Source organism: Hyaena hyaena, unplaced genomic scaffold (assembly GCF_003009895.1).
Source record: "Hyaena hyaena isolate Hyena2069 unplaced genomic scaffold, ASM300989v1 scaffold_125, whole genome shotgun sequence".
In the NCBI taxonomy this organism is placed as follows: Eukaryota; Metazoa; Chordata; class Mammalia; order Carnivora; family Hyaenidae; genus Hyaena; species Hyaena hyaena.
In genome coordinates, this window is record NW_024080757.1 from 1,431,566 (window position 1) to 1,575,744 (window position 144,179).

A 144,179-nucleotide genomic window follows, 5' to 3' on the forward strand; every position below is an offset into this window, starting at 1 on the left:
CCATAGCCAGCTTGAGTTAACGTGAAAGGACTCTGAACAGCAATGCTGATTAGTGCCAAGTAGAGTTTAGAACTCCTTATTAGGTTCATAATTTGGTCCCCAAGTTCAAGAGAGAAATAAGACATTTGGCGTGATTTTTTTTTTTTTTTTTACTTTTTTTAACGTTTGTTTATTTTTGAGAGAGAGACAGAGCACAAGCAGGGGAGGGTCGGAGAGAGAGACACAGAATCCGAAGCAGGCTCCAGGCTCTGAGCTGTCAGCACAGAGCCCGATGCGGGGCTCGAACCCACGAACCGTGAGATCATGATCTAAGCCGAAGTTGGACACTCAACTGACTGAGCCACCCAGGCGCCCCTGGCATGATTTTCAAATCTGGGTTTTAATTTTTTTTTAACTTGTACTTATCAATACATCACTACAATTTTTAAACATTTTTCATAGTTTATTTTTGAGGCAGAGAGAGACAGAGCATGAGCGGGGAAGGGGCAGAGAGAGCAGGGGAGGGACAGAGAGAGAGGGTATTTCACAGGATTTGAAGCAGGCTCCAGGCTCTGAGCTGCCAGCACAGAACCTGATGCGGGGCTTGAACCCACAAACCGCAAGATCACGACCTGAGCCAAAGTTGGACACTTAACCGGCTGAGCCACCCAGGCGCCCCCAATATGTCACTAAATTTTAACTTATTAATGCCCACTGTCTCCAGGAAGTTGAGGCTTTATAGAAAAAGCCCTGTGTGTCCTGGCCTGCATATTCTGCCCATCTGTAAAACGCATTAGAGGGAAACACAAACGGTGATTGGCACTCAGGGCCAACTTGAGCATTACCTCCTTCTCACCCAACACTCCCCAGTGCACAGAACTTCTTATCCCTTTTTGTTCTTTCATTTTTCTTCCGCCTCCTGCTTGACCCACTTCTCTTTAACTTTTTTTTTCCACTTTATTTCCCGATGGTGTCATTAAGCAGCCACAGGATCTCTTAAAAAACACAGTAGACTTATTGTAAATTTGAGTCATGCTCTACGATGAAAAGTAGTTTGAGATATAAATCAGAATTACTCTGAGAAACACTGCAACTGGTGAGCAAAATTAAAAAACACGTTTTGGGACTTTCAATTCCGGTACAGTTAACATACAGTGCTATATTAGTTTCAGGTATGTCACACAGTGGTTCAACACAGCCCTACATCACCAGCGCTCATCACAAGTACACTTCTAAATCCCTGTCACCTATTTCCTCCATCCCCCCCACTCCCACCCCATCTCCCTTATGGTGACCATCAGCATATTCTGTATAGTTAAGAGTTTCTTTTTTGGTTTGTGTCCTTTTTTTTTTCTTCATTGTTCATTTGTTTTGTTCCTTAAATTCCACATATGAGTGAAATCATATGGTATTTTTCTTTCTCTGACTGACTTATTTAAAAGGAAAACTCTTGAGGGAAGCCTGGGTGGCTCAGTCAGTTAAGCATCTGGTCTTGACTTTGGCTCAGGTCAGGCTCTGAGCTGACAGCGTGGAGCCTGCTGGGAACTCTCTCTGCCCCTATCTCTCTCTGCCCGTCCCTCACCCCTGCACTTGTCTGCTCTCTAAAAATAAATGAACATTTAAAAAGAAAAGAAAAACTCTTGAAATGTGATTATTCTATGGGATATAGCTCTTTACCTCCAACTTTCTAACTTGATGAACAGTGTTAGGTAGGTATGTGCTAGACCTCACTCATGGGTATGAAGTTTAGGATTTAGGAAATATAAGCACTTTTACCTCACATATATAGACTAGATCAGTACATAGGAGGAATAATAAAGGATAAACACAGCAAAATTACAAGGCATCCTTCTTTAATTCGTTGAGATCACCAGCATGTAATAGGCTCTGCTTATATGTTTTGAATCACTACAAGATTAGAAGTGCTAGCAACAAACAAATTTGGAGAGAAGACATTTAATTCTGTCTAACACAACCTTTAGCTTCAGTATAGTTCTTGGCATTCTAATTCTTTCAAAATGAGTAACACTACTAATCAATAATTCATTCACAACCACATTATAAACCAAGCAGTGTAATTCTTCGGGTTCAACTTTTTGATCCTAGACAGTAAAATTAGATTACACTAGTTATAGTCGGAGACAATGACCATTATGGCTTTTTTTCTAATCAAAACGAATCACAATCTGCTTCTAATCCACAAGTCCAGCTTCATCTTCCATATCTAACCACCTCCAAGCAACCTACTTATGAGTCATAAGGAACTTGGGCTCCATCCATCCTCTGGCCCAGGCAGAACTGTAGAAAGCCCTGCTCTAGTTTCTTCCCTTGGAGCAAAGCAATGTTCCTCTCTTGGGGCTATGCCTTCATCCTTCCAGACCTGTAACTGTGGAATTCCCTGCTTCAAGGGCCCTATACCCTCTTCCAAGGCCAGGGTAAGTAGGCTGGTCTCAAGGGCAGATGGGCAGCATGGCGCTGAACCCTAGGCTCAAGGGTTCACACAGCTTCCCAGAAGGCTGTCCATGGGAGGAACAAACCTATAGACAGGATGATAAAGGGCGTGGGCCACAGGCTAGGCCTCCACTGTTGTTTTCACCTGGCCCCCACAAAAAATACAGTCTGCACTTACAGAATTTATCACACTGCCCAAACCCGCAAGGCCCTGTTGGGTTTTTGGCCTTTGTGTATGCTCTTCTCGAAGTCTGGAGAGTTCTCTCTCCTGTCGTTTGCTGAGAGACTTCTCCAATAGATCCCATCCTACTTTCTTTGTGAAAATTCTCCTAACTTTTCTGGATGGGTTGGCTGTCATCTCCTTTGGGTTCCTATGGCATGTTCTACTAATATTTACCATGGAAATTAACACATCTGACTATAATTATTTATTCAGATATTCGTCTCCTTCTCATGAAAAATTTGAGACCAGCAAGACTTACATTCCAATGATGATGCTTCATAAATATTTAATGGGATACGTGTTGAATTAAATGCACTAAATGCGTAGTTTATACATTGGTTATCAGGCTCATTTCTCAGGCTGAAATTTTTCAGGCTATGTCTTAGGATAGTATTACATTTTTCTTTGTATAAAGGAATAGAATGGTAAACTCAAAATTAGTTAAGGTATTTTCTAAAGGTGGGTAATTCCAAAGATTTCATCTCTAAGAACAAATGTTTGATGGACAACATAGTCCTCAGTAAAAATGGACGATTGTGCTTTGCATGGCTTCAAATGGAAGAGAGATGGCCACAATCAGAAAGGTCACGGAGGAAATCTGTCACCCCAGAGGCTGGATGCACCCATGGCATCAGCCGTTACTATGTGCACTTGGGTAAAACTAGAATGTCCCATCCTAGAGAAATGAATTCAAATTGATATTGTTTACAGCAACCAGCTCCTCTGCCATCTAGAGAAATGGGCAACAGTCTCAGAGGAATCTCGTGATCATTATTCAAGGCACTTAAGTAGACATCATGTGGCATAGAGCTTCTCTTTGCTGCTTAAAATTCCACCAGACGTGTACCAGCTTGCATTTTGCACCCTATACCAGATGCCAGGAACTCTTACAGGTGTCTTACAAGTAGAATTGTTTAATCCCCACAAGAACCCGCTGAGCTAGAAAGTGAGGGACAGGATAGTTAGGCAACTTGCCCAAGGTCAGTATGGGAGTGAAACTATGAGTTTTGGAGAAAGATAAAAAATTGAGAGTCTCTCAAATAGCCATGGCCATTAGAGCCAAGAGGAGACGGTGGCGGGAGCAGCTCGGCAGTTAGAAGGGCTCTTGCCCTGAAGGGGCACTGAAGGGGCTGGGCAAATAGAGGAGCTGGTGCAGGAGACAGAGAAGGTGGCATCTCAACAACGGGAGAAGAACCAAGAGCCGTGATGTTCCAGAAACCAGCGGAGGGAACACTTGTGTGAAGGCAGTTCAACATCACCAGATCTCACAAGCACACCACACAGTGGACTATGAGGAGGTCCTGAGGTGCATTTAGAAAGTCTCTGTCTGAAGCTCACTTCCAAGCTAAAGACTGATTTGGTGAGCGGGCGAATGAATGGAAGACGACCATGTAGGAGTAAAGAAAGAGGAAGCTTTCAGAAGGTACTCAAAGGAAAGGCAGGCACAAGGCAGAAGTTTCAAAGATAGGAAAGGTCCAAAGTTTCTTCCTAACAGTGCGTATTTTCCACTTGGGAGGTGGAAAAGAGTCAGAGCAATTTTAAATATGGTACAGGTTTATTTGCTAAAGCCGTTGACATCCTAAACGTATACAGCAGAATCTATGTAGTTCTAAATTCTTGATACTCGGTGTCTGGTCATCCACATTAGCATTTCCTGGGAGGTAGTTAAAACTACAAAATCTCAGACCTCCAGTGAAGCAAATGCGTTTTAAAGTTTAAAAACCACAAATCTAGATTCAACTATAGATAACCCAAGAGAAATCTTACCCATTAAAATATAGTTTGAAATTGTTGTAATTCACTCTGTACACACACCAGAGTCACATCTAATTTATTTGTAAATATCAGCATCGCTCTTTTTCAAATCCAATAATTAACTAGTTTCAAGTTAAACTATCTCAAGTAATGAATTTTACCCTTAAATTGGAATACGATCACATCCATGCATGCAGATGAGGTAGATTCACTTGGGTGGATGGCTCTCCCTGCACTGTGCAGGGTGTTTTTAGCCTTCTCTGATTCAGAGCATTATCCAATTACCAGAAGTAAATATTTTATGGATTTCTCTCAATAATGATGCTTACTGTCCTCAAACCTGTCCCAGCTTATGTCAGAGACACATTGTAGCAGAATAAATAAAGGGTTTCATAGGGTTCATTTTATATGGGATGTAGCAGTAGTAACAGCCAAGAAGGGGAAATGATCGGAGGACCAGAGAGAGGTTTCCATAAAAGGAAAACACACACAGAAATAAGCCTTCGCTGCAGAATTCCAATATACACAAATTTCAGCCATCATGGTTTACTGAAATACCACCAGCCTCCAACAACAGGGTTCAAATTTCAGTTACTGCAATCTATCAAATGTGAGTAATTGCTTCAAGTGTAAACTTTGCTGCTAGCTCTTCAGTTCACAAACCTTTATGTAAAAAATAGATGTACACCCTATTCAGCGACCAACCGTAACACTTCCTCCGAAGCCTAGTGGGGATTAGTCACCGTACATCTGTTATTTTGTGCACGTACACACAGAAAAGGATGTCATTCCACTGCTCATTTATTTCCCAGGGAAAACTCCACAAAACATTTTACAAAATGGATAATCAAGAGGGAAAGACCCAACAAAGATGAAAGTAGAGCAGAGAAACGAAAAGCGCTATTACTGGAAGTTAAATTGGAATCTTCCATGCATGGTTGACCATGGCAACGTTGACCCCACTACCATTTGAGAGACTCTGGATGTATAACCAATAAACATAGTGCAAGAGAACTTACCGACAAACATGAGGAGCCTAGTCATGATGAAAAGGATTGAGTTGTCCTCAAGGAGGTGACATCTGTAAAAGATAAATTTCACATTAAAAGGACACTCTGATACTTTGTAACACCTGAAAACACAAAGGGGGACAGGTCATGAGGTGATCCAAAGTTAGAAGTATGGCAATTTGCCATGGCTGAGAAGATTTTCATTCTGTAAGTTACTCGATGAGAGGGCGGCAAGCATGGTTCAAACCACTCTTGGCAAGTTTTTATAAAGGGCCAAAGCACTTTAATTCTCAACATTTCTGTTTCAAATTATAAAGTACTGAATAGGGTTTTCCTACTTCTTTTTTCATTTCCCTATACATTTATGACTGAAAGTAAGAGAGTTTTTAATGTTTAAGCAAAAAGTTGTAAAGGTCACTAATAAAAAAATTTTTCCTGTTGATTATTAAAATTGCTTTGTGCATTTTCAGTTTGCAAGGTCATTTTAACAATCCCACAGTACCGTGCAAAGTATTGCCAGAAGATATGATTGATCGGATGGACTGATGCATTGATAGACAGATGAAAGAAAGAAGTTAAGAAGGAAGGGAAGAAAGAAAGAGAGAGAGAAAGAGAGAAAGAGAACAGATAGCTAGATGGATAGAGAGGTAAAAGTAGAGATTACAGAAAGAGATAACTAAGGAGAAGAAAACGGTCAAAATGAATTTAGACATAGGGTAACCTTGAACTATCTTTTTTTTTTTTTTTTTTTTGAATTTGTAACAAGGTCAATAAACAGAAGTATGCTTGAATGTGCACTGGATATCCACTTATGATGTTAACATGTAATAAACATGGAGATTTGGGAGTGCTTGGCAGGCTCAGTCCGAGCATGTGCCTCTTGATCTTGGGGTTGTGAGTTTGAGTCCCATGTTGGGTGTAGAGATTACTTAAAAATAAAATCTAAACAAACCCCACAAACTAAAAACAAAAAAACCCCAAACATTCAGATTTTGAGTATGGATTTATCTTCTAAGTTGGAAGACGATTGACAAGAGATAATGCTATGAGAGTTCTACCAGCAACTCTTTGTCTATAATAAGTAGACTCCTTTCCAAGTGCACGTCACTACATGTGATATACATAATTCTAATCTTCTAAATTAAATCACACTCAGACCCACAAGAGAAAACTTTTAAGAACAGAGTATCACTATTTCACCTATAAAATAAAAAGCCTACATAAAAAATATAACCATTTTTATATAAATTTCCCATGGATCTATAATATTTTATATGAAGTAAGTAAAAACGAGGTTGGTCTTATTGACTGTTCTTAATCTGTATGGTAGAAAGTGTTTAAATGTAGAAGAACATGAAAATAAAGATATTAATTGGTTCTCAGAGATTACCAAATTATAATGTGAAATTAAAATCAATTATAATATGAAAACCAACTCCTTAAAAAGAGTAGAAAACAGTAACATATGTATGCTGAAGAGAAAGGAATGCAATTCGTTTAACAATGAGAAAAACTATCCCCTTACCCATTAGTTACTTTTCCATATAAAATTCATATTTGTTTTGCAGGGATAGAAACTGGTGCAGTTTCTCAAAGGCTTTTCCTTCCAGAAGACAGAGTTGCTATTGGAAAGCCTGCCATCTAGCTGGGCCACGTGACCAGTTCTCACTAGTGGATTATCAGGGAAAATTGATTTTATCACTTGCAGGTCGAGGCAGTGAAGAGGCCAGTGCAGCTTAACCTTTTCAGCAGTAGGGGCCAGGACTTCAAGGATTTGGAACATGGCAGAATCCCAAGAAAGAAGAGCCTAGATCTTCATCACTATGAGAAAAGCTGCCCGACAGCTGGGAACACCCACAGTAACACATAAATGAGCAAGAAATACTCATCACTTACGTATACCGTATACAAAATGGATGAAAGACCTAAATGTGAGACCTGAAACCATAAAAGTCCTAGAAGAGAACACAGGCAATAACCTCTTTGACATGGCTGTAAAACCTTTTTTTGAGATAGGTCTCCAAGGGAAAGGGAAGGAAAGCAAAAACAAACCTTTGGGACTACATCAAAATAAAAGGCTTCGGCACAGTGAAGGAAACAATCAACACAACCAAAAAGCAACCTACAGAATGGGAGAAGATATTTACAAATAGCATCTCTGATAAAGGGTTAGTATCCAAAGTATATAGAGAACTTATAAATCTCACACTTAAAAAACCAAATAATTCAATTTAAAAATGGGCAGAAGAAATGAACAGATATTTCTCCAAAGACATAGAGATGGCCAACAGACACACGAAAAGATACTCAACATCACTCATGATCAGGGAAACGCAATTCAAAACTGCAATAACAGATCACCTCATACTTGTCAGAATGGCTAAAATCAACACGTGAAGAAACAACAGTTTTCGGCGAGCATGAGGAGGAAGAGGAACCCTCTTGCACCATTGGTAGGAATGCAAACTGGCATAGCCACAGTAGGAAAGGAGTATGGAAGTTCCTCAGAAAGATAAAAATAGAATTACCCTATGATCCAGCAATCACTCTAGCGGGTATTTGCCCTAAGGATACAAAAACACTAATTCAAAGTGATAGATGCACCCCTATGTTTGTAGCAGCATCATTCACAAGACCCAAGATACAGAAGCAGCCCGTGTCCATTGATTGATGAATGGATAAAGAAGATATGGTATACATATATGATAGACTATCATTCGGCCATAAAAAAGAATGAAGTCTTGTTATTTACAGTGAAATGGATGGAGCTAGGAAGTATTATGCTACATGAAGTCAGTTGAAGACAGACAAATACCACATGATTTCACTCACATGGGGCATTGAAGAAACAAAACAAATGAGCAAAGAGAAAAAAAAAAGGAGAAACAAATCAACAAACAGACTCTAAATAATAGAGATCACACTGGTGGTTCCCAGAGGTAGGTGGGGACATGGGTGGAAGAGACGACGGGTATTAAGGAGGGCACTTGTTGTCATGAGCACAAGTGTGATGTATGGAAGTGTTGACTCGCTATGCCATATACCTGAAACTGATAGAATACTGTATGTTAGCTAACTGCAATTAAAATAAAATCTTAAAAAGCCAAAAAGAATATCCTTTATAACTGAAATGGCATGGCTTATTACACTAACAGGACCTATATAAAAAATACTGTTTCTTAGGTGCCATAACCACATACTTTCTAACCCAGTGGTGCACACAATAAAGTGTTCTATAATGATGCAAACATTTCCACACTGTCCAATATGGCAGACATAACACTCTTGTGGCCATTGAAGAAACAGAACTGTTATTTATTTTTAATTAAACTTGAGTGTTAATAACCATGTCTGGCTAATGACTACCATAATGGGATGCTCAGTTCTAATCTTTAGTAATACCATTCCAACTTTCAACAGGATACAAGATAGTTTTCAGCATACCTTCCTACCTATCAATAGCCTGTGTTCCTGAATCTTGAAAAGTTTGACAAAAGTAAAGGTGAATTTTGGTTAATTACATTTGTTTTTCTAAAAAGAAAGAGGATAACTAACAGTTATCTACATCTATAATCCAGAGACAATAAATATTTTATTCTTCCTTCAGAAGCACATTTGAAGATAATGTTTACTTTTCATCACCACATGGGCAAAGGCCATGAGGTTTATCAGTAAAGTCTGGAGAATCATATTCTTTGCTACCCTGCGCCAACTGCTCTGCCTTTTGGATAAATATTCCAACTATACTCTCTTCCTCTGCCCCCATTTTGTCAATGAAATTTCTCAAGCCATCAAGTTATCCAGAGTTATATGCACAGAGGTTCTCATGTCAAATAATATAGGTGAACTCTGAGTCTGTGAGTCACAGAAATGCACATGGCCGACGTGTCTCTCTACTTTTCTACAGCATTTCCAAGACCACTATACTTGGAGTACTAGTATATTCCTGAGGCATAAATCTGGGGTACCTTCACGCTCTACAAACACCTCACAGTGAAGCCACTGACCCCACTGTTGATAGTGGGGTACTTCAGGTGCTTCACTCTTCACTGTTTGCGTGACCATCACATGCCCCATGCCCCATCCAGTGGCCCGAAGTCTAGTCTAACAGCAAGTGCTATTTGCACCTGGCCTGTGTGCTGGGGCACAAAACAGTCTCTGCACTCTGGCAACAACAAATAATACAGAGAGAAAAATGGACTGAAGCAAATCAAATGTTCTCTAGGGACACAGTATGTAATATCAGTTTTTGAATCAAAGAGCAATTCAGTGAGCAAAGTCTGTTGATTTTAATGCTTCACAATTGTTTACTATTTTTCTCTTGGTAATTTCAGAAGTTTAGAAAGAACATTTATTTTGAGAAATGAGTATTTATCACTGTTTATAAAGATACAGAACAAATCCTGTGAAGACACTACCCAAAAAGGGGGGGGATTCCAGATGAGGCCATTGTCAATTTTTAATCGGCAAAGCAAAGAGCATCACACTAATAAAACTTAATTAAGTCATTAAATATTTAAAATGAATTTCTAACTCTAGCTTATGGAATAATTTCCCTTTTATGTATTTGAAACCCTATTATGCAGTCTATACATAAAGCAAAATCAAATGCAAAACCAAACAATTTAATGTATTCATCTCAATCAAAAATTCCATTTCACTTATCCTTCCAAAATCTAAATCACCTTAGAACACTACATCACCATTTATATTTCCCTCACATCAGGAAACACATAACAAAACACTGTCACAAATACATTGCCCACAAAGTGGCTGTACCTTACAAAATATAACTCATTCATTTTACATGTTTCATTTCATTTCAATAATAATGTATAATAACATTGTCCAATTTACAGCAAATGTCAGATTTCTGGTAGAAAATATAATGAATATTTACTGACTTCACTTTTTATATCATTCACAACCAACTATCTATACATGTATATGTCTTCAATGTCCTTCAGACAACCATTTCTTACAGTGAGGAGTAGGTATACACGTTTGTAAGAAAGAATCAGATTCATGATTATTTTCTTTGGTGAAGATGTACTATGTCAACTTATTACATGGATCTGAATACAACTCCTGGGTAACTACATCTTTTATAGCATACTACATATATTAAAAGTTTGACCTAATGATATGAGGCTAACCAATGCAATAAATGCTAATAAATACCCAAATACATTGCAAAAACCTCAAGTATACCCTGCCCAAGCCAGGGTTGCCCAAGTCACAAACTGGACTCCTTTTCTTCCCTTGCGTCTCCCTCACAATCACCCAAATGTGCCAATTCTACCAAAATATCTTTTGAGCTTCTCCACATCACGTCTCCCTTTCGTGACTTCCTCAGTCCGGCCTCCATGACCCTCCACGCTTCTCTGCAAGCAGCCTCCTGTTCTCTCCCTGGGTTTGTCTTTTCCACATTGTTTTATGGTTTAAACTTACTTGAGAGTTTAGGTCAAACCTTCCACTTCTGAGATGCCTGGGTGGCTCTGCTGATTAAGCGTCCAACTCTTGACTCCAGCTCAGGTCATGACCTCACAGTTTGTGAGATCAAGCCCTGCATCGGGCTCTGTGCTATTAGCACAGGACCTGCTTGGGATCCTCTCTCCCTTTCCCTCTCCCTCTCTCTCTCTCTCTCTCCCCCCTCTTCTGCCCTGCTCACATATACACTCTCTCAAAATAAATAAAGAAACTTAAATTTCCTCAATCCTTTGTTCAATCTCCTCAATCCTCTCATGGGCTCTGATGCAGAGAAAGCAATGGAAATCTTTGTAAGGAGGAGGCTTATTTAAGGTCATAGAGGTCTGTTTCAGTGAAATTATTCTACAAATGCACCACATCACATAACTGCTTCACGTTAAAATGAACAATTACAAAAATACCTATACACAGTTTTGTTCTCTTTTTCCTTATTCTTGGCTGACACAGTAATTTCATCTAATGCAATGAGAGCTTGAGATAATAGGTTTACAACCAAAAATTTCAGTCTACAGCTAATATGTTAGATCATGCTTACCTACCAAAAATATTAGGAAAAATAATTTTTGCTTTCATATTCTTTCTAGAAATTTCTCTCATTCCACATCTCCCTCAAAGTTCATCCTTCCTTAAGGATACAATCTGAATTCATTACCATGTCACCAAAGTCCTTCACAATCTGACCCTACGAGATTTCACACACCCCAACCACAGACGCAATGCTCCAGGCAGAATGGTCTGTTAGGAGCACTCAACTTTCACAGGCTGTCAGGACAAGTGGACACACTCACATCCGTGTTTTGACATACTGTTCTACTAAGTCTAAAACGGCTCGGTTATTCAGGCATTTGTCAGCTTTCACTTCCAGGAAGTAAGGCGGTGTGCTTAAGGCCCTGGGATTCTATTTTAGAACCAAAGAGATCTGCAAAATAAAGAATTATTGTCAGACGAGGAGAGAAAAGGCCAAAAGGGAAAGTTAGGAAACAAAACATTCAAGTGTGTCATTTTAAAACTGTAAGGGGAGTTTGTACCCTTCAGCTCTGGAAAATGAAAACATGGATTTTAAATGTATGTTATTATCTCTTTACCTTTTAAACATCTGTATTAATTTTTACAAAGAAATAGTGGCCTTAGCAAACAATACGAGACTCTTAAATACAGGGACCAATATGAGGGTTGATGGCGGGTAGGCGAGAGGAGAAAGTGGGTGATGGGCATTGAGGGGGGCACTTGTAGGGATGAGCACTGGGTGTTGTACGAAGTGATGAACCACGGGAATCTACTCCAAAAACCAAGAGCATGCTGTACACACTGTAGTTTAGCCAATTTGAGAATAAATTATATTAAGAAAAAAAACTAGTGGCCTTAGTATCTGCTGCCAATAATGTTTTAGATTTTTTCTTTATTTTCTTAAATCATTCTTCTTTTGTGTCTAGTAATGATTTTTTTTAAGTAAAAATTTTTTTAATGTTTTTGAGAGAGAGAGAGAGAGAGAGAGAGAGAGAACGAGAGCGAGCAAGCCGGGGAGGAGCAGAGAGAGAGAGGGAGACACAGAATCTGAAGCAGGCTCCAGGCTCCAAGCTGTCAGCACAGAGCCTGATGTAGGCTTGTGCTCATGAGCTGAGAGATCATGACCTGAGCTGAAGTCGGACGTTTAACTGACTGAGCCCCCCAGAGGCCCCTTAGTTAGGAACTTTACCATGGTAAAGAAAAGGAGAAAACTGATATGGTGGCATGATATAAATTCACTGTCCAAGGTTAACCATTTCAACAACTAACCATTATGTTTCCTGTCTAAGGGTACTGTTTCAATAAAGTATATTCTCTAAATGTATAGAGACAGGGGTTTAAAAAAGAATATACTCTCGGGGCGCCTGGGTGGCTCAGTTGGTTAAGCTTCCGACTTTCGCTTAGGTCATGATCTCACGGTTCGTGGGTTCGAGCCCCGCGTCGGGCTCTGTGCTGACTGCCAGCTCAGAGCCTGGAGCCTGTTTCAGAGTCTGTGACTCCCTCTCTCTCTGACCCTCCCCTACTCATGCTGTCTCTCTCCTAGAAATAAATAAAACATTAAAAAAAAAAAAAAGAATATACTCTCTTCTTCAGTCTTTTAATCAAATAAATTGAAACTATTCAAGTGTTTTCCAGAAATAGGTTTTTCTTTTTTCGATAAAAACCAACTGTGTCACTTGCGGATATTATAACATGGAAGAGGAGTCTTAGCCATCCATAGCATTCTATGTATTTTAGTGAGATTCCAACAAACTGGCTATCTCTCCAGTTAGGGGTGAAGAACTCCTATCCCAATACAGCTGATGGGGTAGGCAGCGAGTTTGACTGGTTTAAAGAAGAATAATGCTAAATATAAACTACTTAAAATGAAGCATAAGAAAGGGGGGGCAGATACATCATACATGTTATTATTCCATATTCTAGAAAGCAAATTTGGGAATCTGAGTGTTAAAATTATTTTTACAATTCAATATGCAGTTAAAAATAACTAATTTAGCTGAAAACTATGAAAGTTTACTTTATGTTCGTCAGGCTGAGGATGAAGTGTTATATGAAGTAAGAGGTATTCAATTAGATACAGAGTCAGACGTATCAGGCTTCTTGTCCATTCTGCACTGGCCAACTCCAGGGAAGATGTTTCAACCTCCTTGTACCCCAAGTTACTTACATATCAAATTAATATTTTTTATCTATTTATCACATTTGTACCAACCTCAGTATATTATAATTGATTCTGTGTTTTTTTCCACATTAGATAATAAACACAAGAATTAAGACTAAGTCTGATCCATTTTTTCTCTTCTCCATAGGGCACAGCAAGATTTGTAACATCGCTGTTATCTCACAACTAGGACAGGAGAGTGGAAGACTGACATCTTACGTTGGAATTCTAATTTCCCAAAAGTGAACATGAGAAAAGAGTTATCGATTCCTGAAAGTTTGTGGAACACTGAGTCCAACTAACTTGAGTTTCTTTTCTGGAAAAGTTATCAGAACCTTAAGTGTGTAAATGTACATTAGGATCATCTTGGAAGAAGTGACGGTCAGGGACAGAATCCCTCTTACCCGAGCTGATTAGCACCAATAGTTTCTTTGTGAATGGAAAAGTCCTATAACAATCCTAAGCACCAAAGGAGAAATAAAGAAGAAATAAACGCTTTCCTTCACACATGGCCATGGCCTCTACCTTGAGTGGAGCTACCAACATAACCTTTCTTCTCCCAGAAGCCAGACCTCTTACACTTTATCTCCGATTTCTAGATTTCTTTAATGTAAAATCACACAAAGACACCAGAAAAGAAAGCCGAGTATGGAGTCCTAAGATTTAATTGTTTACAGTGGATAGATTATTCCTAATTCCATAGTAATGTTTTTAGACTCAAAGGTCTTACCAAAGTATTCCATTTTTTATTTTTATTGAAACAGCTCTCTTATCACACTCACATGTCTTTGATTTACATAGCATTTCATTATATAATTGTAATTACATAGCAAGTACCATGGTCAGTAACCCATGTGAGGACAAACACCAGTGTCCCTTGGTAAGCATTAGCTCGCCTGCAGGGAGTGGTGACGGCCTGCAGAGGGCCCCATTGAGTGACTTCAGTAAACAGAGGCACTGGCACACAGGTGGTAGAGCACAGAGGGCATGGCAACAGTTGGAGAGTTAATTAAGTGGGGTGGAAGTGTCACTTACGTGGACGTTCATGTTTATCACTGTTGCAGGACAGAGCCGCACAAGACCTTGGTTTGAAAGGGTCCTAAAGCAGCCTCTTCCAAACCTAAAACCATCTGTGACCAGTAAGAACATACCCTGTAAAGCTTTTTCTTGTCATATACCCGGTTTTCTCAAGACTACAGAGCCTGTTAGGGTAGAACACATGCTTTCTACTTATTTGTATCCCATGGAATAATACGGCAATGTTGTATCAAGAAGGAATACTGTATCAAAAGTACATAATTATTGATACAATGTTGTATCAAGAATATATGTTTAAACATGATAAATTAAGAATGTATTACAGCATGAATGATGCCTAAAATGTCTTCACTGTAAGATGAACCTGGCCACAGTCTGCTATTTTTCTCGCTGCCATCCAAAGCTGACCTCAGCTATCCCAAATTCATTTTACTGTTTACTAATTAAGATGGGATGGAACTGTTCAGGAAAGTTCAAGGCACTGTCCCACTTGGAATTAAATGTAAGCTGACAATCAGTATTTAGTGAAAGTGCTGGCTGTGATTTCATAAAGGGCCCACTCCGATCTGTCTCCCAAATGCATTTAGGCAGTAATGGATGACTTCCAGATAAAGCATCTGCCTTGGGTTCAAAATAAATGTGCAACCCCTGAGACACTTAGAGAGCCAAGGCGGAAAGCATGTTATCTAAGCAGGAGCTAAAGAATGATCAGGAATCGAGTGGTGACTTTTCTTGCCACTCCAGACAAGCAAGCATTTCCGTCCTTTTTTTTTTTTTTTTTTTTTTAAAGTTTATTTTTGAGAGAGAGAGAAAGAGACAGAGCACAAGCAGGGGAGGGGCAGAGAGAGAGCGAGACACAGAATCCAAAGCAGGCTCCAGGCTCTGAGCTGTCAGCACAGAGTCCAACACAGGGATCGAACTCGCGAGCTGCGAGATCATGACCTGAGCCAAAGTTGAACGCTCAGTCAACTGAACCACCCAGGCTCCCCAGACCTTCTGTTTCTAATGTGGGGAGTAAGCAGTAAGGAGCTGCCCCTGACGTAGCAGCTTGCAAGCTCCCCCTTTGTGTCCATGGGAGGCCATACTGAGAGAAGTTGTCTACAGTGGCTGTCACCAAAGGTTGAGAAATGAGTAACTTGATTGCACCAATGATCTTTGTCCCTGTCAGCTTACACACCCATCTTGTGCTTCTGCCTCCTCGTTGTCAGATTCCCACACGTGCCAGACCTATTTCAAAAACAAAGCTGTCAATAACAGGTAGCACTTTTTTGATTACTGGTATGAGAAAAATTACTTTTTCCGCCAAACAAATAGAGATTGTCAAGAATCTGCAGGAAGCAATACACAGTCGGGATTTCTTTTAGGCAACTGGGATTCACAACTCAGAATTTTCACCTTGCTTCACCAAAAAATGGTTTCATTTTTTTGAGAACTGACTTGTGAAAAATACCAAGAGTCTATGTAAAGAGCATCACATACACCATTTTTATTTCTTTGAAAACAAACAGAAATTCTTGATAGCTTAGTGAAAATGTCACTTCCAGTATTTTTCCCCTCAAGAAAATTCCTTTTAGTTCTAAAATTGCAAAATACATAAATTAGCAAAATAAACAAATATCGCAACGCTATTTTGTCTTAGAAAATCTCCTAGAGTATCTCAAAAGGTCAATATTTCAGTGCTAGTACTCGAAACCAACTTTACCTTTCAACTGACCTACAACAGAATATTTTCTTCTATATTCATAAGTCATTTGAAACACGGCTGTATTTCCAAACACCTCCTTCTGAAGTCACTACTTAAGGAATTATTTCATGGGAGTCGAAGAGAAATGGGAGACACCTCTAAGCTATACAACCTACTAGCCCATTTCACAAGTGAACCAAGAAGAGTGCCATCATAGGGTTGACAGTGCCTAACTCTCAAACAACAAATGAACCTTTAAAGACGGTCCCTGTTACTATTAGGCGGTAGACACCACAAATGCTACATCACAGCCATAAATTACTTTGGAAAACTAATTTGGGAATCATGGAAATGTCTGTGGAAAGTTACAAAATTGATGCAGGTAACAGGAAAAACAAACAAACAAACAAAAAAACGACATTCCAAACATACTCAAGTTGTATTGGAAAGTGAAGTTCTCCATAGCCACTGTTTTTCAAACTTTGACCAATAAGAAAGCCAGATTCATTGGATTCCAGAGAGTTCCTCTGCCCCCCAGTCTCCTTCCGACCGGAACCAGCACCAGGCAGAAGCTGGTAGCTGCCAGGTGGCACATACCAAGTATCATTTACTCCTTAAAATTTAAAACAAACTTAAATGCCACTCCCTACCACTAACCATCAATAGGTGTGTTTCTAGGTCTTCAGTTATTCTCATATTTTCAGAGGTGTCTGAAAAAATAAGGTCTGAGGGAGGAAGGAAGGGAAGTTCCTATGTCTTCCTTTGCCGTTGGTTTTGGGCAACCTGTAACCTTCATAAATTGCTAACCACTAACCAAGTCTTTATACAGATCAGTAGAGAGAAGCTAATCAAAGCCAGGGTCAGCATTTGCACTTCTATTTCTCAACACCACTCAGACTGGGGATTAAACTTCACAGATTAACTAACTACTGACAAACATAAACCAACTTCACCTTCCACAAGCCACCAGCTTGCCAAGAGATTCATTTCTCCTCTTTCTTTTATCAACATGAACAAACACAGTTACACAGCAGCAAATGGTCTGTCTCTTCCTGTTACTGCATACGCAAAAGTAAATACCCAAGCAATAGTGTGATTTAAAAGCAATCATTCAGGGAAAACTGGACTTTGGAAAGATTAAGAGATGATAAAGAACTACTTGAAATCTTAACATGACATTAAGATAAAAATTACAAGCAGTTTATGATCATTTTCACAGGAGTGTTACAGATTATGTAACTTTTTCAAAACATGCAGATAGAACACTAAAACAGTTTTCTAAATACGATAATCATCTATACTTTTCAAGGCATTATTCTAAAATACATATTCCAGGGGCACCTGGGTGGCTGAGTTAGTTGGGCGTCCGACTTCGGCTCAGGTCATGACTTCACAGTTCGTGAGTTTGAACCCCGTGTCGGGCTCTGTGCTGACAGCTCAGAGCCTGGAGTCTGCTTCAGATTCTGTGTCTCCCTCTTTCTCTGTCCCTCCCCCACTTGCACTCTGTCTCTCTCTCTCTCAAAAACAAATATTTCTTTAAAATGATAAAAAATAAAATACACAGTTATTGCAAAGAAAGAAGTTAGAACCTTTTGATACTTCAAGGGCCTGATGAAGTCTGGCGTGGCTGCACTGGACAGAGAAGGCAGAGGTGAGGCTAGAGTGAAGCCGGGGAAGACCCAGACCTAGGAGACCCGTGGGCCATGATATAGGAACATAGGGTTTTATTCTAAATTTTTTAAATGTTCTATTTATTTTTGAGATAGAGACACACACAGTGAGAGCAGGGCAGGGGCAGAGAGAGGAAGACACAGAATCCAAAGCAGGCTCCAGGCTCGGAGCTGTCAGCACAGAGTCCGACATGGGGTTCAAACTCACAAACTGTGAGATCATGACCTGCGCTGAAGTCAGATGCTTAACTGACTGGGCCACCCAGGTGCCCTACGTGGATTTTATTCTAAGGACAAGGGAAGCCATCCAAGGGGTGAAGGAGTGGAGACACAATTAACTTTGTGCTTTTTAAGCAAAGTTTAGCTTCGGAGGTGCACCTATAGTGGAGGCGGCAGAAGTGGATACAGGGATGTTAATTAGGGGACTATGGTTTATCCAGGAGAGACATGGAACAGTGTGGGATGGAAGGTCAGGGAAGAAATGGACAAATCCAAAAGAGGTTTAAGAATAAAGAATGGTTAAAATTTGTAACAAATTATATATAAGAGGGATAAGGAAAGCAAGAGAGAAAGAGATCCTCTAGCTGTAAAATAAGGATTTTAATCCCTGACGCATATTGTGGATGAATCGAAACCAAACTGTGACACCGTGAAGCACTTCTCCTCCACGGTGCCTGGTCGACAACAGAAACTCCAAAGAATGAAAATGTTAATTTTTAGAGTGAAGTCAAATTTTGTCCAATTCTTCTCACAACCGATGCGAGGTGGGGTCTTTTTCTTCCGGGTCAGATCCCGTATGTTTGAACCCTTCCGTGCACACAGATTGCAGCCCATTAATGCAAATGGAAGCAAGTGTGTCAGGTGTGACTCTGCTCTGTCACCTGGGGTACAGCCTACAGCAAGGCGTCCACACTCTGAACTGTCTACCTTTACGTGGTGGCAGGTATTCCTTGGACAGCCAATAAAAAACTTATCATGTGGGGCACCTGGGTGGCTCAGTCATTTATGCATCTGACTCCCAGGTTCAGCTCAGGTCATCATCTCAAGTTTTCATGAGTTCAAGCCCTGCACTGGGCACTGCGCTAACTGCGTGGAGCCTGCTTAGGATTCTTTCTCTCCTTCTCTCTGTGCTCCTCCTCTGCTCATCCTTGCTTCCTCTCAAAATAAATAAATCAACTTTAAAATTATAAAAAAATATCATATGGAAATATGTCTAATGTGGTAAGATTTCCAATTTAAATTCCTGACGACAAGCAAGGCCTTGGGTTTCCAATTCTTTTCCACAAGTCTATGTTGCTATGGGTTAAAACCTCAAGGTGTAACCCTTTGGATTGAGTAAAATGTTGAGACAACGCAGTTTGCCTCCCACAGTGGCCAAGGCAAAGTTCTGGAGGGCTGGAGAACTGTAGTTAGACCCATGCACAAGGTTCAAGCTTCATGCACACAGAGAATGCACTTCAGCCACAGGCCACATGTTGACCTCCGTGGGGGGCAGGGCACAGGGCACAATCCCATGACAGCAGGACCCTGTCCTAGTTCTTTAACCAGAGACTGACCATCATTACCCGCAGGGAGGCGTGTGGCCTTCCTATACTGCATGTTGACATGTAAACATTCATGCTTCATATTTATAAGGATGCAGTTCTAATGAAAGATCAGGAGTTGAACAGGCAATTTCTCAATTTGTGAGACCTATATGCCACTATGCAAAATTATTATTTTCTCCTTGAGTAATCTCCTGTGCGATAACGGGCCAGCCACAGCTTACTCAGCAATTAAATCAGTGGGGAAAAACATCTCAGAGAAAGTTAGTCTTGAACATTCTTTAGATCGCCCACAAAGAACGATACATGTGGGTCAGTACATACGTGAGTGTCTTCAATAAGCCTCACATGCTCATCTTTTGCTCCAGCATCAAAGCAAATTGCTGTTTCTTTTGTCAAGAAACCAGATCAAACAGCAGGCTTGCCTTTAAAGGAAATGTTGTAAAAATATATGTTTTTGTCTGTTTTTTTTTTTGTTTTATCAAGCACACGTAATTACGAAAATGCCCTATAACTCCACTACATACACAAGAAAACTACTTTTTTATCCATTTTCAAAACTGACACTCAGATAAAGTTCTACTCTAATTACTGAGAGTAGGCGCCTGGGCAGCTCAGCTGGTCAAGAGTCCAACTCTTCATTTCGGCTCAGGTCATGATCTCATGGTCTGAGTTCGAGCCCCACCTTGGGCTCTACACTGACAATGTGAAGACTGCTTGGGATTCTCTCTCTCCTTCTTTCTCTGCACCTCCCCTGCTCACGCTGTCTCTGTCTCAAGAAGAAATGAAAGAACGAAAGAAAGGAAGACAAGCTTAAGAAGACTGGAACAGACTCTGAGCCTGGGGAGATGCAGCGTCTTGATCTCTGTTACCAGGAATTGCCCCTTTTCTCCATGCCTCTGTTTTTCTCCATGTGGACTTCATGCTCAGGCAGGTTGTCCCCAAAGGCCAGAACACACACCCTATTAGAAGCTGTAAGACTACTCTTCCCAAGGATTCTAGCAAAATTCCCATAGGTGACAGTCGTGAAACAAGCATTACATGCCCACCCACGGACTAACCGTAGCGAATTATGACTGGACAAATTAAGACAGCTGGCCTCTCTGGAGTGGGAATATTAGGGCCAGCCCAGCCCCGCTCAAAAAGCATGGACTCAGGTGAGGAAAAGATTTCTGGAAGAAAAAAAAAAAACTTTCCCAAAAGTAGGGGTAAAAGAAGTGCACAGATGAAACCAATGGGCAGATACCCAGTATACAGGAGCAAGAACAGAATCAGTTACCCTGAAGCCCATTTGGTGTATGTTTCATTATTGTACGTACTTAAGCCAAATAACCCTGACCTAACTTGAACCGTCTATCGGGGAAACAAAAGAAGATTATCAAACTATAAAACCCCATGATTGACCTGAGCATGACGGTTACAAGTTACAGAGCATTTTCACATACATTATTCTCCCTTAATTCAGTTATTCCAGGCTAGGAATTCCAAATTCCCTGCCTACCCCTTTCTTCAAGGTCAGACCAATGTTTGTGAATTTCGAGAATCCAAAGATTATTTCTAAATGCTTCAATTGTGTTCACATGCTGTTAAGAAACTACAGTGTAAACATTTGAGGAAAGCTCATGGCTGTCAGTTTTATTGTGCTAAGAACTGCTGTGGAAATTCGGCCAGAGACCCATCAAGATATATTTCTGGGCCAAAGGCCAAAGTTCCAGGATTGGTCATGTCTTCTTTTCTGCAATCTGCATTTTACCCAGGACCCAGAGGTCACTTGAATACTAAAAATACAGCTTCCCCACCCCCTTTGAAAACAGCTTGACCAAGACTTTTACCATAATATTGCAGAAATGCATGGATCTGTGTGCTCACTTACCGAGAAATGTGTGGTTAGTATAAAAATCTCAAACAAATGATCAGGGGTCAAGGCCAGCAAACTCTTGTGATGGTTGTGAAGTAAATTGTGGGTTTGCTTTGGTGAAATTTAGTGGTCAGAAAACACATGAAGACCTCATGACGAAGCATTTAATAGAGCAGCAAATAGTAACAGACCTTTGTCTGGATCGCACTACATTTAGTGAGAATCAGAATCTGATTCATAAGGTTGAGACGAAAGACCAAATATACTAACGTGAAAGATGGGCCATACGTTGTTTTGCCCTTCCTTGAGAAAAAGTACGTACCAGTTGTTGACAAGAATGAAATCTTGCCATTTGCAACAACATGGATAGGACTGGAGAATATCATACTGGGGGAAGTCAGTCAGTTAGAGAAAGACACATACCAAATGATTTTACTCATATGTGGCACATTAGAAACAAATGACCAAAAGGGGTAAAAAAGAGAGAGACAAACCAAGAAACAAATGCTTAACTACAGAGAGCAAACTTAATGGTTACCAGAAGGGAAGTGGGGGGGGGGGGGAGTGTGAAACAGGTGATGGGGATTAAGAAATGCACTTGTTTTGAGGGGCACCGGGTGATATATGGAAGTGATGAATCACTCTATTGTACTCCTGAAACTAATATAACACTGTATGTTACCTATGCTAGGGTTTTAAAGGAAGAGATTTAAGGAGGAGGAAAAGGAAAGAAAGAAGGAAAGAGTAACAAACATTAAAGTATTGCAAAGGTTTTGTATATATGCACACATATATGTCTATACAGGAGTTTATATACGTATACACATAATTGTGTACAATTATATAAAACAGTGTTTAAAACTGTGCATACTCTTGAAAGTATTTGGAAAATATTTCAAAGTATTTAGAAAAAATCTCTGAGTAATGACAATGGATGGATACTGAGGGGTCAACTACCGTTGACAGTCACATCCTCTGATGTTTTAAAATGTGTCTTTCTGGAAAGTGACGGCAACCATTGATCAAACCCAATTGGAAGACTTAAGGTCAGGAATCCCCAGGACAGAGTTTATTCAGTGCTGCTAGTTAGAAAAAACAAAGTTGATAATATCTGTCAAAACTCTAAAATATTTTCATAGTGCTTGACGTGAGAGTCAAGGGAAAATACCTGCTCTCTGTAAGAAAAGGCAGAACACGGGGCACAGATCGGGGGCAGAATAAAGCAGGAGCCAGTGAAAGGGCAAGTCTGGGGCTTCTGTCTGTGTTCACTCAACAAGGTCTAAAGAGCCCTTCTCGGGGGCGCCTGGGGGGCTCAGTCGGTTAAGCATCTGACTTTGGCTCAGGTCATGACTTTGTAGTTTGTGGGTTCGAGCCCCGCATCGGTCTCTGTGCTGACAGCTCAGAGCCTGGAGCCTGTTTCGGATTCTGTGTCTCCCTCTCTGAACCCCCCCCCCCACCACCCTGCTCACGCTGCCTCTCTCTCTCTCAGAAATTAATAAAACGTTTTTAAAAAAAGCCCTTTTCATGCCTACCAATTGCAAAATGGAAAGAAAGTGACCGAGTCTGTCTGCCTTTTACACCAGTGACAGCAGTGTAAGAAGGATGCGATTTCATCCTGCAAGGAGCTGGGAGGCAGTCTATAAGCTGCATCTGAGGAATTATCTAAAAGTAAATTTAAAGGAAACCAATCAAAGTCTTGGATGGAATTTTTTTTTTTTTTGAGTTTAGATGGAAATGAAACGCAGTACTAGTAACTGAGATTCGGTCACAAAGGAGTCAGGTCCAGAGCCGATGCAGTCAAGTCTGAGTTCACCGACATCTGGTCAGTTTGGAATCGCCACCGTTCTCTAAACAAACGGCTGTGTAGTATTACTCAGAGCCCGCAGTTCAAACAGTGTTCGTCTCGGTCTGCCACATGAACTCTGACGTGTTAACACTGCGCTGGAAGAGGTCACTAACAAGTGGCCTTCTCAGAGACCGAAGAGCGGAATAAGAGCCATTGCTATGGATGGAACACAGTTGGCTTGTCTAACCTTTGGGTGGGTGGGTGTGGGCAAAGTTATGGAAGAGATCAGTCTCACGATTCAGTCCCTGGGTTTCCGGTTGTGAGCTGCACATCCTCGGCAAGATCCTCCCCAACATTATAGTTCCCCATCAGCATTTTAGGAAAGGACACAGAGGGGAAAAGAAGATGGCGGGAGAGTTGATTTTACACAATCCTTCCATCACACTATGGTTAATACTTACTTTCTACCAAATCAGATGACAGATACAGGACACAGGTGTCAAAGAAGTATCGAAAGAATCCACAGAACAGTTTACACACATAACCGCACACTTAAGCCTGCACATTCTAAACCTAAAGCAAGTTCAACATGTAAAAAAATATCAGTCCTATCCCCCCAAGTGTATAGAATATAAAGATTAAATATGTAACTATATTTTACGTAGGAGAGTGACACACAGCTCTACAATGGGTCCTCAACATTATCGTAACAGGCATGGAAAAATAAACAACCGGCACAAACCAATTTGCTGGGAATCAAAGAATCTAAAGGGCGAGTCCACATTATCTCTGTTTCTCATTTTATGTTCCTCCCTAAAATGTTACTCCTCCAACAACGTGTAAATTATTTGCATTCCAAAAGCATGGGGCGGAACAAAGTCTGTCACTCTTGGAACCTAAGTGTGCAAGATTATCACAGGTGCAGGCAATTAATAAGCAGATTGCCCTACGCCCAGGGTCCTTGGGGACCCATCAAAAAGCAGTAAAGAGACATTTGAGATCTCAGCTCAGTTACAAATAGAATTAAGCGGAGAAAGCGTATGCACCCTGTTCTCATTTTCTCCATTTTCTTTTGAAATTGAGAACACACATTAGGAGTCACTTTGAAGTTAGGGCTGCCTGAATATGATATTATTGATTTCCATAACATGTTTTTGCTCTGCAATGCGGATGTGCATTTTTCAAACATATTAAGCAAGTCTTTGATCTGATTTGTTCCACGGGAACACCGTATAGAGGCTGAACACCATGTCTATGTAAGGCTTGGCTGTGCTGAGGGGGGACGTTGCTCTCGCTTGAAAGAGGTTGGAAACATCCCATCTGAAAGCTCTTTTCAGTTCTCCTCAGCCTAACCATTTTACTCAGACGGGTCAAAGGTCACCAACTGTCAAAACAAAACCAAAATTACACAGTGCTCCTGCAAGAAAGCTAAGCAGAGTGGAAACTCAGAGTTCACCAACTGGGCTCCTTAATGCAGCACGTAGCAAACAGTAAAAACGCCCTTCAAAAGTAACAGGTATATTCTTCCAAATCCTACTGATTTTCACAAGTCATTCAACACGTTTCAAAGACTCGTCTCTTAAGCATCAATGCAGAGATGGAATTGAACTATTCTAGAAGGACGAGTCGAGAGTGGGGGGTGGCGGTCCAAACTTTGAACCGTCAAAGCAACCAGTCTGTAAAGCACCAGATGGTTTTATAACTCTGAAGGTTCATAAATCTTTCTTTAAAGTTTCCAATTTCAAAAAGAGGCTGTTTTCTTTGTGGGATCGGGGAGCGGGGGGAATTTTTGCCATTGGGTATCTGACCCACAAAACCCTAATAGCCTTTTAAGCTTTCTTGCTCTACAAGCTGGAGACAAGCAGGGACAGATAGCAGCTGGGAGGGGACGGCACCTGCCGGCCAGGTCCCTGTGAAGAGAAGACCGACCTGTGCTTGGACTTCTCGACCCTGACGATCTCATCACCACTAAGGACATTCTGCAAGTTTAAACATTCAGGGTCTGAGTTTATCGACTCATCCCTCAGTCAGGAACTTAATAAGCAATTCTGATTTTTTTTTAATGCCACACAAAATCTCCAGCTTTTAGATCAAATTTGGCAGCGCTCAAAAAATAAAAAATGAAGAAGTGGCTTCTCAAAGAGCTTCTTGAATGGAGGTAACTGCAACATTTGGTGAGCCAATGTTATCCCCTTGCTCTTAATATGAGGATGTGTTTGAGCTCCTCTCTTTCCACTGCGTACCCAGTGGGAGATGGAGTGGACAGGAAATAAAAGTAAAGAGGACTAGAGAGAAAGAGGGGAAGACAAAAGAGCCCTGAAACCAGCCCCTTACATTTATAAAGGTCTATGTGCCCCGTGGGTGGTAGCACATTTATGTACCAAGTTGGTCACAGTGCGATTCTGTGTCCATCTAACCAGGCAATAATGGTCTGCAAAACTGAGGGGCTTTGATTTGGATACAGAAATTAGTGAACCAGAACAGGGAAACTGTTCTAGGCGGATGTATCGATGTCCTACAGCTGAGCACTGAAATCCACTAACGTTACATTATGCCAGGCTCTAGTATCCATCTCCTGTTCTGCCTGAGCCTTCATTTCCTGGAAGCATTCCGTGGGCCTCCTCCCAGATCTCCTCCTTCCTGGTCTCGGTGCAATGACTACCTCATCTCCCTGTTTATCACAGTGGTCATGGAAGGAGCAGATAAAGGAGAGCCTGAGTAGGAAAGTAAGTTATAAACTGTGGAGCTTTATAATAAACTCAGTTCAGATTAGTAATGCATACCCTAAAATATACAGAAGGATGAAAATCCTTAAGAGAAATGTTAAATGCTTAGGGTTGTTCAACCTTACCAAAAATTAGGTCCTAGAACATGCAATAGCAACGTTCTGGTCTATTAGGAACTATTATTAGACTAAGGAGGTTTACAAGCTTGTGTAATACTGGGGGAAAAAAATGGGTGAGTTCAAGTGTCAAGGTATACATAGTAAAAAATTCCAGCAGTCTGGATTGTTGAGTGCTGGGGTGGATGAATCATTAAGGGAGACTGTGGTCTAACTGAATGGTCACTGTCTGATGTGGTTCAGACTTTGCAACCCAGCAAAAGGAATGAGAGAGCTTAGCTCACCCCAGTCATATTTTCCAGCTCCAGAATGGTCAAAATATACTTCAGTGCATGCATCACATTTAAAAAATCTGTTGACTTGAAAATCAGCTGAAAATTCCATTATGCTCTCAAATAAAAAATATTTTATTTTTTTTAATTAATTAATTATTTAGAGAGAGAGAGAGAGAGAATGGGAACAAGGAGGAAGTGCAGAAAGAGAGAATCTTAAGCAGAGTCTGCACTCAGTACAGAGCCCAGTGTGGGGCTCGATCCCATGACCGTGAGATCATGACCTGAGCTGAAATCAAGGCTTGGATGCTTAACCAACTAAGCCACCCAGGAGCCTCCTAAAAACTATCTTGAGGATAAAATATGTGTAACACAATAAATGCAAACTTTATAGCAGCCATTTTAGCGGACACTTCTGCATACAAGATACTCCCAGGGGTTCAAAACTGTATCCTGGACATGGTAATGGCAACAGAAGAGCAAGTTTCTCTGTGTTTATTTGTACTGCTACAAAGTCTTTTGAGGCCCAAAATTTTGAGACTTTTTAAAAGGATTTTATTTTATAAAGTAAACTCTACACCCAACATGGGGCTTGAATTTTCAACCATGAGATCAAGAGTCATATGCTCTACTGACTAAGCCAGCCAGGCACCTGAGGCCGCCCCCGCTCCCCCCCAGCCGAAATATTTTGGCCAAATCTAAAACTTCCACCATTCTTTCAGGGACTATCATCATGAACACTATCTCAGTATATCCAGACAAATGTTATTAACAGCATCCTTATTAAAAGATCCCTCAGCTATACTTTAGGTACAAGCAGGGGAGGGGCAGAGAGAGAGGGAGACACAGAATCTGAAGCAGGCTCCAGGCTCTGAGCTGTCAGCACACAACCCCACATGGGGCTCGAACCCATGAGCTGCAAGACCACGACCCAAGCCGAACTCAGACACTCAACCAACTGAACCACTCAGGCACTCCATGTATATGCATATGTATATGTTTATGAATGTGTTTTTTATTTATTTCATCTTTTATATTCTTTTTTTTTTTAAAGAAAAGGAAGGGAAAGGTTAAAATTCTCTACTGACTTCTCAAGGTTTTTTGGTATGGTATTTTAACTTCTCTCATTCAGATTTTACACTGAAAAAAATTACAGTAATAATAAGTCTACATTTTAGATCTTTGTATAGTGGAAAGTCAGATCCTAACTTCGGTTCTAGGTCAATAGCTTTATTTGTGATACACGTGTTGGGGGGCGGGGGGCATACACACCCATGCACACCAGCTCCCCTGCGGCTTGAACAGCTTGAAACATTTCACACACTGGCTACCTAGTTCTGACAGGAGGAGTCCAGCCTGGTAAACAACACCCTCCCGCATTGCCCCCCGCCATCTTACCATTACCTCAACCCTTTTTGAATCTCCTTGGGAACACAACGTGGCGGGGGGGGGGGGGGGGGTTNGGGGGGGGGGGGGGGGGGGGGGGGGGGGGGGGGGGGGGGGGGGGGGGGGGGGGGGGGGGGGGGGGGGGGGGGGGGGGGGGGGGGGGGGGGGGTTTCTTCCACACCAGCTGTTGCAAATGACAGGGAACTGTGGCATGGCTAGGGACCAGACACCCGGTTATACCAGTAACCATTGTTAGGAAGTCTGCCCTGGTGATTGGTCCTGAAAGAGATGGTGCCTACAAAAATATTCGAAAGACAAGAAAACAGGGTCCTGTTAAAACTGAGGCAACCTGCTGAGGGACTTTCCAGCCACCATTTACTACTTACATATTAACCCTTTGGCGTAAATAGTACTTAAACCCCCCAGTAGCTTCTCAATTCTGCGTCTCAGAAGATGCTGCCAAGAACAAGTTTTCTCCTACACAGACACCAACCTGAACCTATCAAGTGTCGTCGACAGTGAATAGTAAGGAGAGTAAGATGTTTTTTCGTTTGTTTGTTTGTTTTATTGAGACATAATGGACAACACTGTACAATGTAAAATGAAAAGAAGTAAAAAACAAAAAAAATTATAAGGTATTTAAAGTGCACAGAGTGTATGATTTGATTCCCCTTTCCATTGAGTTCATTAACATATTCATCACCTCATATATTTGCCCTTTTGTCGCTGACATTTAAATTCGATTCTCTTAGAAGATTTCAGTTACACAATACAATCTGATCGATTATGGTCACCATGTTATATATTATATTCATTAGACTTCGTTCATCCTAATATGGAAAATTTGTACCCTTTTACCAATGTCTCCCTCTTCCCCACTTCCTAGCCTTTGGCAATCACTTTTCTACGCTGTTTCTATGAGGTTGCCCTCTTAATTTTTTAGATTCTATGTAAAACTGATACCATGCAGTATTTACCTTTCTCTGTCTTCTTTATTTAGCATAAGCTCCCAGGTTCAGTAATGTGGTCACGAATGGCAGGATTTCCTTCTTTCTATGCCTGCATAATACTCCACTCTTCCTTTTTTTAAAATAACATTTTAAAGGTTTTTTAAAGTTTATTTATTTATTTTGATGGAGAGCATGGGCTGGGAGGGGCAGAAAGAAAGAGGGAGGGAGAGAATCCCAAGCGGGCACCACACTGTCAGTGCAGAACCAGATGCAGGGCTCGAACTCATGAACCATGAGATGACCTGAGTCAAAATCAAGAGCAGAACACTGAACCAACTGAGCTACCCCAGAGCCCCCATTCCAGTGTTTCCTCACATTTTCTTTACCTATTCATCCAATTACAGACACTTAGACTGTTTCCCATACTTTGGCTATTGTGAATAATGCTGCAATAAACATAGGAGTACAGCTATCTCTTTGAGATAATGGTTCCATCTCCTTTACATGTATATGAAGAATTACTAGGTCATATAATAGTTTTATTTTAAATTTCTAGAGAAATCTCCACAGTGGTTTTCCATAAAAGTCATACCAATTTTCATTTACATGCCATGTACATTTACATGCTATGTACACAAGAGCTCCCTTTGATCCACATCCTTCTCAACCTTTTTTATTTCTTGTCTTTCTGACAGTAGCTATTCTAAAGGGTGTGAAGCAATACTTCATTGTGGTTGTGATTTGTATTTCCCTCATTATTAATGATGTTGAGGAACTTTCCATGTATGTTGGCCATTTCTATGTCTTCTTTGGAAAAAATATTTATTCAGCAAATCTGCAGGATATACACATACCAAAATCAATTGTATATCTATACACCAATAATAAACTATCAGAAAGAGGAATGAAAACAATCTCCCTAAAATAACTTCAAAATGAGTGAAACAGGAATAAATTTAACAAAGAAGATGAAAGATCTGTACATGAAAAACTATAAGACATTGTGTAAGAAACTGAAAAAGACATAAATAAAAGGAAAGATATCCCATGCTCATGAATTGGAAGAGTAGTGTTAAAATGTCCATCCTACCCAAAGTGATCTACAAATTCACTGCAATTCCTATCAAAATTCCAAAGGCATTTTTCACACGTAAAAAAAATCCTGAAATTCATATAAAACCACAAAAACACTGAATGACAAAGTAATCTTGAGAAAGAAAAACAAAGCTGGAGGCATAAGGGTCCCTGATTTCAAACTACTTCAAAAATATAGTAATCAAGGCACCTGGGTGGCTCAGTTGGTTAAACATCCAGCTCTTGATTTCAAGTCAGGTCATGATCTCAATGTCATGATAGAGCCCCATGTTGGGCTCCTTGATGAGCGTGGACCCTGCTTAGGAGTATCTCACTCTCCATCTGCCCATCTTCCCCCACACCCCCATCTCAAAAAAGAAAAATACTAATCAAAACATTATGGTATTGGCATTAAAAAAGATACACAGATCAACAGAAGAGAATAGAAGCCCAGGAAAAAACACATAATATATATACGCCATTAAATTATGACAAAGGAGTCAAGAATAGCCAAGGGGAAGAGAACAATCTTTTCAATAAATGGTGCTGAGGAAACTGAATAGCCACATGAAAAAGAATGAACTGAATCCCCATCTACGTTAAGACCTAGAACCATAAAGCTTCTGGAAGAAAACATAAGAGGTAACCTCCTTGACAATGGTCTTGGTAGATTGTTTAGGATTTGATGCTCAAAGAAAAGGCAACAAAAACAAACAAGCAAGACCACATCAAACTAAAAAAGCACAACAAAGGAAACCATTAACAAAATGAAGAAACAACCTATGAAATGGGAAAGAAATATCTGCAAGTCAATAAAAGTCAATTGCAAGACATAGTCAATAAAGGGCTAATATCTAAAATATATGAGCAATTCCTACAACTCAATAGCAAAATAAACAAACAAACTCAATTTTTCAAACGTGCAAAGGAAGAGTAAAAGTTTGGACAAATCTCCAGATTAGACTCCAGATGATAGGCATAGCAAGTTTTTCCTCCCAGAATAACAAAGGCCCTCAATGTCTTCCAAGCATTACTTTTTTTCATTTCTACCCATCTTTTTTTGTGATTTTAGCCCACAGTGTACATCCTGCACTCAGAAGCAATCACTCCATAGTGAACTCTAACATGGGCCCGAGAATAGGCCCAGTGGTCAGTAACTAATATTCACGTACTTACTAATGAGGAATACGAACAGCAAGGTGATGTCTACAATTTAGCAACCCACTGTTTTCTACATTCTATTTCAAAATTGAATGACACAGTCAGAAAAAATGAGCTAGGGACCCTCGATAATGTACAGATACAAAGTTACGAAAAAAATGGCAGCATTAATGAATTATATGATTTGAGGGAGATTTATTATTACTGTTGTATTTTTACTGTTACGTCAGGTTAATGATACACGATGAAGATTAATACGAACAGAGAGGCACATGGTAGTTAAATTATAATGAATAGAGAAAGACAAAGAATATAAAAGGCAGGAAGTGGAATTTTAGAAAGTTATCAGTGAGATCAAAATGAGGGATGATTTGCCTAGAGACCAGCAAAGTTTTCAAAGCTGCTTGAGAAGCTGAGAAAAAGGCAGAGTGAGAAGCCAGCTTACTGTGGTCTACCGGAAGAAAAATTAAGTTTATAAAAATATGATAAATCAAAAAGCCAAAACGTAAAGCAACGAGAGAATCCAAGTAGTGCATATGAAGGTGTGAAAATTCAGGGGTAGATGTAGGTCTGAGATCGAAAACACTAATGAGCATCAGTAAAACTAAAACATAAAAGAGGATGAAAAGTGAATTATCAAGGGGCTCGGGTGTTTGCCAAAAGAACAAGAGAAACAAATTGGGAAGCTAGAATACAAAACTTTGGGCAATTGGCTGGAACTGGAGAAAGCTCAGGTGTGGGATTTGATGGATCAGAAAATAGAATGGAATCTGGCACCAAGCAAAAAAGACTCTGAGCGTTCCTATCTGTGCACTTCTGGGAGCTATCCCAATTTTTATGCTGGGATACTGTAACACCTAAAAGTGCAGGCAGAGATGAAATCTTGCCACGGCCCTGAGTTGAAGACAATAGTGTCTGTCAGTTTATTTTTCTCATTAAACAATAAAAGTAATGTATATTTATCCAATGATTATTGAGGCCTTCACTTCAGAGTGTTGATGACCTATTGAGAGCTTTAGTGATTTTAGATACTTTTTAAAACAACATTTTAACAGAATAAAATCTTCCATTTGCTCATCTACCAATGAATGCTCGATCACACCAGGACTTAGGATATTCAGCTATACTTAGCCATACCTAGGATCTACTTTAGAAAAGCCTCAAATTATCATATAGGGATTAAATGCATAATTATATCTGTGTACAACACATGTAAATATACACAGAAATATCTATGACCTGAGCTATTATTCCCCTTTGGTTTTCACAATAAGTTCTTAGTATGTTGAGAGATACAGTCATATATTTCTCTAACTCACTCCTTCTTTTTGAGGACTAATTTCTTTTCTTTTAATCGCCTGATTATAAATAACAATTTTGTTCTTACAGACCATGGCCATTTCCGATTGATTAAGAGCAGAGAAAACCTAGTAAGTGCTGATATCGTCTCCTTAATTTAATTACTACTCGTCTGATAAATTAGAAAAACAGTCATGTTCAGATCTCATTCGGGATGATAAAATCTCTCTCATTCATCAGTCTTTGCCCAGGCTAAATTCTTTCTCACTTCAGTCCTGAATTCCACTTACTTACAAAGGCCATTAGCTCATTATTCTTCTACCCTTAAGTTGGGTTCTCGATATACATTTTCTAGTTCCAGAGGCAAAAAGTTTATCTCAGAAACATTTTTATGATATTAAAAATTATAATATTTAAAACAAAAACATTTTAGATAAAAAGGACTTTGCCTATCCTCTGACATCCTTCTTATAAAAAGGAAAATGAGTAAACACTTTTAAAAATTCAATTGGAAATTATTTTTATCCAAGTGCAACAAAACTGCCTTATTTTTTATTTTTGCAACAACAGTACTTTGTATAAAATAGAACATGGTTTATCTTACAACCATGAGAATGCTTCGATTTTTGAGTGTGCATTTTTTTTGGTTTCAAAGGAGGACTTAATATCCTCAAATTTGCATGGACCTGAATCTCCTACTGTCCATTCTCTTTCTGCTAAGAACTATGAATTTTGGGGCAAGAAAATGAAAAGAAAAAAAGAGACAAAGAGAGAAGGAGAGGTGAGGGGAAGGACAGGAGGAAGGGATGAGGGAGGGAGAGACAGAGTGGGATGAGGGAGGGAGGGAGGTTGGAGTGGAGACAGAACACAAGCAAGCGAGCAGGAGAGAGAAAGAGGAGAGGGGGGCCAGGAAGGGAGAAGGGAGGGGGTAAGGAAATGGTGAAGAAGGGAAGGGTGAGGAATGGGAGGGGGGAGGAGAAGGGAGTGGAGGGGAGGGGAAGGGAAGGGAGGGCAGTGGGAGGGGAGGAAGCAAAAACATACTTGAACACGTCAAAGAACACCACGTGCTGGGCATTTCTAGAGACGGTCAATATTCTGGAAAAGGGGACAGAGGTAATTTTCCTGTATTACATGGCTTTTAGCTTGAGGGAAGACTACAATTAAGTTCTGCTGGGTGACTAAAACTCTGTTGGAAACCCCACAACTATTCTGGGCAATTGAAGACACTTGAAAGGGAATGGATAATTTCAGAAAGGAAAGACCCAGAGAAGACGAACCCAAATTCAGTGCATAAACTCTGCAAATTTCTAGCTGACCTCTGGGAGACTTCAAGGATTAAAGAACCGAACTAAGGCTTGAGTTGCTGTCCAAGACATGCAGATTGAAGTTTCAGTCTTATGAAATTAATTGCCTGCTAAAATAAACAAGCAAGCAAAATGCAATACTCTTCAATAGACTATATTGAAATCCAAACACAATATATAATTTACAACGAGTGCAATATGAAATTAATTGACAGGAGGAAATGAAGAAACAGGAATATGTCACTTATTATCAAAAGAAAAGTCAATTAGCAAAGTTCAATCTTGAGATGACTGAGGTGTTTGAGCAAACAAGAAATATACGATAATTACTGTATCTATAAGCAATCATATGAAGATAAATAGGATCAAAGTGAATGAAAAGATAGGAAGCTCAGCAAAGATACAGAATTAAAAAGAAACAAATGAAAATTCCAGAAAGTACTGTATCATGATCTTACAGTTTTGAGTTTGAGCCCTACTTTGGGCTCTGTGCTGACAGCCTGGAGCCTGCTTCCGATTCTGTGTCTCCCTCTATGCCCCTCCCTGGTTCACATGGTTTCTGTTTCTCTCTCTCTCTCTCTCTCTCAAAAGTAAAGAAATATTAAGAAAAAAATTTAAAGTCCAATTTACATTTAATTGGTGTCTCAGAGGGAAAAGAGAATATGGTGTGAAAATACCTGAATAAACAAAGTTATCAAGTAGGTGAAAATAGTAAATGTACAGATATAAGAATTTCAGTAACACTCAAGGAGCGCAAATTCAAAGACGATCATGCCCAAGCATATAGGCAAACTATTTCGCACCCAAGCACAAAAATCCTTGAAAGCAGCAAGAGGAAAATGGTACAATAAACATGGAAAAGACTGATGAAAGTCTGACTTCCTGCCTAAGATTATAGTTGCTAGAAGACATTAGAATGTCATATTCAAAGTGTTAAAAAATATGACAAGAAAAAAAATAAAAAGTATGACAAGAGTTTCATATCGGGCAAAGCTATCACTCAAAAGTCAAGGCAAAAAAAGGACATTTTAGATTTTAAAAATGAGAGTTTTCTATAAGCACACCTGTACTATAAGAAGCATTAAAAGAAGTTTCTCAGTGTAACAGGAAAAGACAATCATAAAAGACCATCAGGAATGGTACATCTCTGGAAAAACAGATAATACTATTTCCTCTCTTAATTTCTACATAATATACATAACTGTTTAATGCAAACAACATAACATTGTTTTGTGAACTGTCTCGTGTGTGGACATGTAACATACAGATAACTGAGGAGGGGAATAAATGGACCTGTATCACTGCAAGCTTTTTTTAATTTACGTGGAATGAAACCTTGACGCTAACTAGCCTGTGGAAAGTTATGAATGCACACTGTAATCTTTAGGGCAACTACTAAAAAAATATTATAATGCAAATGGCATAATAACTCGTATTCAAGACAGTAACCGTCACGTCAATCAGATCTAAGGAAGTAAATAATTTTAGGTCCAAAAGAACAATCATCGGCAGTACACTCTTAGTAAAATACTTCTTGTGTTGTTTCTTTTCCATACATTTAGTGTTTGTTTTAATCGTGTTGTATGCAGAAATTATGAGTTCAAGGAGATCGGTAAAGCACTGATTTAGTCACACAGTGACAAATTCCTAATTTCATTTTGATTACGAAGAGAATTTTCTATCAATGTTTCCCATGAGGGCATGTATGCAAATATTTATCATACAATTCATAGTGAGGGGGAGCAGATGTAACTTGGAAGAGTGGAGGAGTAAAATGTTAATACATTCACTGAAGCACTGCAAGCAGTTACAAACAACAGACATGTACACATGGCAACATGAGTGTATCTTATTACATACAACAATGAAAAAAAAGACAAAGATTAGATTGAAATCTCTATGACCATGCTTTTGAGATAAATTACAAATGTGCTCCTAACAAAAATAGACATCTTACAGGAACATATACAAAGTAATCCCTATAAACATATAAGATGATTGATTGTGGGGAAAGAAAACTGAAGGGGAGAAGCAGAGATAGAAGATATAGAAAAAAAAGGAAAGATAAATAAAAAGAAATATAGCTCTGCATTGAACAAGGATAATGTACCATGAAATTAATAACTCTACCCCTTTGCCTAAGGTACATCCAATAAAGAAGAGAAAAAGAAAAAAGAATGGACTTTTCTGAATGTTTTTTATTTCCTTCCCTTTCTCCTCCTCCTTTCCTTCCCAGCTTGGATATCTAGGATTCACTCCCACACTAGTTTTATAACTTAACGGGATGACAGGTTTTATGAAAGGTGCATCCACCTATGCTGCGGTAACCCTTTGCAATTAAAACTGAGAGCATTAAGCAGAATATGTACAGGGACCAGTGCATAGAGTCAGATTTCAACACCTACCCATTCCTAAGATCAAATAAGAGAGATTAATAAATTGATTATTGTTGTTTTAAGCCCCTAAGACCTGGGGTAATTTTCTTTGCAGCAATGAATAATCAGAACTATTTAGAGTCTCTTTTACTGACAATTCAAAGAATATTTTTAACATGATGCACTTTATCATTACATCAGAGAGACTACCGTCCGACATGAGTGATTTGATTTCATGACACCTTAGCAGGATTAGATAGAACCAAGGTTGTCAGCCACTGCTCACTTACAGAGCTCTCTGAGCAGACCCAGGAACTTTCCCGAACCATGACATACTTTCATCACATTTGATTATAAAGCAATTATCTGTCACAATCATGCAGCTACAGCCCCAGCAAACCAGAAAAGGAGTCAATGCTGATTGGAAACACCTTTTTCTTATTCAATGATTTACGTGTGAGTCTATAAAACTCTTTAATAATAACATACAATTCGTTCCAAGAAATAAACATATTTCTTCATCCAAAATCTTGGAGTTTACTCCCATGTAACCGTTTCTGGAAAGAGAAGGCTTAAGATATAAACTTGAACTTTGGAGTTGCAAGGAAAGCAGACAGTTTTAATGTCATCTTTTATGAACTGTGTGCTAAAATGTGTCAGTCAGAAGAGAGAATATATATAATAAAGTCTTTCATAATACTACAAAACAACATTTTTGGTTTTATGTTTGGGATGATAAAGTTTCCTTTGCTTGCAATGACATTGAAGTAAACTACAAGAAAAGACTTTTAAGATTTTTTCCGAGAAGGACAAACCTGTGACATTTCCACAAAGCCTTTGGTCTTAACCTTGGAAATCTGTCTGCTTAGGATAAACGCAGCGAAAATGAGCAGGAAAGCTCAAAAGGTGGCCGCTATTATTAACTGCAAATATATTCATTAAGGAATTGGCCAAACAGGAAGGCATATTCCACTTTTAATGAATTTTTTAAACACACAAATATTCTGCAGGTGTGTGTTCGTAATTTAATTAACCTTTGCAGGAAGAATTGGTTATCAGTACAAACGGGCCTGGGTGATAAAATGCTATCAGACCCAAGTTTTCACCTTTTATTTTATATACATGTTATAAAAAATGTTGAAATGCATCCAAAGCAGACTTATTTCCACTTTCATGTCTTGACCTTCCTACAGTCACTCAAAGTCCCAACGGCATCCTTTTGACGGGATTCTTATCTTGTGCTGGACTGCGAGAAATACCTCATATAGTAGGATACATGTAGTTTTATAAAGATACATTTTCTAAAAACATGAAGACACTGATGAGAAATTCAAATTTATTTTGCATGCAATTTATTTTGTGATATATAGTGACACACATGGTGATAACTAGATGAGTAGTTTAGAAGGGGCCCCGGGTGGCTCAGTCGGTTAAGCGTCTGACTTTGGCTTAGGTCATGATCTCACTGTTCGTGGATTCGAGCCCCGCGTCGGGCTCTATGCTGACAGCTCGGAGCCTGAAGCCTGCTTCAGATTCTGTGTCTCCCTCTCTCTCAGTCCCTATCCTGCTTGTACTGTATCTCTCTGTCTCTCAAAAAAAGCATAATGTTAAAAAAAATTTTTTTGGAACAGATACACCTATACATCTCCTGCCCCCCTCCTTAGCAAAAACAAGAAGTAAAACTGACTTACAACATTTTTAAGGTTAAAATATTCTAGCAACATTAATAAAATCTATCCATTATTGTACATGCTATAGGATTCTGATCACAACGCTACAAAATGGCTACATTCTTTAAACCATCAATGTGTGAAAAGTAAAAATTTCACTAACTGTTGCTTTGTCTACAAAGCTTGACAAAACAATGTGATGGCTGTTTTCAACTAATTTGCTCACATGTCAACAACAATTTTAAAGTTCTGACCAAGAGTAAGACCCAGATCTACATGACCATGCAAAAGCATTCTTGCTGAAATTGCTTGAAGAAATAATGGGGAAAGAAAAGGGTGTCTTGACATCTGAGATTAAAGTTCTCTTTATGCTGCAGACTATCAGTATTGCTTCATTTTTAATACTTAATTTATACAGAGTTTAAAGATATAGTTAGTTTACATACTTCTCTTCAAAATACCTTCCCAAATGATCAAATATGTGATCCTATATATTCAATGGGAGCTTAGTGGGACAGGTTTCTATAAACCAAACACGAAAACATTCTTACAATTTCATGGCTGTTTCCTACATACGCATCCATGATTTTCATTTATATAAATGGGCATTATCTTCAGGGATAGCTGGAAGGAAAGACAATCTCTTATTCTGCAGTTATTAACAGAAACTTACACTTTATAGTCATTCTCTTTCTCTATGAAATTAATGTCCCCTTCTGGAAGAAACACCCAATTTCTCATCTGTTAAGTTCATCATATAAGGTAGGAATACAAATGGCCGTAGAAGAGAAGACACCCAAATGCCACATCACCTATAATGGTAATAATAATATTGCTTCTCTCGAGTGGTCTAGACAGATAACCTTTTATTTTTTTTTAATCTACAAGAATTCTTTGACTTTCAGTCTGCTAATGATGTAGAAGTGACAAGTGAAAAAGTTAAATGAAGATTTTATGACACATGCAAGACTCATATTGGTCAAAGAATTCTTTGAGCCAAATGGCAGATAAACCAAAGACCAATTTGAAGTAGATGTAAAATTAATAGCTTTTCATTCCTTATCTATATAACTCATTAGGAAGTATTTTAGAAAATGTATGGTGTGTGTGTGTGTGTGTGTGTGTGTGTGTGTGTTTAACGTGATTAAGAATCACACTCGAATCCTATCTGACAGCATCAGTGTTTCCAAAGTGTTTAAAACATTCTATTTGTCTCTCCTCTCTCTTTGGGAACTCAATTACCTTGGCATTTTTCCTTAAAGTAATGTGTTTCTCAATGTGTCTTCAAGGTCACATCTGCATCTCCTCAGCAATACTTACTACTGTCAGCTGAACAAGAAGCCCAGTGGGCACAAGTATGAATACGGGAGGCAAGAAGAAATAAAACCAGCAAGAGATCTGGAGGTCCAGTCCGGTTGTGAATGTAATTAAATATGCGTAATGGGATTTTCTTCACCTGTGCAATGAACTACTTGGTTAGATTTACTCTCTAGTGCCTCTGATCTCAAATACTGTGATTTAGACACATTCAAGGATGTTCAGAAGTTGCCCTTCAGGATGACTCATCTTCCTGATGGAGAAACAGATTGAAACTGACATGGACATAGGCAGGAGAAAATGGAGAAGCTTTTATAAGCGTGCAGGTCAAGATAACCTAGAAAAAGAAGGAAAGAAAATTTTATGGAAGTTAAGGAGGCAGAATAATTGCAACATAGGGACGGATGGAGTGTGAGTCAAAGGAGACAAAAGGAAACCAAGTAAACACAACTCCTAGAGGTTTGGAGCCGGTGACTGAGAAGACAGTAGTTTAAGAGAAAAGCTGAATAGTTAAAAGCATTTTTTAAAAAAAATTATTCAGCCTCTCTAGGTTGTCGGTATATAGGCTGAAATGCGTAGCAGGCAAATGGCATCTCAGAAGAGACGTCAGAGAAGGAAGATAGAGTTGGGGTCATCTTCATGGATATGACAGGTAGTCGTGGCACTGGACGGGACAGTCACTAGGAAATTACAGGGTTGAAGGCCCCAGAAGCAACATAGCTGAGGACCTGGGGAGTTATTTTGATTCAGCAATGAAATAATCATGTCATGTCAGACTGACTGACTATTAAGAGAAAAACAGAACAAAACAAATTGAGCTACTTATATATTCTTCTCGGTGTTCTAATTTTTTTTTGAAAATTGTTTCATTTTCATGACGTTTACATATAATGTCACTTACTGCAGATGTTTTTTAGGTATTTAAAATACACACACACCCTGGATCTCCTACCTTGTGTGTGGGTCAATTTCCCCTCGCGTTCTCTTACTCTAAGCTTTATGTTTTGATTCCTGCTACGAAATGCGTCAAGATTGCTGATAGCCTGCTCTCCGCTGTCGACTTACACATTATCACAAAGTATTGGCCTTTTACCATTTCTGTCTTAATTTTAAACTGGCCTCATATCAATTCTGTTACTCTAACAATTTTAAAGAATGTACTTGATGTGCTTTTTTGGTACTTTTAACTTTTCTTAGCCACTTTGGTTTGAAGTCAGGGTGTCTCCACACTGGAGCTACTAACATTTTAGGTGGCGTAATATTTGGTTTCAGTGGCTGTGCTGTGTGTTGTAGAATACTTAGGAGCATTCCTGGGCTCTGCCAGGAGGTTCCAGAATCTCCCCTCCCCCCCGCCCTTAGGTTATGACATTCAAAACTGTCCCCAGACATTGGCAAATGTCCCTTGGGGAGGGTAGAAGAGAACGTAAAATCAGCCTTTAACTCCTCACCCTTTGAAAATGACTGTCTTAGAGATAGCACATGTATTCAGCGTCTAATTAGGATTTGCCATCTTTAAAGAAACTCAGTCATTTTTTTCTTTTAATAAACCTGTCTCATCATAATTTTGATGCTTGATCTTATTCTGACCTAATTGTGTGTGGGTGTATGTGTGTCTGTTCACGTTCCCCATGCTTCTTATCTTCCGTGATAGGGAAGGTCTTATTTTGCGTGTGTGCATGTGTGCACCTGTTATTGTGATATTTCTTTTTGTCTGAGTGAGGAGGTTTCTGTTTTCCCTATTTTTACTGATTGTAATAACTTTGTATCATCTGTTGATACCCGTTGTATTTTAGAAAATTAGCTCGATTTTATCTATGGATTCTCCACTCTGAGCCATGAAGAAAGTAACACACTCATATTTCCCTGTATCTTTGACAGCAGGTGTTAATATTGCTAGTTTTTTTAAGCTTACTTTTCTGCTCATTTCATTAGAAGTGGGCAGAGTCAAGATTCTCTGACCCCCGTATCTCAGAAATCTTAATTACCGTGTACCTTTACTTTCTCCCTATAATTTAAAATTGTATATATACATACTTCTATATACATATATTTATATGTATATTCATGCTAGTAACTATATGTAGAGTACACACACAAATATATAAAGAGAGTATAAAGTATGTGTATGCATGTGTGTGTATATAGATCATTTGGTCAATAGAGCATTCTATCAATTATTATTTGGATTTCAACGCCAGATGATAGTCTTGCTAAACAAAAGTCACTTCAGTTAATCCCTGGGAATCAAAGTATATATTATGCTAGTGACGCATTTTGCATTTAATAAGAAAAAAGTGGGACACGTCCCAGATAAGGTATTTTAGGCAAATTTCAATAGAAAAATGTATTACAGGATGATGGGGAGAGAGACTAGACCTGAAGTACAGTATTTCATGTGAAAAACCTGCCCTACTTCTCAGTCTGAATTCCTTCAATACACAGAAAAAGACTCACTATGGAAGAAGACAGAGATGATAGCTGTCAGCACACGTATGGCCCTATGAGCTGTTACACCATTGAAATGCTTCTCTTCGGATCCGTACAGATTTGTCGCCCTTCCCCCATGTGCCTTGACCCTCTTGACTGCTCCAGTCCCTCCCCAAGGACCCTGACAGTCTCACCACATTGAACGATTGAAGAATTAATGCCTGTCAGGGAGTACAGGCAAGCCTCAGGGACGCTGGTCTCCTGCCACAGCTTCCTGTTCTGTTGGTGGTGCCCGTGCTAATTATAAAATTTAAAATTATCCCTGGAAGTGGCAATGGCTCAGAGTCCCACTTCCTATTAGACAATGAGTCTCTGTGTGTGTCCATATCTATATATAGATCTATAGCTCCCTGAAATGGGCAAGCTTCAGATCAACTTCCCATTCGACAAAAGATATACACACACATACACACATGTAATAATGGAGTATAAAGAGTCTTTTATAAGATAAGTTATAATCTGCCCCACTTAGCACTAGCATACAACCAATATTTGGTGCTTTTACTTGAAAAAAAAAACGTAATCTTCAAGAGTGAATCCGTGGAGTCTCCAGACACATCGTCCTTAGATTGGGCATTGTCACAGATCACTCATTAAAATTTGTCCAAGGGTACAGGTTGCTCAGAACAAACATGTGACAAGAAGCTCATAGGATAAGTTGACACAGAGAACTCAGAGAATTAGATCGGAGGGCATGAGTATTGTATCGGTGAAGAGGAATTATAGGAGAAATTTCCAAATGTTTCCTTTATGGCTTTCTTATTTAAAGAGCAAATGGTTTCAAGACACTGCTAACAGATTACAAACTTGGGTTCTGGAGTTACTTAAAGAAGCTGGTGACCTGCAAAGCCCTGGCAAAGATAAGCATTAAATACAGGCACTTAGGGGAAAAAATGTACATCTTAATACGCGTGAAGTTAATGTAAACAGAGGATGTAAGGAAAGCATTACTTTGGTTTATCTTGAAAACAGTGCAATTCAAGAAAGCACCATTGGGGCTGATCCTTTTTCCAATGTGCTCTTTACATTTTCTGTTATTTTATATCAAAGAAAACAACATATTTCCTTTCATTCCAAGTTTTGGAAGACGGGTCTGGAAAATTCCTAAATTTATAAACAATACACGTTTATTCATTTACAAGTTTCACGTTATTAGAGGCAATTCATGACTAATATAAATTGAAGGATCATTGTGATCCACTAATGTGATGATTTTTAAACTTAACTTCTTTTGCTCTTTAATATTCCCTATGATACCCTGCCATAGACACCTTGTAAGTTTTGTGAACTATTTTAAATATTTTTGCATCATAAACAAGACAAGAAAAACAGTATTATCCCAAGCTTAAAAACAGGTAAATAAAAGATAATATGAACCACAGGCTCCATTTCTGATTAGTAAGGAAAAGACATCTGATATTACTTGATGTTAAAAATCAGAACCATTCAGAAGAGATGACAAAATTGTTCATTAGTTTAAGGTACTAAAAATTTCATGGTGGCTTTAACATCATTTCAGCCATTTATTCAGCTACTTGACAGAAATCAATCATCAGCTCCCAGCTTATGGCAAACACGTGAAGTTTTGTAAATAAAACCAAATAAGGCTATTCCTGGTGAGTGTCTTTATTGCTCTAAGTTAAGGGCAGGGTTTGGTAAAGAGAAAGATCTTTAAAAGAGCCACATTAAGGTGAAGGCGGGTGACATATATAGCAGAAAAATAGGACAACTATGACTTTTTGCATAAAATAGGCCTTTTGCATTATTTAGATATTGCAATATCCCATTAACAGGAAACACGAGGCGGTGAGACGGCAAAGAAGCAAATGAGAGTTTACAGAGAAATGTGCTCCTCTTTGGAGTCAAATAAATCAATTGGCCACCCAGAATAAACCCAGCTCAGGTCCTCTGAGATTGCTCTTTTCCTGGCTATCTACAGAAGTCCCCACAGCTTTCAACCCTAACATTATGTTGTCAGTTCTTACAGCAGATTCCCTACTCTGAAGTTTCTAGAAGAAGAGGGGGATGGAGGGCAGCATTCATTTCTCTACCAAAAGGCACTGCTCTCTTAATAATTCAGAATTTCATGGTCCAGGGGGGGAAGAATGGATACCTCATATGAGCAAATGGAATTCTGACTCAGCTTTGGACTGATAGAGCCTATACATCATCACACTTGATGACTAGGATTCACAATCTAGTATTGCTTAAGCTAAGGCAATTAGGAAGATAGTTTTTAAGTGACCTTACACTGTCAAGATTTCTAGGTCTCCCTAAGGGCGTGTGGGAAAACTGCTATCATGTAAATGTAGCAGTAACAACTATGAAAAAGTAAATGTAGCAGTAACAACTATGAAAAAGTAAATGCCATAAAAAGGGATTATTTTAAAACTTACCTCACCTGTTGATTTACTAGGAGAGACACACAGTAAGATGGAAGATAAAGGAAGGTCACAGTCTGCTTTACATGCAAGGACTTAAAAATTAGAGTTGTCAACAACAGAGTTCTTATTCATTAGAGTCATTTAGGAAATCTCTAAGAGGCGGATGGAACATTTGAGCCCATGAAAGAGGAATTTTTGTCATGTTGGCCCTAGAGGGGAGCTGAGTCAGAGAAATAAAGTGATTCTAAACCAGGGATAGTTTTCCCACCCCATCCTTGAGGAGAGTGCAAATTACTGCCTAGAATTTTCTTCTATTGCATTATATGCCAGGGAGTGTGTGTGCATGCGTGCGTGCATGTGTGTCCTTGAAACCCACTATGTTGTTTCCCCAGAAAAAAATTCCCAAAGGAGTCAACGGGTGATTTTTTGTTCATGCATGACCATATGTGCTGAATGGTTCATTTCCGAACCTTCTTTACATCCCCGATTTCTCAAGAAGCAACCATCCTTCCAGCAACTATCACGACTAATTACTTCTAGATTCTTAACAATGAATCTCACCAGGTCTCTCCCTTTTCATCTGTAAACGGGGGATGATAATCTACATTTATGGATACATTGGAGTCAAAAGGAATAAACAGATGAAAATGTCTATTTAAATCATAAACGTGTCATTTTGAAAAGGACAACACAGACTGTGTAAAAACAAGCAAAAGAGGAAGGCACACGTGATGAGAGCATCACAAGGGATCCAATGTCTGCTTTCTCCTTATTCTATATTTCCCGATACTTCCTGTATCAGCTTTGAAATCTCGACTTCACCTAGCAATTTCGAACTGGGGGGAAAAAGAATACCCTTCGATAACACATGAGACACCTAGTGAAATAGAACGTAGATTCAAGAATCTGCAGAGAAGTCAAGGTAAACTTTAAAGTATATGACTCCTGTAAAGTATAACTTCTGTAGCTGTACGGGCCCTTTAACCCAAAATAGTCTCCAGAGTTCATCTTCATTGTTTCTCTCATTTCCTTTTGCTCTAATTAATCACAATCCTTCCTAGAATGTTCATTTCTGGCCAGTATGTCTTCCTGAATATGAATAAGACATAAAATGCCATTTGATGTTTGAAATTATGGGGGTAATCTCAATGACGGAAATAGATGACTGGCACAGGGAAGGGAATGCCTGATTAAATATATTCATGAAGATGTCAAAGGCTTATAAAGCCAACATCTGGGAAGGAGAAAGCTGTTGGACCACCAGATCTTCTCTGGCGAAGTGTGTTCCTCGAAAGCATCACCACCATGGACAACAAGGGGTGGTCGCTGAAAGGTACGTGCAATGACTTGCTGAGTTGTTGGATTCTCAAGACTCTTGGGGTGGGGGCACTGATTTGAAATCTGAGCTAATATTCTCTTAGCAAGAGGTTTTGGGTTTACAGAGTTTAGAAGGGCTAGCTAGCTAGTCATTGCTCTAGCAAGCAACCACACCAGGAGCAATGGAACAGAACGCTGGTTCTCGAATGGAAATCCTCCTTCTGGAGACACAGAGCTAATGTCTGGAGAGGTCTGTGGTTGTCTTAATTTGGAATGGGGGGTGCTACTGGTATCTAGGCAGGTAAAACTCAGAGATGCTGCTAAATGTACCACAAAGCACAAGATAACCCTCAGAACAAGGAACTATCCAGCTCAAAATGCCAATAATGGCAATGGTGAGAAACTCTGGCATGGAACAAGACCATAAATGTCTATGGGTCCAGTTTATCACAACTCCGGAAGGTAGAAACTAGCAGTTTGGGGCTCTCAGGCCTCTTACGTGGTTTGGCCAACATGAGTCAGCCTGGTGCAACTTTCAACTCTGAAGCCATCACACAGACAATGATAGTAGAATTGCGTCTTATAATACTTTGTCAGCTGGGTTTGAGCCAAACGACATTTCAGAAAGAGAAACAGCCTGGCAATAATTAACCATCTCTACTTTCTTGGTTGACAGTTGCAAGAGAAAGAAAATTAGGAACAACCATAAAATTCATTTTACGAAACGAAGAACAAAAACATTTATCTATTTTATCTCCTCTTGGGCTGTGAGAACGCTTCAGATGATAGATGTACAGATAAATGTAGTCAGAGTTAAATAATATCTATGAAGTTATGAATTTCCGAGAACTGGTATTCCAATTTCTCAATCTGCAGGGCGCTTTTTATTTACACCTGTAGATAAAAATATCCATTCAGCTAAATTACAGGACTACAAAGCACCCAAAATAAACTTCTTGGAAATAACATGTTCCTGAAAAATTAAACGTCTGCTACAGGACTCACTTCACACCACTTCTATCTTATTTTCCAGCTAAAAGGTGGTGAGTTATATTCTCTATTAACGAACAATTTTAGCATGCATTAAAGTCAAAGTACTGTACTTTCCAAGTAATGGAAAGACCCTTGCAAGCCCTGAGCTGTCACGGCCTCTGCTCTGGCCGTTGTTGCAGGGATGAAGCCTGAGAGCCCACAGGTGTACACGATGCCACGTGGCAAAGTCAAAGCGATCATACTGGCATCCAGCCCCCTCCACCTGCTAATAATAGGCCTTGAGGAAAACCACTTAACCTCTCCAAGCCTTCTGCTTCATCAATGTAATTTGATGATGATAATGAAGGTCGAAGCTCTTACAAGGTTACTGGGAAACACACATTAAAAAAAAAAAAAAAAATCAAAGCTTTTGGCAAAGTGTCCAGCAACTGCACAGGGTTATTGAGGTGAGTTAGCAGATCTAGGCCACAGTATTCTGTATGTTAGGTTCTCTTCATACTCAATATTAGCCGTTGAGCATCATGTTTATTCTTACCAGTCACAAAGGCAAAACAAACGGATCTACCATCCTGTGTTTGCCGTTTCAGGGTTTAAGACCCAAGTGTGAGTCAACACAAAGTTAACAAATGACAAACTCACAGAGAGCCTGGCTGCAAAAAGTCTGCAGAAAGTCCCAAGACATTAAGCTACCTTTTAAGAACGACTTCAACGCCCTGGCTCAGAGTTCATTTAAGCTCCAAATGTTTGCTAAGTGCAGAAGCACTCCCGGGAGCCATAGAAAAACACAGGCAGTACCCACTTCTCAAACAATGTTATGGGTGCACGTATGATCAGGTATCTCGAGTCACACAGTGGAAGGGGTGGGTTCTCCCTGCCCCCGCTGTTGCAGAACCCAGTGGTGCCGAGGCAACCAGAGAGGGAGGGCCCGTGACCCGTTGGCTGGTGATGGCCTGGGGCGCACAGATCCTCTCTGAGCGGCGCGCGCTTCTGTTTCAGCAGGGCCGCTCCTGCCGCTGCTGCTGCTGCTGTCAGACCTGCTCCTGTGTCAGAGAGTGGCCTCCCTGCCCGTCTGTCCCAGCGGGGCGGTCAACTGCCAGGTGTCCCTGAGAGACCTGTTCGACCGTGCGGTCATCCTGTCGCACTACATCCATAACCTCTCCTCGGAAATGTTCAACGAGTTTGTAAGTAGCGCATGCTGCCTCTTCCCAGAAGGGGCCTTCCCGGGACATGGGGGGTGGGGGGTGGGGGTTAGGGGGTAGGGGAAGGGGGAGTGGGTGGCTGGGGCCTGCCCTACGCTTGATGCAAGAAAGTTGCCGGAGCCCCATGGCAACTCACAGGCCTTTTAGATTAAAAAAAAAAAAAAAAGCCATTGGTTAACAAAATGTGTAATAAGAAGAGAGGGACAGTTTCATGAAACCTCAAGAATTCTTAGACTAGTAACTGTTTAAAGATTTCCTTTAGGGGCGCCTGGTGGCTCAATCAGTTAAGTGTCCGACTCTTGGTTTTGGCTCAGGTCAGGATCTCATGGCTGTGGGATTGAGCCCCACATCGGGCTCTGTGCTGACAGTGAGGCGCCTGCTTGGGATTCATTCTCTCCTCTCTCTCTCAACAGAGATATTTAAAAAAAAAAAATTCCTTTAATTCATTTTCTTGAGAAAAATTACCCCCCCCTCCCCCCCCCAAATTTCAGCACAGCTGAATTCGTAGGCTTAGGCTCGCATAACAGAATTCCACAGGCTGGGCGGCATAAACAACAGAAATGTGTTTTCTGACAGTTCTGGAGGCTGGAAGTCTGAGCTCAGGGTGCCAGCCCAGTCAGGTTCTGATAAGGGCACACGCCTTCCTATCTTGCCTGTCCCCTGTCCTCACAGAGGCAGAGGGTGTGGGTGGGGGATTCTGGGGTCTCTTCTGGATCCCTACTGGATCAAGGCTCCACTGTTAGGACCTCATTTAAGCTTCTTTACCTCCTAATCAAAGGCCCTATCTTCAAATATAGGGGGTCAGGACTTCAAATGAGTTTTGGGGGAACACTACCAATCCCTTCATAACAACACCTGGCATAAAGCACTTTCAGGTGGGGGCTGAGAAAATGAAAGCAAGCTGGTTTCTTGTGTCTGAGTGAGGGGTGTAGGTCTCCATAGGCCTTCTTCACCTACCACACTAGGTATCTAATAAATGCCAATCTCACTGCCGGGAATGGAGTTAATTGAACAGTTAAACTAAGTTGAATCCATGTCAGGAAAACAATGATAGCTCATCCGAAACCCAAAAATGCTATAAAGTTTTGTTCTAAGATGTCCAGTGGATGGGTTTGGAACTAAAACAGAAGGGGTGGTTTCAAATTGGAAACAATTATTCTCTTTCTGGTTATAGTACTCTGAAAGTTGTATCTTAACTCGTTTAGGTCAATCAAGGAGCAGACAGCAGATATGTGAGAAGTTCAGTAAATCAAAGCATCTCCATAAAGAATGAGGTTCAATGTTTGTCACAAATATATATTCACATTGCTCTCTTCACTCACTGGTTTTTCTTTCCTCCTCCACTTTTGGCTGGCCATCTTTTGTCTTTCGCATCTTCCCGATTATCTCCTTAGTTTTCACAACTTTTCACAGAGGTTACTTTCATGTCAATGTCTTAGCTAGGTGTGTGTGCGTGTGTGTTTTCCACTGTGAGTCCACTGATTAATATTTCCTAAATTTTACATCCTCAACAAAATGGTATTATGTATCTATGATGAACACTATAAGGTAGAGTTGTGTGCATAATTTGTCCCGGAGACATGCATATAATCCAGAGCACTCATATATCAAAGCAAATTTCAAGAACCACTGGCTTAGTTGTGATCATGTGACATTCGGTGTCACGTACTACTCATACTGCAAGACATCATTCATTTATCAAGTTAAAATTCATTAAAAATGTTTGCTCATCTTGCAGAACACTCGCAGAACAAGTTGCTCGGAATCCAAGCTTTTACTGTACCAGTCAAAGTTGTAATTTTATAATGCCTATTGGGGTGGCATATGGGGGCTTGGACCCCCAGTAAATAAGATACTAAGTGGCAAAATATAGGTATATATGCACTAGGGCATTGATTCAAGTACTAAAGAAAAGGATATTTAACAAAATATTTAATGTTTCATATTTTTGGTATTATTTAGTGGTTGTTTTCCAAATAGTAATTTGTGTAAAGGGTAAATTAAACAAGTAAATCATAGAGAATGGAAGAAGTTGGGATTAAGAAGAGTTACACTTTAAAAAAAATGCATGTACAAAATAAATAAAACAGAGAAAAGATGACTTTCTCAATTCTTTGATTTCAGGGTTTGTTTTTTTTTGGTAGTTCTCATAAAGAAAAAGATTATACATCAAGTATAATATAATATATAATAATATATTATAATATAAATATAATATATAATATAATACATATTCTGGTAATGGGCTCATTTAACCAATGCTCAAACAACTATAACTAACTAAATTTGCTTGCTCACTTTCAGGATAAAAGGTATGCCCAGGGCCGGGGGTTCATTACCAAGGCCATCAACAGCTGCCACACTTCCTCCCTCTCTACCCCTGAAGACAAGGAGCAAGCCCAACAGATCCATGTGAGTCTCTCATCCGAATTTCTCACCAATACCACTGAGGCAGTACCCTGGTAATACCATGCTACAGATTGTCAGAAGTCTGCAGTAGGTAATGCTAATTGCACACACAGACAAATATGGAGAAGTAATCAAAGAGAAATGACAGTGTGTAGTTGATGAGTCATCAGTAAAACCCAAATGCTGACTCAAGATTGTAGCAGCGGGGTGCCTGGGTGGCTCAGTCGGTGAAGCATCTGACTTTATGATTTTGGCTGAGGTCAAAATCTCAGAGTTCATGACTTCAAGCTCCACGAGCAAGCTCAGTATTAGGGCTCCGTGCTGACAGCGTGGAGTCTGCATGGGATTCTCTCTCTATCTGCCCCTTCACTGCTCTCTCTCTCTCTTTCTCTCTCAAATAAACTTAAAGGAAAAACAAAAAGATTGTAGCAGCAAAATAAAACAATCCATAAGTTGTTCATGCAAACAACATTATTTTACCCAATGCCTTAGACCCAGGGTTGCATATATTATGTGAAAGCCTGAACCAAATTAGACTTCCACATATAGAATAGAAGGTTTGCAAAATTCATGGAATATGGAAGAAAGGCATGTACAGCCGTAGGTTTGAGATGAAGCCCTTGGCTCCTACACTGGCAGCATGTAACATTACCGAGCGTTGTGCCCCATGAGCCATCTCTTCCCAGCTTTCAAGGATCTCCTTTGGGTTCCGCTTCTATTTCTCTGACACCTACTTTTCTCTCCATTCTTCCCCAACTCCTCTGTCCTGTGAAATATTATGTTTTGTTTCTCACGGTTGTGACAATTGCTTCTGTTCTGATGACAACAACGTCTGCATAGGACACCCTTATTATTTGTCCCAATTCTCTGACCATTTTCATCTCTCCTTTCTGATTCCCTGCCATAGTCACAGTCTTAACGTGACTTAACATAAGCATCTATCTTCACATACATGCCCCCATAAATACAATCTGTTTCTCTGCACAACGTTGTTAATGGTACCAGCATTCTTTCTGTCCACTAAGCTCCGGAATGAGATGATGATAAAATGAAAGATGAAGTGACTGGGTGGCTCGGTCAGTTAAGCATCTGACTCTTGATTTTGGCTCAGGTCATGGTCTTGCAGTCATGAGATCAAGTCCCTCCCTATGAAAGCCCTGCTATCAGCCAGGAGCCTGCTTGGAATCTTCTCTCCCCCCCCCAACCCCGCCCACCCCGCATTTGCACTCTATTAATAAATAAACTTCCAAAAAGAACTTTAAAATGAAGGAGAAGAGTGAAGGAGGAGGAGGGCTTAAAAGGTATTGAGGGCCACTCCATTGTCAGACACTTCACAAAGCAATTTACATGGACCGTATTTAATCCTCACCAAAAAAAAGTCCTAGAACACAAGGCACTGCTGTTACACTTGCCGAGAAAAGGAAACTGAGGCTTGGAGAGGTTGTGGAATTTGGACTAGTGACGGGAGTAGGAAGTCGGGAGTCCAGGCTTCATCTGATTCTAAGCCCTCACTCTTACTCACGACGCTACAACGGCCTTAGCAAAACTAGACAGCCATTCAGTGTGCCGAGGACATGTTCCTATTGCAATTTCATTTTGATTCTTCTCTACTCTTCGCTTCCTTTATACTAGATTAGTTCACGGACCTCAGGAAAGCAAGCATTTCATAACAGAGACAACCCCCTCCTAAGAGTTTCATGTGGGATCCTGGGAGTGGTAAACAAGACAGCAACTGTCCCTTGTGAATTCCACTGCAGACTAAAGCTAGCATAGCGCCATTTAATTCACCCGAACAGGTCAACAGAAGAGACCGTTGGGGTAGGAGCAGAAAGTCAGGGGTCAGTATAGATTGAGGACAGCGTATTTATGAATGCCCTGTCTTCTCTGCGGTCTCTTTGTTCTAATATCATGACGTAAAAATTACAAATCACAAATGAATACATTAAAGAATGATCTGGAGCCATAAATATGAATGAGTCCTTGGATGAAAATGATTTGGGCCCTTTGTCATTGGCACCGGTGGAATCTGTCTTTCCCAACTCAGGTACTACAGGCACATACTGAGTTCCAACAAATCTCTTTTTGGGCCAGCAAAGCTGTCAAATATAAAAGACTCACCGAGTGGGTGGATGGTAGAATTTCCGAGGGAAAACAAATCCCTTCATGCTATAAACTAGAAATCTCATTACATGAAGTAGTTATTCAAATAAGCCAAATTTTTTTTTTAATTTTAACAAAGTTTCAGCCAATAGCTTCCACTTCTTATTTTTACAACTTTAAGCACCCACACAAAATTTTACACACACACAGGGAGAACAGAGAGGCCATCAGGGTCAGCCTCTGGGAGCAAAACTCACATGTTACCTAAACGCATTTTGTTATGATTTATTTAATGCGATTGTTTTATCCGGTCGCTTAGCACGAAGACCTTCTGAACCTGATACTCCGAGTGCTGCGCTCCTGGAATGACCCTCTGTATCACCTAGTTACAGAAGTGCGAGGACTGCAAGAAGCCCCCGACGCTATTCTATCCAGAGCCATCGAGATCGAGGAACAGAACCGAAGACTTCTAGAGGGCATGGAGAAGATAGTTGGCCAGGTGAGCAGCCTCCTGGTGCTTCTGTTTTCCTCAGTAATGAAAGAGGTGACCTCCACAGTGAAAAGTGAGTTCTAAATACCTCACAGTGCAAGAACAAAATGGAGGCATTTTCCTTCTCAGCCTACTAGTAAAGCAAGATTCTACTGATTCATACTGGTAGATTCCAGGGTTAGTGAATCTTGGGATGCAATTGCAGTATTGGACAGGTGCAGCCTTCCCTCCACAACACAGGAGCCCACTAAAGGCTTGCCTCTTCCTGGGAACTGGGGTTTACAATTTTTTCAAGGAAAAGTAAGCTATTGAGTACAGAATCTATAACATAAACATTTTCCTCGAAGTGTCCCAAGACACCTGCTACTGAAATTCTGCTTGTGCTCCTTTGCTTTTCTCCCCACACCAAAGGAGGACAGCAGAGAGGCAGAAAAGAGAAAATCAAAATCAGATTAGATGGTGTTCCGTGCCACTACCCCAGCCCCACCCCACTGGACATATTTGTCAGAGAGTGGAGATTAAAAAGACAGGGTCGGGGCATCAATGCTGCCTCAGAGGCACTAGATTTCAGTGGGCCATTGAAGACAGGAGTGTATCTTTCCTGGAATTTTATTTTGTAATTTGCAGAAAGTTGTCTCTTCCTAAATTTGGGTGTGGGGTGGGGGAGAGGTTTCAAAATCAGAGCCTATTTGGAGCTCCAAAATTGAAACTCATTTCATTGCCTTTAATCTCCCCAAATAATGTCAAATTTAGATTGAGTTAGTATTTGCAATATAGATCTCCAATCAGATGGGATACTTTCAGCACAAGTGAGTTAACATCTGAGCAGCTTTATGAAGTTCTCAGAAATAATGTGTCATCTAAAGAAAAAGATAGGACTTAAAGAAAAAGATAGGACTTTAAGAGTAACAGGAGCAATTTTCTACTTCCCTTATTTTATACAAAGTACACGTCATCATGTGTCCTTTTAGTCAGCTTCGTGGGAGAATACAGCACATTTCCACCTTGAGATGTGAAATAAACACCTAGGCTTTCAAATTGTTTTCTTCATTATGGCCAACTTATTTCCGAAGTTCCTAAATTGTTCTAGAATCCTTTATTTTAATGACTTATTTATTCTTATTCATATCGTGGTGCCCTACACAGGGAATTTCGTCTTAGACCCCAAGCACCAAAAATAAACATAAAGAAGGGCAACCCAAATACAGACACTACACACATACACTTTAAATTGCAGGAGGAAATCCCAGGTTTAAAAAATAGTCTAACTCTGCAGGTGACAGTTCAGTAGATCAGGGTCTATGGTCATCCCACCTTTGTACCCAGCAAGCTCTAAAAGCTGCTGACATGCCTGGTGACCAAGCTGGCTACTCTGGGTTCTCAGGGGAGTCCAGCTTGCAAAGGCTCAGGAGCAGAGATTGTGGTGCCCTCCCTCCTGTCCCCCATGTCTGTTACCACTGTCAGGCTTCCCAGCCTCCCACTCAACCCTCCCTGCAGAGGACTTGCTGCTGGCACCCTCACTCTTTGTCACAGGCACCTTCCACCCCCAGAGACCTCAAAAGAAAGCAGCTATTGCTTATAGACATTTGGGGGTTATCAGTCCTGGGTGCATTGTGAATGTCTCCTGACTATTTCAGCAGATATTCTCAGGGACAGTCATCACTATATGCCCTGCACCTTGAGGCATCAGGTATGATGCCCATCATTTCTGAAGCTTGTTGTACATTCACTACATGGAGAAGAGAATTAGTGTGAAGCAGGAAATGGAGACACGGAATTATGGTAACGTATCAGAAGAAATATGGAACAAAGAACACATGAGAGAAGATTCTGGACATGAAAGATATCCTCAAGGAAGAGAACTGAAGCCACCCCTCCGCTGTCCCTTGGTCACACTCATATATACATTCGGTGCAACTAATTCTCTCTATATATACACGAGCTTGGTGGTTCTCTATCTCTTCACTCCTGGGCAGATATACTTCATCTGTAATCACGTCCATGTTAGAAAACCTACATCTGAATTCTGCATCTACTTTTCAGACTATTAATAGATTTCTGATAAACTGGCTCAATAGTCTCTGCCTCCCTCTAGGGAGTTTTACGTTCATGCCTCGTCCCCAAATCATCATCACGTGACAACGGGAAGGAACAAAGGCGAGCAAATACTAATAATACTAAGTCGCTGTCTTTTTGGTGCTTAGGTTCATCCCGGAGTCAGAGAAAACGAAGTCTACTCGGTCTGGTCTGGACTGCCATCCCTACAGGTGGCTGATGAAGACACTCGCCTTTTTGCTTTTTACAACCTGCTCCACTGCCTCCGCAGGGATTCACATAAGATCGACAATTATCTCAAACTCCTGAAGTGCCGAATCGTCTACGACAGCAACTGCTAAGCTCGCGTCTGGCCCATCGATGTCCGGGATGGTTCCCAATAACCGTCCCGCAGCAAGCTCCTCTTAGCTTTACAGCTTTCTAATACACGCACGGGTGTAATGGGTCTCCGCTTAAAAAATAAAAACAGACTCCTCTGAGATGTCAAAATCAAAAAAGGCAATGTGTCAAAGTCTCTCATTTTCCTTTAATAGAGATTCAAAAGAAGATCCATCACCACCATTGAGAAGTTCCTATTAAACTTTGTCACAAACAGCAGAAGCCAGCGTTACAAATAAGACCATTAGCAGCTTCCTTTAGATTCACGGTAAATTATTACAGGTCAGATGATCAGAATCAAAGAATTAGCTAATTATGCTTCCTGCTGGACCTGCTGCCAAGAAGAGTGAACTCTCAGGATTCTTTATGAAAGTCAGCCACACACCACGTTCGAACAGACGAAGCACACACGGTGAAGCTGTGATGCGCCCTCACAGCATGAGGTTTCCCAAGCTATCGAAAACGTGGTGGGCTGTAGTATTAGTCGATTTGAGCTGCTGTAACAAAACACCACAGACTTATAACCAGCAGAAATTCATTTCCACATCATGGCCAGGGGAGGGCCCTTTCCCAGGTCGCAGACTTCTCCCTGTGTCCCCACGTGGTGGAGGGAGCCAGGGACTCTGTGGGCCACTAATCCCATATGAAGAGTCCACCCCCACGATTTAACACCTCCCAAAGGCCCCACTTCCTGCTACTATTCATTACCTTCTGGGTTTAGGATTTCAACATCAGAAATTTGGAGGATTAGAAACATTCAGATGAGGGCGGAGTCACACATGATATGGCATGAACCTTCCCCAGTGTCTGTTCTCAACCATGTACCGCTCAGCGCCTCCTGGAGGCATCACTGTGGACGCCTCCCATAGGTTCTAGCTACTCTCGGTCTCAAAAGTCCATTCAAGTCCACTTTCAACTTCCTTTCATATTCAATCCGTTTAATGTTTTCCTCTGCCCTTCTGTGGTTCATGGGACCTACTGGGGGGAAGCAGATGTCAATTTCTGCAAGGCGTCTTCCCCCTCCCACTGCCGGGCCTCCACCTCTCCTGGCTATGCTGGGATGGATGGAGGTGAGGAGAGATGGGCATGTTCTGACATCACTGACTTTCATGGGGCTCCCGTAGCCTTCTCATTGCCAACAGGCGCTAACCTTGCATTCCCTTGAGTGGCAAGTTTCTCCCTTGTGATTTTCCAGGACGTTCACAAGTGGGAGCATCCCACTGCCTAGTTTCTTTACCAGGGGAACTACCCAGGCCTGATTCTTTATCTGCCCCCACGGCTGTGCCACCTGCCATACCCTCCCAGCCTCTCTGCCGCTGTGCCCGTGCCCCACCAGCATCCTACTGGGGAAAACTGGCTCAGGGTGGTCTGTCTCGTAGGGAACCCACAGCAGACTCAGGCAGAATAACCACTGGAAACAATAAAGAGGCCATCACACTGGTTTGCTTTGTCTCCCACCCTGGGGTCCCCTGACAATCCTCGTCTCTTCCCGTTCACAAAGACACAGAGTGCGTCAGCAGGTTAGAGTCATAAACACACGTGAATCTGAGGAAGGAGATGTGGCTTCCCTTCCTTTTAGAACCAATGAGTAATTATCTCTGTCAGTTACAGTCTTAGAGAGTTGGCCTTGCAAACACTCCCGGCAAATACTACCTCCTCCTCCTCCACTTGGTCTCCTGCTGGAGAAAGGTGACTGGATTAGGGGAGCTCAGCTTGTCCAACCGCCGCTAAGCAACCCGGGATTAGGGCCGATCTCCTCAGGCCGTCCACAGAAGGCAGTGGGATTGCCAGACTGTTTCTGCGGCCGCGTTACGGCTCTGTCCGGAATTCCTCGACAGCAGACAATAAGAAATACTCCATCTGACATCCTGACAGAGAGGAAATAAAAGGCCAGAGCAGGGAGAGGATGGAGAGGGAAAAGGAGGAGGGGGGAAAAAAGAAGGGGAAACGGGAGTAAAAGCCTTCTGAGTTGCGAAGGCTGGGATGCTATTAGAAGAGTGTATTTGGTCAAGACCTCAATCTACTGCTTTAATTTTATACCGTAAGAACAAACATTGTCTCATATTTTCCTTAAACTCCCCTTTCCTCTTGTTTTCCTTTTCTGAAAATTTCCTTTGTATTCAAGTTCTCCTTGCCCTTACTGATTAACTTGCAATGTCTCTAGGGATGAGCGGAACTTCACACATCTTCAGACCAGAACTCAAGGCAAACCAACCCCCCTCTGCCCCCCACCAGGCAAAGAAGCCTTTCCCACGTGCACAGGATCATTGCCCAACAAAACCAAACTCTTCCATCATGGCCAGCATTACTGTGTCTGAGTCCTGCTTCAGACTCTGGCTGGAATGACCCAAACCTTTCCGAACACAACAGAATATGCTGCCCCAAACCGATCTTGAACCTCCCTTTTCTCCAGCATGCATACAAAATGTCAGCTTTCTTCTTTTAAAAGGCAGGAGGATATGACAAAAAACCTGTATGCACTTCCTTTCTCAGTCATTTATTGCTGAAAACACCTAATTCTATTGTGTTACCCACTTAACTTCCTTTTCTACCATTTCTAAATATTTCCAACAGAGAGGATGGTATTTATAAGGGGAGAGATCAGGCAATAAATGGACACTGCAATTGTATGAAACATAAGTTCACCACCAGCCCACAGACATCCTCATGTATTCTTCTCTTACAAACTTTATTCCCAGCACAGATTCAGGACTGGAGATAAATAACGGAGGCGGTGATATGAAAAGGTTTCTCGCAGCTTGACCATGACATATACACTGAATACTGTATTTTTCAGACAAGATTGAGCAGAGCCACGGGTGATCTGTCGAATCAGCAAGGGGTAGGCAGAAAGGGGATATTTGGGAAGAATATAACAATCACTCCCCTGCCAACCAAAGTGAGTCTACTTTTTTCTTCTTTTACAGATTTCCATGTAAGATTACGTGTGAAGAAATGGGCCCTGCTCGAGAAAGAACAGCAGCAGTGGTTACAAAAGGGAAACAAACAAACAAAAATCCTTGAAATTCACAGAGCTCCTAGGTTGGTCACTGATCTCATAGGTTAGTCAATTATGGGCAAGATAAGAACTACAAGAGGTTTGAAAAGCATCCGTCCCCTAAAAGTTTGCTCTCAGGTTGTGGAGAAAGAGAGGCTGACATAAATACGCAGGATACCCTACCAAATGGTAGAGAACAGTCAGCAGAGCAGGTGATGCTAACCAAAGTGCTACAGTGAATTTCCAGATCGTAAGGAGACGTCTGGACGTGAGGACAAGGGGGTTCCTTGGGCTGACGGTCTCACCATGGAGTTCTGAAGGGTTGACGGGAAACCGATAGGCTCAAAAATAGGAAGATGGCATATCTGTCAATTCACTTAAATCATTTTGTGATGTAAGCATCCCCTATATCCTGAGCCATTAAGACAAAAGGAACTGAGCTGTGAATACGTAAAGCACTCTAAGGCATCAGTACATAATCAAATGTGACCAAACTACAAGAAATGCTCACTTTTTTAACAGACATGTAACAGCTCCATTACTATGCTCTCCTAATATGCTCTACACATCACTGTAGGCTAACAACGACAACCACGCAGGGATTGCTTATGCACTGCGGGGGACCATATGTGTCAATTTGGAAAGGTTGTACTTACTCTACAAGGCAACAGGAAACTAGGAGATTTTAGTGCAAGAGAGCAGTATGTCCAGAATTGGAAAATAGAGACGTGAGTCTGGTTTGGAGGGTTGAGGGAGCGTGCGACTGGCAGAGAAGAAGAAGCGGTCCAGAAGCAAGTTGGAAAAGTATTATGACATCCTAAAAGAAAACCCAGGAAAGCTCCATCAAGGCAAGGAAGGCAACGGGGCGCCTGGGTGGCTTAGTCGGTTAAGCGTCCGACTTAAGCTCAGGTCATGATCTCACAATTAGTGGGTTCGAGCCCCACGTCAGGCTCTGTGCTGAAAGCAAGCTCAGAGCCTGGAGCCTGTTTCAGTCTGTGACTCCCTCTCTCTCTGACCCTCCCCTGCTCACGCTGCCTCTCTCTCTCTCTCCTAGAAATAAATAAAAACATTTAAAAAAAAAAAAAAGGCAAGGAAGGCAAAGCACGTGAGAGGTGTGGGCAGAGCATCAGGGCTTGACGGCATCAAAGCAATGAGATGTTAAGAGTCAAAGAGCACTTGGGTGGCTCAGTCGGTTGAGCATCAGACTTCGGCTCAGGTCATGATCTCACAATTTGTGGGTTCGAGCCCCCCGTCAGGCTCTGTGCTGAGAGCTAGCTCAGGGCCTGGAGTCGGTCATCAGATTCTCTCTCTATATATATAGAATATATATATATATATTTACTCACATATATATATATATATATATGAGTATATGTACTCATAAATATATATATATATATGAGTACATAAAAGACGGGAAAGTCAGAGAGAAGAGAGGAGATCAATTAAGGTTCTGTCTGAATGTCTCTGAACTCAGTTTCCATGAATTTCATCAACTGTGTACCAGAACTCATCAAAAATGTTCGGTTACTTTTAGCAAATCACAGAAATGAGACAGGCGAGAGCCTCGGCTAGATTGTGTCAAATACGCGAACCGACGCATTTATACTGGCCGGTTAGGGTGAGTGTGCTAAGTCACAGGTCTCTTGCAACACGCACATTAAGACATACATTGTAAAGCACACTGGATGAGAAGGAATAAAATGATACCAATCCCCTTCTTGACAGAACCAGCCCTGCACAAAACCTGAACAAATTCACACCCTGCTCCCCTAAATCCATCCATCCTCTCTAAGACTTTCCTCACTGCCTCTCGAATCCACTGCTGTTTCCTGTCCCTTCATCGTCTTACTCCCAGCAGATGGTCAGTTAATCACAAATCAAATAAATAATTCAACACTGTACATTCCTAAGATAATATTCATATTTAAAGCCTCTTGAAACTGAAAAGCCTTTAATCCCCTGAAAATATAATTCTAATAGTGAGGTGACTGCACCCCAGAATCTTTCCCAAATGCCCCAGGGGCATCCAGACATGCCTCTGCTACTCTGAAAGTTCTGTCAGAACCATAACCGATTGGGACAGTGAAGATATGAAAGACAAATGGAACGATGAACAGCATCTAGGGAGCCAGGCAGGGACAAATGGGTAACATAGGACTTAACATCAGGTCCACATTCGCATGCCAAGCCAGTATGACAGGAGCCAGGCAGGCCTCGGTGCCGCTATGAATTGGCTACAAGAAGTCTTACGCAACTCAACTGTTTAAACACAATTCTTTGATTCGAGCCCTCAGAGCCACTCGTCACACTGAACTGCACTCCCAGAAAAGGAATACACTTCCTGCATAGTTCAAAATGACTAAGACAGTAATCCTAAGAGTTCTCATCACACACACACAAATTTCTGTAACAATGATGCCTGTTGACTAAACTCATTATGGTGGTCACCATACACACAAGTATCCAATCCTATGCTCCTTATGCTGCACCCCTGAGGCTAATGGAATTGTTATATGTCAAATGTACCTCCATAAAAATAATAAAACCAAACAAATTTAAAGGGATAGACTTCTATTTTGAATAAAGAAAGCAAATTAATCATTGCTGTTTCCTTTCTTAAGTGTTGTATTGCAGCCAGCATATTGGGTGTAAAACATCATCTCCAAACATGGTCTATGTTTATGCAGAGATAAAGAAGAGGGTCCTAACTTTGTAACATTAACTCTAGAACAGTTTAGTTAAAAAAGCTAATAATGACCCCTAAATCCTAAAAGTTGTAGGCCAGTCCGGTTCTCTGCTATGGGTCATTTAATAAATATTTAGTGAATTCCCACTTTACCCAGGCACTGTGTATAGGTGTCTGGTTTATATCACTGAGCAAGGCAGACAGACACTTGCCCTCATAGAACGGACACTCTATCTTAGGGAAGACAGACTACCCACAACAGACATGAATGCAAGTACACCATGGTATGACAGCAGGTGACCTATGCTATACAAAATCAAAGAGTAAAGCAAGGTAAGGAATTTAGGAAATACAGCTGGAGAAAGAGAAGTAAATTTTAAAGAAAGGTGAAGGGTGCCTGGGTGGCTCAGTGGGTTGAGTGTCTGACTTTGGCTCAGGTCAAGATGTCGCAGTTCATGAGTTGAGACAGGCTCTGTGCTGACAGCTCAGAGCTTGGAGCCTGCTTTGGATTCTGTGTCTCCCTCTCTCTCTCTGCCTCTCCCCCGCTCACACGCTCTGTCTCTCTCTCTCAAAAATAAACCAACATTAAAAAAATTAAAAATAAATAAAAATAAAGACCCAGTAGGAAGAGCAACAGCTGACTTGCCTATGAAACCCTGCAAAGACTTTGCTCTCTCACACCCCAGGCCCATGTTCTGTCCCTGTCGGGTCCAATTTCCTTCTCTCCTGCAGGACTTCAAAAACCTTTCTTTCTCTGGACTCTGAGCCTGCTGTGTGCTTTACGAACTCATGCAAACATAAGTATTTTACACATCCTGCCTCTCTTCATGGGAACTGAAAGGTTTGAGGGTAAACTCCCCCATATTAAGCACCTTTTGATGCAACCAAATTTAAAAATTTTCTGTTCCTTGAATCACTGACCTCCAAAGTATTTTCGCTTTACAAGACCCTAGCAGGGCCCCAGATTTAGAAGTTTACAATATTCTGGAGGTATGGCTAGTTGATTATATCGTGGGATTTAAAAATATGCACAAAATACAAATTAAAGGACAATGAGATAAAAATTACAAATAGAAGTGCTGACGTTTTCTTCCCAAAGGGATGAGGACACCGGACTATTAGATCCTGTGTGCACACATGTAATTATACTACAGTTTAACTGTCATAATAAAATAATTCTTTTACATACAATTTAAATCAGAGCACTCAGAGGGCCACAGGGCTGAGAATTACATTATATGTGAAGATCTCTCTTCATATGCATATATAAAAATTTTTAAGCTCTATTAAGTAATCACCATTGGCCCCTTCTATTGTTCCATCAATTCATCCACTGCTAAATAATAATCCAAATTTTACAATAAAATTATTTCCTACAGGGTTCACAGCTCAAGGCAGGCCGAAAGCAGAGCGGTGGTCTACAAGAATAAACAAAATGTAGTACGTTTACCATGACACACATCAACCTGGGTGCAGAATTAGTGAAGAAATGCAAGGCTTAAAACCAGATGAAACAGAAAGGGAACTTGCTCAGAGAAGACTGTGTGCATCATCTGGAGCACCTGGTCAGTTTCCCACAGCACCCAAGGAAAGAGGGCTCCACGCCATCTCCTTCTGCCCGCTTTGAAGCTTTCCACTTTCCTACACGACCCTCTTTATTAAAACGTCTCCCATGAGGTATTATAAAATTATAAAGCAGATCCTGGATTTCCGAATGAGACAAGATGGCGAACGTCTATTTGTGTCCACTCCTCGTCCTGGATGTAACAAGAGATCATGAAAAGAGATATCTAATCTTTGATAAGAGTTAACAGGAACTGGTTGGGGCCCTGAATGCGGGGGGTGGGGGTGGGGACACACCTTCTGTCCAATGCAGAAAGTGACCCAAGCTGAACGTTTCTGGTCTCACAACCCAGCAGCGGAAGGCAGCTTGGGGAGGGCCATGCCTCTCCCAGGTGGAACCGGAATGAATAGGAGGTGCGCCAGGGCAGAGCAGCAAGGTGGGTAGATTGGAAGCAGCACTCTCCTTCCGGTTGAGATGCTGAGGCTGTCATGCAGCACAAGTAAGAGGCACCACACAAGCAGCCTGGCTCTGGAAGTCTCCTTGTCCCCTTGGGCCTGTGACTCCCCACCAGAAGGCACCTGTAAAGGGATTTCAATGCGAGCAGAAGCCAGCCTGGGAAACACTCTCTGTCCTCCTCAGAGGAAAAGGTCCTGTCAGACAAATTCCCCTCCACACTGGGGACACCAGGGAGATGAGGAGGACCATCAGGAGAGCTAACCACATACGCAGTAGGGCACTGGAAGTCTCTGTCTCCGAGAGCCTAAAACTCCCATCCTCTGCCGAGACACGGGAGCATCTAAGGGGCACTTTAGGGGAGTCGTGCGATAATAAGTTCTGGCTCAGGAAGCCTTTTGATTCCCATAGGCCCTGTGCTGTTTTGTCTTACCTCAAGACAAGCAAAGGTTCAGACAGAAGGATCCCATTTTGCTTCCTCAGCCAGACCCATTAGGGGTGAGTGGGAACCCAAGAAGCATCAGATAAGTCAGAGATTAAAATAACATGACAAAGCTTTGAAATTTAAACTATCAATGGAAACATAGCCCACAAAATAGACCTGGAACTGTAGGCTAAATATAAACAGGTTGACTTTTTGCTAAAATAAAGGATTTGAATAGGATCCTAAAGTATTCTAACGAAAGACAAAAATGTCCAAGCAACAAATGAAAATGATTGGTCATGTCAAGAACCAAAAAAATAAATAAAATAAAATAAAATAAAACCTTGCATGAGAAAAGACAACCGACCAATGCCAACACTGGAGTTAATCAGATATGATTATCTGACAGAGGTTTTAAATCAACCATCATAAAAATACTTCAAGATAAATTATGAATTCTCTAGAAATATATGAAAAAAGAAACACATCAAAGTAGAAGTTATAAAAAAGAACCAAATGGAAATTATATAAATGAAAGCTACAAAAGCAAAGGAAAAAAGAACTTCACAGAGTAGAAATGACAGAAGATAGGAATCTGTACAATTCAGGACAACTCAATGGAATTCATGTAATCTGAGAAACAGAGAGAAAATAGACAGAAAAAAGAAATGAATAGAGCCCCGGAGACCTGTGGGATATCAGTAAGAAATATAACATTCATCTCAACATATTCAGGAAAAAGAAACAGAATGAAGCTGAGAGACTAATCAAAGAAATCATGGCTGAAGATGTCCTAAATGTGGAAAACAACAAAAATCTGCAGATTCATAACACTCAGCAACTCAAAAAAGGATAAACCCAAAGAAATCCACACCAAGACACATCGTAATTAAATTTCAGGAAATGAAGGACAAAGAAAAAAATCTACAAAGTAACCAAGGAGAAATGATGCATTACCTATAGGGAACCACCAAGTGATATGTCAGTGGATGTCTCTAGTAAAACTATGAAGGATACAAGGAAATAAGTCATACACGCAGAAAGAACTATCTATCACAAATTCTATATTTGGCTAACCATCCTTCAGGAATGAATGGCAAATAAAAGCATTCTAAAATGAAGAGGAAAACTGAAAGAGTTTGTCACTAGCAGATCTACTCTTAACAGTGCAGACAGAGCTAGCCTGAGATTCTCTCTCTCTCCCCCTCCCCCTCTTGCTTGTGAGTACATGCTCTTTCTCTCTCAACATAAGTAAACTTAAAAGAAAATTGGGAAGATCATAAATATGGTTTCTTCACTTCACTAAGGTAATACTAATAGCCTGTAACAAGTCTTTCATTCAAAGATAGAATAGATAGATCAACCTACAAAATAGCCATTCAAAAGTACTAGAAATAAATTAATGTGTAATGCTCAACTAACATAGAAAGTCAAGAAAAGAGAAAGAGAAATGAGAACAAGAAGAACTAAAGAAAGCAAATAATAAAATGGCGGACTTAAGCATTGACATATCATTAATTACCTGAAATATGCATGTTCTGCATACACCAATCAAAAGGCAAGAGGTGGCAGAGAGGAAAAAAAAAAAACAAAAAACATGAGACACTATGTTGATTCAAAGAAACTCATTTCAAATGTAGTATCATCAATATGTTGAAAGCAAGGGGATGAAGAAAGATATATGATGCAACATTAATTTAAAAAAGAAGCAGGAGTGACTATATAAATCTCTGGTAAAAGAGACTTCAAACTAAAGAAAATTTATGGGGACAAAGAAAATCATAAGGATGTTACATAAAGAAAAAAGATCCAGCAGGAAGACATAATAATCCAAAATATATCCATACCAAATAACAGAATCTAAAAGTACACGAAGCAGAAGCTGATAAAACAGAAAAGAGAAATTAGTAAGTCCACAATTATAGTTGGAGACTTTAACGTCTACCTCCCAGAAACGGATAAAACTACAAAATGGCAAATCAGCAAGGCTACAGAAGACATGAACACCACAAACAGGACCTGAATGACACATTAAGAACATTCAACAATAACAAAATATGAATTTTTCTCAAGTGTCCATGGAACTTTAACACGGAGTACATCCTGGGGTGCCACGGTGGCTCAGTCGGTTACGTGTTTGGCAGCTCGGGTCATGATCATGCAACTCTGGAGTTCAAGCCCCACATCATTCTCTGTGAGGACAGCTCAGGGTCTGGAGCCTGCTTCAGATTCTGTGTCTCTCTCTCTCCTTGCCCCTCCCCCACTCACATTCTGTCTCTTTCAACAATACTAAAAAAAAAAGACAGACCATATCTTGAGCCATAAAATGAAGCTCAACATATTTAAAAGTATTAAAATCATAGAGTGTGTTCTCTAACTAAAATTAAAAAAAATAAAAACAGAAATAACATAAAGACAAAAAGAAAATCTCTAGACATGTATAAATTAAACAACACGTTTCTGAATGATCCAGAAGTCAAAAAGAAAATTTTAATAAAATTTTTTCAATAGCACTTAATATAAATGAAAACACAGCATATCCAAATATATGGAATGTAGGTAAAGCAGTGCTGAGAGGGAAATTTATAGCCCTAATGCTTACATTAGAAATAAGGAAGGAGCACTTGGCTGGCTCAGTCCATAGAGCATGCAACTCATGATCTTGGGTTTATGAGTTTAAGCCCAATGATGGGTGTATAGATTATTTAAAAACTACAAAAAAAATCTTAAAAAAGAAAGAAGGAAATATCTACTTTACACTATAAAAATGAGGATAAAGTAAATCTAAAACCAACAACAAGAAGGCAATAATAAAAGTAACAGTAGGAAGTAATAAAACCAAGAAACAAATCACCAATATTGGAATGAAATATCTATCACTACAGATCCTATTGTTATTTTTAAATTTAGTAAAAGAATACTACAAATAATTTTACAATCATGAAGTTGACAACACAGAAGAAACGATCAGCTTCTGAAAACACAAATTGCCACAAATCAACTGAGAAGAATTAGGTCATCTGAATAGTCATATAATGTTTAATGACACCAAAACTGTAACATAAAAGCTCTTGAACAAAAAATAAAGAAACAAAACTCCTGAAAAAGAAATCTTCAGCCCAGCTTGGTTTAAAGAATTCTACCAAAAAATTACAATGAATTTTGTACACCTCTTTCAGAAAATACAAGAGAAAAAACCTTCCCAACTCACTTGATGAGGCCAGTATTGCCCTATACCAATGCCCTATGCCAAAAACAAACAAAAACAGTACAAAAAAGAAAGCAACAGATCATAAGTTGTTCATAAATTTAAATTTGAAAATCCTTACTCTCACATAAATCAGCGAAATGAATCCAACAATGTATAAAAACAGCCTTTGAACTGTTTCTGGTCTCCTCCAAGGTCTGGTTGTAATACCTAGCTCTTCAAATAGTAGGCATAAGTCAGTGATAATGGTCAGTTTGGGTCCTAATTAGATGAGCATCGATATGGCAATATGGTGACAAATATCCAAGTCTGAGCCAAACCATAAACTGACTTTTCCATTAAAGTTAATCGTGTCAATAGTCATTCTAAATGTCTATTAAAAACACATACAGGGGTGCCTGGGTGGCTCAGTTGGTTCAGTGACTGACTTTTGGTCTTGGCTCAGGTCAAGATCTGGAGGTTCATGAGATTGAGTCCCACACTAGGCTTGGGCTTGTGCTCTACTGTCTCTCTCTGTCTCTCAAAAATACATACATACATAGTTTTAAAAAATCTTCTTTTTCTCTCTGCCCTTTTCCCCTGTTCATGCTCTAATCCTAAAACAAAAAATTAAATAATTAAAAAAATTTTAAAAACACATACAACTACTTATTATAGGCTGAAGAAAATATTTCTACACCATCAAATAATGGATATATTTGATACTCTCTCTTTGCCCCTCCTTTTAAGAAAATGTTTATTTATTTATTTTTAGAGAGAGATGAGCAGGGGACAGGAAGAGAGAGAGGGGGAATCCTAAGCAGGCTCCAAACTGTCAGTGCAGAGACTGATCTCATGACCTGTGAGATCATGATCGGATCAAAATCCAGAATCAGATGCTTAACCAACTGAGTCCCCCAGGCACCTGTCTCTCTGCCTCCCCAGACCATGCTTCATCCTTTTCTATCATGTGATGAACTTCTGGAGGCTGACCTGACCATACTGCATTTCTCTGATTCCCTTGGACTCTGTTTTCTACTTGACATGGGCAATGATAGACACTAGCAAGACATCAGTTAGTGGAGAAAGAAAGAAGTAGATCTCTCTCTGACCCCCTTCCTGCTGGAAAGTGGCCAGGTTTCTTGGCTGGAGCCCAGAGGTCTAGTCAGAGGCCCTGCTTCCTACAGATTCCTAATTCCACTTCCCTCTTTGTTCCTGCAGCCCTGAAAGCGTCAGTGTCTCCTGCTCAGCCTGTCCCAGAGATTTTTGTCATTCCTTTCAGGTTAACCTTAACTCTACCTGCAACTTCCAACTAGTTCCTTAAACTCTAACTGGCTCATTAAGTTCCCCTCGCTGTTCTCCATTGAGTCTACCATCTTGTTTCCTGATAATGATACGGATACGGAGCTGCTAGATGAAGACAGTCCCTCAATGATCTATCACTAATGTGCCTATGATAGGAGAGTCACATCTTTTTTTCCCCCCTAACTCCAAGATCATGAATATAAAAACATCCACAGGTGTCACAAGAGCAGGTAAAAATAACTGTAAAAAAATCATCAACTATTGAATGCAAAAGTCTGTTGCACTTCTGTCCACTACCAATGAAGTAGCAGAAAGAAAAATTAAGAAAAAAAAATCCCTTTCACAAAGGAATGTGAGATCCCTTTCACATCAAAAAGAATACTTAGGAAGAAACTTAACCAAGGAGGTAAAAGACATGTACTTTGAAAACTATGAAACATTGATGACAGAAAAGGAACACGACACAAACTAATGAGAAGAAACTCCATACTCATGAACTGGAAGAATACATATTGTTAAAATGTCCATATTAGGAAAAGGAATCTACAGATTAATGCAGTGCCTATCAAAAGATACCACCACCATTTTACACAGAACTAGAATGAATAATCCTAAAATTCGTATGGAACCACAAAATATGACAATTAATCAAACCAATCTTGAAAAAGAACAACAAAGCCAGAGGAATCACAGTCCCAGATTTCAAGCTCTATCCCGAAGCTGGAGTAATCAACAGTACAGCATTGGCACAAAAATAGACACATAGATCAATAGAACGGAGTAGAGAGCCCCAAAATAAACCCACACTTATGTGGTCCCTTAGTCTACGACAAAGTAGGCAAGAACATACAATGGGGAAGAGACAATCTCTGCAACAAACAGTGCTGGGAAAACCCGACAGCTACATGCAAAAGAAGGAAAGGACTTTCTTAGACCTCACACAAAAATAAACTCAAAATGGATTAAAAACCTAAATGTGAGACCTAAAACCATAAACGTCCTAGAAGAAAACACAGGCAGTAATTTCTTTGACACTGGCTGCAGAAACACTTTTCTAGATATGTTTCCCAAGGCAAGGGAAACAAAAGCAAAATTAAACAATTGGGACCACAACAAAATATAAAGCTTTTGCACAGAGAAAGAAACCATCAACAAAACAAAAAGGCAACGTAATGAATGGTATGTGTGCAAAAATGTATCCAAGAAGGGATCAATATCCAAAATATAAAGAACTTATGCAACTCAACAAAAACTCCCACACAATCCAATTAAAACTGGGCAGAGGACCTGAATGGACATTTTCCTAAAGAAGACAGAGAGATGGCCAAGAGAAACACGAACACATGCTCAACGTCACACATCAGCAGGGAAATGAAAATCAAAACCACCATGGTATCAACTTACCCTTGTCAGAATAGCTAGAATCAAAAAGACAAGAAATAACAAGTGTTGTTGTGAATGTGGAGAAAAAGGCAAACTTGTGTACAGTTGGTGGGAATGTAAACTGGTGCAACCACTGCAGAAAACACTATGGAAATTCTTCAAAAAATTGAAAATAGAATTAGCATAAGATCCACTAATTCCACTACTGGATATTTACCCAAAGGTATGAAAACGCTAATTAGAAAAGGTATACACACCCCTGTTTGTTGCAGCATTATTTAAAATGGCCAAGATATGGAAGCAGCCTATGTGCCCATCAATAGATGAATGCATTAAGGTGTAGTACACACACACACAGACACACACACACACACACACACACACCCCAATGTGATATTTTTTAGCCATATTAAGTGATGAGATCCTGCCATTTCCAACAACATGGATGGACACAGTGGATACAATACTAAGTAAAATTAGAGGACAAAAGACAAATACCATATGACTACACTCATATGTTGGAATTTCACAAACAAAAACAGAAAAAAGAGAGAAACAAAATGTAGACTCTTAAATATAGAGAACAAACTGGGAGTTGCCAGAAATGGGACGCGGGGAGATGGGTGAAATAGGTGAAAGAGATTAAGAGTTCACTTATGATGGGCACTGGGTAATATACAGAATTGTTGAATCATTATATTGTATACTTGAGACTATTACGTTGCTGTATGTTAATTATACTTCAATTAAATATATATTTATACTATATCTATATATCTATCTACCTATATCTATCTATATCTTTATCTATCTATATACTTTTTAAAAAATAAAAGATACAAAGAAGTCCTCACTATATGGTATGTATAGCACTGTGCATGGAAGGGGTGATTAAATATTGGAAATGTTAATAGTAAATTCAATTAGTTTCCAATAAAAATAATGCCAGAACTTGAGAGGTCAGCAAATGGCTAGACAAATCTTTAAATAAAAATCAAAATGAAAATAAAAAACTATTCAGGTACTTTTTCTTATACAATTTTGTAGATATTTCAGCCAACAGCCTTGACATATAAAAGGGGTTTTGCATACTACTAATTGCCTGGCGTGATTCACTGGATATATAGATAATGAAGGAATCTTGAAAATCACCGAGATAATCTTCCCATTTTAGAGGTGCATAAACAAACACCAGAATGAGGATGACATTTGTCTAAATTCACAAAATTAGATGGCCAAAGTAGAAACAGACACTCAATTTTCTAATTCAGTGGGATTTCTCATAAAGCATGAGGTTTCTTCAAAACTCGACTTTTCAAGTAAACACAGGTTTGAACACATACTGCTGCAAATCTTGCTTTTTCTCCTAAATCTCTGTGCCTTTATAACTTTACACATGCTATAAACGTATGTGGTCTACGCTTTAGAGGTAACACCGGCTTAAACAAGTGACTGTGATCCCCTAAGCAGCCTGGAAACAAGAATTCATCCACACGTATTGACAAAGGTCACACAGTTGCCATGGCTACCTGGGACCTGGCAAACAGCTTCTTTTGGAAATTACAAAACCCAAAACCGGATAATTCAGTTATTTTCAAAACGTTTCATTCACGTTAGTCACAGCTTATGTTACTTACATTCCTTCGCGTTAATTATCAAACAAACTCTTCTATGTGACCACTAAGTTTCCAGAGATCCCTAAATATCTGTTTCTGCCAAGCAGACTCTTCCAGGCTTGTACAATTACCATCAAAGCTCCTCCAGACAGGCTCACATATCATCCATGAACTCAGCCAAATATCACAGACCATATGTCAAAATTTCTGGGTATATGTCCTAAATATATTTTTAGGCAATTTTTATTTGGAAGCTAATGTGACTATCAGACAACATTTAGGAAATATCTCCTTTCCTCGGGGCTTTATGCCTCTGTTTATAGATGCCCCTCCATCATCGAACCCAGAGGGGGAAATGTACTTTTTATGGGAGTGATTTTTTTCTCTTTTCCCCCATTTGTTCAGCTGAGAACAGGAAATGAAAAAATGTGAGCAATGGAATTGAACAAACTATAAACTACATCTATTTCTGGCGGGCAGCAGACCTACCTACTATCTTTGCAGTGCTGGGGGACAAATTTCCTGCTTCCGTCTGCTTTTCGCCTAGGCTAGGGTTTCATGTAGTAGATTTCTCTAACATGACAGCCAAGTGCACAAAGACAATATAGAAAATAAAGCAGATGCCAACAGCAGGCTGAACCCAAACCAATCGGCTAATATTGCTATAATTTTTCAGCTTTTTTTTTTTCTTACGGAACTAAGCTTGCCCTGAATGATACCTCATAGATTTTTCAAATCCCGTATACCACCCCAAAGTAAGAAACCAGAACATTCCATGAACACATGGAGCCCAGTCAGCTGCAGCTCTGACTAAATAGGGGGTGTGGATAGGGAGGAAAGGGAGGCAACTCTGAGAACATAATTTCCTGACACCAAAACGCAGGTTCTTGAACGAAAGTTAAAAGATATTATTGCAAGAAGACAGAAAACTGAGAATAAGGGACATTTAGCTTTTACTGGGGGAACAAAAAGACCACGAAGGCCTAAAAAGAAGAGTGCCCTGGGGAGGCAGAGGTACAGAAAGGGAGGCCACAGGTGCAGAAGGCTACTACACCCGGACCAGTTTACTGTAATGGGCTGGATGTGGTTCACAGCTCAGAGAAGAAGAAAAATGTACCTCCTGTGTTTACTTCTTCTAAACCAAATGGGGCCAAAACTCACGGGCGCTCCGTAAAGCGGCCTTTAAGCTTCAAGAACAAAGAAAGAAACTTCTGTGAACCGGCATTTGAACTTAAACCCCCCCGCTAAACACTGTGTCTGCGGCAAAGGAGTTCAATCAAAATGGCTTACAAATGAACTTCTGGAACAAAACCTTTCCCAGGTAAGAGATTTCCAACAAAGTGGCAAAGGGAGGAAAAACAACAACAAAAAAGATTATCCCACGAACCAATTTTGCTCTGCTTAGGAAAACCTATAGAGACAAGTTAAAATTGAAAATCCCTCCGAGCCACCAAGGCATACATTTTGGATGAAATAACTTTGGTCCTAGATAGTGATGCATTAGCAAAGTCTTTATGCCGTATATTAAACACCATCACTCGGTTAACACCATGCGCATACCTGCATTTGAATGTATGTAAGTTGTTCTGTTGTTTATCGGTAGGTAGTGAGGCCAGAGAACAGAGGTTTGAAACATAAGCTGTGTAAGTGAGTTAATCATTTAAACTGTGATTAGCTCTTCCAATTTTCGTGATAACTTTCTTATCCATCATAATGACAGTCAGGTCACTGACTGTCTGATTTCCCAATTTTAAAGTATTTTGGGGGACTGCCCTAAAATTACCTTGTTTTAGTTAGTTGTTAGTTTACCCAAGGGTTTATTATCTGCTTCCCCTGAGAAGAGTGTAAATTCTATGACAGCAGCGACTCCAAATTGTTTACCACTGTATTTCCAGTACCTAGAATCGTACTGGACAGAGGGGTTTTTGAGGGTCTGAATGAACCCTATAATGAAATCTTTTTCCTATACCCATCTTATTAAAAAGGTATGCATGTGGGGCACCGGGGTGGCTCAGTCGGTTAAGCGTCTGACTTTGGCTCAGGTCATGATCTCGCGGTCCGTGGGTTTGAGACCCGCATCGGGCTCTGTGCTGACAGCTAGCTCAGAGCCTGGAGCCTGTTTCAGATTCTGTGTCTCCCTCTCTCTCTGATCCTCCCCTGCTCATGCTGTCTCTCTCTCTCTCTCTCTGTCTCTCTCAGAAATAAATAAAACATTTAAAAAATATATTTTAAAAAAAAGGTATGCATGCTAAAACTACTAAAGGAATAGTTGAAACTGTGGTTAATCCGTTAGTTAGGAGTATCTCAAATTCTAATTACCTCCAAATATCTTTCAACTGTCAGTAAATCATTAGCTTGTAAATTTACTACCAATATGGTAACCATCTCAGGCTTTACAAAAGCATTCAGGATCAACAATACTATTCTAAATATAATCCTAGAAGGTAAATATTAAGGAAAGTAATTCCAAGCCATTAGGTTCACTACAGGCCAACACCATCCAACAGCAGAAAGTTCTTGGCTTGAGAATCAAGAAACAGAGATTCTAGTCTAAACATTTACTTACTACTTGTGGGAACTCGTATAGGCCATTTGACTTCTCTGAGCTAAAGCCTCATCTGTAAAATGTCAAGATGGGATGTGATTGCCAAGACCTTTGGTAGCTTTAAAAGCCTATCAGGGCAATAAACAAATTATTAGGAGGAAAATTGTACGATGCATATATACATACTAACAACAGAGAACACATACAGTTTTTACCTTATTCCCAAGTACGTAACATCAGTTAACACAAAAAATCTTCACCAAGAAGCCTTTAAGGTAGCTTTCATTCCTTTTCATTTTAAAGAAAGGGAAACTGAGGCCAAGACACATTAGAGGACTTGCTGGAGGTCTGAACAGATAGACCTGTACAGCTAAGGACTCCACATGATCTGCCTTCTCCCTTCATCCTCCTGACCCACGTCTTCTGACATCTCTGCCCTCAAGCCCCCTGGACATCTCTCTGGACCCTGAGCACACACAAGCGTGTTCCTATCTCAGACCATTTACACTACTTGCACTCTTTCCTTGGAGCCCTCTTTCCGTGGCTGGCTCCCTTTCTCACGCAGGTCTCATATCAAAAACGTTTGTCTTGCCCTGAACCCTCTAACCAAAGTCATCATGCCATGCGCCAGCTTCTTCTTCCCCGTACCTACAACCATCTGAAATGATCTCATCTCATTGCTCATTCACTCATTGATTATTTCCTCCTGTGACTAGAATGTAAGTTCCACAAAGGCAGGGATTTTGAATTGTCACCACTGTACCTCCAACAGCTAGAACAGTAGAGGGGACGAAGTACTCATTGTCTACATGAAAAATGAATGTGAGCATCAAGGATAACCTAATAGAAATGACTTTCCTATATTCAACTTAACTACTCGAAAGTATAAATGCAAAAGCTACTCCCTGGATATACTGAATCCTCTGCTACACCACTTAAGATTTTTAGACAAAGGAGAATTGAGTTTACTGACAATATTTACTGCTCACATTTCTCAGAATTTCTGCTCTTACTGTCAACTCCTATCAAAATAATTATGTAAACATCTTGTTGTTTTTTTTTTATTAAGTGTGTGTCTTCATTTCAGAGAGGAGTTCGAATCTTTTACTAAGTCACCCAAGAAACTGAGTGACAACATGAGTGTGTCACCAAAAACACTAAGTTCACAGAATCTAACACTTCCAAGAAACCTTCAGTTTTGTATTGAAAGTTATATGCTTGAAGAGCAGAGCAGAAGTGATGTGCAGAGACAGAACGAATAGCAACCATATTTCATGTCCTTTCTGGGGAAGGCAGTGAAACGTCATTTTACCAGTACGGAAAAAGGTCACAGTGAGCAAGTCTTGAGTACGATCTGTTTTTTTAGGGGTGACTTACAGAACACAGGGAGCCCCAGACTGGAAGGGTATGGAATAGTGGAGGGTCAGAGCTTTCACTGTCCTCACAATTCTCATGCTCGTTTCCATAAATTACTTAAGGTAGCTTAAAATCCATACAAGGTACAAAGAAAAGAGAAAAACAGGATAAGAAATGGCATTAAGGGAAGACGACAATAGAAGAAATCCTCAGAAGCCAGGGCTGAAGTGAGGACTCAAGCTGCCTGTGGATATGGAAACTTGCATCCTTGCTAGATCACATACTGAGCCAACCTCTTCTGGCATTCGGAGCGAGGAGAGCCTTGCTGGGCAGAGCCACGAAGTCCAGGGTTCAGATGAAGCCCAATCAGGTGCATTATCCATTGCGTGGATCGGGAATGTGGCCCAGGACAGGCATTGCCTGGAAATCTAAGAGACTCTCCTCCCGTGGGTCCTCATAAAGATGGCACTATGCGATGCACCAACCCAACAGTATCCTACGCTAAATGCAGCCTCGTGTTTCATAAGACCATTTCAAATAAAATTACTCACTGTAGGCTGCGGCATCGCACTAAAGAAGCAATTCATTAAAAGCAGTTATTTGAGGAGCCAAGAGCAATAAGCAATTAATGCAGTTCCCGGCAGGACCACATATACTTCCAGTGGTGTGTGTCTGTGTCCTGATGTGTGTGTGCTTGTGCACATACATGTTTATAAACATGCCTTCATTCAAGGGAGCTTTCCAGAGAATTGGAGCAGCAGGGACCTTAAGGTATACTCCCCACCAGCTAGCTGGAACGGAGGAATCCCATGTTGTGCCTTGGCATGGAACGACACACCTACACTGGGATGGCCTAACACTCTCGTAGGAAGGTTGAGGTGTCCATCCAACAAGGCAGACGGTGAGTAGAAAGCCTCTCAGTCCCAAAGGGAAGAGGCAAGAATTTCCTCAGGATATAATTTTGCAAATACAGATCAAGGGACCCATAGGTCCCCAAAGTTCACCAGCAGAAGGTACCCAGCTGAAAAAAATTAACCTGAAAATTATACACGCAGGCAAACCAATCATGCATGCCTTTTGGCGTTTCTTTTTAAGTCTCGGGAAAGAGCCTCCGAAATGGTTCATCTTGGATAGCAGGTCGTTTCTGTACAGTAGAGGAGAGCTGATTGCAAAGTATACGCCTACAGAATTAAATAAGTTAATGTACTGAATATGATCAAAAATTGTAAGGGACACCTGGCTGGCTCAGTGAGTAGAGCGTGTGACTCTTGATCTCAGAGTTCTGACCTTGAGCTCCACATTAGGTACAGAATACCGAAAACTAAAATCATTAAAAAAGTTATAATCCAGTTGTATGTTACAGATAGTTTTCAAAAAAAAATAAATGATGGCTTTGGTTTCAGAGGGGTACACATGAGTTCCTCTGCTCGGCAAGAAATGACATGGCCAGATGTATATTCCAGGCAATGCTGGCTCATGTACGTGCACCATGCACATCCGAAGAATTTGAGTGTACCTCTCTATTCTCTGCTTCATTGTAACACTCTAGAAAAAACAGAATATGTAGCTTATTATTTAATACTGATGTTTTATTTCTGTACTCAAATATCCATTTACATATATTAATATAACTACATTAAGTCTTAAATATTTAATATATAATTTTTTTCATAACAGACCCTCTGAACTCCTCTGTAGGAATCTCATGGAGGTCACCATTCATTACATCATTCTCATCATGAGAAGCCTTGCGAAACATCTTTGTCTACGGTTAGTATGCAAAGTAATTGTACCTCTTGAATAATTGGTCTATTTTTAAACACATAAACTCTGTGAACCGTGGAATTGTCCAGGTTAAAAATTTTCACTTAACTGGTAAAAAGCTTAGTGCTGACTTTTTGCTGTATTTGTAGCAAGTGTGTAGGTTTTTATGATATGCATTTAATAGTCTTGTCATTGTTTATCTTTTAAAGTTTTTTTTTAAGTTTTACTTTTTTTTTTTTATTTTAGAGAGAATGCATGCACATGTGCATGCACACAATGTGAGCAAGGGAAGGGCAGAGGGAGAAAAACAGAGAGCGAGAATCCCAAGTAGGCTCCACACTCAGCATGGAGCCCATGGGGTCGTGATCTGAGCAGCAATCAAGAATTGGACACTCAACCAGCTGAGCTACCCAGGCACCCCGAGTTTAAATTATTCTTAACATAATTTACTTTGAGTGATATTTTGCTATATTTTCTTGGTGTGTTTTAAGACTGCTTTATTTTTTTACTTTTTATTTTTTAAAGCAATTTTATTTATTTAAAACTTTTTTAAAATATTTTTTATCTATTTCTGAGAGAGAGAGAGAGAGAGACAGAGAGAGAGAGAGAGAGAGAGGGTTAGAGAGAGAGGGAGACAGAATCTGAAGCAGGCTCCAGGATCTGAGCTGTCAGCACAGAGCCCGATACAGGGCTCGAACCCACAAACTGTGAGATCATGACCTGAGCCGAAGTCAGACGCTTAACCAACTGAGCCACCCAGGCGCCCCATAAAGCAGTTTTATTTATTTTTAGAAAGATTTTATTTCCAAGCAATCCCTACACCCAATGTGGGGCTCAAACTCACAACCCTGAGATCAAGAGTCTCATGCTCCACCAACTGAGCCCGCCAGGCGCCTCTTAGGTCTGCTTTAGATGTACAATAGAATAGACTTGCCGGCCTGTTTTCTCTTTACATACAGTATGTGATTAAGTAGCCTGCTTTATTTAAAAAATAAAAGCAAAAACACTGGTGTATCTTTTAAATCAAATAACTAATAATCTAATCAGTGGAAGGCCTGAAGGACAAGAAAATAAATACATTGTGTACCTATGCTTTTATTACTTTGAAATAGAACTGAAGATGAGAGCATAACTCTTAAATATCTTAAAATTTAAAAAATAAAATTAAACAGATTTCCCTTAAGGTGTTGTGGTTTTGGTATGCTGCCGGGGGCGGGGGGGGGGGGGGGGGAAGGGGATGTTTGCTGTTTTATCAAAATCTATCAGTCAAAAATCTAACTGTGAAATAAAACAAGATTCAAAATTTTAGAACACATAGAACGTAACTGAGCATTCTATTTGTTTGAATTTCAATCTTTTGTGAAAGTATTTACTCTTAATATCTTAATGTTTTGCTTTATGTAATAAAGAAATCATTTTCTCCAATTATTTTATCACAAAATACCCTTCAAGAGATTTATCATAATATTACTGTATGTTTTGGCAAACTCTAGAACACAGAATGAATTTAGCAGGGATATGAATATGGTGATATTTTTTAAGTCTTCTAATATTTGGTAACTCATAGTGCTCCGATTTATTCAGTTTGAATCTAAGTATTTAAATAACCTTAAAAGGAGCAGGTCAAATAAAAATATTCAAGGGACAACTTGGTGGCTTAGTCGGCTAAGTGTCCAACTGGGCTCAGGTCATGATCTCACGGTTCCTGAGTTCAATCCCTGTATATCAAGCTCTATGCGGTCAGTGCAGAGCCTCTGCAGATCTTCTGTTCCCCACTCTCTCTCACTCTCTCAAAAGTAAATAAACATTAAAAAAATATTCAAATAAATTTCTTAAACTCCCATCTCAAAATTTCTAGTGTAGCAATTTTCTTAACGTGTTTACTGTAACATCAATTTTCTATTTCAATATGTTTTTATTGAAAATATTTGATAACATTAATGATTTTGTCTCACTAGATGTACTTCTCAGTTTAAGATACTTTATTTTTTAATGTTTATTTTTAAGACAGAGAGAGAGAGAGAGTGTGTGAGCATGCGAGGGGCAGAGAGAGAGGGAGACACAGAATCCTAAGCAGGCTCCAAGCTCTGAGCTGTCAGCACAGGGCCCAACGCAGGGCTCAAACTCATGAACTGTGAGATCATGACCTGAGCCGAAGATGGACAGCCAACTGACTGAGCCACCCAAGGTGTCCCAGTCTAAGATATTTCTTACTTCCACCAAAAGCTTTTCTTTACTGTCCAATATAGTTCCCATGTATGTTGAAGGCCAAATGCAGATATTTCCAGTTCAGAAAATGACATAAGAAAGGGGAAAATATTGTTTATGCAACTGTCCCTTCAAATTTGCAGAGTAAAAGAAACAGCCGAAGGCCCATGAGGCTCAGAGAAAGAGTGGAGGGTCCTTGTGGATTCAGCAGTTTTCCCTAATGAACACCATGTTGTTTAAATCTACTGAATTATCCAAAGTCCGGACATTTTGGTCGACAATCATGACCCAGACAATGTGGACAAGAGGAAAACTGACAGAGAAGCAAAAGGAAGCAAATGCAAACAAAAGGAAATTGAGGGCAATTAACCTGTTAAGCAAACACGGTGTAACGTCTCAGAAGTAACTGCAATGCTTCTGTACACGACGCCTTCCTATGCCAAGAGGTGCCCCGGAAATAGTTCCTTCATTAGCCAAACCAAGCTTTAGGCAGCAAATGAGAGTATTCTTTGCACTTTTTATGGTGACAAGAGCAGTCAGGGCGGGAGTTTAAGGTAATGAGACTAGTTTCACAATCACATGGAAAAACCAATCTCATGGTCTTACAGTCACATTTCACTCAGGACACAGAAGCTGAACTTGGGCTCGAATGTCTGTCTCTCGCATGGTTTTCTTTATGTTTCTGGTTGTTTGTTTCTTAGTTTAAAATCCTATCAATGTACAAGAATATGGTTAAAAAAAATCAAGAACTTATGGGGCAATCCTATATAATTAGAATGTATAGAGTAAATTCTGCCTCTGCGGCTCCAGGAATCAGGAAAACAAACCTATGGAAATACATTCATGAGGCCTCAGCAAGTGAACTTGTCAACTGAGCATATAAAGGAAGGGACTCCGGGACTCCAGGGGTCGGGGGGCGGGGGGGGGGGAGGCGCTCTGTTTGTTAACCATCTGACTCTTGGCTTTGTCTCAGGTCACAATCTCATGGTTCGTGGGTTTGAGCACCACATTGAGCTCTGCACTGACAGTGCAGAGCCTGCTTGGGATTCTCTCCCTCTCTCAAAATAAATAAACTTAAAAAAAAAAAAGTAAAGGAGGGCACCTGGGTGGTTCAGTCAGTTAAGCATCTGACTTCAGTTCAGGTCATGATTTCATGGTTTGTGAGCTCGAGCTGTGCTGACAGCTTGGAGCTTGGAGGCTGCTTCAGATTCTGTGTCTCCCTGTTTCTCTGTCCCTCCCCTGTTCGCGCACGCTCTCTCTCTCTCAAAAATAATTTAAAAATGTTTTTAAAAATCCTATAAAAAAATAAATGAAGGAAGGAGTGTTACCTGATATCCAGGCACTCTGAGAGCTTAAAATCACTTCATAAATACTGTAATCAATAACAGCAAAATCAGTAAGTGGTGATAAATTAATGGACTTGCCCCAGTGCCACTAATAAAATTTTCACTATAAATAGAAATTGAATTTTTCCATCACCCGAGAAACTATGCACCTCTGCTTAGTACCTGAACTAATTACTTCAAAATAGTTGGATATAGTACATATTTTATTGACCTTTAGCAAAAAGCTATGCACCAGCATATGAACCAACTCTGAAATTAAGCATGAAAGATAAAAATGTATATTGAGAAGATTCTTCTTTCAAGCGAGTGCAAAAATAAAAATATAAAATAAACTCCAGCTTCATTTTGGTTTCTACCAACCAGATCTCCATTGTTCCAATTATTTCTGGAGTTCCAAATTTACAACTAGATAGTTTTCTGATCTCACAAAACACCCTTAATCGTTTTAGTTCTCTCTCATTTCCCTGGACTCTAGGAGTCTCGAGAAGACAATTGCAGAGATGGAAAAAAATATCAGTTGGCATAGTCTTGTCCACAGAGAAATGGTTGAGGACTAGAAACCAGAAATTCCCCTAGAAAGGATGAAAAGAGCAAATATTCTGGAAACAGGCTTACAGAACATGCACATTTAGAAAAGTGGAAAAGAATTGTACCAAGATAAGGAGCAACCCACAGGAGAGAAGCCAAATCAGAATCAATACCACACAAGCTAACTGTTTTGAGAAGCAGGGAATGGTCAAAAATATTGAAATCTATAGAGATGCTATGGAGAATGAACACTGAGCAAAGGCCACTGCATATGGTTAAAAACAGTGTATTAATGATATTCTAGAACAGAGTCTCAGTGAAAACATACAGAATGAATTTCGATCAGAAGGATATAAAGAAGAGACATCAAAATAAGGTGTTGACTACTCATTCTAGAACCGTGGTAGTAAAAGAAATATGACGGTCTCCCCTTTTATGTTCCAAGACCCCCCCCAGTGGATGCCTGAAACAAAGGACAGTAACGATCCCTATGTACACGTTTTCCTATACATACACACCTATGATAAAGTTTACTTTCTAAGTTAGACACGGTACTGATAACTAATAAAAAATAGAACAATTATAACAGTATGCCATAATTAAAGTTAAGTGAATGTGATCTCTCTCTTAAAATATCATACTATACTATACTCACCCTTCCTGTGATGACAGGAGATGGTAAGATGTTTACATGACGAAATGAAACGAGGTCAAAGACGTGGGCATTGTGATACAGCGTTAGGCTGCTATTGATCTTCCGACAGTGAGCCAGGAGGATCACGTGCTCCCAGGTCTTGGCTGACCACCAGTAATTGAAACTGCAGAAAGTAAAAGCACAGATACTGTGGGGACTACTGTAAAATGCTACACTCGGATAAAATATATCATTATGAGGCATTATTCACATCCCTCCTCAGTTTGCAAAGCTCTTATCTTTGCCCTAGGTTTATCTACTATTTATTTATTTCACTGACTTCTTTCATTTCATTACTATTCTAAATATAATATTCTGTGTTATTTAAAAATACTCACTGGCTGGGGCCGCCCGGGTGGCGTAGTCGGTTAAGCGTCCGACTTTCGCTTAGGTCATGATCTCGCGGTTCGTGGGTTCGAGCCCCGCGTCGGGCTCTGTGCTGACTGCCAGCTCAGAGCCTGGAGCCTGTTTCAGTCTGTGACTCCCTCTCTCTCTGACCCTCCCCTGCTCACGCTGTCTCTCTCTCTCTCCTAGAAATAAATAAAACATTAAAAAAAAAAAATACTCACTGGGGCTTGTTCACCTCTGTATAGTATAAAGTCCCAAATAGTGACACATTTCAAAAGATCACTTGAGTTACTTTCATTTAAAGGCAATTCAACGATCATGACTCTCATGTAGTAAATACCTAACATGGGTCCATGCTAGTTCAATAGTCTTCACAATTAATTATATGATGCTTTATAAACTCTTGTGCTTTGGATTCTGTTTTTAAAATTTAACTCAAGAGTTACATGTAATTCTACTGGATGACCATCATAATATCGAAATGAAATTGAAAAAGTACACCACAAATAAAGTCCAAGGGAAAATAAAATTCTGTTCAAAAAGTACTGTTCCACGCCATAACTAACATCCTTTTATACTACACAAAGAAATAAAATTAATAAGGCATAGTCCTCAAATATCTCTAACAACCCGTCCTATGTACCTGCTATTCCAACCCATGGTTTCTCACTTCTTCTTATAGGAATTTTAAAAAAATTTATTATTTTCATCCTTTAAGTTTTTACTGAGTAATGAGTAACCAAAAATTATGTACCACAGTCAAATAAGCCAGAATTCTATGGACTCTTTTGTTTTTAAATTCCCATGCCCTATGAAGTAGAAATATTGGCAGTCCACATACATGATCAACTCTGCCATATAATTCTCTATTCACTCGAGTCACAAACATTTATCAACTACGTGTGTTAGGTACCAGCAGTGCAGGGGTGAGTAAGACAGAATATGCAATTCCTAGTTGTATGAAGCACAAGCTCTACAAGGAATTGTTTAGTTCCTGTTCCCCATACACCCCACCCCATCCGTTGTGTTTTCATTCCATTTTCTAATTTGCCAGTCTTCACCCCAGTTTGACTTTCCAGAAAGTTCAATATACATTTTTGATTTGAAAAGATTCTGCTTTGTATCTATCCATATAAAACTATACCATTAAAAAAATAACAATTTGGGGGGATTATAAGAGCAATACCTAAATATTGAGGAAAACATGAAAATATAGAGAAAAAAAACTTCTTATAGGAATTTTAACTATAAAAGGGCTTAAAAATTGAGAGAGTGTCCATTCAGTTAGTTATAAAAAATGAAAAGTCACATTATTGCTATAAGTATACATTGATACATAAGAGATATATTTTAGTCTATATTTTACTGTTATGGAGAAGTGAAGAGAGGAGAGTGACATGGTGGCTAGGTAGAAAAAGGCACTGAGAAAGGTAAACTATCATTTGCTACAGGGTAAAGTAAATTATAGTTCCCCATGACATTTGTTGCTAATTATAACAATCATCTTCCTAGACAACAGAGGGTAATGATACTCAATCAAGAGCAAGTACTCACAATTTCCTCCCCAGGCCCCACAGCCCCACTGGATTCAGCTCATGGATTCAGCTTCTCCAAGCGTGAACTGGATCATTCTTTCTTGAATTTGTTCTAAACCATCTTTTAACCCTTTTCTCTAGCCCATTGTCAAAGAGCTCTTTGTCTTGGGATTGAGCAATCTGACTGGAAAAAAAAAAGAAAAAAAGACAAAGGGAAAGACAAGAAGGAATCAATTCAAAGTGTAGGAAGATATGCATGAAGAATAAAAGATATAGACTTCTAAAAACAACACACTGTCATAAATATGATGAAAGCATACCTATGAGTTGACTTATATGCTGTGTTGAATAATTCTCAAGGCATAATACACAAGAGAATTTCTAACCTTTGTCTTGAGCCTAAAATATGTCTGAAGCCACCAATTTCAACGCTACCCCTTAAATGGAAAAACACACCTGAAAACATAATGATGAAAGACTAGACAAATACTATCCTAAATAACATTGCTCCTAATTTTCTGGTATGGTTTTCATGTACTTTTATATGTATGTTACTTAATTCTCATGTGCTGTCTACAATAAAGGCAATTCTTGAAGTATCTAAGCAAATGTAAGTTAACCAGATATTTTCATAAAGCTTGAAATACCATATTGTTTAATACCATAAATGTATAACAGGGGAAAACTGTGTGCTCTGACTTTGGGTTGATGAAATATAGACCTCAACCACATCGAGAGAGATACAGCAAATGCTGAACAGAGGTTCTCACTGTTCAGTGAGGACCAAGGCAGAGTACAAGTGCAGTAGGTAAAATTTTGAGCAAACGAAATCTTTTGGGTGTCAGAAAACTCTGTGAAAGGTGGCTAATGGATTTAGCTGGATCTGTGATTAAAAGAAACACCCATTCATTACCATTACTGCTGTCATATTCAACATAGCCAGCCCTGCCACCATCATCATCATCAATATTTATATTCAAAATCTGTACATAGTCTCTAATATCATAAACAATATCATACACTGGGTAATTCACTTGCTAGGGGGTGACCAAGTAAAGTAACGTTTGGAGGCAGGGATGGATACAGTTCATGTTATACTCGAAGCTCACACATTTCCATGGTCCAGAATTTGTATCCATTTTGTGGCTACAGAATTAAGTATAACCATTAATATTTATGATTAAAATATTAATATTTAATATTCATATTTAATATGAAACCAACAAATTGCAAACTTTAAAATGTAAAAGCTGACCAATACCACGAACATAATCAACTCAAGGGAAACAAGTATTTTTATTAATGACCTGTCAGATTACCACTGCAGGAAATTTTGCCTGCATTTTTTGGGTCCCAACCTCTTTGACTCCCTCTTCTGTAAAGATGCCAGATAGCTAATTTAATTTCTACTTGAACATAGATAATAACATGTTATTTTCCATTAAGAGTTCAGAAATGACTCTTTTTACTTTTTGTTGCGTTTCTCGGTAATTGAAAGTTTTGCTAGAAAATTGGGAAAACCTCTATCAGGTTTTTGTACACATGAGTATAGAATTGAGAACAATTTTGCACAGACAAGTCCTGGATCTATACATTTATATGTTGTAAACCCTATGTTTCTTCCGGTAGCCACACAGGTCTATGCTTAATGCCGCAGGACATGTTCACATGGCCTTGATACTTCCCATCGAGAAACAGGTGAGAACAGGACACAGACATAATCCCAGAAGTCACTCCTAAAACAAGATGACCAACACTGACTTGACTATACAAGAAAGCGAACCACGTAAACTGATACAATGAACCCAGACTAAATGTACCCCTGGCACCTTCTCTTTATGTGATTGCTAAAGTACCATTTGCCATTTAGAAATGTTTGGGGTTGGGGGCACCTGGGTGGCTCAGCTGGTTAAGCACCAACTCTTGGTTTCGGCCCAGGTCATGATCTCACAGCTTGTGAGTTCAAGCCCTGCGTCAGGCTCAGTCCTGCTGGTGTGGAGCCTGCTTGGGATTCTGTCTCTCGCCCTCTCTCTTCTGCCCCTCCTATCCCCCTCAAAATAAACAAACAACACTTAAAAAAAAAAAGAAATGTTTGGAGCTAATAAATATGTTTACTATCCTGATGGTATGAGTGTATGCATATGTCAAAATGTGTTAAATTATACACTTTAAATATGTGTTCTTTATTGTATGCCAGTTACAAGGTTGTTTTTGTACATCAAATATCAGTTCAAATCTAATCAGGACACAGAAAACAGTCATCTGAACAGAGAAGTTCTGATATAAATAATAACTATTGATTGAGTTTTGTGAGCTCTTCTCCCTACAGATTTGTAAGGTCACTATACTTTATATGAATGAATGGCATGGTGCAACTAATTTAAGAGTCTTTCATAAATAAAGTCTCCATAACTTAAAAAAGGAATATAATGAAGGGCAATGATAAAAGTATAAGGAAAACTCTAAAAAACAAAACAAAACAAAACAAAACAAGGTAAGTTTGAGGAAGAGTATTCGAGGAGGAATAAACTCGAAAGTCATGCCTTCTTCAAGCCTGAATACAGACCTCATTGGAAAAGTTGGTCTTATGGACCACCCCGTGATGGAGGGAAGATAGTTGGGTTACCTAAACCAGAGATGGCCTAAAGGTGGGGAGGGGAGGGGAGGGGAGGGGAGGGAGGGAGAGAGGAAGAAGGAAGGAAGGAAGGAAGGAAGGAAGGAAGGAAGGAAGGAAGGAAGGAAGGAAGGAAGGACGGACCAATCACAATGTCACAGTTGCAGGTGAAACAATGCTGATGAATGAGAGTACAAAAGGAGTCAGGTATTGGGGCTACACTCACTGAAGGGGTGGTGTGCTAAACAAAATAGAGTTTAATGTAGACTATCAGTCTGGTTCAACATTACAAATCAAGGTCGGGGGGGCGCCTGGGTGGCTTAGTCGGTTGAGCGTCCGACTTTCGCTTAGGTCATGATCTCGCGGTTAGTGGGTTCGAGCCCCGCGTCGGGCTCTGTGCTGACTGCCAGCTCGGAGCCTGGAGCCTGTTTCAGTCTGTGACTCCCTCTCTCTCTGACCCTTCCCTGCTCACGCTGTCTCTCTCTCTCTTTCCTAGAAATAAATTAAAAAAAAAAAAATCAAGGTCAGGGGCGCCTGGGCGGCTCAGCCAGTTGAACATCTGGCTCTTGATTTGGGCTCAGGTCATGAACTCATGGTTCAGGAGTTCGAGCCCTGCATGGGGCTCTGCGCAGACAGTGCTGAGCCTGGGATTTTCTCTTTCCCCTTCTTTGACCCTCCCCCCAGTTGCACTTTCTGTCTCTCTTAAAATAAACTTTAAAACATAAAAATAAAAAAAAAACAAGGGCATTCACCGTATGAACTGATGAACACACACACACACACACACACACACACACACACACACACACACAATTGCAATCGGTGCAGGAAAACACCAAGGGCTCGGCCGTGTCCATGTCAGGAAGGCTGCGGAGAGCGACCCCAGGGAACACAGATGGTAAGGGGCTGGTGGGACCCTGTGCAGAGGACGCTGGAGTGCCGGGACGCTGTGGGTCAGAACGGCGGAGTGACACCTGGAGCAGATGGCACCTGGGTCTGCAGGCCCGCAGAGAGTGAGCGCAGCAGCCAGGGCAGTGGCTTCCGAGGGACTGAGTCTTGTGTGTGAGGGGAGGCTGGGGCGGCTGGAGGCTGACAGCCTCGCAGCAGGGCCAAGAGGCGACACAGCGGCACACTGCAACGCCAGGGCTGCAGCTGAAACCGACCTGAAATGCTACCAGACCTGTGCGCCAACAAGTCAGCCTGCCGCAGACGTCTATGCAAGGCAATGGGCATGGACGTATACATCAGTAAGGGGGGGTGTGCACGGGAGCATGTGAAGTCTCTTATTCGTGCGATAGACCTTGTACACGCCCAACAGTGCGTCCCTCCCTCATGCCTCAATTCCCCCTATGGCGATGCAGCCAAGCATCCCATGCTCTATTTCCACACGTGGAAACTTCCAAATGAAGATGCATTGTGATGCTGTGTAGCACACGTACCCTGCGCGTACAAATGGGCTTTGTACCGCAAGAGAGGAACTCTAAAATTAACAAACTCAAAGCATATACAGGGCTGCTGGCATACCAGCCATCCTCCCCTTTAGAAAGACCTTTGCTCCAGAAAATAAACAAATCGTCTCTGGAGATCCCCCTCCTCTCCCTTCTATATAAGCACCTGGAATATAAACAAATGTAAACCAAGAGCTCTGGGGAGATAAATCGCTCTCTCTCTCCGGATATCTCTATCTTTATAGTTCTATTCAATCATCTTTTAACTCAGGTGCCAGAGTGCTTTGCTCAAAAGCCCTCACTGCAAAAATGTGAAAATGTGCATGGAGCATTGACTCCCAACAGGAACCAGGAAGAAAATTCACTCCTCCATAATGTCCTCCAGTGCCTTCTTGTGACAAAGCTTATTATCACAAATGCTGCAAAGGAGAAATGTTTAATGCTCCAATCTCACAGAGCAGGTAAAGAAGAGGAGATTTTAAGCTGAGAGTTAATAAATGAATAACTGGAACACCTAATAAAAAGATGATAAACTTTATGCCTATAAGTTTGAGAGCTAGATGAAATGGACAAATTCCTAAAAAGAGGCAAACTACTAAAGGCCACAGAAGAAGAAGCGGTCTGTATAACACTGAATCTATTATGAAATTAAATTTGTAAATTCAAATCTTCCCATAAAAAGAATACTATATCCACATGTATTTTTAGTGGTCAGTCCTTTCAAACACTGAGGGAAGAAATAAAACAAATGCCCCAACTAATTTTGTGATAATACATTAGTCTGAACCCCAAATCAAATATAAGAATAAGTAACTACAGACCAGTATTTCAAGAGAACACAAATGCAAAAAGTGTTTAATCCTGTAGCAAATAAAGTCCAACCGTGTGTGTGTGTGTGTGTGTCTGTGTGTGTACGCACGTGTCTGTGTGTTTTACACACGTGTGTGTCTGTGTGTTTCTGTGTGTCTGTGTGTATTTAAGAAAATGCTTTATAACTAAGTGGAGTTTATCTCAGAATATCAGTCTGGCTTCACATTAAAAAATCAAAGTCATTCACCACATTAACTGATGAACTGACACACATACAATTGCAACAGATACAGAAAAAAACAATGGCAAAACTGTAATCCATTCCTGGTTTAAAAACAAAAAAAAAGAACCCAAAAGAAAACAAACAAAAACCAAAAAACCTCTCAGGAAAGTAGCACCAGAAGAAAATCTCTTCAACATGGTAATAGACAGCAACAAAAAATATAGAGTTGACATCATACTTAATGGTGAAATACTTAGTGCTCCTCCCCTAAAATATTAACAAGGAAATGACACCTGCTTTCACCAGATGAAGTCAACATTTTACTGGAGGTTTCAGCCAGTGCAATAAGATAAGAAAAAATAAATCAAAGTCATCCAGATTGGAAAGGAAGAATTTAAACTACCATCAATTCCAAATGCCATGATCATCTATATAGAAAATCCTATGAAATGTACCCACAAATATCTAGAATAAAAATCGGGTTTAGCAAGATCATGAGATCCAAGATCAAGACTAAAAAGAAGAAAGAGGAAAAAGAAGTAGTGTAATTTTAGACTGGTAATAAATACTCAGAAAGTGAAACTGAAAGAAGCAATACCATTTCTATAAATGTGACAAACAGGAAATATTTAAATACAAATATGACAAAAGATAGACAAAACCTGCATGCTGAGAAATCCAGAACTTTGCAGAGAGAAATTAAAGAGCATCTGAGGAAATGGGAGAGATGCACTGTGTTCACAGAGCAGCAACTCATGGTCGTCAGGTCACCACATGTCCCCAAAGTGATTCAGACATTCGGTGCACTTCCAATAAAAATCTCTGCAGGTTTCCTTCTCGAAACTGACAAGTTGACTCTAAAATTTACATGAAAATTCAAAAAATCTAAAATATACAAAACTACTTTAGGATAAATAAAAGAACAAATGTGAAGGATTTATACTAACTTTGAGACTTATTATAAAACTACAGGAATCAAGACAATGTGGAATTAACATATAGGGGCACAAGTGTATCAATGGAACAGAGTTGTTTATTTCAGAAAGAAACCCTACACATGTAATCAAATGCTTTTTGACAAATTTTAAGAGACAGGAAGAACAACATTTTAACAAATAGTGCTGGAATAACTGGATATCCACATTGCAAAGAACAAAAAATAACTCTGAACCAAACTTAATACTACATACAAGTTTGTAGAGAAACTATAGTGGGAAACAAAAAACATTGTGAGGTCACGTTATGGTTATTAGTTTGGTTTTGGTGAGGGATTCTGTGTGTATCCATGTATCAAAACTTAACAAATTGTAATTATATACTTAAACTATGAGCAGTTTGTTACATATCAATTATACTTCAATAAAGGTGCTTTAAAAACTAATACATTAATCTATGCTTAATAATTAAGTATCTTTTTAACACATGCGTTCATATATACAAGTGCACATCAGATATATTTAGCAGAATCTCGTATTCATAAAACAGAACGGCTATTGTTGGCCCTCATCACAAATTTATACTAGCATTTTATAAAAGATGAAATACTTACACATGTGCACATAGTGTTCCTCGTGAAAAAGCACTGTTTGGTGGAAATTAAGAAGAGATTCTGTGTGCTTTGCTTGGCTTCATTTAGTTGGAGAGAATAACAGAGTTGACTGCCCACCGAAGAATTCCTATCATCACCAGAGATGCCTACACAGTTGTTTTCACTGAGGATCAGCAATGACATTGATCCAGCTTTCAGAAATGTAAACTCCCATAATTTGATGTGGGTTACAAGAGCACGTGATGCAGTAGAGTTAATCAGACTCTCAGCTGTAAGGGATTTTAGATAGCATCTAATCAAACCCCTTATATACTCTGAGCGAAGAAACCGAGGTCATATGAAATGATGGGTCCAAGTCTCCGTAATGGCAGAGTCCAATCTAGAATCCCATGTTTCTTGTGGCCAAATTCTGTGCCTTTTTCTTAGTACCCCAACATCATCCTTTGAGAATTTCCCCCCCAAAGATACCCATTAATCATATCCATATATAAAAGCGCCTTCTTACATTATGCTTTATTTAAGTGCATTTTTGTTTAATTATAATGAAAAATATCCCTGCAATCTTTTCTATTGTCAAATCCATCTGCAGGCTCCAGATTTGACCTTTTGGAAAATTAGCTATTTAATTTATACACACTCGGGACAATGTCCCCTGATTTTGTTCCTGTCTCCTTGTAACTCATTTTTCATTATCCGTGGTGAAGACAATAGTCTCTGTCCTTCATCTGGAATAATTGTTTTGAAACCCTCTTTTAAAACAAAAGCATCAGGTTAAGAGTAGTTTTGGTAACAACAGACTCTTTAAATATAAGAAAAATATGCAAATCCCAGGAACCTCTTAATCATATTAGTGCAATCCAGGTAGAATTAAATTAATTATATATTTAACTACTTTTTTTTTCTTTCTGCTTTCAAAAGCATTTCATGCTCACTAAAGAAATTGCAGAAAACAGAAAAAAGCTTTAGAAAGATAAAAATCACCCATAAGCTGATCAACCAGGTAGAGCCATTATTAATATCTGGCATTTACTCAATTGCATAATTAGATCAATACACATGTAACAAAAGATATTTAACTAAAAAGCTATAGATATAATTATCAAGATAGAAATCTTATCACATATAAATTTTGTATCTTTTTTCAATTAACATGGAATCCTTTTCCAGCCACTAAAGTTACTTGGAATATCATTCTTACGAAATGCACATTGTTCAACCATACAGCTACAGTATTATTTCATCTTTCTCTCATTGCTGGATATACATGTACTTTTTAAGCTTTTATATGAGGCCAACTAGATGCATGTCAATCTTTGTTAATAAGCGTTTCTGATTTTTTTTTCCATAGGATATATTTCTGGACACTTTTTTAAAAGTTGAAAATTTGCCAACAGTAGGTGATCATATAGCTAATTCAAGCCTACAGGAAGTTCTTCTTTAGAAAGAATGTGTGCCAAGTGCGCTTGGAAAGTAAGCATGGAATGCATATAAAATGTCTTTTCCACGCATAAGTAACTAGCAGAAATAGCAGCTAATTTTAAACATTTTGCTTTATTTCCCTTTATAGGAATAGTGGAATAATATTTGCACACAAATGCCCAGTATCTGGACATTAGGGTGGATGTGAAACTGAAAAACTGTCATTGCCTAAAAGACTAGTTCCTAGAAGATCTATTTAAGATAAATTTTTAATAAGGCATAAGCACATGGTGTCGCCATGGTGATAAAAGGAAGCTGGGAATACCGTCTGATGGAATATAGGTTGAATAAAAAATAGCTTGGTGATACAGTTGAAGAGGTTCAGCTCAAGAAAGGATCAGAAGGAAAGCAGAGGGGTTCTCTAATGAAGGGGAGAAAACTAAAAAGTCACAGAGGTATTAGTTTCCAATTAAATCATGTAAACGCCATATTTAATTTTCTTTCTCAGTTTGTGCGTACTTACTAAACCTCGGGCCAGCTGAGGAATCTATAGTTCATCTTCCTCGCACTACGTGGGCAAATTTCAAAAACAAGAGACAAAACAATCTTTTCCAAGGATGCCTCTTACAAGGTACCGCGTGGCTTTGTTGCCACTGAACGCTAATTCTATTGGGGCAAAGGGATGGTAATGGGGAGCCTGCTCTCCACCTCAAGCTGTTGGCTACCCTCAGACATTCTCAAGGTATAATGAGACCACGGCCTAAGAAGATAGAACAAAAGAGAGCCTTAGAGAGAAATAATGATTCTTCCCCCCTGCTCATTCCTGGGGCTGAGAATCTGTGTGGATGTTGTATAGGCATAATCAGCTGGAAAAAATGTTATGGTTTTTTTTTCTCCCCTTCGAAGGAGCAGTGGAATAGGAAGATGGCCAAGAACGTGGGGCTGGATGCTGCGCCTTTCACTTCGGAGAAATCTGTGATCAGGACAAAGGTACTTAAATTCTCAAAGTCTTAGATTCTTCATCTGTTGAATGAGGTGAATACCTTACAGATGTGCTGTGGGATGAAAGTACGTAGTAGAGCACCTAGTGCATAATGTACGCCTGATAAATTACAGTATTTTTAGTGTTATGTATGAATTAGCTTGGGAGATACAGAAATATTTCTCAAGTATCATCAGTTTACAATCCTATGGTAGAAAATGGATCACAGTTTAAAAGAGTGTGATAAATACGGGGGAGGGGACTTTTTAGTTAACGCCTTTTTATTTTTCTTAAGTATTTCGATTGTGCTTGCTTTATGTACATTTGCAGACTGAAGATTCTGCTACAATCACACTTCAGCCCTTAGAACTGTGCTGTCTCAACCTAGTATGTCCAAAATTCTGTTTGAGATGAGGAACTAAATCAGTACTTCCCACACATTAATGTTCATATGAAGTCGCCTGGGAAATCTTACGAAAGCCCAGATTTTGATTCCGGGTCTCTAACAAGTCTATAGTTGATGATGATGGGCTGGCTTGTTCACCACACACTGAGGCAGGACTGAACCACGGGGTGCCTGGGGGGCCCCAAGGGACATTTGGCAACACCTGGAGACATTTTTTGTTCTCACAACTGGGGGAGGCGCTGCCGGCATCTGGTGGGTAGAGGCCAGGGTACTGCTCGACATAAGCTTATGCACAGGACAATCCCAACCACCAAGAATTACTGCCTAAAATGTCAATGATGTCCAAAATCGCAGCAGTGCCAAGGTTGAAAAACTTGGACCAAACAAATCAAAGGACCTTTTCCAGTTAATGTAAATATACTGTTAGGAGGAATAAAATCTATAGGGTTTTATTCATATCTAGGTTCATCGAAAGAAGAACAGAACAGACAAGAAAAGACTGACGATGGGGGAGAGGGAGGGCTGAGGAATGGGGCTGGAACCATTACAAATGTGTGTCCATACCTAAATAATGAACCACAATGGAAGCCACAGAACCCACAAGGGGTCATTCCAACCTAGTACACCCCCCAGGGTTGGGGCTATCGTTCTGGCATGTGGACTGATAGTTTTGAGGCCACAGACCCTGGACATAAATGAGCAGCAGGTAGGCATGAAGTCCACAAAGCGGTCTGCCCTGAGGAGACACAGAGAGCTGCCTGGATAAACAGGAACACAGCACCTGCCGACCATAGGCGTGAGGCCTATGTTCCGTCTACCTGTAGGGACCAGGCCAAACCCCATCAAAATGGCTCTACAATCTAGACATAAGCTCAATGTCCCACACTGCCCTTTTCTAAAATGACGTTCTCCTCGACTGGCATTTAACAAATTATTATTTGACAAACTACCTTTTGACAGAATGAAATCTACCAACATGTTTATCAATAATCTTTTTTTTTCCCCTGAATTTTCTTTTAAATTCATCAAGGAGTTTACTTTTACAAGTTGCCTTGAAGATTTCACATAGATATTTTCATTAGGAAAATCGTGATCAACACCAACTGTATTCAGAATTTAATTGACCCACTTGGGCAATCATTCATGTAACAAAATAATTTATCTCAGGGCAAGAGAAAGATAAAAGACAAGGGTTGGAGTTTAAACAGCAGACAAATCAAAACTACAGAGAGGGTTTATCATTTCTAAACGGTGTGGCGAACGCTCCTTGGAAAGAAGAAAGGGGCTCGTTTTCTGAATGTAAAACTGATCTCGGTGGAGACCTGAAGGCTGCTGTACAGAGCAGGACACTTACCTGTTATCATGCGGCTTGCAGTCTAAGGCCATACCACCCTGAATGTGCCCGATCCGGTCTGATATCATGCCACATCCCAGGCATCCAAACACGGCACCCCCACGGCTAAAGGGGGGGTAACAAGTGCCCTGTCTCAGTTTCTCCAGCAGAAATATAAGGTGAGTTTCCTGCGTTTGATGTTTGGTGTATTCAGAGGCGTAAAAATGAACTAGCCCACATATAACCTAATAGATGCTGGACAGTAACAACTAGTAAACTCTGGAGGAAGTTATACTTTTTGGTTTTTGTACATAAGATCAAAGTGTTTTTAAAACAGCCTCCGACAAAAAGGAGAGTATCAATGGGATTCAGAAATGGAGGCTAATAACAGTGTATGTGTATTCCAAAATTTGAAGATCGTATCTATATAGATTAACTTCAATAAGGTCCGGAAAATACAAAAATGTTATCTCCTTTATATACTCTGTCCTTTCTCCAATTTCCAAGTCAGTTAATCAGTATTATTAAGCACATGTTATGTTGAACAGGACCAGGTCTGTAACCAAATGCTCTGATGGAAAAAGGCCTAAATTCCTTTTAAATGACATGGAGTGAAGGTCCTGGGAGTGAATCATTTGTGATGATTTCTTTTTTCGAATCTACTGAGAGAAAGGGAGTAAAAAGACCTAAGACCTGAAGATGTGCCTTCTTCATTTGTTTTGCTGGTTAGTGGAAATGCAGAAGCACAGCCTTATTTTAAAATCTTTTATGAGCTTACCGCCATTGGTTAATAACAGTTTCTGAAATTTGTCCAAACTTCCTAACAGATGAAATGATGAGGCCTCTATGCTAATTAAAGTTAAATGTGTCTCCCTTGTCACATAACACTGATTTATCCTTGAAGAACTGGTCAATTTCAAGGCCAAGGAAGCCCCCAACTGAAAGAGAAACGCTTCCTTAAAGAGGGAGATTCTCCAGTGCCCTATTCAATCTGTCTTTATACCCACCCATCCATACCTAGCTCTCCTATAATTAAATCAAGAGACTTAGGAATCTAACTGCTATCTGCAAATTCTAAACAAATTCCTTAAGTGGTCTTTGCAGGAAAACCTGGGGCTTTTGAAATGGAACAATTAGAGTGAGGCGGCCTCACCTTATTTACAAGCCCGGAGCAAAAGCAGGTTTAGGCTGTGTGTCAACACCAACCATTGTTCTTATTAGGGTACAATTTTCACGACGTTTTTTAAGAATGTAAAAGGGGGTGAGTTGGAACATGCAATTCTAATTCCTTTTAGGGCTTATCACTCTTCAAACATTCAATAGCCACCCTTAATACCATTACCTCTGGGACAACATTTGAGTAGGCCCCCTCAATCTAACAACAAGAGACAGCCAGAGAAAGGCTGCGGTTTAAAAGCCTGGTTAAAGATTAACACAAACAGTAATAAGAAGGTTCTTTAGGAAAGAATCAGGACAGCTGCACAGAATCCCAGCTACCTGCTGAGGGTTGCTAAGCAACTTGGGCCTAGCACTGCCCCAAGGGTATTTTACTTTACAATTAGGATTTTTGAAGGGGGATGTGGGGGAGGAGGGGGGGGCGATTCCTAGTGAAACTGATGTAGAGCCATATATATAGATCCATGTTGTTGTGTTATTTTCTTTTTTTTTAATAGGAAAATGGTGTCACTCCGTTCTTTCAAAGGGAGAGTACTCGCGACAAAAGCAGATTTCTTTTTTTTGGTATGTAACTGACAAAAATCTAGCAATAATATGGAGTTTTAAAAGTGACATTTTGACTCTAAGGGAGGAATTATTTGCAATTTGTTTTGAACAGAAGCTTAGTTCATGTCAGATGTGAACCTCCAGACAATCATTAGTTTAAACTGCCTGCTATGTGTTTAAAAATTTCAGTCAATTTAGGGCTGATCTGAATTGCAAATGTGATGGTAATAAGCCATTAGGGAGCTGCATATCTTTTTTTTTTTTTTTTTTGCACTTACAACCCCCTGCTTTAAGGAGCAGCAACTACACTGAAATATGAAAATATCATTTTAATCATGCGCACTGTCGACAAACACAGAAAGGCCAAAGACTCAGAAGTGGGAAAGTGGCATTTGGAGGCTGAAAACAAGAAACTGGACACGAACGAAGAAACAGATATAACCTTTACTTTAAATTATATACAGTATTAAGATTTTCCAAAAAACAAATATTCGGTTTTGCTGGTAACGCAACACGCATCCCCAAGCCCGACATCTGGATAAAATTTATTTTCTTTGGATTTTGGAATTAGGGAACGTTAGCCCAAACCTTTTATGAGGTCGCTTGGGAAATCAAGAGAAGAGCTTCTTTGGTCAGATTTCAGCTTTCAGTATAAATGATGAATTTTAAAGGGTGTTTATCAATAAAAATTCTTCTTTAAACCGCCTATTTCAGTTTTCTGAAACACTATGGGTTTTGGTAGTCCCAAAGCCGTCAATATCAAGAGGTATTTTATTCTCACAAAAATGTTCCGGTTCAGAAGCTTACATGTTAGTGCAAAAATGAGATGATGAAAAATTTCAGTCCATCCTTGGATCTCTCCGTTGGCAGCTATATATTTAAGTGAAGAGAGAATGCAACTGGAAAAAAAAGGAGGTGAGCTCCCCACATTCAGTGAATAAGACACATTTTCTTCATTCTTAACTGCCTGTTTTAAGAACCATTTGATTTCCAAGCTAAGACCATTGCAAAGAAAGGCTGATAACTGATCCACCAGCCATGTGAAATCATTCAGCATATTTCCGTTAGCCTCTACATAAACCCGTTTCTACCCCTCTGCATTCACTAAAATTTGGTACTTGGCTTTGTTTCAACTGTATTAATAGGACCCCAGAAGTTTCTTCTCTGTCACTTGCCAAAATCTTTGGGAAATATGGAAACTTATGAGTAATGCATTCATGACATGTTTTCTCTCCACAAGTTAAATATTTGCTAAGATAAAGATAAAGTGTAACATCATTGGTAAATATAGCACAAAATGATAGAATTTGAGACCCAGGGGAAAGCTCTTAGTTAGAATTTAACCCCAGTGAGCCTTCATCATCCAGAAGGTCAGGGCTCCGGCCAATCCCAATGTTTGTTTATATCCTTGAGAATGAGAGATAAGAGCAGGATCCCTGTGAGGTGAGTTATAATGGGGGACAAAGGAACCCCCAAGTGTCAGCTTGCAGGCCACGTCTGGACTCCACAAAAATAAAGATTTTTTACAAGAAAAAGAATTCTCAGAAATAACAGCCCTTCTTTTCCATACGGCCTCACTTCAGCTGGTTATAAATTATGCCTCCCTGAGCTACCATTGGAATGGGGAGAGGCCCCAGCTCCCTTCAAGCCAGAAGTGGGAAGTAGAAATGGAGCCACTCATGCATATGAATGAGGAAGGTGAAGCCGAATCAGAAAAGGGATTTTCCAGACTGACATGCATCTCTTCTTTCTTCACTCACACACTCCCTCACTCAACAAATATTTACTGAGCCCCCTTGGTGCGTGTGGGATTGTGCTACGCGCGTCAGGGGAATAGGGATGGATGTGGAGGATGGGTCCGCACACCTAGAAAGTCCCAAGAGAAACACAGCCTTTATGTGAATAAATACGGTAAAAGATGGCGGTGAAAACTGTCCACAGGCGAGGTGCTAGCAGGGAGGCCTAGGTGGGCCGATTTCGCACCTGTGTTAGTAACAGTGGCTGCAGAGTCCGCAAGACTGAAGGTGCAGGCATTCTCTGACAGAATGAGGGACTTTGTCTTCTCCACAAAAGCTGTTTTAAATCTCCTCAACTCTCTAAAACCTCGAACTCACCACGCTTTCCCCTCCCTCGCAATAAATGACCTCACTTCCCACCCCGCAGAGAAAATGGACTCCATCAGCTGGAAACCCACTCAGCTTCCTGTCACCGGCCTACACACCCATCAGCATCCAAACCCATCAACACTCCCTTCTCTCTTCCCTCCCACAGGCTCCTAGGCCTGAGTGTTCTGAAAAGCCAATGCACGTCTCTGCTTTGGGTCCCATCAACTTAGGACCCTCTCCCCAGAGACCTTACTGATTCCTTCCCTGATCCTGTCCTGCAACTTCAAATGCTCCTCTTTGCTGCCTAATACTCACGGGTGTTTAAAAGTACACAAGTCTCAGGGCGCCTGGGTGGCTCACTTGATTGGGTGTCGTACTAAGCCTCAGGCCATGATCTCAGTGCTCATGGGTTCAAGTCCACAGCAGGCTCCGTGCTGATAGCTCAGAGCCTGCAGCCTGCTTCGGATTCTGTGTCTCCCTCCCTCTCTGCCCCTCACCTGCTCGTGCTGTCTCTGTCTCTCTCTCTCAAAAATAAACAAACATTAAAAAAAAAAATTTAATAAAGTAAAAAATTTTAAAAATTAAAAAAAAATAAAAGAAGTACACAAGTCTCTACTATCTTAACAGCAACAAAAACAAAACCTTCCTCAAAACACCTTTCTCTTTCTATAGATCCCGTACTCTCTGTCCTCTCTTCTATGATCGCCCCTTGTCACATGTACTTTTTTCAGTTAAAACAATTAAAATCAAATAAAACCGAACACTCCGTTCCTCGGTGGCACCAGCCACATCTCGGGTGGCTAACATGACCAACCAGAGGCGAGCGGGAGCTTAGAACTTCACCGCTGCTGCCTACGTTCTACTGCTAGAGTTTGCCTTCTTTTCCATCCATCTTGTCCCTCATTAGCCAAAGTACGCCGGCAACCCTCTGCGCGGACACTGGGCTCTTCCCCCCTCTGTCCTCAGGTCGCAGCAATACGACTTGTTCCCAATCCTGCACTGAAGCTGCCACCGCCAAGGTCATCAACCCCTCACGCAACTCAAAGCCAGACATATGCCCTGGATCTTCGCTGTCCCGATGAAACAGTAGCTACCAGCTACCTAGGATGACTATTTAAAACTTTTTTTTTTTAATATTTTTATTTATTTCTAGGAGAGAGAGAGAGAGAGAGAGAGAGAGAGAGAGAGACGGTGTGAGCAGGGGAGGGTCAGAGAGAGAGGGAGTCACAGACTGAAACAGGCTCCAGGCTCTGAGCTGGCAGTCAGCACAGAGCCCGACGCGGGGCTCGAACCCACGAACCGCGAGATCATGACCTAAGCGAAAGTCGGACGCTTAACCGACTAAGCCACCCAGGCGCCCCTATGATGACTATTTAAAATGTTCTCATTTCTTATTGGCCCCCGCACTTTTCTCTCACCTCTTTGACTACCCTTTCCTGGTCTTCATTCATGGACTTTGCTTGCTCTGCACAACACACAAATGCCTTTGCTTCTCATTGCTACCTTGAGGCCTCTACTCTCTTCCCCTTCCAGTATTTCCTTGGAAGACCTCACCCCCTTCCAGGTCCTTCAGTGAGCATCCATACCCCCACAACTGCCATACCTAGACCTCTCCCTTGAGCTATATACCATATACACATGAATGGTGGGACATTTCAACCTCCTATTCAGTATGGCCCCAAATGAAGCTTATTTACTGCTCAAGTCTATTCCTTTTCCTTTAAAACGTACAGCACTGAATGACATCACTTTACCCAAGGTAAAATCTAGGACTTCGCTCTTTGACAAAAGATTGCTCACAATTCCAATTACTTCTTCCTTTTGTTTATCTACCCATCCCTCCTCATTCCTAATCCATGTGACCCGCCCCTCTCACCAGAATTCCTAGTACAGTATCCCTGTGAGCCACTCTTGTGTCTTGTCTTCTTCCAAGCTACATTTCCCACTGGAGTCAAAATTATCTGTAAAACCAACCAACCAAAATATATAAATAACCTTCCCTGCAAGCCCTCAGTGGTTTCTAATCACCCTTAGGATAAAGTCCAAGAGTGTCATGCGATCGGGAAAGCCCTGCCCCTCTGTCTCCCCGATGGCAAACTCAGACTACACCTCACCACCCCGTCATGTCCCATGGGCTTCCTCAGCTTGGGTCCTTGACTGGAGTACTCACCACACCCAACCACTTAACCTTGCTTATCCTTGTGGCCTCATTTATGAAGTTACTTCTCTGAGGAAGCCTTCCCAATCCTACAAGTCTAGGTTAGGGGCCCTTCCATTCTGACATCATAATACTACCTCAAATAGAATGGATTTTACCCCCAATTTCTTTGGCCAAGGATTCTGTGGCCCAAGAATTCAAGAAGAGCTCAGCTGGATAGTGCCCGCTCAGGAACTTTCCCATGGCTTCAGTCATAAAGTGGCTGTTGCTAGAATATCACCAGAGATGTAACCATTAGGGGGTGGCCTGAAATCTCTTGTGCTCTTCAAGAAGCCTCAGGAGCTCTTCCTGTGGTGTCTCCACCTGTGCTAGCTTGAGCTTCCTCATGGCATGGATGCCTTGGGACAGATGAACCCTTTCTTCACACAGGGAATAAAGACCTCAAGGGGAGAAGTTCCGCCCAGCAAGGTGGAATCCGACTCTTCCTGGCCTCGCCTCAGGACTTACACATCGCCTCCCCACACCCTACTGGCTATCGCAAGTCATAAGCCAGCCCAGACTTGAGGGGGAGGGGCCCAGATGTCAGCCCCTGAACGGAGAGAGTGTTGAGGTCACAATGCAGATGAGCAGGCGAGATGGGAGGACACTGTTGCTGTGTTAGAAAACGCAATCTGGGGGCGCCTGGGTGGCTTAGTCGGTTAAGCGTCCGACTTTCGCTTAGGTCATGATCTCACGGTTCGTGGGTTCGAGCCCCGCGTCGGGCTCTGTGCTGACTGCCAGCCCAGAGCCTGGAACCTGTTTCAGTCTGTGACTCCCTCTCTCTCTGACCCTCCCCTGCTCACGCTGTCTCTCTCTCTCCTAGGAAAAAAAAAAAAAAAAAAAACATTAAAAAAAAAAAAGAAAACGCAATCTGCCACACTTACCTACATTTTCTCTTCAATGGACAGAATTCTTATCACAGTATTAAATACATGCTGCAGTAATTGTTTGTCTATGTGTACTTTTAGTCAGTACTAATATGTACCATCATTTTACAGCTGGGGACACTGAGGATCAGAAAGGTGAGGTAAACTGACAGAGATCACCTATCCAGTCAGTGAAACTGTGGAGTCTGGACAGGAGCTCAAGACTTCTGGAGCATTCTGGCTGAATTATATTATTCTCTAAACATCTCGATCCACTTCTCAACCTTTGGAATCTAACAACACCTATGTTCCCACTCCACCTCTAATAGAATCAGATGATCAGTAAATCTGAGGAGTGCAGTTTTAATGAGCCTGGTACCTGGAGGCTCCCCACTGTTTGTGAGGATATGTAGTGTGGTCACAGAAAATCAGAGGCAATACATCTGCCATATCACCCATTCCCAGGGCTACAGCATTTCTAAGACAGCAACTTCTGGATGAATCCACACACGGAGTGCATTAATAGACTATTCTGTACGCATTCCGCTACCTTCGTTTCCACCGCAACATCACATTGGTAAGTGCTTGGAGTCTGGGAGGTCTCTGAGCCTGTACTTGCTGGGATGGCATGAAGCCTTCTCATCCTTCATCTAGTCCACCTCCTGCTACAACTTTAGGGTTCCCAGGGTCACAGAAATGGGTTCTCTTGGAGACGTGCTCGCGGCCCTTCCCAGAGCTGGTAGCAGCTCGGTCATCAGGAAAGTGGGCGCACTGCCTTGGCTGTCTCTGGCAGGGTCACACTGCAAGCTACGAAGCTAACTCTCCATCGTGGCCACCCTCTCACCTCCTACCAGTGGGGCCACTCGGATGCTCACCTCTAGAACTCCAAAGTTCCACAACTTATAACGAAAAATTATCTTATTGATTAACTTAAGGTGGGGAGTGATAGCCATAGCTTGGGTTAGTAGAGCTGGGAAAAGGCAATGTATCTCTTCCTGAAGGGATTTATTTCCTCCTTCCTCCTCTTCCTCATGCCTTAGATTTTCTTAACTCATTCCTGAAGTATAGTTGACCTACAATGTTATATAAGTTTCAAGTGTACAACATAGTGATTGGACAATTCTCAAGGTTTACCACGACAAGTGTAGTCTCCATGCAATGTTACTACAAGGTTATTCACTATATTCCCCATGCTCTACTTTTTGTCAACGTGACCTACTTGATTTATAACTGGAAGTTTGTAACTCTTAACCCCCTTCACCTATTCACCCACCTCCCAGCAACCTCCCCTTTGGCAACCATTAGTTTGTTCTCTGTATTTAAGAGTCTAGTTTGTTCGTTTTATTTCACATACAGTGAAATCATATACAGTAAAGCCTTGGGTTGTGAGTAACTTGTTCTGCGAGTGTTCTACAAAACAAGCATGCATTTCTCATACATTTTAACTTGAGAGATGAGTGATGACTTGCACTACGAGGTGGTACGTGATGATGAACATCACATAATCACAAACGAGCCACTGGTTCTTCTCCCTCCCTGCCTCTCTCTCTCTCTCAGCATTTGTGGGTGATTGTCTCCCATGCTCAGATGCTCAGTCTCAGCCCGTGGTGTCTGTCAGAAATCCATGATTTTTCAGAATGCTGGAAGGTGCCCACAACTGGCACTAGTGTATTTTTGTCACTTTCAAAGCACCTACGGACAGTCCTCTGCTTTTCCAGACAAGAGTAAGCTTAGGAATGCTTTGCTTCATCCTAGGGCAGGCTGCCTGCAGATAGAGACCATTTCCTGTGCTGCCTTATTGCCAGTTACATTAAATAGAGTAAACAAGAGTTTACTAGTACTGCACTGTAGTCAGCATCCCTGTGAGCGTGTACAATGGCCCTCATGCAGAAGAAGATTCCACTGGGCCAAGAGGTAGCAGTGATTCTGTTAGTGATAGCGAAAGTCGTCCTACGCGATAACCCTCCTCTCTCGTCTCCCTCACACTAGCCACAAAGGTTTTCAAAGGGAAGTGCGGGTTAATTTGTTGATTTTTCTTTATATTTTGTATATTCTTTATTATTTTGTATTAGATTACAGTATCGTACTCATTTTTATATGAATATTTTTTGGGGATCGTGGAACAAATCATCTGAATTTCCAGTATTTCTTATGGGGAAATACACCTTGATATACAAGTGCCTTAGATTACAAGCACGTTTTCGGAACGAATTATGCTCACAAACCAAGGTTTTACTGTATCTGTCTTTCTCTGCCATACTTCACTTACCCCATGCTTTACTATTCTTAGCCTCTTCCTCTCCAGACACATATCTAATGTTGAAGAATCTCCTCTCTCTGGTCCTAACGCCTAACTTATCTGCCATCCCAGGATCAATCACTGCACAGGAAACTGGACAATGCGAATTATAAACCATAGTCCGAGGAAACAGTCACACACATAACAATATGAGCGCGGTATTTAAAAAGATGTATTTACCCACATCACTCCCATTAGGTTGGCTACTATAAAATGAAACAAAATAACAAGTACTGAGGAGGAGATGGAGAATCTGTAACCCTTGGGCACTGCTGGTGCCCATGTAACATGGCTTGGCCACTTGGAGAAGAAAGTTATGGTAATGCCTCAAATATTTAAAAATAGAATTAGCCTATTAGCCAGCAATTCTGCTTCTGAATATATAGCCCAAAGAACTGAACACCAGGACTCCAAGATATTTTGGTACTCTTGTTCACCGTAGGTGGAAACAACCAAGTTTCCGTTGACAGATGGATGGAAACTGGAATGTGGTGTGTACACACCACATGAAGAGACCTTGAAGACACTATGGAGATAGAATAGCTATGACAGTAAAGTTGATGTTGTGTGCATTTTCCCACAATTTACACACACACACATACACAAAGAGAGATACACAAATACAGAGAGACTTCTGGGCTTAGAACTGGGCTAAGCATTCTGATTGAGTTGCTTCATCTAATCCTCACAAAAACCCCAAGAGATATTACTATTATCACCATTTCACAGATGTAGAAACTGAAGCTGTGATTACCTGATTTACTCAAGGTTATGCAAGTAGGAAGCGCAGGCCCCAAGACGCAAACCCAGGTTCCCTAGCACTAAACCTCACAATATCCACTATTCTAACACTTTGTGACCCACACTATTTGGTGCTAATGTCATCTTGTTATACTGAGCAAACCAAGACCCTTAGCCATTCAAATTGGCAAGGTCACTCTGTAACCTTGGACTAGTAGCAGGGCATTTAGAATCATCTATCATTTCTGCCTCTCAAAGAGTGTAGTTTTTGTGAATCACGGTGATGCAAGCCCAGAATATATTTTTGGGTATGATGAACGTTGATTATTTTTGTGGAGGACATACTGCATTTTAAGTTTGCCTCAGATATTCTACATATTTATTACAACATTCCTGCATGGTGATATACTTATTTTCATTCATAAGATAATGGAACTGAGGCCTGGTACAGTTAAGCAACTAGGTCACATAGCTATTAAAAATGTAAGTTGAATTTTACTTTTTTAATTCAAATTGTTTCCCACTAAGTCATAGTTGTCTGACATTCAATGCACACATAAGCACCTTACTTTCCCATTCTGAAATTCGGCTTTGGCCTCAAGTAACCTTTCATATATTAATACAGTCTTGTTATCATTCATGTGATATGTAGGTTTTGAAAAACACCTCTCAAAAAAAAATATTTTCATCAGTTATCTTACCAGTGGATTAGCAAGCTGGACTAGTGAACTCTGGATTTTGACATTTTCTAAATCTCTTATCCTATTCTGCAACTGCATTAAGATGAGAAGCGTCATCAGAAAGATCGAGAAGGAGATTGGACGTAATTAATAGTCTAATTCAGAGAGGCAAGAAGTTTCCTTATAACTTCAATGTCCCACTACGGCCTCCTCGGTCTTGCCTTAGAAATTCAGCCTCTTAAATCTTACTTTTCACATAACATACTCATGACAGCATTTATTATTAATGATCATCTGTGAGTTATGAAGGATAAAGTCATGTGAATGGAATCCAAACGTCAAACAACAGCCTCTCAGAAGCAACTGAGCCTCCTCCAACTGTAGCAGAGCGTGGGGAGTGAGCTAACGAGGAGGGTTGAGGAAAACGTTCTGCTTCAGCGAGCGATTTCATCTCCAAGAACCGCCACCAACAATGTAAATGGAGGGGAGAAGCAAAGAAATGGTCACAGTACTAGAAAGTCGCCACGGTCAGTCTCACAACAGGTCACCTGTATGTATAACCCTGAACTTCTAATGAATTCTGAAGGCTTGGAAGCAGACACATTCCTTCATCTAACAATTCCTGGCTCCTTGGTGTTGGCAAAGCCAGTCGGGTCTATGAGGGTCAAATGTGCTGCACTCCTGTCAGACTTTCCAGGGTGGGTAAAAGTCAGTAATTTTCATCTTAATCCTGAGGGCACAGTGTGTTCAAGCTGGAAATCTACTCCATATGTTCGTGATCTGATTTCACAGGAGTCCTTAGAAGATTTCATCAGGGAGCTCTGTGAGATTTCCAAATCTCCCCGGTCGCAGGGGTTTGTTTGAACCATTAAAATTAAAAATGAGAATATCGTTGGTAAAAAAAAAATAATAAAAAAAATAAACACAGTGACCCTTATTGGGAATGTAGTAGATACCAAGCAGTACTGCATTTAAATTCTCACCACCATCCAGTGAATTGGATGGCTCGGTCCCCATTTTTCAGACACCGAGGCACAGATGGATAAACGGCTTCCTCAAATGTGTCCAGCTGGTATATGACCGGAGTCGAACAGAGCTGACTCCAAAACTCCTATCCTTTGACTCTATCACAGTGTTCCCACACCAAGTGTCTTTTCAGACACATGAAATGATAGGTATTCTGCTTGAAATATGGAATATGCCCTTGTGTAGAAGGAAATGAAGGCCAGCAACATGCCTTCTGTCACCTAGCCAGTGTCTCAGCTGATGTCGCCAGCCACAGTGATATCATCACGTTCGTACCCTCTACAGAAAGAGCTCTTTATGTGGGCCCTTTAAAACTGGAAACCAGCCGTTCTGAAAAAAGTCAAGCGGCTTCAGTTCATGCCCATCAGGGTCTGTCTTTCTCTCTCTCTCTCTTTCCTTCCTTTCTTTCTGACTGCCCATAACTTCTGTCCCTCTTTTTATTTTATTTTTTTTAATGTTTCTAATGTTTTATTTATGTGTGTGTGTGTGTGTGTGAGAGAGAGAGAGAGACAGAGACAGAGACACACACACACAGAGAGAGAGAGAGAGAGAGAGAGAGAGAGTGTGTGTGTGTGTGTGTGTGAGAGAGAGAGAGAGCAGGAGAGGGTCAGAGAGAGACAGAGGGAGATACGGAATCCAAAGCAGACTCCCGGCTCTGAGTTAGCTGCCAGCACAGAGGCAGATGTGGGGCTCGAACCCACAAACCGCGAGATCATGACCTGAGCTGAAGTTGGACACTCCACCAACTGAGCCACCCAGGCGCCCCTGTCCCTTTCTTTTTAAACTGAACTTGTCAAACTATTTTTATAAGTATTTGGTGTGTTGCCACCCATTGAGTCCTTTCTAGAATGTAAATTTGAAACTATTTGCTATGAAACTGGAACATGCTCATTTTAGTAACATACAGTAAATTTAAAATTACAATAAAGAGATGATGCTAAATGATCAAAAAGGCAAGAGAGAAATCTCCAGAGTTGAGAGGACTTTCTCTGACCTGCAGGCTCCACAGCTGTTCACTTACTCAAGTTTCTCTGTTGGTCTGTTCTCTTAAGAAAATGCAAATTTGACTTTTTTTTTTTTTTTTTTAAGTTTCCTTATTTGTTGAAAGAGAGCGAGTGAGTGCACGTGCACCAGGAGGGAGGGGCAGAGAAAGAGAGAATCCCAAGCAGGCTCTATGCTGTCAGTGCAGAGCCCGACTCAGGATTCGAACTCACGAATGCCAAAGATAAAGACCTGAGTTGAAGTCGAGTCAGATATGTCACTGACTGTGCCACCCAGCGCCCCCTTGACTCACTCCTGGAAGATACAAAGTCCACCGCAAACGTCTATGTAATCAAAGACAGTATTACCATTGAATTCTCAAAGAAGAATAAAAAACAGGAAAATGAAAACACTAAAAAGAAGCAAAACATTATGTTTCTGTTTGTACTCTGTGCCGACTACATCAGGTGTCTTCCTGGAGCATCTCTTTCCTGACACAGCTTAATAAAGTGGATGTGAATCTCATTTTATAGTTGAACATCTGAGGCCTTCACAAGGTCATATACCTTGCCCAAGGTTACATAAGAAATCAATGGAAAACATAGACTCAGAAGTAAGCTCTAACTCCAAAACCCATTCTTTTTCATGTTATTAAACTGCCACCTTTAATTTTAAAACACATATGGAAGTAGTCACTTAACTATATTTCCATCCTGGGATAACGATTGAGGAGAATTCTTATAGAGTCATTCCCACAGCAGCAGAACTTGCCAAGTGAACACGTCCTTAATGATGATGACCGAAGCACGCTCGTGCGGCCATTTACACAGGTGAGGTGATCATTAAAGTCCTCCCCTGTTTACACAAGGTTTCCATTCATTTCAGAAATAAACATGGCAGGATGCATGTTAGGAAGAGATAAGACACGCCTCGGAGCCAACATCCGAAGGGGTGAGGCGGAGGGCCATGATGGGAGGGGGAAGACGGTGTGCAAAATGTATTTTATCTCAAAGAAGCATATGCCTTGAGGTTCTTTCATGAAAGTTCAAGAAAAAAAAAAAACACAACTACAGAGCCCTGCCCTTATTCTCCTCATCAACACAAAATGATTTCTTTTCCTAACCTTATACCCTAAATAGAAAAACATTAATAAAATAACTGCAAATAACCCTTCCAAACAAGTTACTAAAATGCCATCCATTTAACCACCATGGTGTCATTAGTATGGAATAACATGGCACAGATCATTTCCATCGGTTATTACAGGAGTAAAATACACTGGCACACTGCATTGCAGTTCTCTTTTTCTTTTTTAATATTTTTTTATTTATTTCTAGGAGAGAGAGAGACAGCGTGAGCAGGGGAGGGTCAGAGAGAGAGGGAGACACAGACTCTGAAATATGCTCCAGGCTCTGAGCTGGCAGTCAGCACAGAGCCCGACGCGGGGCTCGAACCCACGAACCGCGAGATCATGACCTGAGCGAAAGTTGGACGCTTAACCGACTAAGCCACCCAGGCGCCCCGCAGTTTTCCTTTTATAAGAGAGAAGCATCCATAAAAAACAAACAAAACCCCAGAAGGACGGAAAGCTAACCACATTTAAAAACAAACAAACAAACAAACAGGTGGTCGAGAGTCCGTGAAGCCTCTGAGACGCACACCCCTGGTGTCACTGCCTTTCCTGCCCATTTGGAAGCGCCAGCCGTACCAGCCCATGGCTGTTCCTTTCCCCCAAAGACGCCCCAGCATGGCTTTCTGTGCAAACTGAACCCAAAGCCATTGCCACAGGGGGACAGTCAGCGGGAAAGGTTTCGTGCCTCCGAAATCTTGATTTTCTCACTCCCTTGGAATGTGCTCTTTCCACGAAGCAGGACAAGTAAAATCCTGTCCGAGACCGTCGCCCTTGCTTTGCACAGGGTCTGCCTCCCCTCTCCGCCACGAACCTGGAGAGCAGATTAGCTCAAGTTGGTCTCCCCCAGCATGGAGTTTTTTAATGTTTTACTTATTTCTGAGAGAGAGAGAGAGAGCATGAGCAGGGGAGGGTCAGAGAGAGAGGGAGGTACAGAATCTGAAACAGGCTCCAGGCTCTGAGCTGGCTGTCAGCACATCGCCCGACGCGGGGCTCGAACCCACGAACTGTGAGATCATGACCTGAGCCGAAGTTGGATGCTCAACCGACTGAGCCACCCAGGCGCCCCTCCTAAGACAATTCTTAATTCCTCTTACTCCCAAGTCTCTACCACCAGGCAGCTCTGGCCGCCATCAAAGGTCATTCTGCTGTTCAGCTGGATTGGGGTCAGTCCATTCACCATGATGCGCGCCTGGGGATGTCCCAGCCCCTGAGAGTAAATGTTACAAGAAGCATTAATTTATCATCTGGCAGGGACAACAGTCCTGACTGTGACATGGAAACTCCTATCATTTGATTTAATGAGGAGACTTTCTAAATGGCGCTGTTGCAACCGCTTGGAAAACTCAGGACTACTGTCTCTGGGATTGTTGTTACACAGACACCCGAACTTCACGCTGTCTCCGCGGGTTTCTCGTAGAACATCCTAAAGCCCTTGGCACAGATTTGTGTGGTTTAAAAAAAAATATGTGTGTTAAATTTGTTTTTGAGACAGTACAAGCGGGAGAGGGATGTGAGTGGGGTGAGGGGTTGAGGCGGGGAACAGAAGATCTGAAACAGGCTCTGAGCCTACAGCACAGAGCCAGATGCGGGGCTTAAACTCACAAACCACGAGATCATGACCTGAGCCGATGCTGGACACTTAACCAACTGAGCCACCTAGGCGCCCTGCATGGATTTAATTTGAAACCATGCCAAATGATCTTTATTTTTCCAAATATGTTTTCAATGTCATGTGTCAACTTAGAGCATGCAAATCCATGCACCTAAAAGATGATTACTGGGGGGAAAATGTTGAAGGACATTGTATCAGTCTGCCAAACTACACAAGAGTTTCTCAGCATTGGATATATATCAGAATCATCTATGAATCTTTTTAAAAATGACACTGTGCTGGTCTCAGGTTGCCTCTGCACCCCCCACCCCCATCAATCAGGCTACTATTCAAGACTTTTCCATGACTCTCCTGCAACAGTATTCTAAGGTTACCTCTGAGGATTTTATAGGAATGTGGATAATGAAAAACGTCACCATCTCTACAGTTTGGGTAATTTAAAGGTGTATGATCTTAAACGAATTTTACAGTATCTGTGAAATTGGTCCACATTGTAACCAGGTATGCCTTATCTATTGGAGCCCAGTCTGAGATTTCCAGGAAGTAACTGGATGAGATAAACATCCACATAAATAAGAAGATTGCTATTAGGATATGTCCTGATCCTAACCTTTCTATGACATTGTGATTAAACAGTTTGCCTTTTTAATAAGAGTGCTGTTCCCTTAGAGGTTATTGCTTTAGTTATGGTGGAATATCCCAGGTTGTAAAAATCAGAGACAGGTTCAAATGACGGATATATATTGTAAGGCCCTATGATACAGCAAAGAAATGCCGAAAAAGAGCTAGGGAATGCAGACCAAAGATTAAAAACAGAATGCTATTCATATTAGAGGGTGGAATAGGTGTTGCCTTGATGATTCTTGGCTTCACCTCCTTAGTAAAAGATGGAACTGTGGTCCAGTCAGGAAAATGGAAATTACTCTAGGTATTTCAAGTATGAGGAATTTAATAGAGGAATTGGTTTCACAAATGATGAAAGAGGTGAGAAGCCCAGGAGGGATAGAAGTGCTCATTAAAAACAGCTAAAATTTGCTATCATCGTGAGGGCCGGAGAGACAAAGGGAGAGGACAATGTTACTGGGACTCCACAAAAGACAGCCACCTGAAGGAAAACTGAACCGTGGAAGGAAAGTCTAAGTAATGGAAGCTGAGACTATCAACGAAGGTGCTCTCCGGCAGAGCTGGAATCCTGAAGGTAGTATAGTCTGCCTGAGACACCAGCTAGGGCAGGAGGAGACGGAACAATACTGAGGCTGTCCCCTTCTTCCTGAAGTCAAGTTTCTTACCAGTGCCTTCCACTGGCTTAGCACAAGCAGTAGCTAGTGATACACGTCAATGCAGCAGAAGCACAGGAAACAAAGAAGCTAATTTCAGCAGAGGACATCTGTGGCTCCCATGCCTACCACGCCACCATACCTATGATTCACCATCTCTCTGCTTTACCTCCTGTTTCCATCTTTTCTTTGTATGCTAGGAATTGAAAGCCAACAAGACAAAGGGTACGTGTGGGTTGATTTTCTCTGCTCGAATGCAAGCAGCATTATTTGAGTGAGTTCTCATAGGAGGCCCACCCTCTTCCCAATGACCTCTGATTCAGCCACTGGTCAAATCAGCTGTAGGCTTCTTAGCAAAGTCACTTGGTACAAAGCAAATCAACTAAAACAAAAGGAAACCTCTGCATCCAATTTTCCCAGGAGGGGCGCATATCACGTGTACAAAGCACTTTGAAGTTATGTTTCAGAAATGACCAGTGTTATGGGCTGAATGGTGTCCTACCCCAAAATTCATATGTTGGAGTCCTAACCACCATTACCTCAGAATGGGACTACATTTAGAGACAAAGTCTTTAAAGAGGTAATTAAATTCAAATCAGGTTATTAGAGTAGGATGTAATCCAATATGAGTGGTGTCCCCTTAAGGAGGACAGATGAAGACACACAGAGAGATGACCATGTGAAGACACAGAGAGAAGACACCGTCTGTAACCCCAGGAGGGAGGCCTCAGCAGAAACCAATCCTGCCAAAAACCTTGATATTCAACTGCTAATCTCGGAGTTGTGAGAAAATTAATTTCCGCTGTTAAAGCCACCCCCAATCTTTGGGTGCTTTCGTAGGACAGGTCTAGCAAACTAATATAGTTGATATATTAGGTTGAAATACATGTATAGATTTTCTGTATTCTAAAGCCCAGTGGTGTATTCAGAGTACTTAGTGATGACTGTTTCAGTCACTAGTTCTCTTTAACACTGGGCTTCATGTTGGTTAGCTAGGATTTTTTCTCTGTGTGCACATCTCTAATGTCTCTTCCTCTTCTACAGGCACCTGATGTATTGGATTAAGGCCAACTCTGTGACCTCATTTGACCTTAATTACCTCTCTAAAAGCCCTGTCTCCAAGAACAGTCACAAGGAGGGTTAGGACTTCAACATCTGACTTTTACAAGGACACAATTCAGTCATGGACTCTTCAAACATTTAACCCATTCTACTTTTAGTTGTCACAGTTGAAAAGACTGTATTTCTCTTTGGGCAGTAAAGAGCTGATCAGACACCTCTCCCCAGTGCCATGAAGCTGATCACGAACACCGTGATTATTAGTTTTCTTTAAAATCCAAACCCTTATCTCACCAGGTTATTGTGGAAATTTAGCTACACTGTTGGTAAGCATATTTTATGAATAGCGTTCCTGCCAATATTCTCACCATTATCAGTGTACTTCTCGATTCTTACCTGTGTCAGAACCCTATCTATCTAGATAGTCATCTTTCAGACAAACACCAGGGCTAGCCGATTTTTCCCACAGACATACTTTACTGCCTGAATTGCATTTTCCACGGTGTCTAGGTTGTGCTTTCCCTTGCTTCCTAGGTCATTTCCAAGGTGGTGATCATTCATAGTTTCCTTATCTGTAAAATGCGGATACTACTACTATCAACCCTCACAGGAGTGTTATAAGGATTAACTGAGTTAATAGCTATGATGCATTCAAAATGACGTCTCACGTGTATTAAACACTGTATAATCATTTGCTATTATTAACTGCTCTATCGTTATTATTGGAATTACAGGTAATTATTTTTCCTATATGAGAAGCTGTTGCTTCTCTGACTCCCCTTTGCTCAGCTATTGGAGGTGTTGGCTCTGGAAGTTTCATGCCTGCGACCTTCTCCAGAAGACTGTCGTTGGCTGACAGGAGCTGCCATCTCTACTGAAGGTGTTGTGCCTCCTTCCCCTAGAGGCACCCCAGAGCCAGTGACTAATGCATTAGGTAAAACAGCCTGGTCCCCTGTCCTGTGTGAAGGAGAAACTCCGCTGTACGACTCACTCTCCAGGGTTCTGTGATGAGAACATTCCCAGGCTAGATGTTTTCTAAAACCACACTTCTGCCTGGCTTCTTCCCATTCTCTCACTCCGTTCAAGGGTTTTCTGAAAACATTACCTCAACTACTCACTTGCAGGAGAATTCCTTGAAGAATTCCACAGAAGCTATGGAACCAACCTATGACACTCACCTCAGCAGAGGGAGTCTTCTTAGACGTAGACTATGTCTCACATATTTGCTTTTCTCCACCATAATATCTAACCTAATACAAGTCTCCTCTGAGGTGTTTAAAGTCATGTTTTCTAGTTGATTGGTGGAAATACCTGCAACCAAAAATGTGCAGGAGCAAAGCCCACTAACTTCAGTTTGCAAGCCCGGGAGCTCGGGAATGCAGATGCGAAGTACAGAAAGTGTGCAACGGAGAACACAGTTCATCTGTCTTAGCAACGGATGTAAATCACAGTGAGCGGAGAGCGGTGATTCATATTGAAAGTGAGCACTGCCAAAATGATTGGATCAAGTGTGTCATTTGGAAACTGTCTATCCACCCAGAGAGCCTGCGAGGAATATTGTCATTGAACACTGTCATATGCTTTGTGGATAGATTGTGTCATCCTCGTGACAGCGGATCCTGCAGAAAAGGCCTCTGAGGAAGTCGGAGGACAGGTCTTTATCTTTTCAGTCCTCCTGAGGTTATAGGAACAGGTTTCAATTAAAGGCAATAAAAGAATGAGAGCATCTTGCACTGCTCTGAACAACCAGAAGTTTCTACCTTATTTCACCTGATTATGTTTCATATCATACTAAGAGAAAAACTCAGTAGGATCCACAGATGCAGAGAGCCGTGTGCACCCAGGACAGAATCCGTTCTACCCGCCTTGCAGTGAGGACCACATGAAGACACATATGAAAGCGTGTGGCAAGCAGCGATGCAGGACACAATACTTTGGTCCTAAATGAGTGTCCTTCATGCTGTTATTAACAAGATATATTTCTCATAGATACACTTAAGTATTGCAGGTATATTAAATCGGGATTCCTTTGGTGGTGAGTGGTAAAAGCCTAACTTAAAACCAGCTTTAGCAAAAAAGGACCCAACCACTGGGTAGGTAGGACCTAGACAGCTCTTCCCAAGGCAGAAATGCAATGTTAGAACCAGCAGTAGTGCTGAACGGGAACAGCAGCGTACCAGTAGAAGGGAACGTACTAGATATGAAGTATTCAGGTATTTGACAGGTGCTAGGACTTGGCAACTAAGAGGCGATGTGACCCTGTGGCTACTAAGAGACGCTGACAACACCATGGTTCAGACTTTACCATGAGTCAAAAATGATGTGCAGCGTTTGGAAAAAAACAGATTTCTGGGCCCCGGTATAATCTTTCTAGTTTCGAGGTCTGGGGTGGTGCCAAAGAATTTATTATGTGTTTAACAAGATACAAGGTGAGGCTGATGCTTCAGGTCCTGGGAACTTTGAAACTGTTCTTCTGGACAAAGTTAATGGAAAGGTACAGGTGATAAACAAAAACAAAGGGCAGAAAACCTCTATGGTCCCCCAGAGAGAGAATTCCTTTCCCCACAACGTAAGGAAAGACCAGTCAATACAACAGGATTCGACTCTGGCTTAATGGTCAGATGAGCAGACTCCAGAGGGAAAATAATCAAGACAAGCTGCTCCATGAGGATCAAGATCTGGTTGGAACACCTCCATTTGGGACAAGATCACCTGGGCAAAGGCGCCTCAAACTTTGGAAGCCCAGAGTGCCCTGCATCATTGGAACCTGTGGACAGGGCCCTCACATCCCTACTAAGAGCTGGCTCTCTTCCCTTCACTGAAGACAATGCCAAGACTTCTCCCCTGCAAGACAACATGTACCCTCTTCCTAGTGTGCAATCCGTGGGCACGGATCCCTAAAACTGCCCAGGTGAGGCCAAACCCCACCTCAGCATCTGCTACTGAAGAACACGGCTGTGGCAGTGGCCTCAAGCCAGTGACAGCTAGAACCAGAAGCTCCAAAGCGTTCGGAACTTTTCCAAAAGTTTTGTCTCTTTCTGCCGATCAGCTTAATTCTCTCCCACTAAGGATTCAGATTTTTGTCAACATAATTTATTGTCAGAATGGCTTACATACAACACCCAGCGCTCATCCCAACGAGGGCCCTCCTCAATGTCCATCACCAATTTTCCCCTCTCCCACACCCCCCTCAACCCATCCTCAGTTTGTTCTCTGTATTTAAGAGTCTCTCGTAGTTTGCCTCCATCTCTGTTTTGTAACTATTTTTCCCCCTCCCTTCCCCCATGGTCTTAAGTTTCTCAAGATCGACGTATGAGCAAAAACATATGGTATCTGTCCTTCTCTGACAGACTTATTTCACTCAGCATAATACGTTCCGGTTCCATTCATGTTGCTGCAAATGGCATGATTTCATTCTTTCTCATTGCCAAGTAGTATTCCATTGTATATGTAAACCACATCTTCTTGATCCATTCATCAGTTGATGGACACTTAGGCTCTTTCCATAATTTGGCTATTGGTGAAAGTGCTTCTACATAGGGTACATGCGGCCCTATGCATCAGCACTCCTGTACCCCTGGGGTAAATTCCTAGTAGTGCTGTTGCTGGGTGGTAGGAAGTTTTATTTTTAATTTTTTGAGGAGCCTCCACACTGTTTTCCAGAGTGGCTGCACCAGTTTGCATTCCCACAGTGCAAGAGGGTTCCTGTTTCTCCAAGGATATAGTTTTTCAATCCTGTGTGTGGACAACATGGCCATGAACCTATCAGACCACTTTGATAGTACTTCTATGCTCCAAGAGTCTAAGAGGCATGTCTTCTGGTCTAATTTGAAAAAATCCAAAGAAAGGAACTCCTTGTTATGGCTTGGGCTACAGGCTCACATCTTGAACTAATCACTGTGCCATAAAAATTGTAATTATGGCATCTTGAGTCAAAGCCTCATTCCTGGGGCCAGGGACTATTACCAGAGAGAAAAGGCACAGAATGGAAAGAACAATAGTAAGCCATTTTTGAAGGATTGATACTAATTTACAGCAGAATCCTTCCATATGTCCTCAATTATTTTGACAGCTTAAAAAGGTGTGTGGGAGGTTAGAGAAAAGAAAGAACAAAGACTGTTTCTTCCACCACAAATTTCCACAACAGACTGGCTATGAAATTCAAAGTCAGTAATTAATCTTGGTTGCAAAAGACAGAAACCTAAACTCCAACTTAAGCAAAAAGTAGAATTTTTGGAAGGCTCACCTAACTGTAGGAAGCAGAGCAATTCAGCTGGCCATGTTGAAATAATACATAAGACCATCTCTCTCCTCCCTTCCCTTGGCTAATCGCTGTATCACCTTGTGCTCTAAGACCAATGCTCCCTACATAGCAGAGAACAATAGAATGTGAAGCCACCTGCTTCCTGTTGCCCAACTTCATCACATGTGAGGAAATGCCTTTGTGCCTTCATTCCCAGCTTAACAATTATAGGAAAAATTTTGATGCCCCAGTTTGGTCACATGCCTGAATCTGCAACCAATCACACACGAGCAGGAGAAAAGTCATCTAGGGTTGGAGCAGTTCGATTTCATTGTCATTTTGAAAGAGGAAATGAATTACTCAAGATTACCAAAGAATCAAGAGAATTACGTGGCTAGGGAAGGAGAATGAGCAATTTCCAAAAGAGAGGACAGTACTTCCCTGTAAAATGAGAAGGGTACTAGACAGAGAAAACATGGACTTCACTTCACGGAACGTAAAAGATGTATTGTACTTTCACCAGAAGTAGGGGATGCACACGCACGAGCCTGAAAAATTTATAACACACACAAAAAAGAAAGGCACAAATTCCCCTTCAATCTCTTCAACCTTCTTGAAAATACAGGAAAAAACAACAGGAAAAAAACAAACAAACAAACAAAAAAAAACAACCCTCATCATCAGATATAAGTCCCTGAATGGACTCTTAGAAACCACGGGTTCAACCTCATTATTTTTCAGGGAGGGCAGCTAACACCCACAGAGAAGTGATTCACTGAAAGCCACTATCTGCTGACAGGTACCATGACTTCTAGTCCAGTGCTCTTCCAACTTCACCCATTACAAGAGCACCATTCAAACTATCACCAAGATTCTGGACAACTACTGACCATACTTCTGGATTTTCAGGGCGGTTGCAATTTTGAATGATTTTTCTCTGTTCACACAAGTTTTTCCATGAGAAGCCAATAAATAAAGTTGAAAATACCACTGGAGAGTAGGATCCAACATAAAATGATCAAAATTTATATTTAAGAACCTAATGTCCTGTACACGGCCTTAATTACTTAAATAGCAACTTAATTATGTAACTGTAATCTGTCTCAACACTACTGACTCATGTATTTTGCACTCTTTGTATACATTCCTCTAGAGCTGTGAGGAACATATGGCAAAAAAGACAAAGAGTGAGGTCCTTATCTACAGTGAGAAAAATGACGAGTTAGCATATAAAGTACCACCAGAAAAAGTTAACTTGATCTTACTCTCTTATGGAAGAAATAAAACAAATTCACCGAAGTTCAACCTTGATGCTTTTGGAATTAATTATGAGTATAATTGGCTTCTCTTCTTCTGTCAGAATATTCAAATGACTTAAAAACTTAAATAGAATTAGTCAAATATTTTAAAGATTCACTTCAGAGCTTACATGATAAAAGTTGTCTTCCTGCACGTCAGGGTATGAAATCATAATCAAATATAAAATCCAACAGTACTTGATGTTCTTTACGTTGAGCTTTTCCATAATTGTGCACCTTGTCTGGAGTTTAAATATCAAGTCTGGAGGGGAGATAGGTATTAAAATACAGAATCAAAAGTGACGAGGGAGTAAGGGAAGGTAAAAGAAGGTAAGAGGCATGAAAACTGAGCCTCATGTCATGCCACGATGATGAGAAAAGAAGTGGAGAAGGAAATGACAGTGAGGTAAAAAGAACTGAGAGAATGAAGTCTTGGAATCCAAGAGATCATTTCAGTGTGGATGAGTTGATCAACTATGTCAAATGATAAAGACGCACATGAAGAATTGGATCCTGTACTTGGTAATGCGGAGGCTGGAGGAGACCTTGAAGAGAACAAATTCACTGCAATGCTATGTATAAAATATTAATTGTTAGGAGTTCAGGATGCAATGGGAGGAAGGGACACGTAGGCTACCCATGAAGAGTTGAGCTATCAAGGGCAGCAGAGAAGTGGTAAAGGAGCTGCAGGAACATATATGGTTATTGAGGATTTTCCGTCCTTCTATTATGCTAAGTAATAGGATGTTATTAGGCTGATGGGATAACTAAGTAAAGAAGGGGAAATTTTTAAGTAGGAGAAAACAGAGAATTACAAATGAATAATCTTGACAAAGCCTGAAGAAAGGGATCCAGTGAGCAATGAATGGGATTGGCTTTAGGAACGAGGACAGTTCACCTGAAGTAGCGGGTGGAAAGGTAGAAGAGACGGACCAAGCAAATATGTTGGTAGATTTGGTAGTTAAAGTGTGTACAATTGCTTTCAAATGGCTCACATTTTCTCAGTAAGAGGCAAACTCACCAGCTGAGAATGAAAAGGGGAAAAAAGTGATGAGAAATTGAAGAGGGAAGAAGATGAAATGTCCATCTTGGATAATATAAGAGTGAACCAACATGAAAAATATAATGGGAATAATTAAATAGTAATTAGAATCTGGCCAAATTACATGGGTTATTTCCTCCCCCAGCTTTAGCCACTTGCCAGTTCATAAAAAAGACGTGTGCTTCGGGGTGCCTGGGTGGCTTAGTCGGTTAAGCGTCGACTTTCGCTTAGGTCATGATCTCGCGGTTCGTGGGTTTGAGCCCCGCGTCAGGCTCTGTGCTGACTGCCAGCTCAGAGCCTGGAGCCTGTTTCAGTCTGTGACTCCCTCTCTCTCTAGCCCTCCCCTGCTCACGCTGTCTCTCTCTCTCCTAGAAATAAATAAAACATTTTAAAAAAATTAAAAAAAAAAAAAAAAAAGACGTGTGTTTCAAGAAAGGCACAGTTAGACTTCCAAGGAAGATGACATAGGAAGATCCTAAGTGAACCTTAGCCCATGGATACAACTCGATAGCATCCATATCAGCATTAATAACCCAGAAAAAAGGCCCAAAGACTGGCAAAACAGATTCTCGACAGCTGAATGTAGAGAAGAGGCCACATTGAAGAAGACAGAAAGGACAGAGATCCAGTCTAGAGTGAAATGTACCCATGGAACTGTGTATGGGAGGTAGGGATGCTGTGGGCACAGAAAGGAGAAACAGACCCTCATACCAGTAAACCCAGGCACTGGGAATGTACATAGGGATGGTGAATCCCCATAAAAATTGGCTGTGAAAACCAGAGGGGCCTAATTCCTCGAGTTCTTACCATCAGCAGGACTTAACACCTGCAACTTCAAAAATCAATGGTCTTTATTCTGAGAGAGCTGCACAGTGATAGGAAACTGAGTCACCACCCTTAAAGGGACAGCACAATAAACAGCCCTCCTGAGAACTGCAGAGAAAAAGCAGGTTGAAAAACACCTAGGTTATATGGGAAGATTTACTTACTAGTCTCAGGGTGGTGTTAGAGGGGCAGATATCTTTAGAAGACATCTCCAGGACCAAAAGAGTTGGTGGGCACCATCACCCCTTGCCACCCTACAGCCTAGACACATGGATGCCTGTCAGGACCAATGCACTGCCAACACCTTCCACCTAGCTTGCTAACCACCTGCTCTACCTCCACATCCTCCTGTGGACATGCCCTCTCCAGCCAGGCCTCAGTTCCAGGATACATCCAGCAGTGGAACAGCACAAATCTTGCTGGCACAAAGTACCCTGTCCCCATGTTCTCCTATAGAACTTCCCCATACAAAGCACTGGCATAAGTACAGCATTGTGAAAACAGCCCCAAAAGGAGAAAACACCACTCCAAGGAGAATCCTGCCTCAGGGAAATGGGGAGATGACCACCCGTACCAGGACCACTTCAGCCCCAGCAGTTGGCTGGGGGCAGACATCTGGTCTGACCGCAGCTTGCCCACCAATGAAAGCATCTCAGGGGAAAACACAAGGGAAGAACCCCACATTTTGATGCAACTTCATCTCTGGAAAACATTTATTCTGACCTAACTCAAACCCAAGGCAGCACAAGCCTGAACCACTAACAACATAGGGACCAAAACCTCCCCACAACACACAAAGAGAGCAAGTGTACATTACTGGACTGAAAACAAACACAACTCAACCAGAACATTAGGGAACACACAATAGTCATATGGGATGTCCTGGTGAATAGGGAACACTGCACTGTAAGGTACTACAAGACCTTGTGAAGAACAGGAAAAGTAACTGAATTGTCTAATACATACAAACAGACACAAAGAGTTAGACAAAATGAGAAGACAGAAGAATATGTGCAAAATGAAAGAATGAATATGTGCAAAATGAACTGGATTTCTGTTGTATGCCTGAAAGAGAATTTAAAGTTATGGCCATAAAGTACTCAGTGGACCTGAGAAGAGTGGAGAACTTCTATAAGACTCTCAACACAAAGATAGAAACTAAAGAACAGAGCCAGAAATGAAGAACACAATAACTAAAAGTAAATATATACTAGATTTAATAACTAGTAGACTAGAGGAAGCAGAAGAATGGATCAGCAACCTGGAGGACAGAGTAATGGAATGCAATCAGTGAAGCTGATGAAGAGAGAGAAAAAAAAATTATAAAAATGAAAACAGATGTAGGGAACTCAGTGACACTATCAAGCATAGTAACATTTGCATTACAGGGATTCTAGGAGGAGTGGAGAAAAAAGGGGGTCAGAAAATTTAACTGAAGAAATAATAGCTGAAAACTTCCTCAATCTGGAGAAAAAAACAGAAATCCAGATCCAGGAGGCAGCGGGAATCCCCAACAAAATCAATCCAAGGAGGTCCAACACCAAAACACCCAGCAATTAAAATGGCAAAAAGTAATGACAGAGAATTTGAAAAGCAGCAAGAAACATAAAAGGGAAACCCCATAACGCTATGAGCTGATTTTTTAGCAGAAATTTTCCAGACCAGAAGAGACTGGCATGATCTATTCAAACTACTAAAAGAAACATACACACACACACACACACACACACACACACACACACACACACAGAGCCAAGAATACTCTATCCAGCAAGGTTAGTGTTGAGAATAAAAAGAGAGATAAAAACTTTCCTAGATAAATAAAAGCTAAAGGAGTTCATCAGTACTAAACTGACCCTACAAGAAAAGAGGAATTTTTAGCTGGATAGGAAAGACCACATTTGGGAATAAGAAAAGCAGGAAATACAAAAGCAGTAAAATTACATATCCCTATTTAAAAAATCAGTCAAAGGATTCACAAAATACAAGAAAACTATAAAGCATGATACCATATACCTCAAACATGGGATGTAGAGGACTCAAGAATGGGTTCAAACTTAAGTGATCATGAACTTAACATAGACTGCTATATGCATAAGATGCTATATTTAAACAGTAACTACAAAATTAAAAAACAGTAATATATATGCAAAAAGTATAGAGAAAGGAATCCAAGTATATCCCTGAAGGCAGCTCAAAAACCATGAGAAGAGGGAGCAAAGGAAAGGATCAGAGAAGAACTACAAAAACAACCACGAATTAAGTACTGAAATGACAATAAGTACATACCTATCAGTAATTACTTAAAATGTAAATGGGCTAAATGTTTCAAAGGTATAGGTTGATGGAGCGGATAAAAAAGGAAGACTCATGTAGATGGTGCCTACAAGAAACTCATTATAGACCTAAAGGCACATGTAGACTGAAAAATGAAGGAAGAGGAAAGCATTTATCAGGGAAGTGAAAAGCAAGCCAGGGTAGCAATACTTACACTGGACAAAATGAACTTTAAAAAAATACTCTAACAAGAGACAAAAAGGACACTACGCAATCAGAAAAGGAATAAGCCAACATGAAGATATGACAATGACAAATATTTATGCACCCAAAAAGGGAACACCCAAATATATAAAGTGACTAATAATAGACATAAAGGAAGTAGTCAATAGTAATACAATAATAGTAGGTGACTTTAACAGCCCACTTACATTAAGAGCTATATCATTCAAACACACTATCAACAAGGAAACAGTGGCTTTGAATGACACATTGGGTCAGCGGGATCTAACAGATTTTTTCAGCGCATTCTATCCTACAACTGCAAAATACACATTCTTTCTAAGTGTACACGGAACATTCTCCAGAATAGACTATGGGTTAGGTCGCAAAACAAGTCTTAAGAAATTAAAAAAGATCAAACTCATACCATGCATCTTTTCTGACCGCAAAACTATGAAACTGGAAATCAAATGCAGGAAAAAAATCTGGAAAAAAATGCAAATACATGGAAGTTAAATAACATACTTCTGAGCAATGATATGCTCAACCTAGATACCGAAGAGGAAATTTTAAAAAATACATGGAGACAAAAGAAAATATAAACACAGTGGTCTAAAATCTTTGGGATGCAACAAAAATGGCTCTAAAAGTTTACAGGAATACAGGCTTACCTAACTTTAAACCTCAAAAAGCTAGAAGAGGAACAAACAAAACCCAAAACCGGTAGAAGGAGGAAAATAATAAAGATTAGAAAAGAAACAAACAGTGGTGCCTGGATGGCTCAATCAGTTGAGTGTCCAACTTCAGCTCAGGTCATGATCTTGTGGTTTCTGAGTTTGAGCCCCATATTGGACTCACTGTCAGTGCAGAGCCCACTTCAGATCCTCTGTCCCTCTCTCTCTGCCACTTCTCCGCTTATGCTCTTTCCCTTTCAAAAATAAAAATAAACATTTAAACAAAAATTTTAAAAAATAAATTAAAAAGAAGAGAAATAAACAAAACAGACACTGAAAAAAAAAACAGTGGAACAGATCAACAAAACCAACAGCTACTTTTTTGAAAAAAATCAACAGAATTGATAAACTTTTCACCAGACTCATTTAAAGAGGGGAGAAGGAGAAGGAAAGGGAAGAGAAAACTGAAAGAAAATAAAAAATTCAAGAGAAATAATAACCAACATCACAGAAATACAAAGGATTGTAAAAGAATATGAAAAATTATAAACCATCAAACTGCACCACCTAGAAGAAATGGATAAATTCCTAGAAACATATAACCTCCCAAAACTGAATTAGGAAGACATAGAACATTTGAACAGACTGATTATCAGCAAAGAAACAGAATCAGTAGTCAAAAATCTCAACAAACAAAAGCCCCAGGCCAGAAAACTTCATAAGTGAATTCTAATAAGAATTTAAAGAAGAGTTAATACCTATACTTCTCAAACTATTCCAAAAATTAGAAGAGAAAGGGAAGCTTCCAAATTCGTTCTATGAGGCCAGGATTACCCTGATACCAAAACCCAATAAAGACACTATGAAAAAAGAACTACAGGCCAGTATCTCTGATGAACACAGACACAAAACGTCAACAAAATACTAGCAAACCGAATCCAAAAATACATTAAGAATGTAATTCACTACAATCAACTGAGATTTACTCCTGAGATGCAGGAATCATTCAATATTTGCAAATTAATAGAATACCTCACATCAACAAGAGAAAAGGTAAAAACCATACGATCATATAAGTAGATGCAGAAAAAGCAGGAGACCAAGTATAACATCCATTCATGATACAAACACTCAAAGAAGTAATTTTAGAGGGAACACACCTTAACTTAATAAAGGCCATATTCGAAAAATCCACAGCTAACATCATGTTCAGTGGTGAAAAACTGAGATTTTTTCCTGTAAGTCAGGAACAAAACAAGGATATCCACCTTCACCACTTCTACTTAACACAGTACTAGACGTCCCACCCACAACAATCAGACAAGAAAAAGAAATAAAAGTCATCCAGATCGGTAAGGAAGAGGTAAAACTTGCACTATTTGCAGATTACACGATGCTTTATATTAAAAACTTAAAAGGCTCCAACTAGAAATTACTAGAACTGATAAAAGAATTCGGTAAATTCACAGAACACAAAATCAACATACAGAAATCCACTGCATTTCTATACACTAATAATGAAATAACAGGAAGAGGAATTAAGAATCCCAATTACAAGTGCACCAAAAGGAATAAAATACCTACGAAGAAATATAACCAAGGAGGCGAGACACCTGCACTCTGAGAAATACCAAACTCTGATGCAAGAAATTGGAGATGGCACAAACAAATGGAAAGAAATGCTGTGCTCTTGGGCTGGAAAAACAAATTTTTTAAAGTTTGTTTATTTATTTTGAGAAACAGAGAAAAAAACACCGAAGGGGCAGAGAGAGAGGAAGAGAGACAGAATCCTAAGCAGGCTCCATACCATCAGTGCAGAAACCACCCATACGCCATCCAATCCAGGGCTTGAACTCACAGTGAGATCATGACCTCCGGTGAAATCAGGAGCTGGATGCTCAACTGACTGAGCCACCTAGGTGCCCCTGGAGGAATAAATATTTTTAAAATGTCCATACTACCCAAGGAAATCTAAAAGCTTAATGCAATCCCTATCCAAACACCAACACCATTTTTTAATAGAACAAGAACAAATAATCCTAAAATATGTCTGGAACAAACAACCCAAATAGCCAAAGCCGTCTAAAAAGAATAATGCTACATGTATCATAATCCTAGACTTCAAGATATACTACAAAGCCGAAACAATCAGAACAGTATGGTACTGGCTTAAAAACAGAATAAAGATTAATGAAACAGAAGAGAGAGCCCAGAAATGAAACCAAGATTATATGGTCCACTGATCTTCAACAAAACAGGGAAGATTATCCAACAGAAGAAAGTCTCTTCAACAAATGGTGTTGGGAAAATTGGACAGCTACATGTAAAAGAATGAAACTAGACCACTTTCTTACACTTGAGTTACCATACAGTAAACTCAAAATGGATTAAGCACCTAAATGTGAGACTTGAAACTATAAAAATCTTAGGATGGAACACAGGAAGTAAATTCTCTGACATTGGCTATAGCAACATTTTTCTAGATGTGTCTCCTGAGGCAAGGAAAACAAAAAGCAAAAACAAAAACAAAACTATTTGAACTACATCAAAATAAAATCTTCCGCATGGTGAAGGAAATAATCAACAAAACTAAAAGACGATCTACTGATCAGGAAAATGTATTTGCGAATGACATGTCCAATAAAGAGTAGTATTCAAAATATATGAACAACTTATACAACTCAGCAGTAAAACAAATAATCCAATTAAAAATGAGTAGAAGAGACGAACAGACATTTCTCCAAAGAAGACATACAGATGGCCAACAGACTCTTGAAACAATGTTCAACATCACTGATCATCAGGAAAATGCAAGTCAAAACTATAACAAGATATCACCTAACACCTGTCAGAATAGCTAAAATTAAAGCAAAAGAAACACGTGTTGGTGAGGATGTGGAGAAACAGTAACCCGTGGGCACTGGTGGTGGGAATGCAAACTGGTGCAGCCACTGTGAGACAGTGTGGAAGTGCCACAGGAAATTAAAAATGGAATTACCATATGATCCAGTAATTCCATACCTGAGCATTTACCCAATGAATATGAAAACACTGGTTCGAACATATACGCACACTTATGTTTACTGCAGCATTATTTACAATAACCAAAGTATGGAAGCAGCCTTAGTGTCCTTTGATAGATGAATGAATAAAGAATTGATTAAAAAAAACACAATCAGCTATCACTCAGCCATAAAAAAAAAGCAATCTTGACATGTGCAACATGGATGGATCTAGAGAGTATAACATTAAGTTAAATAAGTCAGATAAATACTGTATGATTTCACTCAGATGTGGAATTTAAGACACAAAGCAATTGAACAAAGAAAAAAGAGAGACTAACCAAAAACAAGACTCTCTAACTACAGAGAATAAACTGATCGTTATTAGAGGGGAGGTGGGTGAGGGAATGGATGAATACAGTGACGGGGATTAAGTGTATTCTTACCACGATGAGCACTGAGTAATGTATAGAATTATTATCAGTATATTGTACACCTGAATCTAATATAAAACTATATGTTAACTACACTGGAGTTAATTTTTTGTAATTTTTAAAATTTATTTTGAAAGACTGGGTGTGTGAGCGGGGGAGTGGCAGAGAGAGGGGATCTGAAAGAGGCTTCGTGCTGAGAGCACGTAGCCCGACGTGGGGCTGGATCTCGGGAACATGAGATTATGACCTCATTCGAAATCAAGAGTCGGCCACCTCACTGAGTCACGCAGGCGTCCCTGGAAATGTTAAGTCACACTTATGTTATGCCATGAAGTGAGAGAGAGAACAAAATAGTTGCGGTTATGTGCACAGGAATTGTCCTAGTGGTAGACTAAACAATGTAAGCTGGGTAAGGAAGGAAATGAGGATATAAAGTGGGTTAGGGTATAAAAGAAACTAAGGCTGGGAAGAGTCAGTAGATGTTGAAAATACAGGGGATAGTGTTTGAAGAGCAGTACACTCAAGACTTAATCTCTGCCAAACATTTAGTTATTGGTGGCAACCAGGATATATGCAAGGAAACGGATGGCTGAGGGAAGACCAATGTGAAGACTGTAGTATGAGAAGAGGTCAAACTTGAGTCCAGGGTGTTTTAAAGATCACCTACATGTACAGGTAATGCTATACCACAGCAGCAAACAATCCCGATGGTGCACTGGAATCAAACATATTCCCAAATTTCTAAACATGCAAAGTTGGATTCAAGAGTCTACAACTCTCCATTCTCTCCGTTGAGCGACTTAGAGTGTCAGACAGCTTTCCAGCTTCGGCTCTGCCTCTCAACACATGACCTCTTCAGTCTTCAGAAGGATTCTCTATTTCCTGACAAAGGAGAAGCAAGAAAACGGAGATGGCACATTGGCTCTTAAGTGCATCAGCTCGGAAATGACACTCATCCTTTCTAGTCACCTTGTCATCTGCTCTACAGCCCCACTAACTGCACCCGGTGTGTGGGAACACGGGAAATCTGCAGTGAGTACTTCCAGCTGTCACAAAAGGGACATTTCAATATTAAGAATTATCCAGGGGGTAACATTTGAGAGAGAGGTGGTGAACTAGGTGCTCAACTCTTCAAAGAACAAACGGAATCGACCCAGAAGCTATGAATGTCAACGATCGAAACAAAAGAGCCAGCAGGTAGTTGAGACTATTGGCATGAACGAGCTGAAGGCTCATGTGCAAGAGAGTATCCTCCTGCTACACTAACCTCTGTCTGAAATCTGCATACGTGATGTCAAATATCCAGACATGGAAGGAAATATTCAATCATCGAGATCTTTGTAAAGGCAGTAAATTTAAAGCTATTCAAAAATGGACAGTTGATGAAGCTGATTAATACAGAGCTAACCATATTTCCTATGTGGATTACCAGGTTTCAAAGACTGAAAAATATGGGAACAATAAAATTTTACTGAACATAATTTATTCTTTCCTTGATGATTTAGAAGGCACCTTTAGCTCCTGGAGTGACTTAGGGACAGGCCTACGAACATCAATTATAATTGGACTGCGGATATGCACGGCTATAACTCACACGGGCTCTCTGCACATTGGGAGCACAAGCAAGGCAGCAGGAAGAGTAATGACAGCTGGGAATGGAAGGGGCTAGAGCTGGGGAAACGCACCAGGTGGCAGGACTTGCCCCCGAAGTCCTGAAACCAGCAGTTGAAATAATCAAGTTCAAGGAGGGGAGGGACCCTGAGTTTCAGTCAGGGCTGATACTTCTCTCCAGGAGGTACTGTCCAGGCGTGCCAATCAGACCAGAGATATAGGGACTAACCACTAACCACGCAGGCAGATCACGTGTCTCCGTCCAGTAGGTTGAGTTGTTAGAGGTGGATATGGAGTACCCAACTACTGAGCTTTCCAACATCTGGCCCATTCACCTGAGGCTGGGGCTTTACAGATAAAGTACTAATTATTATTATTATTTTTAATATTTTTATTTACTTCTAGGAGAGAGAGAGAGAGACAACGTGAGCAGGGGAGGGTCACAGAGAGAGGGAGGGAGTGACAGACTCTGAAACAGGCTCCAGGCTCTGAGCCGGCAGTCAGCACAGAGCCCGACGCGGGGCTCAAACCCACGAACCGCGAGATCATGACCTGAGCAAAAGTCGGATGCTCAACCGACTAAGCCACCCAGGCGCCCCAAAGTACTAATTATTTTAAGGTCTGGGACAGGGCTGCAGTTCTTGCAGGAAACTAAAAGGCCAACCAGGAAACTAAAAAGGTAAGCAGAGGCCGAAGAGCCTGGGTGTAGGCCGTATCAAGAACAAAGGAGCATGCTGATTCCTGATCATTATCACCTAGGGATGAGAGGGGATCCTATTGAGCTTCTTTAAAATGCCATAGAAAGGCCCGGAGGAAACTTTCATGTGTAATACTAAGTGAAGGAAGCCAATAGGAAAAGGCTACCTACATACTATATGGATCCAACTATATGACATTTTGGAAAAGGCAACATACGGAGACACTAAAAATAGAAGAGGTTGGCTGGGCCTGGATGAGGGAGGGATTAACAGGTAAGCACAGAGGATTTTTGGGTGGGTGAAATTATTCTGTATGATGTGATCACGGTAGATACATGTAATTATACAGATGGCCAGACCCAAGAATGAATGTACATCACCACCAGTGAACCATAATGTAAACTATGGACTCTGGATGATTACGATGTCAGAGTGGGCTCACCAGTTTTAACAGATGGACCATGGCAGGATAGAAGGAAAATTTCTGTACCTACTCACATTTTCTGTGAACCCAAAATGCACTAAGAAAATTAAGTAAAAAACAAAACGCTTAGTCCATAGTCAACAATATATTATACACTGAAAACTTTGTTAAGAAGGTAGGGCTCATATGAAGTGTTCTTACCACAGTAAGATTCAAGCAAGCAAACAAAGCAGGCTTAGTCAAGAGATCATCACCTTGACAGGGAGAGAGAGACTGGACAAATAAAGAAAAGGACATGCATAAATAAAAGGTAAAGAAAAATTGCTACTTACTCTATTACAATGCCAGACAAGAATGTTCTATATAGGCGCTCCGAGATTACATCCACACCCCCTTTATTTTCCAGGTTCTGTAATTCCACTCCCTTATTTGGAAGCTAGGGCAATATCAAGCTAGGAAGGGAATTCTATTTCTAATACAACTCAATTCACAGAAGACAGTCGAAGAATATTTTGGGCTTAATAAAGGACTTAAATTCTTACTGTCCCACACAGGTTATGCCTTCCTTAATCTTATTCTCCACTCACCATGGATCTAAATCTCATGCGATCTCCAAAACAAAACCAGATATAACTGAACCTTGACCAAAGGCTGGAGGACTGAAGAAAGTAGGCTGGTGCCTGGGATGCGGTGGGAGTAAGCGGGACAGTAGAGTTTCAAAGACAGAGGGGTCTTTGGGAAAATCAGAAGACAGGGGGTGCGGAGGAAGGAGAACAGGGACTTAGTTCACCTGGGAAGGCTTCCAGACAGACCAGTAGGGGGCAACTGTGCAAAAAGCCTCAGAAATCCTTCACAAAGGACCACCTAGCACAGGGGTGCCCTGAATATTGGAGAAGGTGCTGTCAAGACGTCCACCCGAGGCTGAACAATGATCCAAAGAGACGCCTTGGCAACGCAGAAGGAATCAGGCCTTCAAAGGCATCCGCCAGTTGGGAGAATTGCCAATGGTGTCAAAGTAATTTTACCCAAGGGTTCCTATTTACAGAGAAAGAGCTATTTAGAGTTATTTGTGTTTTTATTTTTGTCTATTAAAGTTAAAAAAAAAAAAAAACCCTTGTAACGTACTTTGCTCTAAATTCCACTTGAAAATCTTCTCATCTATTTATAAACATAATAAATGTTATATAAAAAAAAGACCAACTTTTGGAGGAAACTTTGATTCACATTTGATAAACTCAAGTGACGAAAACTAAATTCCCCCTAAAATAACCAGCCTCATTTAAAAACTTAATTAAAGCCCCTTAAAATTTCCAAACTGCACTTACAAATGAACATACCGACTTTCCTATGCCTGACTGAGTACATTTATGATTTTAACAAGCAAAATCCTTCCAGCTTCTGAGAGAAGGTGTCCAAGGACTTGATTGGGGAAGTTCATCGCCTAGCACGAGGAGGTGCCAGTATACATTTTGCAGCAGCTGCTGCAGTTCAGGACAAGGATTACAAATGCAAAAACACAATTCCTATGTAGTTCTACCAGACACAGGCCAAGAAGCTGAACACCGACACACCGAAGCAGACCAAAATTCTCCCCATGTTCTGTACTGTCCAAAGCGTGCTCCTGCAGACGTGTGCCACACCTGCCCGTGTGGAGTTTGAGCCCAAAGAGAATTCCTCACAAATCAAACCCCTATTTCCCTGGCTGTCTTGCACTCCTGGAAGCAGAACTCGATGCGCATCCTCAGCTGGTCTATTTTTGTTGGAGACTACAATTCCCACAAATCTTTTGGCTCAAGCTCCATAGGCCGTTTGATTGCTAGAGCAAAATAATTCTGCACAGCAATTAACTCAGAAGGAACATTTTCTTTCAAGGTCCTGAGTCAAATTATGGAGGAGGTGTCCCTACAATGTCCACTAGAGAAGCCAGATCCTTGTTAATGTCTATTTTTTTTTCCTTTGCACTGGATTGGGCAGATTTCTCAGAGTCTGTTTGAAACCAAAGTCATGTATGTCTGTAATAGACAAAATTGTTTTAATTTCAATAATCGACATGTTTTTGAAAATCACTGCAAGGACAAACCAGGAATGTTGAGGATACAGAAGTGAATTAAATAGGGATGATTGTAGTCATTTAATCATTTTCCTACATTCTACTATGCCTATGAAGAGTTTAAGGCAAACATCTAGGTTGACTTAAATTTCAAGTGTCATTGCTGCTAAACGTAAAATAATTCCCAAGGGCGCAAAGGAGGAACCCATGGGTTAAAAGGGGTAATTTCAAACGATTTGTGCCGATTGGATTATTTTATACTCTGTTGCCAATAAAGGTGTGATTTTATTTTCTCATGAGGGCTGGTTGCTGGTAACAACCAGAGGGTGAGGCTGGGGGAAGGGAGGAGGCAGTTCAGACAGAACAAAGTCAGTTCTTTCTTGAGTTTAGTACCGCTGGAAAAGTTTCCTCTACATATTTGCAGACTGCACATTTTTAAAATAATCAGTCTATCATTAGGATTACACTACAAGGGGCTATGGCATATATAACAGACTTTTCTTTGACTGAAATGTTTTCAACCCGCCAAGGCTGTTTTATTCCCAGGCCATGGTGCACTGCACCAGTGGGTTTCTTACTGAAGCAAATGTCTGACTCAAGAGAAGAATTATTGCTTCCTTTTAATTTATGGCTTAGAGAATGTTGTGGAGATCAAGCTCAAAAATTAATTTCAGATTGGTCCCAGAGGGATTGCTTTTAATGGTTCTGTTAATTCACTTTGAGAGAAACCCTATTAAAGTTGATGAAAATGGCAAAGAGCCACTAGCCCATTTCTAATCTAGATTTTGTTTGCAACAGACCTCATCCTTCTAATTAGAGTTGTTAGAACCCACTTTAATTTTATTAATAATAATTAACATTTATAATACTTCAGTTTACAAAGCACTTTCTCATTATCAATTAAGTTTTTAAATCATCCCAGTAATCTATTCAAGTAGCGTATTAGTTTCCTATTGCTGCTGTAACAAGTGACAAGAAATGATGGCTTAGAAGAACACAAGTTTATTATACCTTTTGGAGACCAGGGTGCAAAACTGGTGTTACTCGGATAAAATCAAGGTATTGGTAACATTAGGTGTCAAGTAGACTTCAACAAAAAACACAACTACTGACACGAGAGTTGTCAACTTCACTGCTTGTGGAGGCTCAAGAGGAGACTCTACTTCTCTGATTTCCCAGACTTCTGGTGGCTGCCTGTGTCCTTTGGCTCACGGCTCCTTCCACCTTCAAACCCGGCAACCGATGCACTGACAAGTCTTTCTCACGCTGCATCATTCTGATTGCTTCTGTTAACACATCTCCTGACTCTCTCGTGAGCTCATAAGGTTCCTGGTGATCATACTGCCCCGCCCCCAGCTAATTCAGGATAATCTTCCTCCCTTCAAATTCTTAACTTACTCGCACGTGCAAAGGTCCTTGGCCACGTGAGTTCACATGTACACAGTTTCTGGGATGAGGAGGAGGAATCTTCAAGGAACTGTAATTCTGCCTAGCACAAGTTCTGCCCGGCAGTCTTTTGAATGTTTCAGCATTAGCAATGGCGAGAGTAAAAGAATTATTTCACAGATGAGGAAAGCAAGACCAAGGGATCAATGGTCACTCAATCTGAGATAAAACTATCATTTAAAATTGGTATTCAGATGTTAATCTACTAGCTGTTCAACTCCGTCATGACATATTAAAGTGCAAAATAAAAGTTCTTATCAGGCATTTTTATTATACGAGGAATGACATACTCAGCAATTTTTTAGACCATTTTCCAAAATTTTGCTTCAGGGCTTATTGTAAATAATAGCCATCGTCCTTTCCACCAATTAATTAATAAGGAGGATAAGATCTAATAGTGATGACTTTGATAAAGTACATATCCACAAATTACCTTAAAAAATGAAAAAAAATACTTTCAGGTCCCTTAACATAGTGGAAACTGCTTAAATTCCACTATTTTCCACATACACTGAAATAACCACATAGGTCGGCAAGGAGAACAAATAAAACAATCCACAGACCCCACCTAAACACACCAGAGAATGGGGGGTTTGCCTCTGTAGGACTTTGAGAACAAAGGAAACCATCAGAGAAATAGTAAAATGTTATTCCTAGCTATACTATTGCTGTGAGTCTTATTTTTTTTATTTTCTTATGTCTTTATTTTGAGAGACAGAGACAGAGAGCGAGCAGGGGAAGGGCAGAGAGAGAGGGAGACACAGAACCCGAAGCAGGCTCCAGGCTCTGAGCTGTAGCACAGAGCCCGACCTGGGGCTGGAACCCACGAGCTGTGAGATCATGACCTGAGCCACAGTTGGACGCTTAACAGGCTGAGCGTCCCATGCCGTGAGTCTTAAAGTTGTATGTCTTGGTCCAGGGACACAGGTGAAACCCCAGGCTATCTTGTGTGCTGGTAGGAAGGATAGAATCTCAGACTTTTGTCAACGTTTGGCAGTTCAAAGAGTAAAGATAACAGTAAAAGTTGCAGTAAATCTACATAAGCATTAAGTATAAGCACGAGTATTATTACTGGGGCTGGCTCAGTCAGTGGAGCATGTAACTCTTGACCTTGGGGTCATGGTTCGAGCCCCACACTGGGTGTAGAGATTACCTAAAAATAGAAAATCCTATTTAAAAAAAGAATAATATTGCTAATAAAGACTAATTTATAAGAAGTATTTGTTTTTTAAAGAGGTATTTAAATACAAAAAGAGTAGGTAATAGACTGAAATTGCCAAAAAGAGATGGGGGTACTTTGGAGTTAAAGTGTCTTAAGATCACTGAGCAAAAAAAGCCAGTCAGAGAAAGACAAATGCCGTATGATATCACTCATATGTGAAATTTAAGAAACAAAATAGATGAACAGGAACACACAGGAAGGAAGAAAAATGAGGCAAACCACGAAAGGCTCTGAATGATAGGAAACAAACAGAGTTGCCAGAGGGGAGATGAGGAGGGATGGGCTAGATGGGTGATGGATACTAAGCAGGGCACCTGTTAGGATGAGCAATGTGTGTTGTATCGAAGTGAAGAACTCTTGAAAACTAATAGGAGAATATATGTTAACTACAATTTAATAAGAATATGAAGTAAAAATGATCTTTATGTAGATCAAAATTTATATTAACTACTTACATTGTTAAGTCTATATATTTAAGATGCCCACTCTAAGAAATTTAAAAGAACGAATAACTTCTAAACTGGTAAAATGGAAAACAAAAAGTAAAAAACCTCCACTTTTTCAGTAACAGGTAAAAAGAAAAGAGCAACAACAAGAAAGGCCATAAAGTTGAAGGTAAATAGACACATCGTAAAAAGGCAGAAGAAAGATCCAATCTAGCAGTAATCACAATAAAGTATAAAACTTGCTTGGAAAGAGACAGATTTTCATGCCAGATTTTTATAAACCTACTCTATTCCATTTCAGAAGTGACACAATCACACACACACACACACACACACACTGAAGAAAAAGATTAGTAGGAAGTCCTAACCAAACGAAGCTTATATAATAAGATCAGACACTTAAAATTTAAGAAATTTATCAATAAGTGTGCCCAGAGTCTGGAGCCTGCTTCGGATTCTCTCTCTCTCTCTCTCTCTCTAACAGTCCCCTGCTCTGTCTCTCAAAAATAAATGTTAAAAAAAATTTTTTTAAAGAAATATATCAATAAATATCCAGCACTCAAGTGAACTAATGGCTTCCCGAATTAAGTGGTCACAACACTATGTATTGTTTCTTAAGATTGTTATTCACAGTACAGTTGTCAAACTTAATGTAGCTGATGACGTATTAACCTTAACTCAGATCCCTGCATCTGTTTCCTGGTTTTTAGGAAATGTCCTAAAATGCATCCTTTACTCAGAAAAATTTATTTTTGAAATGTGAAATCACTCCTCTAGGAGGATTCTGAATAAATCTATGCCCAAATGGCACACCCCATCCATCTTGGAAAAGACTGATAAACAGAACCACAGAAATTTCCAAATACATTTTTAAGAGGCCAACGAAGGACTTCACCTACTTTGTTCCACATTTGCCAAATTGAATAACTTTAACCCTGGTACCACCCTCATGCTACAAACGTAATTGTTGCTGGGATTTTTCTTGGTTGCTTGATCCTGAATCAGTGTTCTGGTTTAGAGAGGGAAACACTACAAGAAGCACGAGAATCAGTAGGTTATGAATCCCCCTGTCAAGGACCCAGAGGAAGGTCTTAATTCCTTAAGGAGCCGGACCCATTCAAAACGTGCTAGGGGTGACTGGCTGGCTCAGTCAGTAGAGCATCCAACTCTGGATCTCGGTGTTGAGAGTCTAAACCCCACACTGGGTATAGAGATTATTTAAAAACAAGCTTTGTAGCTCATCTCGATGCAATTTCCCTTCAGTCAAGGATTAGAGCACCCTAAATCCCGCAGTGGTTGTCCTCCAATGGCTTTGGACTTTTTCAGAACTTATTTTTTTCTAGCTTTCGTAGCTGTGCTTGGAAAAGTGTTGGTGTGATACAAGGTACTCATTTACGGCTGGAATGAGGAGCCTTCCTGTGAACACTTAAAATTGCCTCTTTGTCTTTAATTCTTAGCCTTTCATTATGGTATACCTAGGTTTGGAATCCTTTTTTTCTACATTATTTTTGTGAGGCTTTTTAAATTTGGGGCTTGATGTGTATCAACCATTTTGTTTAATTCTCAAACCTTTTAAAGCTATTTATTTATTTTTGAGAGAGAGAGAGCACGTGCATGCCGGCAAGTGGGAGAGGAAGAGAGAGGGAGGGAGACAGAATCCGAAGCAGGCTCCCCATGCTGTCAGTATGGAGCCTGATGTGGGGCTCAATCCCACAAACCTTGAGATCACAACCTGAGCCCAAATAAAGAGTAGGATGCTCAACCAACGGAGCCACACAGGAGCCTCATGGTTTTTAAATTCAAAAAGAAAGCTATTTCCTTTCTCTTCAGAGTTTGATTACATACATGTTAAGCGAATTCACTGTTTTCCATGTATCTCTTGTTTAACATATTTACATTCTTTTTCTCTCTTCATGCCTTAGTATTAATTATTTTTTCTGACTTGCTTTAAGAAAAAAATGTTTTAAAAAACTGGAAACTGATCCACAGATCCAACTCTCTCTTGGGCTATGTCAAACCTGTTCTTTTAAATAGAATTTAATGGTGCTCACTTCGGCAGCACATATACTAAATAGAATTCAATGTTTGAGAGACAGAAAGAGTGGGGGAGGGGCAGAGAGATAGGGAGAAAGAGAATCCCAAGCAGACTCTGCACTTTCGGCACAGAACCCAAAGCGACGCTCGAACCCAAGAAGCGTGAGATCACGCCCTGAGCCAGCATCAAGAGCTGGATGCTTACCACCCAGGCACCTCTCAAATCTGTTGTTAAACCCACATATCGACATCTTGACTTCAGTTATTTTTATATTTCTTTTTCATTTGCTGCAATTATCCTTAATCTTAACACATAATTTCTTGAATATTTTCAGAGATACTTTCAAGTCCATACCTGCAATAACTGGAGGACTTGAAGGTTTCCTTTCATTGATCTTTCTCCTCATTTCTTCCCCATTGATCTAGCCCTCTGGTGTGCCCAGTTACTTGTTATTATATGCTGCGCACGGTCCAGAAAAACCTGAAGAGAAAATATGACTCTCTAGAGGATATTTCCTCAGTGTGGAACTAATTTTGCTTCTGGCAATCAGTTTAGCTAGAGGTAGATCCTTTATCATTTGATTGGGTTATTTTGCTAACTTGAATCCGAATTTATCTTCTACTCTATGGAGTTAAGACTTTCTGTGTTCTTTTCATGTCTCTTCCTAGCACTCAACTGTCTTAAGGTCCCAACCTACAATCTGTAGTCTTTCCTAGGGCTTCAATATTGGGGACCCTGAAGTTTACTTTCAGCCTTCTCAGCCCTGTCAGCCTTCTCGAGGTCTGCACAGCTTGTCTAATGCTCTGCTGCTGCTTATGAATTACGATGAGTTTTGTACAGAAATAGCAGCATCATATATGGAGTTTACCTCTTTATGTTTCTTGGATCTCTATAATCTTGGACTAAATGCTGCCCCCTCCCCCTGCAAATGAGAAAGATCCACTTCCTCCCATCTTTCCCCCTTCAAATCAGGATGAGGAGTGAGAATGTAACAAGATAGTTTGAGTACATTATATTAAAGGCAGGAAGAGCATCACATGAAAACATAGGGCAAATTATGGGATGTTGCTGACAGATTCCTAAAGGAAGGAGATTGTAGAGTTTTAACTAGAAATAAGATAGTCATTCATCCTATTTACGGAAGATAATTTCAGTTGATGCCTGGAGTTCTGAAGAATTAATAAGTGCCTACTTTTAATCTCAACCAGATCCCAGTTTAAAAATTCTGTAGTAAATTATAAATTATGTAAGTTTATCCTGACAAGAGGAAGCAACCAATAGCTTAACCTATCATTCAGGGTTTCCATTTCTACTGTATCTCAGTGTAATGCTGGTCCCTCGAACTGAGAGGGTGGGCACCCCAAGGAGGCTCTGAAGACAAGGCCAGCCCTGTACCTCTATTTTTAAGGGCTGAAGATACACCCGTTTGTGAGTCCTCTGTTTCTACTTGCCCAAATAAGAAAATCATCACGTGAGAAGAACGAATGGGACCCGGGTCTAGGAGCATGGCCTCTGTGGCACACGTGACCTTCTGTGTCCCTCCCTCTGTGGAGTAAAGTACAGCCCTGTGTTCTAGTATCCCCACCATAAACCCACATGCACCTGCAACCAAGTTCCTGACCCCTCAGTTTATTTCAGAGACCACAGGTCCATGCCTGGTTAACTGTGCTGTTTCTCTGTGTGTTACCCTTCTGTAAGCCCTGGTCAGTTTTCCCTATTTTCATGCAAAATTAAGACTTATTAAACACTAAACAATACATTAGATATTAGGACAAAGGAGAGGCATGGCAAGAACATCCTCCACCATCCAGGGTCTAAGGGAAGACATTTAAATCAATAAGCCTCCTAATAAGGGGCACTTAGGAAGGATGTGAGGACGGCAGAGAGTAGAGCGGAGTCTCAAGAGGAGCACGCATATTCTGGGGAAAAAAACCTCAACATGATAATTCCCATGATCTGTTTTAAATCACAATATTTAGCACACGTTGAAATTCAAAGAAATATTTAAGAATGAAACTTTTACATTAATCAAACATAGGAGTTTAAAAATTCATCACTTGAGAAAAGGGCAGCACAAAATTCATGCTTTCAGAGTTACAAGCAGTAATGCTATGAACGCTCAGAGAGATGGCTTGGGTAGCTCAGGAGAGCTTCGTGGAAGAGGTGGTATCTGAGACGGGCAATGGAAGCTTGCGGCACATGGGATAGGCAGACACAGAGCACGGATGTGGAACCCCAGGCTGTGTACAGAACAGAAAGCGTCCATCAGCCCACTTCCGGAGGCAAAGCTGCTTAGCCCAAATGGCAGAGCATGATCAAGGACCTGGGTGGAGTTGACGGCGATGCTACAAAACAGCACCAAGAATAAAAGGTGCTCAGGCTTGGTGATCTTGCAGACGGGAAACAATGTGGAAGAGCAAAGGGCAAAGGAGACAGAATGACCTCAAGGTCTCCAGGCTCCACAGGCAAGGAAGTGAAGGCGTCACTGGAAATTAGGATGTAGGCTAGTGAGTTGATCCGGAAAATAATGTGACTGAATGCCCAGAGTTAGTGAACGAGGCACGCTGACTGCAAACTATAGGCCGCTCGGCTCCTGTAAGAGTTCTGAGATGTGGCTGCACTGGTGTCGTGACAAGAGAGTCCCCCCAAATCACGTGCTTCCCTCAAGGAGCCCACTGTCCCGTGTCGGATGGGAGCAGCCGCTGAGCAACCTGCTTGAAACTGTTTTTGGACTCACAAAGACCACATCAATAGCCTTCTCTGTGCCTCTTCTAACTTACATGTTTCTCTAGGGGACTCTACTTCCCAGTCACAAAATTACAATGAAGACAAAACCAGCTCCAGTGGAAAGAGCACAGGATTTTGTCTGAGAGAGAACAGGGTTAGAACACCAGCTCTCCCCGTGAGTTTTTCACCTCTTTGACTCTGTTTCCCTCCTTGCAAAAGGCATCCTAAGTTGAATGTTATTGTGAGGATTAACCATTTAAATAGCACATGTAAAGCACCTGCCTTAGTTCACAGAGCCTAGTATTTTCTTTTTCAGAAGAGCACAAAGCAGGACACCAGAAGATAAGACCGTACGTTTAATTTTGGATAAAGAAACTGAGGTTGGTGAACGGTGCTGAACTGCAAAGGGCAACACGAGACAGAAGGTTTCTAAATGCCGGCGGCACCGACGCAAATTACTACTAGTTTGGACACCTAGCTGTCTGCTACTTCTTGTACACACGCAGGTGCCATCATACCCTGCAGAGTAACAAACTCCTCAAGGTCAGATAGGGCAGACTCTTGGAATCCACTGGATCACTAGCATGGCACGGGCAGGATCAGGGTACCCAAAGGTACTGCGGTCGTCTGCTGGAATGGTCATCGCCACGTTTCACAGCCTGGGTGGCTACAAGCAACAGAAATCTATTTTCTCACAATTCTGGCAGCTCCAAGCCCAATATCAAGGTCTCATTAGGGTTGGTTTCTTCAGAGCCACGACCCCCTGGTCCCCCAGCTTGTGCGTGGTCCTTTATTATGTCCCAAGTTTCTCTTTTAATGATGACACTGGTCATATCGGATTAGAGCCCACTCTCAAGGTCACTTAAACTTAATTATCTCTTTAATAGAAAGAAACTTCCTGGTAAAGTTTCTATTCTAGAAACTTCCGGGGCATCTGGGAGGCTCAGTGGCTTAAGCGTCTGACTTAGGCTCAGGTCATGATCTCATGGTTTGTGGGTTCGAGCCCCGTGTCAGGCTCTGTGCTGACAGCGAGCTCTGAGCCTGGAGCCTGTTTCGGATTCTGTGTCTCCCTCTCTCTCTGACCCTCCTCCCCTTCTCAGGCTGCCTTTATCTCTCTCTCTCTCAGAAATAAATAAAACACTAAAAAAATGTTTTAAATAAAAATAAAGGTAGAAACTTCTAACTGTAAGATAGATAAATAAATCATGGGTATGTAACACACAGCATGGTGACTATAATCAATAATACTGTATTGCATATTTCAAGTTCCTAAGGAATAGATCTTAAATTTGGTTAAGCAACCAACTCTTGATTTCGGCTCATGTCATCAGCTCATGGGTGGTAAGTTCGAGCTCTGCACTGGGCTTCACAATCACAGGGCAGCACGGAGCCTTCTTGGGATTCTTTCTCCCGCTCTCTCTGCCCTTCCCCCACTCCCACTCTCTCTCAAAAGAAACTTTATAAATAATTAAATAGTTCTCATCACACACACAAAAATTTTTGTATTTATGTGTGGTGACAGGTGTTAACTAGACTTATTGTGATCAGTTTTCAATTTCAATACAAAAATCCAATTATGTCATACACTCGACACTAAGATATCTGTTACATATCAATTATACCACAACTTTTAAAAATTATCTCAAAAGCAGTCACATTCTGAGGAAATGTGGAATGAATTTAGAGAGGACACCATGCAGCCCATAACAGGAGTCTTACCACAAAATAGCTCTTTCTGGTTTGTGAGACACTGGTGTGTCATTTGCCATTCAAACAACCCAGAAGGGCAGGTGGTATGGTCACCAGCTCCGTTTATCGGCTTCACAGGAGAGTCAGTTGAGCCAGCACTCAAAGAGCCAGGAATCGGAGTCTGAATATAGTGCCCTTTTCATCATGTCACAGTGTCTCTCTGCGATGAGGGGCTGACAGCAAGTCCAGACAAGGCACTGGTGACCTGCTGACTTGTGTGTCAGGCAAGAGACCGGTCGCTCTGCGTTTCTTTTCATCTCTGAGCTTCGATGGCTCTTATGTCTCCTTCACACCACTATGGCACCCAGCACAGTGCCAGAGACACTGTGGCGGTTCAGTATACTTGCATTTAATCGAAGCTAATTAAACTTCACCACGCAGACTAAGCGCATTATTCTGTGCCCCTTAACAGATCATCACAACTACCCATCTCCAGGCTCGTAACTCCAGAGTCTCAGAGCACTCTGCTTGCAAACCCTTAACACAGCAATGTGGGGTAGGAAGATGAAATGTAACATACTGTCCTTTTAATGGGTGCTCATTACCAAATAAGGACATTCCCTCTCTCTCCCTCTTTCTCTGTCAAAACTTTAAACATAAAGAGCATTTCAATTTTATGGAGAGGTCAAGTGTTCGCATTCGCCCCACTCCCACGTTTTAAGGCCATCATTTCAAATGCTTAAGTAATTTCCATTAAACTGACCTGTGAAAATAAAACGTACCGTATCATACATATACAAGTCCTTTGAGAGCAGAGAGTCTGTATGGATTTTCGATAATCCACATGGGCACTTTAGAATACATACTCAAAACAGCAAAACTGTGGCATTTACTGCATCAAGTTTTAGATCAGAAAGATAAACTGAGTTAAAGAGCTGAACCCAGGTGAAGTACAAATTGTGGGCACGATCGGCTTTGAGAAATATGCTGAGCAAAGAAAGCTTATTTGCCAAGGAGCATTTCATGTCCTGACTGTTCCTTGCATTGGGTTCTTAGAACCCCACGATGTCCTCCAGTCACCCAAATTCCCTGGATTTTCAGAGTGTAGATTTTTCCTTCATCTCTTCCTATATCCCAACCCCACCCCAATGTGGTAAATAGATTGATTCCAAATAAAACCATAATATAAATCTTAAAACTCAATCCATTTTACTTTATATTTTTAAATGAGACATTAAAAACACAATCACTAAACACAGAATTTCAGAACTCATTAGTGACAGTGTCAGAATTTGAACACGGGGCTTCTATCTGCTGCTCAACACCCACTACTCTGTCAGGGGCTCAGCAATCAGTTGGGAATCAACTAATACAAGGAAGTCCACTTCTTTGTAATGGATTCTGGACCCTGAAAATGAGTTGGCCCTTTCACCAAAGACTTAAGACTAATTTCAGACAGATACTGTAATCGCGCCAGGAAGACATCCCGCGGGATTTTTTGACTCTCTCCAATCAGGATTTTGGCTCATTCTACCCATATTGCCTTCTCTTCTGCCATTTCCAAAGACAGGAGGATTGACAGTGATGAAGGAGGTGGTGTTTCAATCCCTAGAACACCACTGTTATAATATAAACCATACTTTTATTTGGGGCAGAATAGCATTTTTAGTATTACTTTGACCCTTGCCTCATTTATTCAGTTAAAGCATTTTGTAATTTGTTACTTGAGAGAAGGCATAACCCAACAGAAGGATGAAACAGAAAAACTTAAAGGGAGTCAACTTATTCTAACAGCCTAGTCCTCCGGAATAAACAGAAAAATCTCGAATAAGCAACAGTCTTCAGAGTATAATCGATAGGCAAAGACAGGCCATCTCACTCCCAAGTTGGACATTTCCCCCACAGAGGAGAGGAGACTGGAAGAGGAGCCAAGGCGTTTGCCCTCTGTGGACTTCTGAAAAATACCGGCTACATTTAGGTGTTTGGGAGATCGAAAAGGAAAGAGAATTCAAGCTCTTTTAATTCTGGGAAGGTGGCAGGACACAGGAAAGAAATGCTAGTAAGGCGTGTTTAGACAAAGAGGTTCTCAAAGAACCCGGCAGAGTATCTCATGGATCAACACAATGAAGAAGAAATAGAAAGCTCTCCATGTCATCAAAAGGGGCCTAAACATTACTGAGGGTGAGTCACAACTGAAGAAGCCCTATGACAGAAAAGAATGGAAAAATAATTAAATGTGAAAGAAGACATCTCTGTCCATGCCACTGTGGATGGATGCCAGCCCAGAACAAGGCCAGCATGGCTGCTTCGTGCCACTGGAGAGCAACCTCCCCCCAGCCACACCCCCCTGATAGCGTAGCTCTGTGTTATCCCCTAAAACATAGGCGCAGCCCTTGGAAAGAGGGACAGATCCCTGAACTGAGTGAAATTAACATCTAGGGATCAGAGGCTCAAAAGTGAAATTAGGTTTAAACCTAGAAAAGTAAGTTTTATTTCTGGCACACCTGAGTTGGTGAACTGAGGTTCATACCCGTTAGATATTTCTCTCTATTTTGTTTTCATTTACTTCTGGTTTTTCACATTTGCCTCAATTAAAACTACTGCAATCATCCTGCTGAACTTGATGTAAAAACTCTCAGGCAAAATAATTATAAACATAAAACTATTAAATATGGAGACAAGTAAAACCAGTTTATGGGTCCCCCCCCCCCACTAAGAAGCATGAGTCTTGCAATAACATAAGTAAAGATTGGTGCATTTTTTTTGACAAGCTGCATTTTACAAGTATAACATTCCTTCAGTAAAAATATATCTGAGGCTCCACTTTTCTCTTGGTCTATGAAGACCATTTCTTGTCTTGTCACAGCTTGTCATGGCACAATCTCTTTCTGGTTAAGATACTGATATTTGGCTCTCAGTTTGTTGAGACAGCTGAATATTTTATGCTTTAAAATATTAGGATATACTTGAAATGATGTAAAATGCATAAACAGTGTTTCAACTATAAAGCAATTTTATCAGTTTTGTACAAAAATGAATAACATGTTCATCTTCGATGGGCTCTACATTAAAACGGGAATGATGCCATCATAATACACACACACACACACACACACACACACACACACACACACACACAAATATATAGCCCTCTCCAGAAGGTTTATAGTTAGAATAATGTCCTAAAAATATAAACTCCCCAGCCGCTGCGCAAACACGAAAAGGTAGAGAACACAGACTACCATCTGCTGTCCAGATGCTACAAGGTTACACAATTCAAAGATGCCACCATCTCTCTCCCTAGTCATTCAACAAGGTCACAAGCCTATAGGCAAGGTCATTACTTTTGCTGCAAATGGCAAACACCACCTATAAGCAAATAATAAAAAGAAAAGGACTGGGGAACTGGTCCAAGTAACTAGAAACAAGACCAACGCAAGAGTCAAGGAGGAAGAGGAGGAAGCTGGCTCGTGGATTCTGGTCTCCATTCAATGTATTTTAACATCATTTTAAGAATTTCATTATTTGAGGCTTTGAAAACCCATAGCGTGAGACTTTTATACCCAAATATAGGAGCATCACCAAAACAGCTATTAAACCACAGTTGTTTTTCTCACTTTGAAAATTTCACAGGACTGAACTGTAGAGGTCTTTTACAACCCTGACAGTTTAGGATTCTCTGCCATATTCCATTCCCAACATTTCATCCCTCACCTTCATCACTCTCCATGGTCAAGAGGAGTTTCTGACCACCGTGTGGATAATGTATGTTGCAGAAGAATCTTCCCTCGCTCCCTGAGCAGCTGTGAGGGCGCTCAAGTACACACAGTGTCCCAAAGAGATGCTCTTTTGATGGTAGTGTGCGTGGACGAAGAGGCCATGTTTGAATCTAGCTCTTCTTCAATGAGGACCATGACTTTGAAGACCTCCAAGATGGGACAGGACTTTAACTTTGTGAGGAGACATGAGTTTAACAGGAGAAAGGAGGGAATTTGTGGGCATTACATTGTGTGTTCAGTAGCCTGAGGAACAAAGCCAAAGAGTCGTCAAAGAATAAACCTTAGCATTCAGAAAGGAGTCTCAAGAATCACTCGGTCCAAGACCATCATCATACAGATGAGAAGACAAAAAGCCGAAGTTTATTGCTGAGACAGGAAACACACAAACCTCCAGAGCAGGGTTTGGCAAATTTCTTTTGGCAAAGGACCAGATAACAAATACCCTTGTCACAATTATTCAACTCTGCCATCATAGCCTGGAAGCAGTCATAGATAATATGTAACAGCCACGTTTGAAACCTGCAAACCAGATCGGCCCACTGGCCATGCCATACCAACCCACATACCACAGGACCTTCTTCAGCATCTCAGCTCACCATTTCGCTCAGCACGAACCAGGAAAAGCAGAAATAATTCTCCCAGTGTCACGAAAGTAGCTTTTACTTGCTTCTCTAGGATGGCTTGAAATGACCCTTAAAAAGGGAGACATTTACTTGCAGGTAGTAATTGCCGTCATATGCAAAGAGACTGGCAGGGATTAAAGATGACACAGATGAAGTACCAGCCACTCCCAGAATGTTCCCACTTCTGAAGCCTGAACCCTACCACGGACTCCACAGGTATGGGCTTCCTCTGCTTTTAGCTGTGTTTCCATCACCTGCAACCAAACACCTTAAACAATGGTCTAATTGACAAGGCTTAACACTTACAACAATATTGTGTCTCTGTTCATTGACTATCTTTAACATAAACCCTTCCCAGATTTGTTGGACA

At 40.6% G+C, this 144,179-nt stretch overlaps 1 protein-coding gene and 1 long non-coding RNA gene across 2 annotated transcripts; one reads left to right on the forward strand and one right to left on the reverse strand.

Moving 5' to 3' along the window:
* Positions 1–5,427: 5,427 nt before the first annotated feature.
* On the reverse strand, positions 5,428–82,743 carry LOC120235247. The gene is made up of 3 exons (XR_005529349.1): positions 82,581–82,743; positions 80,640–80,802; positions 5,428–5,489 (listed from the first exon to the last, which is right to left on the reverse strand). It is a non-coding gene; the product is annotated as an uncharacterized LOC120235247 (long non-coding RNA).
* PRL (prolactin) lies at positions 44,957–54,731 on the forward strand. The gene is made up of 5 exons (XM_039237452.1): positions 44,957–45,010; positions 46,987–47,168; positions 49,491–49,598; positions 52,015–52,194; positions 54,390–54,731. Exons 1-5 carry the CDS (start codon positions 44,983–44,985, stop codon positions 54,579–54,581), a joined length of 690 nt encoding a protein of 229 aa, XP_039093383.1. The 5' UTR covers positions 44,957–44,982; the 3' UTR covers positions 54,582–54,731.
* Positions 82,744–144,179: the final 61,436 nt, after the last annotated feature.

Bases quoted from the DNA above. Each gene is read 5' to 3' on its own strand.
- PRL (XM_039237452.1), top strand. From the start codon at position 44,983: ATGGACAACAAGGGGTGGTCGCTGAAAG. The intron at 45,011-46,986 runs GTACGTGCAATG...CTGTTTCAGCAG, and splicing joins CAAGGGGTGGTCGCTGAAAG to GGCCGCTCCTGCCGCTGCTG. The intron at 49,599-52,014 runs GTGAGTCTCTCA...CCGGTCGCTTAG, and splicing joins AGCAAGCCCAACAGATCCAT to CACGAAGACCTTCTGAACCT.